Here is a 144,179-nt window from a genome sequence, read left to right as displayed (position 1 = left end):
CCCTAGCCTGCACTCCATCTGCGGTCTTCATTGTCCTTCCCCAACCTTTATGATTTGTTGGACCAAGTCTGTAGCCTGTCCAGATTTCCTTGTAATGTTACACCTGTTTATCTTGTATTCTCATTTTCACATCATCTAACAGCTCTGAAATTTTTCCTTCAGTCATATCATTCACATATACAATACCCAGAACTGACCTTTGTGGAACCCCACTCGACACATGCAACCACTCTGATATCTCATCACTTACTAATACTCGTCGTTTCCTTACCCTCAGGTATTCCCTGATCCATTGCAGTGCTTTCCCTACTATTCCTCCCTGTTCATCTAGTTTTTGAACCAATCTCTTGTGATGTCCAGTGTCGAAAGCTTTCTTACAGTCCAAAAAGATGCAATATGCCCATCCCTCTTTCTCCTTTCTTACTTCTGTTACCTTGTATAACTCAAGTAGATTTGTGACACTGGATTTTCCTTCTCTGAAGCCATGCTAGTTGTTATGGATTATGGATGAGCCCAGCCCTTTCTGTCTGCTCCACCATTCTTCTCCTGATAATCTTCTGTGTGACTTTACATACTTTACATGTCAGTGATAATGGTCTAGTTTAATGCAGCCTATTTGTTTCCTTTCTTAAAAACTGTGATTACATTTTCTGTCATCCTCACCTCAGGTAGTTGTCTTGTTTCGACTGCTGCTAGCAGCACACACAGTCCCTCTGCTCCCTCTCTCAGGACCAGTGTTATCTGGGACTATTGCCTTCGAGGAATCTAGTTCACCTCTCTCAATCTTGTGGTAAGCTCTTCATATACTTCCTGGTCACTCTTTGTCAGCTCTCCTCCGTCCTCCTTCCTTAACATGATTACATGGTCCTTGACTGTTGTTTTCCACTTGTTGCGACTGTATAATAACTTCAGGTCAGATTTGGCTTTTGATGTGTGTGAATCTCCTACTGCCACTGGGCCTCTCTCCTTATCCATTTATATTCATTTCTGGAAGACAGGGTGGGATATGATAGAAAGCTGCTGTGATGGTGGTATTAGTGCTGGGGGTTGGGGTTGTGGAGTATAGCATTCTGGTTATTGTGTTGGGTTGATATGGGGTGATAGGGATTGAGAGGGTTCCGTGAGCATTGGTATGGTTCCCTCCCCCTCAACCCTCCGAGGATGAACTTTCCTGTCTGTTGATGCCTACCCTGTCTCTCCTTCAACTGGTGTCATGTTACTCTCACTCTCAGTTCCTATTTTTTTCGTGTTCTGAAGCAGTTGAGGTACACTAATATACTTGGGAATTCTTTAAGAGTGGCTTTTTGTTATAAAAATTTTCCAGACGGGTATCGTTAGCAGCGCCACAGTCTGGTCTACCAAACAGAAAACAACGTAGTTCCCTATTCGGTTTCTTGTGGGCTGGGTATACCACAGTCTGGTCTACAAAATAGAAAACACGTTAGTGCCCTATCCGGTTTCTCTAGGGCAGTGTATACCAAATAAATTGTCCAGAGAGGTCTCATTATCAGCGCCACTGTTTGGTCTAACAAATGAAAAACACCCTAGTTCCCTATTCGGTTTCTCTAGGGCTGGTTATACCAAATAAATTTTCCATAAGGGTATCATTAGCAGCGCCACAGTTTAATCTACCAAATGAAAAACACACTAGTGCCCTTTTCGGTTTCTCTTGGGCGGGGTATACCAAATAAATTATCCAGAGAAGTTTGATTAGCAGTGCCACAGCCTGCTCAACCAAATAGAAAACACTCTAGTTCCCTTTTCGGTTTCTCTAGTGCTTGGAATACCAAATAAATTTTCCAGACGGGTCTCGTTAGCAGTGCCACAGTCTGGTCTACCAAGCAGAAAACAACGTAGTTCCCTATTCGGTTTCTTTTGGGCTGGGTATACCAGTCTGGTCTACCAAACAGAAAACAACGTAGTGCCCTATTCGGTTTCACTAGGGCAGTGTATACGAAATAAATTTTCCAGAGAGGTCTCATTAGCAGCGCCACTGTTTGGTCTACCAAATAGAAAACAACCTAGTTCACTATTCGGTTTCCTGTGGGCTGGGTATACCAAAATAAATCTTCCAGAAAGGTCTCATTAGCAGAACAGTTTGGTCCAGCAAATAGAAAACACCCAAGTTCCCTATTCCTTTTCTCTAGGGCTGGGTATACCACAGTCTGGTGTACCAAATACAAAACACTCTAGTGCCCTATTCGGTTTCTCTAGGGCGGGGTATACCAAATAAATTTTCCAGAGGGGTCTGATTAGCAGTGCCACGGCCTGCTCTACCAAGTGGAAAACACCCTAGTTCCCTATTCGGGTTCTCTAGGGCTGTGTATACCACAGTCTGGTCATCCAAACTGCAAACACCCTAGTTCCCTATTCGGTTTCTCTAGGGCTGGGTATACCACAGTCTGGTTTACCAAATAGAAAACACCCTAGTTCCCTAATCGGCTTCTCTAGGGCTGGGTATACCAAATAAATTTTCCACAGAGGTCTCATTACCAGCGCCAAAGTCTAGTCTACCAAACAGAAAACAACAAAGTTCCCCATTCGGTTTCATGTGGGCTGGGTATACCACAGTCTGGTCTACCAAATAAAAAACACATCAGTGCCCTATTCGGTTTCTCTACAGCAGTGTATACCAAATAAATTTTCCAGAAGGGTCTCATTAGCAGCGCCAGTTTAATCTACCAAATCGAAAACACACTAGCGCCCTTTTCGGTTTCTCTAGGCGGGGTATGCCAAATTAAATATCCAGAGAGGTTTGATTAGCAGTGCCACAGCCTGCTCTACCAAATAAAAACACTCTAGTTCCGTTTTCGGTTTCTCTATGGCTTGGAATACCAAATAAATTTTCCAGACGGGTCTCGTTAGCAGCGCCACACCCAGTCTACCAAGCAGAAAACGTAGTTCCCTATTCGGTTTCTTGTGGGCTGGGTATACCACTGTCTGGTCTACCAAATGGAAACCACATTAGTGCCCTATTCAGTTTTAGGGCAGTGTATACCAAATATATTTTCGAGACGGGTATCGTTAGCAGCAAAACTGTTTGGTCTACCAAATAGAAAACAACCTCCTTCCCTATTCAGTTTCTTGTGGGCTGGGTATGCCAAAATAAATCTTCCAGAGGGGTCTCATTAGCAGCACAACTGCCTGGTCTACCAAATAGAAAACACCCTAGTTCCCTATTATTTTTCTCTAAGGCTGGGTATACCACAGTCTGGTCTACTAAATAGAAAACACATTAGTGCTCTATTCGGTTTCTCTAGGGCAGTGTATACCAAATAAATTTGCCAGAGATGTCTCATTAGCAGTGCCACTGTTTGGTCTACAAAATAGAAAACATCCTAGTGCCCTTTTCGGTTTCTCTAGGGCTTGGTATACAAAATAAATTATCCAGAGAGGTCTGATTAGCAGTGCCACAACCTGCTCTGCCAAATAGAAAACATTCTAGTTCCCTTTTCGGTTTCTCTAGGGCTTGGAATACCAAATAAATTTTCCAGACGGGTCTCGTTAGCAGCGCCAAAGTCTGGTCTACCAAACAGAAAACAAAGTAGTTCCCTATTCGGTTTCTTGTGGGCTGGGTATACCACAGTCTGGTCTACCAAATAAAAAACACATTAGTGCCCTATTCTGTTTCTTTAGGGCAGTGTATACCAAATAAATTTTCCAGAGATATCTCATTAGCAGCGCCACTGTTTGCTCTACCAAATAGAAAACAACCTAGTTCCCTATTCTGTTTCTCTAGAGCTGGTCGCCCTATTCATAACTATATATAATAATTACTATCATATTGTTTACTTGTAGATATGAGATCCTTTAAACACACCAACAGATACTCATCACTGCCCATGTAGTTGAAAATTTATCCTAATTATTTAGTTATCCTGATGACTTAGTAAACATTGTGTCTGCCTATACATCCAGCTGAGTCAGACAAAAAAAAAAAAAAGACTCCCACCAAAGTTCTGCCATATATTAATGAGTATTTGGCGTTTGCAGTCACAATGTAGTTGAAATCCTGGTGGTGCCTTATAATGTTGTATGGTGTCTGTATCATTTATTTTATTATTCTCTTATCATATATTTCAGTTTTTGTCACTGACCCAGTCCCATTAATACCCTGATATCCACACGTTTATCCTTATCGTTTCCTTATTATTGTGGTCATAAACTGGATCTTATGATCCAATTCCTCATTAATGACCTTAACACTGCAATACGGCCATCAATGACCAGATATTTACACTCTTGTCTGATTAATGTTACAACTTTAACCTGCTGTTGATAACTCATGTGATCACTTGTGTCAGGACATTGGCAGCAGTGCTGACCTGCTGCCCCCTCACTCTAGCTTCCAGTTAAACCTCCAACATTCAGATTTAAATTGAAATTTTTTTGACTATATCATACTTTTCAGACTATGGAAATCGTGACATACTGTTGTAGGTATGTTCACTGACTCTGTCACGCAGAAGACTGCTGACAATATCCTAGGAATGCAACTAGAATGCTAAATGCTGGGAGCACTGCTAAAGGATACTGCCTCGTGCGTACGCGCGTGCACGTGTACTCACCTATTTGTCCCCTCAAGGAAGGTTCCTTGATGTTGGTGAGGGGCTCTTGATTTAGGGAATTGAATCTGTGCTCCAGTTCCCCGAATTAAGCCTGAATGCCTTCCACATCCTCCCCAGGCGCTGTATAATCCACCGGGTTTAGCGCTTCTCCCTTGATTATAATAATAATCACCTATTTGTACTCAACTATTTGTGGTTGCAGGGGTCGATTCATAGCTCCTGGCCCCGCCTCTTCACTGATTGCTACTAGGTCCTCTCTCTCCCTGCTCCATGAGCTTTATCAAACTTCGTCTTAAAACTATGTATGGTTCCCGCCTCCGCTACGTCGCTTGCCAGACTATTCCACTTCTTGACAACTCTGACTGAAGAAATACTTCCTAACATCCCTCTGATTCATCTGAGTCTTCAACTTCCAATTGTGACCCCTTGTTTTTGTGTCCCATCTCTGGAACATCCTGTCTTTGTCCACCTTATCTATTCCACGCAGTATTTTGCATGTCGTTATCATGTCTCCCCCTGACCCTCCTGTCCTCCAGTGTCCTCCTTTCTTCGTAAGACAATCCCCTTAGCTCTGGAACTAGTCTTGTTGCAAACCTTTGCACTATCTCTAATTTCTTGACGTGCTTGGCCAGGTGTGGATTCCAAACTGGAGCTATATACTCCAGTATGGGCCTGACGTACACAGTGTACAGTCTTGAACGTTTCCTTACTGAGGTATCGGTACGTTATTCTCAGGTTTGCCAGACGCAAACCTGAGAATAACGTGATTGATGTGCGCCTCAGATGTGCTCGGTATTATACTCACCCCAAGATCTTTTTCCTTGAGTGAAGTTTACAGTCTTCGGCTACCTAGACTATACTCTGTCTCCGGTCTTCTTTGCCCTTCCCCGATCTTCATGACTTTGACTGTGTGTATGTGTGTGTATGTGTGTGTGTGTATGTGTGTGTGTGTGTGTGTGTGTGTGTGTGTGTGTGTGTGTGTGTGCGTGTGTGCGCGTGTGTGCGCGTGTGTGCGCGTGTGTGCGTGTATGTATGTATTCACCTACTGCACTTATTAGTAGACAGATGGATAATTACCCTTCTACCAAGTAGGATCCAGAGAGTTATAAAGAGCAGAGTGAAATTAGAGTGTAAAACTGATTTCCCAAACAACAGAATTTGCCTCAGTTCGGTTTCTCGTTCTCTCTCAGTGGCGCAGTCACTGAGGGAGTGGGGTAGCTATGAGGATTTTATGCAAATACTTTGCATTTATTTGCAATTACTGGCAACATTTCGCAGTATTATATTGACCAGTGACCATGAGAGCATGATAGTTTCAGAAATTATACATTCATACAGAAAATCATTATTTTAAGACAATTTTTTAATTTTTCTCGGCATTATATGATTTCTATTAATAATATTGGTAGAATTATCGACAATATGTTAAGTAAAAGAACACAAATGTAACTAATGTGACATTGTATTGTGGCAACGTTCCAGGAGCTTTATCAAGTCTGATATGATTTGTAAACACCTGCATCCCCCACTTACCCCCACCGGGTGAATTTCTGGCTTTTGCTTTACGAAATTGAAATTCTGAATTCACTACTACTCATATCCGACAAAGATACATAAATCATAGCACTATATCATCCTTTGCACACGGTGCTAAAATTTGTATGGCCCATACTTATGGCATTTTAGTACAAAGACGTTACGTTCATCAGGGACTTTATCATTTCACATGGCAAGTGAGTTTTAGAACTCGCCCGCCATAGGTTCAATCCCCACCCGTTCTGTGATTTGTTCCACACGCAGAACAAAACATGGATAGTTACAGGGGTTGAAGAAAGATTCAAAGGTAAAAGAGGTCATGAGTATCCGACCGAGTTAATGAGATAGTGTTGAGGAATTACATGAAGGCATACAATACCATCCAATAAAGATATACAGGTTAGGATTACCAACAATATGTTAGACAAAAAGACACATGTTCAACTTGTGAAATGTTCTCCTACTGCAACGTTTCGTTCTCCAGGAACTTTGTCAAGAGTGACATCAGGAGATTTGTCAAGCATGACAGCTATAAAATATCCTAGTTCCGCATGTATCATGTGCTGCTCGGCTCTCTTGAGCTAAGATCAAAGTATAGTAATCAGTACCAGGTATACCTAACAATGAGTCAGTAGACTTATGTAATGTTCCTCATTTCTAAGTTCCTACATGAACATCTAGTATAAGCAGAGATTTATACCTTTGTAAGATAAGATGAATAACTGACGATTTTCATTCGCTTTTGGGGACTGAAGAAAATTATACTGTGACTTTGGAGGGGCTGAAGAATCTTTTTAGTGTCAGTAAAATATATCACAGAATACTTTAGTTTTAAGAATTCAAGAATACTTACATATCCGAAAACTTAATCTTGGTCTCGATGAAAATGATTCATCAGTTACTATGTTTACAACGAAATAGCTTTAGTTTACCCTTTCTGTTTAGTTTTCACTCATTCTCTATTCTTTACGCTTTAAATATTGCAGAGTTTCATGATTCATGTGTCGTGTCAAATGAACAATTGAAGCCTTGAGCTTTTGTATGTGGTCACTGTACCCGCAATTCTCTCTTAGGTGACGTTCTCTCATAAAACATCCGTGTCATTTACAATAGAATCCGTCGTCCGCCAAATTCAGAATAAAATCTGTGTAGATAAGTCTCGAATATAATTATGGTATTCAATACCGACAAGTAGATAAGACACATGTGCAACAGTTAGGTATCTTTATTCCAGAACGTTTCGACTACACAGTAGGCTTCTTCAGTCTAATACAGAGAAAGGAACAGTGGAGATGTAGAGACGACGAAATCAGTCCATCACTCTCAAAGAAATAGTTTTCCAGTGGTCAGTCCCTCAGCCTCGAGAAAAGTTGTTCCATAGTCTGGAACAATGTGAAGCTGAAACATCAGAATGGAGTCTGATATACTGCCAAAGGTGAGGCACACAAAATCGTAGATGACAGAAAAGGCGTGGCTTAATAGTAGAAGCAAGAGTCTAATAATTGAAAGGCCTCACCTTTGGCGGTATATAAGTCTCCATTCTGATGCTTCAGCTTCATGTTGTGCCGGACTGTGGTGCAGAATTCTTCTGCAGGCTGAGGGACTGACTACCTCAAAACATCTATTTCGAGGGTGATGGACTGATAACATCGTTTCTACATCTGCATTACTACTGCTGCCTTTTGTCTGTGCGACTGAAGAAGTCTGTGTGTCTAATCAACTTGTCGGTATTGTATACCATTTTAATATTAACAAAGTAAATAATAAAATATATTTCGAAGCAGAAGTGAAATGTTGTCATTAAATAAAGTAGAGTTTCTGCACTTATTGTCAGCAAGAGTACGGAAAATAATCACAAAGATTAAGAACATTTGAAAGGAGGAACACTGCAGCAAGCCTACTGGCTCATACAATGCAGGTGTTTCTCTAAACCAACCATTCAAACCCACCCACTTGTCCGGTCTTTTCCCAAAGCCACCCAAGAATTAGCTTCAGTATCTCAGGTACTAATCAAACCCAGCCTATTTTACCCATATATTTGTCTAATTTATTTTTAAATCAATGGTAGATTGTTCCACGCATCGACACCTCTGAAAATCAGTACTTACGTCCTTTCTAAATCTAAATTTATTTCATTTAAATCCGTTTTTTCTAGTTGTCACTTAATTCTTTTCATTGAAACGACTATTTAAGGGGAAAAAATCACATACATTTTTTATTATGAATTATGAAGTCGTAATGGCATGATTGTAAACAAACCAGGGTATGGGCGGTGATTAAACTCTCGGCGAGTGAGTCGTAAAACTGCAGACCTGCGAGTTACCTACTGGGTAAATCTTATTTTAGCCAGCTGGCCCAGTGGCTAATGCGCTGGTCTGAAGTCTTATGACTAGCTGCGAGTTCAATCCCCACCCGTAACGTGGTTAACTTTTTTTATTAAATAAAATAATCCGACCTGTAATGATATATTCGCTATGTAAACTGTTGTCTGGTGTTGGCTTCTCACCTCATGTAGCAAACTGTTTCATAATTTAAGTCTTGGAGAGCCAGTGGAATGCCAGATGTGGCACATGACCTTGTTGGTTAATACATCCAATAACACAATAAGAAATGTGATGTAAATGATTTAAAAACCAACAAGTTGAAGAATGAGACACATGTGCAATATTTAGGAGTCTTTTTTAAGGAAACATTTCGCCAACCAGTGGCTTCAGTACCATACAGAGAAGAATGGTGGTAGATGAATTTGAGGTAATTTATCTCTCAGCCTGGAGTTAATGGTTTAGTGCATCAAGATTCCCAAATGTTGCTCAAGTATCTCATTCTTCGACAATAAGAAATAATCTTCATAGAGAGATGGAATGGAGGGAAAGATCTTAAAGCAGACACTATATGTGTAGTGGGATGTTAGTGCTACTGTACATCAAATATTATGTCAGTAACCAGTAATGTTTCATCAGAATCCTCAGTAATGAAAGAGCTACACTGCGAGGCTAGAAGAGTTACACATACAAGGAGTATTATACAGTAAGGGTTAGCGGGAGACATATACAGGGAGTATATATAATTTTTTGGCTATGTAAATATTTAATTTAACGTAAAATAGCCAGCAAGTATTCTTTCAGTAATATTAATTTTCTTTTCTAAATTCATTAATAATTTTGCTAGTGGTAGTACCACGTTTTTGAGGGCACATTAAAGTTTTTATTTTGACTGCTTTTGTAAAACGATCAACTGTGGTGATCAATGTTTCTAGCAATGTTATGTAAATCACCATTTGTATAAATACTGAAAGTTTATCTTAATCTTTATTATAAACATTAGTACATTCTTAAATGGTTAAGAAAAGGTAAGAAGTAGCTTTTATGACTGAAATATTCTTCACAACAAGGGCTTTCAATATGTGCTCTTATGTGTCAGCCAAATTTTATAACTATATACAGTGTAGAAACAAACTGTTTTTAGTAACTGTAATTATTATTTTAAGTAGTCGCTAGGCTATAAACCAAATAAACTAAGCATTGTTCCTATTTATAGATGCGATGGTTTAGACTCATGATATTTAGTTGCAGTCAAAAGTTCGCAGATAATCTAGACAAAAACATATAATTTTCATTTTAAATTGAGTAAAGAGAACATTAGTGTTAACTTTTCTTTAAACTCTCGTGTTACAAACACAAAAATCATCGAGTTTATTCTGTTGTCTCTCTACACCCTCCTCCAGCCTTCAAAGGGAGATAAAGTGGAGTTTTTATACAATTTCCCTAAAAAAATCAGTGAAAGTGTATAGTGTGAGGGGAGAACTTGAATGGCTGGACCAGCAGGAGTTAGATGCGTCGGCTGGGATCCCCTTCCAGCCCAGCCAATATACTGCCAGCTGGAATGTTATCTTTTTCTCTTTTGGTATACCTCAGAGATTTGTCGTGTATTGCAATATGTTTCATATCGTCTGTCTCTTTGTTATGTATCTTTTACAATTTATAAATATTTGAGTTTTTTCAGCATTATGCTACGAGTAGTTAATTGTCCAAGACGGAGCGAAACGTCGTTAAAAGTTCAGTCTCCTACGTGCGGGTTATTGTGTATTGTTCCAGTCACGAAATTGTAACTTTTTATTCTCTCTCTCTTTCTCTCTCTCTCTCTCTATATATATATATATATATATATATATATATATATATCTCTCTCTCTCTATATATATATATATATATATATATATATATATATATATATATATATATATATATATATATATATCTTAGTGCACTCGCTTCGCACACTGAAGTCCCTGGTTCTAACCCCGGTACGGGTGGAAACATTAGAACGTTTCCTTAAAACACTTGCTGCCCCTGTTCACCTAGCAGTGAAGTAAGTGCCCGGGTGTTAACATCCTGGCGACAAAATTGACCTAAGTTGCCCTTTCCCACCAAGGCAGGGTGACCCGAAAATGAAAAACTTTTATTCACTCCATCACTGTCTTGCAAGAGGCATGCCTACACTACGGTTACAAAACTGCAACATTAACACCCCTCCTTTAGAGTGCAGAAACTGTACTTCCCATCTCCAGGAATCAAGTCCGGCCAACCGGTTTCCCTGAATACATTTAAGTATTTAATGGAAAGACTGATTTCAAAGACGGCAAATAAACTTTCCAAAGAACAAGGAGATTTTTGCAAAAAAACACACAAATATTAGTTACGAATAGGTACAAGACAGATTAGATAAGGAATGTTGCAAATGTTGCAAGTGTTTGAAGGAAAAATGCTGCGCTGTATGACCCTTGTAGATTTAGCGCTTCATTTTTCATTATAATTGAAAGAAAGATATTTTAATAAAAGTGGTTAATATATAGAAAAGTTTGATGATTACTGTATTTAGAGAAAACAAAGATTGTCAATAAATGTAAATATTTTTTATCGTGACGTAGCGGCCACGTAGCGGTGTCGTAGCGACGACGTAGCGGTGTCGTCGCGGCCACGTAGCGGTGTCGTAGCGACGACGTAGCGGTGTCGTAGCGACGACGTAGCGGTGACGTAGCGTTAGCATTTACATTTTATAGAAAAGATAACGTCAGTTCCAGTGTGGTAGATATAAACGTGTGTTGTTTTTACGTAGAAAGTGAGAAATAAAAAACATGGAAGAAGGGTTCATATTATTTGGTAATAAAGAATGATGGCGTAAGATTATCTGATTGTGTATAAATCTTGGGTAATTTATAGTATATATAATGTACCTCATAGACTGCCTGGAGGGTGTGAAGTAAGCTTATAGAAAGAGATATATCTGAGGCGTATGTGAGTACGTTGCGAAGAAATGAGTAGAAACGCTTTTGGTATTTGGAGAGCGTATGTATCGACGGTGAAAAGAACGGTTCCTACATTATTAAAGTCAGAATAAGTTGTTTCATGTTTATTTAATCATTATTGGATTGTCATATCTGGACCCACTTCTGGAAACACAGCTATGGAACGAATGATAGTGGAAATGTTTTCTTATTTTGCTCACACTGGGTATTAAAATTATATTTTATACAACTGAGAAAGACAGGTAATAATTGTTCAGAATGTGTACCTTCTTACCCTATAATAATTAAAATAGCAATTAGAGCCCATTTCAAATCTCCTACGTATTATAATATCTCATAATTATATTTGAGTGTGAAATTAAAATTTATATTGGTGCTAATGTTGGAATCTGTGATCGAATGCTACCTAGGATACAAAATAAAACTGAAGGTGTGTAAAATGCACCTCAAGGTAACACTGGACCCAAATGTGATGTGCTGGATTTTATATTTTTTATGGTTGCAGTACTGATGTCTGTGGTGTAGTGGTTATGTTTGATCCAGGACAAGTGGGACGCCCTTTCTATTCCTCCCGATTCGTGTTGTTTCTTGAATATGAAACGACTGTAAATTTACGTGTTGTTTGGTGGTACAGCACACTCTATTATTTAGCGAAAAGCTAAGATTGGTTTTAATTCCTTCGGGCAAGCATTAAGGACGTGGGAGAGTGACATAGCAGGTTAAGTGAGGTTGTGTACCTATAGTCATGTTACCATGTGCCAGGCAGTAGGAGACGACACTGTGTAGGTGACAGAACAGGTTAAGTGATGATATGTTGGTATAGTCATGATGCCTTGCGCCAGGTAGTAAGAGAGAGGACGTGGGAGGGTGTTAGAGCAAGTGATGTGTTGTTATGAGCTCTCACTGGCGACGCACTGGCAGGAAATGACACTTATTACAAAATTTACGACGATATCACGTAAAATGAAAGGGAGAGAGAGAGAAAGAGAGAGAGAGAATGATCTGAAACTCCACAACCATAATAAATCTACTGAGAACTATCTATTAAAAGCTCGACTGAGGACTATTTTTTACGGTTATGTAGATAACTGTGGCATGGTTAGAGTAACAGAAGTATCTCTCTCCATCAAGCACTTCCTCCGGCAACTACCGGCATGGAGTGAAGGATAAACATAGCGAACTATATTGAAAAAAACAAGAAAGAAATTTGAAGGCGAGATACAAATAGATGGAATACATGAACTAAACTACCTCCACCACATGAGAACTTCCATTACAACTAAGCATGCTAATCCACTGACACACACGTCTCTGTCTACAACTAGTTCTACCTCTTGATACAACTGCTTGATACATTCTGCTACAGACTGATATCGACACCTGGCTGTTCCGATCAGATTCTCTACAATAACCAGGATGCCGGCTCTTACTACCCAAACAACAATTTGACTATCAGTTTTATTTTTTCAGCATGTAAAAGTTTAGACATTTCATGTTTTACCGGTAACCTTAGTAGAGATTATTCTAGTGTTTCACAGCTCTTAAACAAAGCTCGTACTCACATTCACGTAAAACCTGACTCGAGAAATCGTACTGCTCTCAAGTAAGCCTTAATGCATGAAGTTTCATACGATCGTTTTGTTGCAAAGTGTCGCATTGCACTAAAACATATATTCATACATGAATACTGTATAACCTAATTGTTTAATATAATGATGAGGTCACAGCGAAGCCTCCGTTCTCTGAGAGAACACGTTCAGTGATTAAAATTTTTCGTCAAATAGTTTATTTATTAATGATAGTATAAGTTTTGTTGCTTCTCTCTGTACTCTATCATGGTTTAACTACGTCATACTCTATCATGGTTTAACTACGTCATACTCTACCATGGTTTAACTACGTCATACTCTATCATGGTTTAACTACGTCATACTCTACCATGGTTTAACTACGTCATACTCTATCATGGTTTAACTACGTCTTCTATGAAGGTGTCAGACAGTAGCACTGAATATTATTTATATCCCAAGGTCCTTTTCTTCATTTGTTTCTTTGACATCTTCCGTTGCCGGTACAAAGCTCATAGGTTACTTCCTTGACTAACCACCAGTGTCCGGAGACATCTGTACTGGCAGCACCAGCGACTATCCGGGGATCTAACCCGTTACTTTTTAACCAGCCTCTCTCCTTGGATTTCCTCCAAAATCCACTACTCCATAGTCCACCTCACCACCATGTTTCAGACATCAGGGACCCAGTGAGTACAACACTGGGTCTGCCACTCCTCGTGCGAACATATTCGTGGCCATGGATAGCTACAGCAGTAATTTCATTCTTCTTTCTTTAGGAATGCCAGTATCATGAGCAATACACGTGTTAATGTATCCACAGAACAAAGTGGTTTTAAGCAAATAAAACTGCGACTAGCTGGGGATCAAACCCACAATATTTTAACCAGCCATCACCCATGGAAGCCCGCCAGAATTTACCACTGCACCGCCATGCATTAATATGCATCCTGCTCATCACACGTATATTCCGAAAAGTTGGAATGAACTAAGTAATATTGACCAGAGGGCATCTGCATATACTAATATTTGCACGAATGTCTCCCTGATTATTGTAACCCAACGATGAATTTTGAAGCCGATCAGACTAGGCGTTCTCAAGATATAAACCAATATTTGGGAGAAGACAAAAAATATCCGTCATCCTCTACCTTCGAGGATACCTGACTATGTTTAAAACATCTAAAGAGATGAAACGCAGAGGACTGGTGATTTTTCACGTAGGAAATTCTAAGACAACTCCATAGGGCAGAAAAACGTATTGAAAGTATGGTAAAGACAGATGTGTCATGTGGACGTCATAAAGTACGTTAAGTCACTTTGGTAGTTGTAAGAAAACTTTGGTAGTGATGAGAAAGAGGAACGATCTGCATGAAGAAATAGTGGAAGCAGAGTTCATACGCAGTTTTATGCGGAGATATGATGAAGGTAATGAAGTGAAGAATATACTGAAGTAGTAGAGAGAGGCGGTCAGGAGCAGAGACTCGATCCCGGTAACCAGAAACAGGTAAGCAAAAATAGATAAGATTTCACATTACGTTTAAGGAACTCAGTACAGAGTACATCTTGTGGCCAGACAACACAGTACGATGTGTGTTTTGTGCTCAGTGAACATCAGTGTACACTTCGTGTTCAGAAAACCCAGTTCAGTACAGCTTGTTCAGAAAAACGGTTTAGTGCAAACACAGTGATAAATAATTGTACATTCATATCCAAGGAGTGTGGCGTGTATTTCACTGCCTTGGTAACGGTAAATATGCTCAGGCTAGTTCTTAACTAGCACCACTTGGACGTGCAACAATCTGCGTCTTCACTTAATGAGAAAGAAGTTGTTTACCTGCCTTCTCTCATTTATGAGCTTTTACAGCAATTCTGATCATTGCCATTCCACTGTCAGAATTTGCTTAAATTTTAGAGGCTAAGCCAGACTAGAAGATAAAGAGTGTGGACATACGTAGAGAGACGATGAGATGGATATAACGAGGTTTCATGTTCTTGAAAAGACGTGTGTGAGAAATGATGAGTAAAAATGCTGAATCTGGAGAAGTAGATTTTGAGAACTCAATAAAAGTACGACTAATAGTTTTTGTTTATGGATTGTTAGGATGAGAAGAGATGTTGGATGTTTGAGTCGAGTGAGATGTTGGATGTTAAAGATAGAGGAAGTTCCTAGAAAAAATAGATGTAGATGCTGAATGCTGAAAATAAAGATAAGAAATATTGGAAATAGATATATATATAGAGAGAATTATATAAGACACACACACACACACACACACACACACACACACACACACACACAGACACACACACACAAACACACACAGGCACACACACACACACACACACGCGCGCACACACACACACACACACACACACACACAGACTCACACACACACACACACACACACACACACACACACACACACACACACACTATATACATATACATATATATATATATATATATATATATATATATATATATATATATATATATATATATTATTGGGAGTTGGAGACAGATTAGAGATACTTGATGAAGTGATGTGTGGACGGATGTTAAGGAATGTTGAACTGACTGAAAGTCAACGAGTACTTTTGCTGATGCTCGTGGATATAACTCAATAATATAAGAATATAATATAAGAATATAAGGTCAGGCCTTGCTGGTTCATACTCTCTCTCTCTCTCTCTCTAGTAGTATCCCTGACAAGTTAATACATAAAGTTTTCCAGTATTACCTCCATCATCTTAGCTCTCTAAGTTTCTGGTCCCCCATGTGGCTTCAGTGTGTGTGTGTGTACTCGCCTAATTGTACTTACCTAATTGTGATTGCAGGGGTCGAGACTCAACTCCTGGCTCCGCATCTTCACTGACCGCTACTGGGTCCTCCCTCTCCCTCCTCCATGAGCTTCATCATACCTCGTCTTCAAACTGTATATGGTTCCTGCCTCCACTACATCACTTGCCAGACATTCCCCTTCCTAACAACTCTATGGCTGAAGAAATGCTTCCTAACATCCCTTTGACTCATGGGAGTCTTCAGCTTCCAATTGTGACCCCTTGTTTCTGTGTCCCATCTCTGGAACATCCTGTCTTTGTCCACTTTATCTATTCCACGCAGTATCTTATATGTCGTTATCATGTCACCCCTGACCCTCCTGTCCTCCAGTGTTGTCAGACCGATTTTCCTTAACCATTCTTCGTAGGATATTCCCCTTAGCTCCGGAACTAGCCTTGTTGCAAACCTTTGCACTTTCCCTAATTTCTTGACGTGCTTGACCAGGTGTGGGTTCCAAACTGGTGCAGTGTACTCCAGTATGGGCCTAACGTACACAATCTTGAACGATTTCTTACTGAGGTATTGGAGCATTATTCTCAGGTTTGCCAGGCGTCCATATGCAGCAGCAGTTATCTGGTTAATGTGTGCTTCCGGTGTGTGTACTCGCCTAGTTGTACTCACCTAGTTGAGGTTGCAGGGGTCGAGTCCTAGCTCCTGGCCTCGCCTCTTCATTGGTCGCTACTAGGTCACTCCCCGCGAACCGTGTGTGTGTGTACTCACCTAGTTGTGGTTGCAAGGGTCGAGTCACAGCTCCTGGCTCCGCCTCTTTACTGGCCGCTACAAGGTCACTCTTCCTGCTCCATGAGCTTTTTCATACCTCTTCTTCAAGCTATGTATGGATCCTCCCTCAACTACATTATTTCCCAGACAATTCCACTTCCTGACAATTATGTGACTGAAGAAATACTTCCTAACATCCTTGTGATTCATCTGAATCTTCAACTTCCAACTGTGATCCCTTATTGCTGTGAACCATCTCTGGAACATCCTGTCTCCGTCCACCTAGTCTATTCCTTTCGGAATTTTATGTGTCGTTATCATATCCCCCCCCCTCTCTCTCTCTCTTGTCCTCCAGTGTCGTCAGGTCGATTTCCCTTAACCTTTTTTCGTAGGACATTTCCCTTAGCTCTGGGACTAGTCTTGTTGCAAACCTTTACACTTTCTCTAATTTCTTGGCGGGATTGACCAGGTGTGGATTCCAAAGTGATGCTGCATTTCCAGTATGAGACTGACGTTCACGGTGTACAGTCTCTTCAACAATTACTTGCTGAGGTATCGGAACGCTGCTCTTAGGTTTGCCAGGCGCCCATATGCTGCAGCAGTTATCTGGTTGATGTGCGCCGCAGGAGATGTACGCCTCTGGAGATGTGCTCGGTATTATACTCGCCCCAAGATCATTTTCCTTCAGTGAGGTTTGTAGTCTTTGCCCACCTAACCTATACTCTGTGGTTTTCTTTGCCCTTCCCCAATCTTCATTACTTAACATTTGACACGGTTAAATTCGAGGAGCCAGTTGCTGGACCAGGCTTGCAGCCTGTCCAGGTCTCTTTGAAGGCCTGCCTGATCCTCATCTGATTTAATTCTCCAAATTAACTTCACATCATCTGCAAACAGGGACACTTCTGAGTCTATCCCTTCCGTCATGTCATTCACACACACACACACACACACACACACACACACACACACACACACACACACACACACACACACACACACACACACACACACACACACACACACACACAAAAATAGCACTCATCCTAGGACTGACCGCTGTGGAGCCCCGCTTGTCACAGGGGCCCAGTCTGACACCTCGTCACGTGCCATGACTCATTGTTCCCTCCCTGACAGATATTCTCTGATTCATTGCAGTGCTTTTCGTGTTATGCGTGCATGATCCTCTAGCTTTTGCTCTAACCTCTTGTGAGGAACTGTGTCGATTGCCTTCTTGCAGTCCAAGAAAATACAGTCTACCCACCCTTTTATCTTGTTTTACTTCCGTTACCTTATAAAACTCCAGAAGGTTTGTGACACAGAATTGCCCTTCCATTAAACTGTGCTTGTAGTCGTTTAGAAGCTTGTTCCTTTCTAGGTGCTCCACCAGTCTCCTCCTGATAATCTTCTCTATGGCTTTGCATACTATACACGTCAGTGACATTGGTCTGTAGTTTACCTCGTGTCTGTCTCCTTTTTTAAAAAATGGGACTACATTTGCAGTCTTTCATACCTCAGGTAGTTGCCAAGTTTCAATGGATGTGTTGAAGATTTTTGTTAATGATACACACAGCATCTCTGCTCCCTCTCTAAAGACCCACGGAGAGACGTCCGGCCCTAAGGCCTTTGAGATATAAAGTTCACATAGCAGCTTCTTCACCTCCTCCTCGGTTGTGTGTATTTCATCCAGCGCTTGTTGGTGTATCCCTTGTTTGTGTACCCCCTTATTCTCACTTCCTGGAATCCTTCCTGTCTCCACTATGAATACTTCTTTAAATCTCATGATGAGCTCAAATACTTCTTTGTCATTTCTAGTGAACTTCCCACCTTCCTTCCTCAGCCTGATTACCTGTACCTAGAGTGTTGTTTTCCTCCTGATGTGGTTGTACGACAGCTTCGGGTCAGACTTGGCTTTCGATGCTGTGTCGTTCTCGTACTGTCGCTGGACCTCCCTCCTTATGTGTGCATATTCGTTTCTGGCTCATCGGCTGATCTCTTTATTTTCCTGGCTCCTCCGTCGTTTTTTTTACTTTTTCCATTCTCTAGTGCACTTAGATTCTGCCTTCCTACACCTTTGGGTGACCCAGGGCCTCGTTTTGGTAGTCCCGTTATTTCTGTTGCTCTTGGTAACAAACCTTTCCTCTGCCTCGTTTCATTTTGTTGTCGCAGTCCATCATTTCGTTTAATGATTTTCCTACCAATTCTCTCTCACTGAACCTCCTGCAAGAAGTTCCTCTCACCTGTGTAGTCCCCCCTTTTGTAGTTTAGCTTCTCCCATCCTATTCCTGTGTGTGTGTGTGTGTGTGTGTATGTGTGTGTGTGTGTGTGTGTGTGTTCAATAACCAACATGGAGACAGAAACTCAGAAAATCAATTAATCTTCTGAGTTTCTGTCATCATGTGGGTTATTATTAAACATTGACAAGTGTTCATTGCACTTTAGTTATCCATTCATAATATGCATGCATATATATATATATATATATATATATATATATATATATATATATATATATATATATATATATATATATATATATTATCACTGGCCGATTCCCACCAAGGCAGGGTGGCCCGAAAAAGAAAAACTTTCACCATCATTCACTCCATCACTGTCTTGCCAGAAGGGTGCTTTACACTACAGTTTTTAAACTGCAACATTAACACCCCTCCTTCAGAGTGAAGGCACTGTACTTCCCATCTCCAGGACTCAAGTCCGGCCTGCCGGTTTCCCTGAACCCCTTCATAAATGTTACTTTGCTCACACTCCAACAGCACGTCAAGTATTAAAAACCATTCGTCTCCATTCACTCCTATCAAACACGCTCACGCACGCCTGCTGGAAGTCCAAGCCCCTCTCACACAAAACCTCCTTTACCCCCTCCCTCCAACCTTTCCTAGGCCGACCCCTACCCCGCCTTCCTTCCACTACAGACTGATACACTCTTGAAGTCATTCTGTTTCGCTCCATTCTCTCTACATGTCCGAACCACCTCAACAACCCTTCCTCAGCCCTCTGGACAACAGTTTTGGTAATCCCGCACCTCCTCCTAACTTCCAAACTACGAATTCTCTGCATTATATTCACACCACACATTGCCCTCAGACATGACATCTCCACTGCCTCCAGCCTTCTCCTCGCTGCAACATTCATCACCCATGCTTCACACCCATATAAGAGCGTTGGTAAAACTATACTCTCATACATTCCCCTCTTTGCCTCCAAGGACAAAGTTCTTTGTCTCCACAGACTCCTAAGTGCACCACTCGCCCTTTTCCCCTCATCAATTCTATGATTCACCTCATCCTTCATAGACCCATCTGCTGACACGTCCACTCCCAAATATCTGAATACATTCACCTCCACCATACTCTCTCCCTCCAATCTGATATCCAATCTTTCATCACCTAATCTTTTTGTTATCCTCATTACTTTACTCTTTCCTGTATTCACTTTTAATTTTCTTCTTTTGCACACCCTACCAAATTCATCCACCAATCTCTGCAACTTCTCTTCAGAATCTCCCAAGAGCACAGTGTCATCAGCAAAGAGCAACTGTGACAACTCCCACTTTATGTGTGATTCTTTATCTTTTAACTCCACGCCTCTTGTCAAGACCCTCGCATTTACTTCTCTCACAACCCCATCTATAAATATATTAAACAACCACGGTGACATCACACATCCTTGTCTAAGGCCTACTTTTACTGGGAAATAATCTCCCTCTGTCCTACATACTCTAACTTGAGCCTCACTATCCTCGTAAAAACTCTTCACTGCTTTCAGTAACCTACCTTCTACACCATACACCTGCAACATCTGCCACATTGCCCCCCTATCCACCCTGTCATACGCCTTTTCCAAATCCATAAATGCCACAAAGACCTCTTTAGCCTTATCTAAATACTGTTCACTTATATGTTTCACTATAAACACCTGGTCCACACACCCCCTACCTTTCCTAAAGCCTCCTTGTCCATCTGCTATCCTATTCTCCGTCTTGCTCTTAATTCTTTCAATAATAACTCTACCATACACTTTACCAGGTATACTCAACAGACTTATCCCCCTATATTTTTTGCTCTCTCTTTTGTCCCCTTTGCCTTTATACAAAGGAACTATGTATGCTCTCTCCCAATCCCTAGGTACCTTACCCTGTTCCATACATTTATTAAATAATTGCACCAACCACTCCAAAACTATATCCCCACCTGCTTTTAACATTTCTATCTTTATCCCATCAATCCCGGCTGCCTTACCCCCTTTCATTTTACCTACTGCCTCACGAACTTCCCCCATACTCGCAACTGGCTCTTCCTCACTCCTACAAGATGTTATTCCTCCTTGCCCTATACACGAAATCACAGCTTCCCTATCTTCATCAACATTTAACAATTCCTCAACATATATATATATATATATATATATATATATATATATATATATATATATATATATATATATATATATATATATATATATATATATATATATGTCGTGCCAAATAGGTAAAACCGGTCAATTAGCAAGAACTCATTTAAAATTAAGTCCTTTCTAAAATTTTCTCTTATACGATTAAGGATTTATTTTTTCATTTACGTTAATGTATAAATTAGTAATTTTGTACCAAAAGAACCATAGAAAACGTACCTAATCTTATTTTTACAAACACAGTTTAATTTAGTATAATTCTCCTAAATATATTTTAGACAAGTTTACAATGATTTAATAATAAACACATTGAAGTATATTTTTTTCGTTAGGCTCTAAATAATTTTCGCGAAATTATTGCAAACACAAATTTTCTCTTGCCTTATTCGGAAAGAAGAGCGTTGCTATTTAAGCCAAAACAGAAAGTTTTACCTATTTGGCCCGACATATATGTATATAGAAAAAATAAAAAAAAACACTTGGCCCGACATATATGTATATAGAAAAAATAATAAAAAAAACACTTGCAAATATATAAAAATACAACAGTGAAAATAGAAAGAAAACCCAATTAACTGTAGGATTCCAACTGATCCACAGTTTCAATAGTAAACAGTAGTTAAGCTGTACGACAGAGGAAGCCAACAGGTACACAGTTTCAACTACAAACAACAGCAAAGCTCCTCCAACAAAACGGCAAACTGCAAACAAGTTACACCTCTAAAAGAAACTTTAAATATATCCAACCATTAAGAAGGAAAAAGTGCATAGGTAATTTAAATGTAACATTTAAGTCCACAAGCCCCCAAAAAACCTAAGAGAGGAGCCCAGTAGAAGGTTCACGTGGGCACACTATGAATGTGACTCCAAAATCCTACCACCCACACACGAAAATACACAGTGGGTTTTTTCAAACGTACACTTAATTTTGAATTTTATACAAGTTCACTACACATGGTGAGTGAGCTGAAGATAATGGCAGCAACAGTGTTACACTGGAACAGTGGGTCTCTCAGGTGATAGACTCGCTGTATTAATGATACAGGAACTGATAATAATACAACGATTTGCCACACTTTTACTAACAAGATAATTAGTCCTGACAAAGGTATAAAAGAGACATTCATCATATAAAGAACATTTACTAAATTTTGATCCGTGTGAGTTTAGCGATTAGTTTTTACATAATAATATTAAAAGACGTTCACTGGCTAGTAATGGTAGTTGACTTGTTCCTCAGAATTGTTTACTCGGCTTCAATTTCTCTCTCAATTAGACTGGTTATAAATTACCATAATTTTTAAAGGGGTGGACCGGTAAGCCAGCGGAAGGCCTCGGTCAGATGACCAAAAGCTCCAAAGGCGGGTCATCATCTGACTAAGACCCGCGTCAGGAAACATTTGTCCTGATTCCTGACGAACCTTACCTAACCTAACCTCTCTCAATTCGTTAACACAGATTACATATCTACCAGTCTACACATCTACCAGTCTACACATCTACCAGTCTACACATCTACCAGTCTACACATCTACCAGTCTACACATCTACCAGTCTACACATCTACCAGTCTACACATCTACCAGTCTACACATCTACCAGTCTACACATCTACCAGTCTACACATCTACCAGTCTACACATCTACCAGTCTACACATCTACCAGTCTACACATCAACCAGTCTACACATCAACCAGTCTACACATCTACCAGTCTACACATCAACCAGTCTACACATCAACCAGTCTACACATCTACCAGTCTACACATCAACCAGTCTACACATCTACCAGTCTACACATCAACCAGTCTACACATCAACCAGTCTACACATCAACCAGTCTACACATCAACCAGTCTACACATCAACCAGTCTACACATCTACCAGTCTACACATCAACCAGTCTACACATCTACCAGTCTACACATCAACCAGTCTACACATCTACCAGTCTACACATCAACCAGTCTACACATCAACCAGTCTACACATCAACCAGTCTACACATCAACCAGTCTACACATCTACCAGTCTACACATCTACCAGTCTACACATCTGCCTGACAGTTAATGTTCAAAGTGTTGAAAATAGCTGCCACTCTAATACATGCGATATATTGCAGGTTTATTGTATAAAATATACATAGTTTAGCAGAATAAAAAAAAAGCATCAGAAAGAGGACCGGTAAAGCAAAATTTTACATCAAACATTTGTTTAATGGTCAGGTAAATCAAGTTAACAGAGAAAAAACTAAAAGTTATATGATGTTGTCACAGCACGATGGGTGGAGCGCGTGCGCGCGCGAGTGAGAAAGATTGAGAGAGACTTAGACGGTGAAAGACAGACATACAAACTGACACACAGATAAACAGACTTATAGACAGAGACAGACATACAAACTGACACACAGATAAACAGACTTATAGACAGAGACAGACATACAGACGGGGACAGACAAGCAAACAGAGAATGACAGAACAGTAAATATGAATGAATGAGAGAACGTGTATTATATACGCCACTTGCCAATATATTTTCATTCCAAAAAAGATCAAGCAATGCTGAATGTTTTACGCATTGGTTTAAAAACTAAATAAATACTAAGACTTAACAGATGCAACTATCATAGAACATGTGTGTCAGTACAGTACATCTGCTATCATCAAAGGCTACAAAAAAATAAGAAAAAGATATAAAACGGTTACGAAATTTCAATAAAATTATTTCTAAAATAATGCAGATTAGCAATTCACCGGATGCTGTTCACTTTTATCAACTTAAATATAAATATGGAATGAGATAAGCTGAGACAGCCTAGCAAACGAATTAATTTGACAGTTAAAAACGGATGGGAAGCTGGAGGAAATATTTTGAGGAACTGTTAAATGCTGATGAAAAGAGGGAAACTGTGATCTCATGCACTGAACAGGGAGGTATAACATCTTTTAGGAGTGAAGAAGAGTCAGATGTGAGTGTGGAGGAGGTATGTTAGGCTGTGGACAAGATGAAAGGGGGAAAAACAGCTGGGATTGATGGGATCAAGACAGAAATATTAAAATCAGGTGGGGATATCGTTTTGCATTGGTTGGTGCTTTCATTTAATGTATGAAAGTGGAGAAGGTACCTAGGGATTGGCAGAGAGCATGCAAGGTTCCATTGTAAGTGATGATGTGGTCAGAGCGCAATTTAAAACTCTATTTTTTGAGTAGAACCAATCAATAAGATACGGAGAGAATAAACTTAATGAACCTACCCTGGAAGAACCTTCGGTAAGGCGGGACGTATAAACATACTTGCTACCTCTCTTACCCACCAGTAAGTAGATTCCTAGGAATCAGTTGACTGTTGTGGCTCGTATCTTGTTTGAGGACCTTAATAAAAACCCACAGAAAACTACCTGTCTTTGGTTACTACTCCCGATATTGTCTTCTACTTCACACTGCGTCAATAACTACTGTAATGTCAAATGGAACCAAATACTTTGCTATTACGTCACAAAGAATTAAGAACATTGCTTCTACTCTCTCAGAACGAGTAATGCTATCATATATCCCATTTACCTAACATCAGAAGAAATACACTCATGTCATTATGGAATTTTGTGTATTATTAAATTTATCTACTCCGACAGTATCCTCTTTAAGTATAGTAACAGATCCTTTATTAACCCTGGAAAACTGCTCTTGAATTCTTCGATTATTTTAGTAGATTTTTGTTCTTAATAAGTCTGAATTTTCAACATAGTTGTAATATGTAAAGTTTTCACTGTTTTTCATTTTCTCAATATTGTAGATTTAAAATGATTTGTATATGCTCGTTGAACATTCTTAAATATACTCCTTTGATAATCGTTTTTAACCACAAAGTTATCGAACATAATGGTGCAACAATGTTTACAAAACTGTCGGTTTTGTGAGGCCCTTTTTAAAGAACCGTCAAGTATGTTTATATTAATAATCATCGGTGACATTGTGACATTTTATAAAGAAGTGGTGGTATTTTGTAATTTACTGAATAAATGTGTTAAATTGCGTATTGTTTCATTTATATGTGTGTTACTACCAGAGTTGTCTGGTGCCCATTACAGCCTCCGACTTATCGTCCAGCTGCATCCTCTGCAGCCAAGCAGCTCGATGATGACACTTGGTCTATTTTAAGTCATGTTACATGACACATTAAATAATGATAATCTTAAGGGTGCTATAGGGAGTTTTCAAATCACATAACTCCAGCAACTGTGTACGCCTTTTTGATTAGGCCTCCCTAATCAGTAAGTCTGTTAGTGCTAGCCACACGAAGTCCAACGCATGCACTACGTCTCAGCATTCTCTCTCTCTCTATGAGCGATGCCCCACATATCCATGGATGTGATCCTGGATGATATTGTCATTCTCTGCACCTGAGTGACGCTGTTACATCCATGGCTGGATGTCATCTCTGCCCTGAATTAATAAAGCCACTGGCTGGCGAAAACTCTTCAAATAAAGATTCTCAGAAGTTCCAGATTTAGTTAGGTAAAACCCCCGTCTTGAAACACTTATCGTGTTTCCTGACAAACATGCAGGTTATTTGTGTGAAGTAGCTGGTATTGATGTGCAACAGGAAAAAGTACGACAACGCTCTCAGTCATTTAAGAAATTTATTGATGATTCTCAACTAGGATATCCCCAGAAAATGAGTACTTCTCATGAATTCTTCACACACTGGCTTACTTTCCTGTCATAGACAAGCTAGCAAATTATGCAGGTGATTTTCAAAAAACTCGTGTATCATATTGAAGGGTTTATCATCAATGAATCCTCAAGATGCGTCATTCCTAGAGAAATATTATGACATCAAAGGGGAAAATTTATGATGAAAGTTAAAACACTTGTGCAACATCTGGTTATCTTTATTGTAGACGTTTCGCCATCCAGTGGCTTTATCAATACAGATTCTTGGACACAATTAGAAAACAGGAGAACTGTGTACAAAAGATGAGGTAATCAGTCCCTCAGCCTTGGAGGTGGTGTTTACATCGCCATGGTTGTAGAGAATCTGGGAAAATTTATGTTGAGCTTCACTAAGTGCTGTCACAACTCCACTTAGATTTGCTACTATGCTTAAGTCATGCTTTCATAATTATGGAAAATACTGTATATATTTTCCAGAAATTCAGTATTTATATGTAAATAGATGGCCATACTGTATTTAATAATATTTATGTCATAGAAAACGGAAAGCCTGCGTCTGCGCAGACGGGACTCGCCATCTTGGTTTTGAATTTGTATTAGAAACGGTGAATAGGGAAGAATTTTTCGTGTTCTAGAGGTTAAAATTGTGCTGACACCTCTCAAATAGGAGGCGAAATTGGTGGATGTGCATTCCTGCATAACTTGAGATCTCAGACGACTGGACAAGACAGCTCCAGGAACCTCAGATAAGCTCTCTAGACTTGTGTGTAATTCTGGCCAGCATTATTTTCATAGATTTAATTAGAGTGAGGTTTTCTGAGTATGATGCACATTAATCTCCAGTCAAATTGGTGAGTGATATTAAGATATATTTTCCTTCTGTTATGTAATTGTGTATATATATAACCATTTATTATTTTTAATATACAGTCCACAAATTTATATATTTACCAGTATTCCTGGTGTATGTATATTTCATTTAATTAATAGGTCCAGAGCAACTTGTGGATATGACAGTGGTAGGTATCGAAGGGGGACATTTTTTGCGACCCAGGTGTCCCAAATTCCTACTTGTCTAACTGATAAATAATAATTATCAATGTTCATTTACTGTTATGTATATAATAATGCATTCAGATAAATGCAATTTTCCACATTTAAGATGTATAAGCTGGGGTACATCACGATGACTTTGTTAGTTAATTCTGCGACATTTGAATGTAGTTTTTCCTGTCAAAAAGTTACTTAAGGAACTACAATAGTGATAGAATAATGATATTGCAGTTGTGTATAAATTTGATAAGAGCCAAGAGTTTGAAGGTTAAAGGTATCATTCTTTAGTTTCTGACCACAACAACAGATGAATCATGCAGCAGTAGCTTTTGTTACCTGAGCCTCGCATTTGAGCGTAGAATGAATCTATTGTACTCTTCACGGGTATCATTACATTGGTAACGCCATTATTTTAATAACTTATATAGAGATGTAATTTCATATAATTATTGTTCTTGTTCTTTGATATGGACAATTGTTTTCTCACTCGTTTATAAAGTGAGAATAAAAGAATCTTTAGAAAACATTACAATTTTGGCGCCTACACTGTTCCTGAATGACACCTCCCGCATATAAATGGGTTGGGATCCAGGATGATGACGCCATTCAAGTAACTTACCATGCTAGCATGGCTGGCCTTTAGGAGGTATGGTCATATGTTTGAGCAGTAGTCTTCCAGCTGAAGTTGCCTTGAAAGTGAAATCTGTAATGTTATACACTCAAATGTCATGTTCAAGGAATGCATCAAGAAAAGGATTTGTGTGAAGTGTGACATGAAACAACAACTATCAATTTTGTCAGAAAAGGAGAGAGACACTTGAAAAAATCGGCTTTACCTGCAACTCCAAAGTTGCTTTACTGACAGATGTGGACTGTCAGAAGCTTTACTAATGTTGCATGCATAACTCCACGTACTATAATTATCTTCTCAAAACCATGCACTATAATAACATCAGTTCATATTCATGTACTATGCTAAACTAGAAAATATCATGTGCTAGGCTAAACCTCTGAAACTCATGCCCTATGATTAACTAGTGAAAGTCTTCCGCTAGGCAAAAGTAGTTTCAGGAAGTGGAGTGAATGGGCGATAAACCACACTAGGTCAAACTTTATCATGCATTTGGTGCCCTAACCAGGAATTTTGTTCTGGGTAAAAGGAAAAAGTTGAGTTAATTATTAATTCTGAAGCAAAATTACCCTGGAGAATACTTGGCGAGAGAAACTTACCCTATACAGTGTTCGTAGCGGTTGTGTGCAGCTGCAGGATATACGAAATATGTCACTCCCAGTTGCTTCAGGTACCTGTAATAGTAGACTAGAACACATACCTATATATTCTATAGAACTGTTGGGATTGAATCCGTGGCAGCATGTTTAAGTATCCAGCTGGCAACAACTCGGCTGTGTTGGTTAAAGGAAGAATTACAATCATATACCTAGCATGTCAGCAGATGTCACCAAATTCGACGTCAAAAGTCGTCCATCAGGACTATCGAGTACATGGACACTGACATTGAAGAACCTTGAGCTAGAGCCCCACTCGTGTAATTTTGGTGATGGAAGAGGACTTTAAAGAACTAATAGTTAACTTCACAGCTGGTGATTCCTTGCAAAGGGCGTCCTAAGGGAAAGTGCTTGCTTGGACATCCTCCCTTTTCTGCAATTTTGCAAGCTCCTCCAGTGGTTTTGTGCGTATATATATATATATATATATATATATATATATATATATATATATATATATATATATATATATATATATATATATATATATATATTTGTCACTGAATGACAGCAGGCGATCATCAATGCACATTAATCACAGGAAAGAGAGAAACATCGAATTTGCTCTATATTTTTCATGTTATTAACGCTATTGGAATTTTTTGGGGGGATCCCAATTTAAATAAGGGAAGGTGGATGGGTTAGCGTGCACTACCAGGCTGGAGGGAAGGTGGATGGGTTAGCGTGCACTACCAGGCTGGAGGGAAGGTGGATGGGTTAGCGCGCACTACCAGGCTGGAGGGAAGGTGGATGGGCACTACCAGGCTAGAGAATGCACTACCAGGCTGGAGGGAAGGTGGATGGGTTAGCGCGCACTACCAGGCTGGAGGGAAGGTGGATGGGTTATGCACTACCAGGCTGGAGGGAAGGTGGATGGGTTAGCGTGCACTACCAGGCTGGAGGGAAGGTGGATGGGTTAGCGTGCACTACCAGGCTGGAGGGAAGGTGGATGGGTTAGCGTGCACTACCAGGCTGGAGGGAAGGTGGATGGGTTAGCGCGCACTACCAGGCTGGAGGGAAGGTGGATGGGTTAGAATGCACTACCAGGCTGGAGGGAAGGTGGATGGGTTAGCGTGCACTACCAGGCTGGAGGGAAGGTGGATGGGTTAGAATGCACTACCAGGCTGGAGGGAAGGTGGATGGGTTAGCGTGCACTACCAGGCTGGAGGGAAGGTGGATGGGTTAGCGTGCACTACCAGGCTGGAGGGAAGGTGGATGGGTTAGCGTGCACTACCAGGCTGGAGGGAAGGTGGATGGGTTAGCGCGCACTACCAGGCTGGAGGGAAGGTGGATGGGTTAGAATGCACTACCAGGCTGGAGGGAAGGTGGATGGGTTAGCGCGCACTACCAGGCTGGAGGGAAGGTGGATGGGTTAGAATGCACTACCAGGCTGGAGGGAAGGTGGATGGGTTAGCGCACACTACCAGGCTGGAGGGAAGGTGGATGGGTTAGAATGCACTACCAGGCTGGAGGGAAGGTGGATGGGTTAGCGTGCACTACCAGGCTGGAGGGAAGGTGGATGGGTTAGCGCGCACTACCAGGCTGGAGGGAAGGTGGATGGGTTAGAATGCACTACCAGGCTGGAGGGAAGGTGGATGGGTTAGCGCGCACTACCAGGCTGGAGGGAAGGTGGATGGGTTAGAATGCACTACCAGGCTGGAGGGAAGGTGGATGGGTTAGAATGCACTACCAGGCTGGAGGGAAGGTGGATGGGTTAGCGTGCACTACCAGGCTGGAGGGAAGGTGGATGGGTTAGCGTGCACTACCAGGCTGGAGGGAAGGTGGATGGGTTAGCGTGCACTACCAGGCTGGAGGGAAGGTGGATGGGTTAGAATGCACTACCAGGCTGGAGGGAAGGTGGATGGGTTAGAATGCACTACCAGGCTGGAGGGAAGGTGGATGGGTTAGCGCGCACTACCAGGCTGGAGGGAAGGTGGATGGGTTAGAATGCACTACCAGGCTGGAGGGAAGGTGGATGGGTTAGAATGCACTGCCAGGCTGGAGGGAAGGTGGATGGGTTAGCGTGCACTACCAGGCTGGAGGGAAGGTGGATGGGTTAGCGCGCACTACCAGGCTGGAGGGAAGGTGGATGGGTTAGAATGCACTACCAGGCTGGAGGGAAGGTGGATGGGTTAGCGCACACTACCAGGCTGGAGGGAAGGTGGATGGGTTAGAATGCACTACCAGGCTGGAGGGAAGGTGGATGGGTTAGCGTGCACTACCAGGCTGGAGGGAAGGTGGATGGGTTAGCGCGCACTACCAGGCATACCACTACCAGGCTGGAGGGAAGGTGGATGGGTTAGCGTGCACTACCAGGCTGGAGGGAAGGTGGATGGGTTAGAATGCACTACCAGGCTGGAGGGAAGGTGGATGGGTTAGCGTGCACTACCAGGCTGGAGGGAAGGTGGATGGGTTAGAATGCACTACCAGGCTGGAGGGAAGGTGGATGGGTTAGAATGCACTGCCAGGCGTGCACTACCAGGCTGGAGGGAAGGTGGATGGGTTAGAATGCACTAGAATGCACTGCCAGGCTGGAGGGAAGGTGGATGGGTTAGAATGCACTGCCAGGCTGGAGGGAAGGTGGATGGGTTAGCGTGCACTACCAGGCTGGAGGGAAGGTGGATGGGTTAGAATGCACTACCAGGCTAGAGGGAAGGTGGATGGGCTAGCGTACACTACCAGGCTGGAGGGAAGGTGGATGGGTTAGAATGCACTACCAGGCTAGAGGGAAGGTGGATGGGCTAGCGTGCACTACCAGGCTGGAGGGAAGGTGGATGGGTTAGAATGCACTACCAGGCTAGAGGGAAGGTGGATGGGTTAGCGTGCACTACCAGGCTGGAGGGAAGGTGGATGGGTTAGAATGCACTACCAGGCTAGAGGGAAGGTGGATGGGCTAGCGTGCACTACCAGGCTGGAGGGAAGGTGGATGGGTTAGAATGCACTACCAGGCTAGAGGGAAGGTAGATGGGCTAGCGTGCACTACCAGGCTGGAGGGAAGGTGGATGGGTTAGCGTGCACTACCAGGCTGGAGGGAAGGTGGATGGGTTAGAATGCACTACCAGGCTAGAGGGAAGGTGGATGGGTTAGCGTGCACTACCAGGCTGGAGGGAAGGTGGATGGGTTAGCGTGCACTACCAGGCTGGAGGGAAGGTGGATGGGTTAGAATGCACTACCAGGCTAGAGGGAAGGTGGATGGGTTAGCGTGCACTACCAGGCTGGAGGGAAGTTGGATGGGTTAGCGTGCACTACCAGGCTGGAGGGAAGGTGGATGGGTTAGAATGCACTACCAGGCTAGAGGGAAGGTGGATGGGTTAACGTGCACTACCAGGCTGGAGGGAAGGTGGATGGGTTAGAATGCACTACCAGGCTAGAGGGAAGGTGGATGGGTTAGCGTGCACTACCAGGCTGGAGGGAAGGTGGATGGGTTAGAATGCACTATCAGGCTGGATTCGAGATAGCGTGCACTACCATGCAGGATTTTAGAATGCACTACCAGGCTGGCAAGAGGGTGGATAGGTGTTGCAGAAAGTACTATCAGGCTGAATGGAGGGTGGGTCGGTAGGTGGGTGTGTTAGAAAGTACTTCCAGGCAGGAGGGAAGGTCGGTGGGTGGTTGGTTTAGGGTGCACTATCAGGCAGAAGGATGGGTGGATGGGTTAGTGCACTGCCAGGCAGGATGGTAGGTGGGTGAGTGGTTGGGTATTGTGCACTACCATGTAGGTGGGAGGGTGGGTAGGTGGGTTATTGTACGCTACCAGTATGGAGGGAGGGTGGACGTTTGCTTTAGCGTGCACTACCAGACAAGAGGGTCGAGGAAGCAGTGTTGTGCAGTAGTCTGAGAGAGTTGCACCAGCATGCAGTGTTATGGTCACATCATCACTGGCCTCTGGCTTCACGTCTTGCTCTCTCTCGCTAAAGGTTCGTTCCACTTTTTTTTACCATGTATAGGAGTCTTGTATTACATACCGACCAGTGTTCGTTATACTATGTATGGACCAATACTCGTTATATTATGTACTGGTCAGTGTTCGTTATATTATGTACTGGTCAGTGTTCGTTATATTATGTACTGGTCAGTGTTCTTTGTATCATATACTAGTCAGTGTTCGTTATATTAAATACTGGTCAGTGTTGTACTTTGTACTGGTCAGTGTTCGTTGTACCATTTCATTGTTGAACAAAATCAGTGTTCTCTGTACAAGGCTCAAGGCCTTTCATATTACAATTGCAACGTTTCTTCAGGAGCAATGCAGTGAAGAAAATGTAATGCAAAAAGCAAAAAAATCAGATATGCCATGAGACACAGTCAAGCCAGCGGTCCGAGGACCCAGCCAGGAGAGAAAGAAGCCAGTGGTCCGAGGACCCAGCCAGGAGAGAAAGAAGCCAGCGGTCCGAGGACCCAGCCAGGAGAGAAAGAAGCCAGCGGTCCGAGGACCCAGCCAGGAGAGAAAGAAGCCAGCGGTCCGAGGACCCAGCCAGGAGAGAAAGAAGCCAGCGGTCCGAGGACCCAGCCAGGAGAGAAAGAAGCCAGTGGTCCGAGGACCCAGCCAGGAGAGAAAGAAGCCAGCGGTCCGAGGACCCAGCCAGGAGAGAAAGAAGCCAGCGGTCCGAGGACCCAGCCAGGAGACAAAGAAGCCAGCGGTCCGAGGACCCAGCCAGGAGAGAAAGAAGCCAGCGGTCCGAGGACCCAGCCAGGAGAGAAAGAAGCCAGTGGTCCGAGGACCGAGCCAGGAGAGAAAGAAGCCAGCGGTCCGAGGACCCAGCCAGGAGAGAAAGAAGCCAGCGGTCCGAGGACCCAGCCAGGAGAGAAAGAAGCCAGCGGTCCGAGGACCGAGCCAGGAGAGAAAGAAGCCAGCGGTCCGAGGACCCAGCCAGGAGAGAAAGAAGCCAGCGGTCCGAGGACCCAGCCAGGAGAGAAAGAAGCCAGCGGTCCGAGGACCGAGCCAGGAGAGAAAGAAGCCAGCGGTCCGAGGACCCAGCCAGGAGAGAAAGAAGCCAGTGGTCCGAGGACCCAGCCAGGAGAGAAAGAAGCCAGCGGTCCGAGGACCCAGCCAGGAGAGAAAGAAGCCAGCGGTCCGAGGACCCAGCCAGGAGAGAAAGAAGCCAGCGGTCCGAGGACCCAGCCAGGAGAGAAAGAAGCCAGTGGTCCGAGGACCCAGCCAGGAGAGAAAGAAGCCAGCGGTCCGAGGACCCAGCCAGGAGAGAAAGAAGCCAGCGGTCCGAGGACCCAGCCAGGAGAGAAAGAAGCCAGTGGTCCGAGGACCCAGCCAGGAGAGAAAGAAGCCAGCGGTCCGAGGACCCAGCCAGGAGAGAAAGAAGCCAGCGGTCCGAGGACCCAGCCAGGAGAGAAAGAAGCCAGTGGTCCGAGGACCCAGCCAGGAGAGAAAGAAGCCAGTGGTCCGAGGACCCAGCCAGGAGAGAAAGAAGCCAGTGGTCCGAGGACCCAGCCAGGAGAGAAAGAAGCCAGTGGTCCGAGGACCCAGCCAGGAGAGAAAGAAGCCAGTGGTCCGAGGACCCAGCCAGGAGAGAAAGAAGCCAGTGGTCCGAGGACCCAGCCAGGAGAGAAAGAAGCCAGCGGTCCGAGGACCCAGCCAGGAGAGAAAGAAGCCAGTGGTCCGAGGACCCAGCCAGGAGACAAAGAAGCCAGTGGTCCGAGGACCCAGCCAGGAGAGAAAGAAGCCAGCGGTCCGAGGACCCAGCCAGGAGAGAAAGAAGCCAGTGGTCCGAGGACCCAGCCAGGAGAGAAAGAAGCCAGTGGTCCGAGGACCCAGCCAGGAGAGAAAGAAGCCAGCGGTCCGAGGACCCAGCCAGGAGAGAAAGAAGCCAGTGGTCCGAGGACCCAGCCAGGAGAGAAAGAAGCCAGCGGTCCGAGGACCCAGCCAGGAGACAAAGAAGCCAGTGGTCCGAGGACCCAGCCAGGAGAGAAAGAAGCCAGTGGTCCGAGGACCCAGCCAGGAGACAAAGAAGCCAGTGGTCCGAGGACCCAGCCAGGAGAGAAAGAAGCCAGCGGTCCGAGGACCCAGCCAGGAGAGAAAGAAGCCAGTGGTCCGAGGACCCAGCCAGGAGAGAAAGAAGCCAGTGGTCCGAGGACCCAGCCAGGAGAGAAAGAAGCCAGCGGTCCGAGGACCCAGCCAGGAGAGAAAGAAGCCAGTGGTCCGAGGACCCAGCCAGGAGAGAAAGAAGCCAGCGGTCCGAGGACCCAGCCAGGAGAGAAAGAAGCCAGCGGTCCGAGGACCCAGCCAGGAGAGAAAGAAGCCAGCGGTCCGAGGACCCAGCCAGGAGAGAAAGAAGCCAGTGGTCCGAGGACCCAGCCAGGAGAGAAAGAAGCCAGTGGTCCGAGGACCCAGCCAGGAGAGAAAGAAGCCAGTGGTCCGAGGACCCAGCCAGGAGAGAAAGAAGCCAGTGGTCCGAGGACCCAGCCAGGAGAGAAAGAAGCCAGTGGTCCGAGGACCCAGCCAGGAGAGAAAGAAGCCAGCGGTCCGAGGACCCAGCCAGGAGAGAAAGAAGCCAGCGGTCCGAGGACCCAGCCAGGAGAGAAAGAAGCCAGTGGTCCGAGGACCCAGCCAGGAGAGAAAGAAGCCAGCGGTCCGAGGACCCAGCCAGGAGAGAAAGAAGCCAGTGGTCCGAGGACCCAGCCAGGAGAGAAAGAAGCCAGTGGTCCGAGGACCCAGCCAGGAGAGAAAGAAGCCAGTGGTCCGAGGACCCAGCCAGGAGAGAAAGAAGCCAGCGATCCGAGGGCCCAGCCAGGAGAGAAAGGAGCCAGCGGTCCGAGGGCCCAGCCAGGAGAGAAAGAAGCCAGCGGTCCGAGGACCCAGCCAGGAGAGAAAGAAGCCAGTGGTCCGAGGACCCAGCCAGGAGAGAAAGAAGCCAGCGGTCCGAGGACCCAGCCAGGAGAGAAAGAAGCCAGTGGTCCGAGGACCCAGCCAGGAGAGAAAGAAGCCAGTGGTCCGAGGACCCAGCCAGGAGAGAAAGAAGCCAGTGGTCCGAGGACCCAGCCAGGAGAGAAAGAAGCCAGTGGTCCGAGGACCCAGCCAGGAGAGAAAGAAGCCAGTGGTCCGAGGACCCAGCCAGGAGAGAAAGAAGCCAGTGGTCCGAGGACCCAGCCAGGAGAGAAAGAAGCCAGCGGTCCGAGGACCCAGCCAGGAGAGAAAGAAGCCAGTGGTCCGAGGACCCAGCCAGGAGACAAAGAAGCCAGTGGTCCGAGGACCCAGCCAGGAGAGAAAGAAGCCAGTGGTCCGAGGACCCAGCCAGGAGAGAAAGAAGCCAGTGGTCCGAGGACCCAGCCAGGAGAGAAAGAAGCCAGCGGTCCGAGGACCCAGCCAGGAGACAAAGAAGCCAGTGGTCCGAGGACCCAGCCAGGAGAGAAAGGAGCCAGTAGTCCGAGGGCCCAGCCAGGAGAGAAAGGAGCCAGCAGTCCGAGGGCCCAGCCAGGAAAGAAAGGAGCCAGTAGTCCGAGGGCCCAGCCAGGAGAAAAAGGAGCCAGAAGTCCGAGGGCCCAGCCAGGAGAGAAAGGAGCCAGCAGTCCGAGGGCCCAGCCAGGAAAGAAAGGAGCCAGCAGTCCGAGGGCGCAGCCAGGAGAGAAAGGAGCCAGCCGTCCGAGGGCCCAGCCAGGAGAGAAAGGAGCCAGCAGTCCGAGGGCCCAGCCAGGAGAGAAAGGAGCCAGCAGTCCGAGGGCCCAGCCAGGAGAGAAAGGAGCCAGCAGTCCGAGGGCCCAGCCAGGAGAGAAAGGAGCCAGGGGTCCGAGGGCCCAGCCAGGAGAGAAATTAGCCAGCAGTCCGAGGGCCCAGCCAAGAGAGAAAGGAGCCAGTAGTCCGAGGGCCCAGCCAGGAGAGAAAGGAGCCAGTAGTCCAAGGGCCCAGCCAGGAGAGAAAGGAGCCAGCAGTCCGAGGGCCCAGCCAGGAGAGAAAGGAGCCAGTAGTCCGAGGGCCCAGCCAGGAGAGAAAGGAGCCAGCGGTCCGATGGCCCAGCCAGAAGAGAAAGGAGCCAGCAGTCCGAGGGCCCAGCCCGGAGAGAAAGGAGCCAGTAGTCCGAGGGCCCAGCCAGGAGAGAAAGGAGCCAGCAGTCCGAGGGCCCAGCCAGGAGAGAAAGGAGCCAGCAGTCCGAGGGCCCACCCAGGAGAGAAAGGAGCTAGCAGTCCGAGGGCCCAGCCAGGAGAGAAAGGAGCCAGTAGTCCGAGGGCCCAGCCAGGAGAGAAAGGAGTCAGCGGTCCGAGGGCCCAGCCAGGAGAGAAAGGAGCCAGCAGTCCGAGGGCCCAGCCAGGAGAGAAAGGAGCCAGCAGTCCGAGGGCCCAGCCAGGAGAGAAAGGAGCCAGCGGTCCGAGGGCCCAGCCAGGAGAGAAAGGAGCCAGCGGTCCGAGGGCCCAGCCAGGAGAGAAAGGAGCCAGCGGTCCGAGGGCCCAGCCAGGAGAGAAAGGAGCCAGCGGTCCGAGGGCCCAGCCAGGAGAGAAAGGAGCCAGCAGTCCGAGGGCCCAGCCAGGAGAGAAAGAAGCCAGCGGTCCGAGGGCCCAGCCAGGAGAGAAAGGAGCCAGCGGTCCGAGGGCCCTGCCAGGAGAGAAAGGAGCCAGCGGTCCGAGGACCCAGCCAGGAGAGAAAGGAGCCAGCGATCCGAGAACCCAGCCAGGAGAGAAAGGAGCCAGCGGTCCGAGGGCCCAGCCAGGAGAGAAAGGAGCCAGCGGTCCGAGGGCCCAGCCAGGAGAGAAAGGAGCCAGCGGTCCGAGGGCCCAGCCAGGAAAGAAAGAAGCCAGCGATCCGAGGGCCCAGCCAGGAGAGAAAGAAGCCAGCGATCCGAGGACCCAGCCAGGAGAGAAAGGAGCCAGGGGTCCGAGGGCCCAGCCAGGAGAGAAAGGAGCCAGGGGTCCGAGGGCCCAGCCAGGAGAGAAAGGAGCCAGCGGTCCGAGGGCCCAGCCAGGAGAGAAAAGAGCCAGCGGTCCGAGGGCCCAGCCAGGAGAGAAAGGAGCCAGCGATCCGAGGACCCAGCCAGGAGAGAAAGGAGCCAGCGGTCCGAGGGCCCAGCCAGGAGAGGAGCCAGTGGTCCGAGGGCCCAGCCAGGAGAGAAAGGAGCCAGCGGTCCGAGGGCCCAGCCAGGAGAGAAAGGAGCCAGCGGTCCGAGGGCCCAGCCAGGAGAGAAAGGAGCCAGCGGTCCGAGGGCCCAGCCAGGAGAGAAAGGAGCCAGCGGTCCGAGGGCCCAGCCAGGAGAGAAAGGAGCCAGCTGTCCGAGGGCCCAGCCAGGCCGCCACCTCAAATGCCATATGTCAGGGTAATTATAATTATGAAGAACAAAAAGGCACAATACCGTGACTTATAAATGGTCCAAGTTGGAGCGAAACGTCGTGGTAAGCTCCTCTCTCTCATGTGCAGATTATTTGTGTATTTACAATTACCCTAACTGAACACGAAATCGACATATAAGACCACAGGCATTGGAAACATGACAGTTAACGATAATATGACCCATATAAGCTGTCAGTAATTTTCATATAGTCATCGAATATTTTTCAATTTTGATTATAAGAACACTAGGCAATTTTGTAGTGCTTTTAGGACTGTTGAGACAACATCATGTTCTGGGGTTTTTCATTATTCATATATAAATAAATGCTCATATATACTCCACGATTGACTTGTAATTTCTTATTCAGTTAACCTATACTAGGGACTTGAGAATTTTTTTGATACTCAAATCATGATTATTAAAATATATCAATATATATACGATCCAATGTTTGTTGCTGTCCACGAGTGTGGCTTAGCTCCCACTGTGACTCCTTATATTCCTAATGCCTTAGTCCACAAGGCCACCATTCTACAGGACGTTGTTGCACCTACTGAACACCTAACGTCTTGTAGCATGGTGATCTAGTGGACTAAGACATGGGGAATTTAAACAGCTTCCCAGGAAGCTATCAGGTTCTGTTCTCAGCTAGTTGCTTTAAAACCACTTGTTTTCATAGATACATTAATGTGCACTGTTCGTAAGACTGGTATCCAAAGCATGAGGAGAATGAATTTTTTTCCTGTAGCTCTCCATGGCTACTAATGCGTTCGGCGTTAGGAAGTGGCATGTCTAGTTACCTACAGGACACCGAACGTCTTGTAACATGGTGGCCTAGTGAACCAAGGCGTCGGAAGTGAAGCTAGCTTCATGGGAGGCTTACTAAACGACTCGAGTTCGATCCCCGGATTGTTGCAGTATATTATTTACTTTAAAATCGCTTGTTTCCATATTGCAAAATATGGAATCCCTTAGCCTCGCAGAAGTAAAATGTCTTTCTAGGAAGAGTCTAAAAGACCCTTCCTAGAAACCATGTGGGCATTAATCTTCTCCTACCACCATATATACATATATAATTTATGTCGGGGAGCATTTATTTAAAAATCACAAACATGGATACATTAGCACAATATATCAAAGATTATGGATTTCCTCCAGTGCCAGGACACAGCATTCCTCTCTCGCTGACCACGCTGAGGCCCTGGAACATGAAAGTGGCCATTCATGGGTTCTTGGTGATATCAATGAGTCTGAAACCTAGTTCTTAGAGGAATCATGTGGAATTCTTTCCTCATGATCCCATTCCCCACGATGGTAAATGTTTCTGTACTTATTGATCTTGTACTCTTCCATGTGATCTGTAGCACATTTTTGTTGCCGAACACTTTGATGGATGTGGGTGTCAGCCGGCATCGACACTCAGGTATAGTCCCATGCTAAAAGTTTACCATTCTTCCAAGAATAAATGGTGATCCTGTCAGGGCGGTATGCGGGTTGTGAGTATTGTTGGATGCTAGGGATTGGGGCTCTCTCTCCACTGTGCATCCAGCTGTAGCGAGGCTCCTCTTTATGATGTCGTTGACTTTACTGTGTCTTGCATGCCAGCCCTTGGTTTTGGAGCAGTTTAGGCCATGTGAACCATATTGATCGACTTGCGCATCGCCGCATATACATGTATATTCCGTGTGAATTGGACAGCAAGGCAAAGAGCCACTGCAATTCGGAGGGTCTGTAGGTCGAGGCGTGTTACCATTGCAGAGCTGGGAACTGTTTGGATGAAGTCACCAGAGTAATGTGCGCTCACAGCTTCAAGACGGGCAGCCTTCCTGTTGGATGTTGCAGCCCTAAGCATGTTGGAATGCACCTTTTCAGCAATGCAGGCCATCCCAACTCGATTGTTTGTAGGCCATTGCTGCACTAGGTTTTGGTGCTAGAGCATCGAGTCTCCCATTCGGTAATGGCACTAGTGTAGTTAGGATCATGTATTCCCGCTGAGTCACCAAGGTTGTCCGGAAGAATTTGTTTTATTAACTAGCCTGCTGATATGGAAGAAGGTAAAGCTAGGGCAATCTGGGAAGATTTGCGTATTCCCAGCTCCTCTTCCCCAAGCTTGACTGGAAGTGAGGCTTGCAACCACTGTCCATCTTCGAGGAAAAGATTCAGTACAGTTTCTAGTATAGTCTTTAGGAGTTACGAACTGTTGAAGGCTGGAAAGCATCTCAAAAAGTAGGTAAGTTTTGGAAAGTACAGGCACCTGGTGAGTAGGTAAAAGGCATCATGTCTTTCATTCTTCCTTCCATCCTTCTAAGGTCTGAGATTTTTTTCTTTTTCCAAAATCAGATCAATAGCAATGGACCCAATAGGAGCACCAAGGAGAGTGCTGTTGGCTGGATCAGTGGCTCGTGCTCCTGGTAAAAGGGCACTAATATCCCAGGTTATCTGTCGATTAGTAGAAACTATTTTACATTTGGTGGGGTTTAAAGATAGGCCCAGTCTCTCACTAATGTCCTTTGTTTTTCTGATGTCTTTTATAAGAGATTCTGTTGTGTCAGCCAGGGTTCCATCATCCAAGAGTCAGATATTGAGTTCACTGTGACCTCCTTGATGACCAGACAGAAAAGAAAATAGGCTAAAGGGTCCCCCTGATGTACACCCCCGTAGGAGTGAATTTCATGGTCCCCAAACAGTAGTTTAGAAATCCTGCTATAACACGATTTTATGAAAGGATAGAGGGAAGGGAAGTGTCTAGAAACTGCATGGAGAGCATTATCCCTTCTAAGCTGAATGCATTGGCAGAGTAATTTGATCAAGGCTTTTTCACCTGACATAGTATCGATGTATACTCGTGCTGCATGGGCAATTGCTTCACAGCCTTGCTTAACACCAAAACCGAGTTGTGTTGGTTTCAGCATTGCAGCAGTCTCTTGACTTGCCATATATATATATATATATATATATATATATATATATATATATATATATATATATATATATATATATATATATATATATATATATAGTGGAACCTAGGTTGTCTAACCTTAATTCGTTCCAGATGTAGGTTTGACAACCACAATGGTCGACAACCAAACCAGCTTTTCCTGTTCCAGACAGAAAGTGACAATATAATAATTTATTAATAATGTACTACCACATAAAACAATGTATAAAAGTATACAGCATATGGAAACTGTAAAAATCTGGTCAGTGTGCGCAGTATAAAAGAGATCCAGCAGCACGCAGTGCATAATGTGAAAATAACTTCGACCTTGTTTTTTGTTTCAAACAACGACTTTGCGGTGTATTTTCGTATGGTATTTATGGTTATATTCTCATTTTCTTAGTCTCTTTTAATAGAATGGAAGATATATTACAGAAATATACATGATTTTCAATGGTTTAAAGACGTAAAGTATCTTGAAATTTAGCTCAGATTAGATTTAGATTTTGCCACCGAGTGGCTAGTTTGTGCACCCCATATCCCTCCTGGGGACGGTAGCGCAACAGCATATGAATACACAAAAGACCTACGAACAAGGCCTTTTGTGTATTCATATACTAAGCAAATTTAGGAAATTTGCTTTGTACATCTGGTATCTTGTTTTCATTAATAAGATATCTTGACATGTCACATAAGTTATTATACTATCTGTCTCTGTATTCCTCAATAAGTGGACAATTAAGCACATAGTGTTCAAGACAGTGACCATATGCCTGACCACATAATTTGCATTTAGTTTGATCATCATCTGTGTGTCTCCCAAACTGTCAGAAGTACTTGTAACCAAGCCTAAGCCTGGCCACTACAACATCAGTCTGTTCACATTGCAAATTGCTCCATAAACATACTTATCTACGTTCATGTTATCATAGTGGGTTATAGATCTATTCAGGCTTCTAATTGCATTCCAATAACATTCATTTTCATTATTTATTTCTCTCCTAATATTATTCCTAATACTAGACACAGATATACTAAAGTTATATTCTACATACTCCTTCTGGGTACTCTTCTTGGCTAACATATCAACTTTATCATGAAGGAGTAATTCATTGTGTGATGGGATCCATATCAAATGTACATTAATTCCTTTTTCCGGATTTTTTAATATCTATACCTGGCTTCTCCAGTGAACATGTTGGATTCATTATGTGAGTCAAGAGCCTTCAATGATGACATAGACTCAGTAATGATGATAGTCAAGTTCAGTGTCATAAGTTAGCTTTAGCGCCATTAGGATTGCAAACAAATCAGTTTGCATTATAGAGTACCAGTTGTTAATTCTTATGCCTACCTCAAAAAATTTATTATGGTTCTTAACAAGGGAGGTGGTAACAAGAGCAGATGCAGCTCTGCAAGAAGGCTCCTGTTTAGATCCATCAGTGTATATTACTTGTGATAACTTATTACTACCAGCTAGGTGAGAAATTTCTTTCTTCTTGAGCAGTTGCTTTAACAAGTGTTTTAAGGAAGGGATCCTCTTCAAGAGGGGCTGCTTGGCGTGGTGAAGAGGCTCTTGGTCTGAGGAATTAGACCTTTTGATCTCCTTCCTCAGACCGACCCTAATTACCCCCCAGTCCCCCCTACCCTATCCCATCCTCCCCTTTTTACCTTTCTTCTTCCTGGTCCCCATCCCACCCCTATTCCCTTCCTCTTTTTGGCCTTTGGGATTCTTCCCACAGGTAATCTAGTTCCTAGGTAGGGGAAGAGTACCGGGGTCCATCCCATTCCGTTGAGGTCCTTGGCGGTGGTGTAGTTTGCCGTGGAATCTGGATCACCTGGGGATGTCCCGATCCCTCTCCGGTCTCCCGGGGGTTGGCTTTGGGTGTCTTTCGGGTGATAGGTGTATCTCTGGAGGCTGCCTGTCGGATTCCAGGGGGTGGTAGCCAAAGAAGGTATGCTTTGTGGTGGGTGTCCGGCCGCCCTCTCTTTCGTTCACCACGGTGGATCGGTGGATGTGATGTTGCTATCCTGGATTGCTGGTTTACTGGCATGAAGGGTAGGATATGGCACGGGTTCCATGCCGCATCTGCACTCTTTGCGGTGCTGAGGTCCTCTTGGGCACGGAGGGGGATTTACAGCCCTTTTTGCCTCCTAGGAGCTATTCCTCCATTCACCCCTCCTCTTTTTTTTCTTTCTTTTTTTCTAAAAAACAAATAAAAAGAAGTGATCTACCCATGGAGTCCCCAATCCATGAACGTACACCTCCTGGGCACCTTCTTGATACCACACCCCGTTCTGACCCTGCCTTGTTTTTTGACCACTCTTCAGACACTTCTAATGCCCCTGTACTTCTTGTTGGTGCTGTTTCATCACCCGCTTCAGGTACCGGGGTTTCGACTGACTCCTTCGATACGTCTGACCTCCGATCTTCTTGGACTATGCTTCCAGCCTCTCCCTCTACAGTGCGGCAGTTTTCAAATCGCCAGCCCGTCCCACGTCAGATCAACTCCGGTCTCACTCCTAAACGCCCACGACAATTGCCTGATGATACTTTTTCGTTTCCTTCTCGTTCTACTCAGAAAAGACCGGCACGTCACGCACTCCCTTTCCAAGCTCAGTTTCGGAATGCACAATGGACTTAATTCTTTACGACCGACTTCCTCTACAGCCTATCTTTCCGACCATAGTATTAGCACGGCGCTCCTACGCCATGTTGGTAGAGATATAATCTTTCATGCTCTCCAGAGTGGTACGTTCATCATCACTGTCCAGAATGCTAACCAAGCTCATGACCTTTCTCTTCTTTCAAGTATCGATACTATTCCTGTCACTATCGAAAAACATTATTATCTCTATTCTTGAAGTGGTACTGTCATTCTGCCCTATACCATTGTCCAACAGAATTTCCTAACGTGTGGCGATGACATTCTAGAACAGATGGAACTCCAAGACCTCTCAATCCTCAAAGTAGACACTTATGTCCTTCCTGCCCGCGGGCGGAATGTAGCAATGTAGCTCGATTAACTTTCTACTCCCGTGAATTCCCATTCTCTGTTTATATAGCAGGACATCGTTTACAAGTTTGAAAGGTGATCCCTACACCGTAACAGTGTAGAAATTGCTGGAGTTCTGGTCATCCAGCGAAATATTGCAGGTCTATAACCGAATGCCCAGTCTGTGGTGCCGACGACCATTCCAATAGGTCTTGTAGTCTATTTCCCTCTTGCCTTAATTGTCATGAGGGTCACCCATCTTACTCTCGCCGTTGCCAGGTTTACTTAAATGAGCGATAAATCCGTTGCCTCAAAGAGGCAGAAGGCTTCCCCTATGCTATGGCAGTTTCTCATCTACGCCTGCAAGGGAGACTACCCCGAATTTCTTATTCTTGTGTTTCTAAGCGTCCCCCCTCCTCAAGGGTCCCGTCTTCAGCAGCCTCCTCTGTGGTTACCCCTTCCATAGTCACTCCTGTCTAATTCTTTTGCTGTCCTGGACTCAGAAGTCCCTACTTCAACACCTCAGTACAACGCCTCTACCCCATCAGCCCTCTACTTCTCAGAAGTCCAAAAAAAAATCCCCATTGCTCAAATCTCCTTTAACCCCTCCTTCGATTCTTTTACATCCACATTTTACCTTTCCAGTCTCTGTACCTGGTTCTTCACCTCTCACTGGCTCTGTTACTGGTGTGGAGGTTCACCCTCCTCCTCATACTGTACCTTCCTCCCCTGTCCCCTCCCAAATTTCTTCCTCTTCTGTCTCCTCCCACACTTCTCCAGTTCCCTCTACCCTTTCGTCCCCCCTACTTTGGTACAGTCCATTGCTGTCCCAATTTATACTCACCCTCCTCCTCCCATCTCCAATATTGTCTCCCATACAGCGTCTTTGTCTTCCGAAACACTTGAAGCTATCTCAGAATATATTGAAGAGACTAAACCATCAATGGACACTGATCCACCTCCTGTTCCTCTTCCCTCTCCTTCATCTGCACAACTCCTATCTTCGCAGCATCCCATTCCTTCGCTGCTTGAACATTTTCCGCTGCTGCCACATATGGACTTTTCTAACCCCTCTAGGCTGTAGGTACCTTTACCTGCTGATTTCTTGTATCTTTCTCGTTACCAATCATGGCCTATTTACAGTGGAATATCCGCGGCCTCAGAGGTAATTGGGGTGAGCTTTAGATGCTGCTGCTCCCAGTTTTCCCCTGTTGGTGTTTGCTTACAAGAACCAAAATTACACTCCGTTGTTATCCATCCCATCTCAGACTATGATTTATTGTATTCTTCGGATTCTTTTTCTGATGGAACCTTTAATGAGTGTGCCCTTCTTATACGCACTGATATTCCGTACTGTCAGCTTTTTGTTTATACTTTGCTGTATTACACTGCAGCCCACATCCACTTGAATAAGTGGCATACAATCTGTTCTTTGTATCTCTCTCCTTCTCGGGCATTATCTATCCCAGATGTTGCCTTTCCTGTTTCGTCCTTACCACCACCACTTCTTTTACTTGGCGATTTTAATGCCCACCATTTCCTCTGGGGGAGGGGTCTCACTGTGACTCCCGTGGCATCCAGTTAGAGGCTTTTATCTCTTCTCACTCCCGCCATGTTTTAAATATGCGTACACCCACCTATTTTGATCCTCGTACTCATACTCTCTCTTGCATCAATCTCTCGGTCTGCTCTTCCTCCACTGCACTAGACTTCACCTGGTCTGTCCTTTCGGACTTACAAGACAGCGATCATTTTCCAATCATTCTTACTTCTTCATATTCACCACCTCTTCGTAGCCCTCGCTGGCAATTTGATCGAGCAAATTGGGATCTTTACTCGCAACTAACTGCTTTTCGTGAGGTTCCTTCTTCGTCCTCCATTGATGAGCTTTTACACCTCTTCTCGATCTCAGTTTTATCCGCAGCTTCTCATTCTATACCCCAAACCTCAGGCAGGCATTCTCAGAAATGCGTGCCTTGGTGGTCTGCTTGTGCTTGGGCAGTACGTTCGAAACGTGCTGCGTGGGGCAGGTACCGGTACAATAGAGCCACTGAGAGACTTCTTGATTTTATGCAGAAGCGAGTGGTCGCTCGCCGTGTCATCCGTGACGCTCAACGCACTTGCTGGCGAGATTATGTTTCCACCATCACCTCTGCTTCCTCTATGAGTGCAGTCTGGAAAAATGTACGGAAACTGAGTGGTAAACACGGGCTCCTGTTCTGCGGGTTGCCGGTGTTGATATAGCAACCCTCTTGACGTTGCCATCGAATATGATAATCATCTGGTCCGTATTTCTCAGGGGCTCCATCTGTGCCCCTCGTTTCTTTCCTCAAGGTCTGCCAGAGAGTTAGCACCCTTAGACTTTTCTTATTTCAAAGAAGAGTCTTATAATGTGCCTTTTACACTTAGGGAACTGGAGGTAACACTCTCAGCTTGCCGATCATCGAAAGCTGGGCCTGACGGCATTCATATTCGGATGTTACAACATTTATATCAGTTAGCCCTTGCGGTCCTCTTACGATTTTTTAATCTTATTTGATCACAAGGAGTTCTTCCCCTGCTGTGGAAATCTGCCATTGTTCTCCCTTTCTGCAAACCAGGTACTACGGGACATGATGCCTCCCACTATCGTCCCATTGCAGTTTACAAGGTGATGGAACGTCTGGTAAATCGACGTTTAATGTGGTATTTAGAGACACACAACAGTCTCTCCACTAGTCAATATGGCATTCGTAAGGGCCGTTCTACCATTGACCCCTTACTATGCTTGGATACGTATGTTTGTAATGCCTTTGCGAATAACCACTCAGTTGCCATATTTTTTAACCTTGAGAAGGCATATGACACAACTTGGAGGTATAATACTTTGACCCAACCCCACTCCTTAGGCTTCCGAGGCAATCTACCCTCCTTCCTTAAGAAATTCTTAATTGACAGGCATTTCTGTGTTTGGGTTAATATGCTCTCCCCGGACTTTCTCCAAGCTGAAGGTGCCCCCCAGGGATGTGTTCTGAGCACAACGCTTTTTCTCCTTGCTATAAATGATTTGGCCTCTCTTCTTCCATCCAATATTTGGTCATCACTCTATGTTGATGACTTCGCTATAGCTTGTACACGCGTTGACTGTCACCTCATTGCAGTTTCTCTCCAGCATGTGGTCAACCGTGTTTCCAAATGGGCCACCACGCATGGGTTTAAATTTTCCAGTACTAAAACTCGCCAAGTTACTTCCACTTGACGTTCTGTCGTCTCTGATCATCCATTGTACTTCTATGGCTCACGTATCCCAGAACGTGATACGGTCAGGTTTCTAGGCCTTCTCTTTGACCGTAGGTTATCCTGGAAACCTCACATTACCTCTCTGATGGCAACTTGGCACAGCCGGCTGAACCTTCTTAAAACCCTTGCTCATCTTTCATGGGGAGCTGATTGTAGAACTCTCCTTCGCCTACATTCAGCCCTAATTTTATAGAAACTAGATTATGGTGATCAGATCTATTCGGCGGCCTCTCCTGCTACTCTTTCTAGCTTGAATTCCATCCATCACCAGGGATTACGTTTATGCCTTAGTGCTTTTCGCTCTTCCCCTGTTGAGAGCCTCTATGCGGAAGCGAATATTCCAGCCTTGTCTGATCGCCGTGATGCCCATTGCCTTCGCTATTATGTTCGCTCTCATGATCTCCACAATCCTTCCATATATAGAATAGTCACTGATGTTAATAGACGTACTTTATTTGTTCGTCGCCCCTGCTTATTCCGTCCCTTTTCTCTTCACCTATATTCGCTCTTGTCTTCCCTTCAGTTACCACCTTTCTATGTTCATGTCGTATCTTACTTTTCCTTACACCCTTGGGAAGCTCCAGCTGTTCGTGTCTCTTCTTTCTCACCGCCAAGCGCGAAACCCAACTGCCTACGGAAGCTTCACGCTCTCTTTTCTTGACCACTTCTGCTCTCATTCTCATGCCATCGCAGTGTACATAGATGGTTCTAAGTCTTCTGACAGCGTCGGATTCGCAGCAGTGTTTCCGGACAGCGTCGTGCGAAGGCATTTACTATCTTCGGCTAGCATTTTTACTGCTGAATTGTATGCCATTCTTGCAGCACTTATCCGTATTGCATCTAGGCCAGTGTCACCATTTGTGGTTGTTTCAGACTCCCTTATTGCTTTACAGGATATACGAAAATTTTATACACCTCACCCCCTAGTTCTCCGTATTCAACTTTAGTTACGCCGTATCTCTGCCAAGCACAAAGATATTGCTTTTTGTTGAGTCCCTGGTCATGTTGACGTACAGAACAATGAATAGGCATATACTGCTGCACGGTCAGCAGTACATGACCTCCCAGTTTCATATAGAGGTGTTCCATTCACGGACTATTTTGTTGTAATTGCTACCCACCTTCGCACCCGTTGGCAATAACGTTGGTCTGATCTGCTCTATAACAAACTTTATTCTATTAAACCGAGTATAGGTTAGTGGCCGTCTTCTTGTCATCAATGTCGAGGTTGGGAGACTACTCTCTCCCGTCTTCGCATCGGCCACACTCATCTTACTCACGGGTATCTCATGGAGAGGCGCCCTGTTCCTCTCTGCGAGAATTGTCAGGTTCCAGTATCTGTTAGTCACATTTTGTTGGACTGCCCACTCTATCAACGAGCACACAGAATTTACCTCAAACGTCGTTTCTGCTCTGCTGCTCTTACTTTACCTTCCCTTCTTTCTCATGGACTCTCCTTTAATACGGACTTTCTCATTGACTTTCTGACAGCAAATGATTTACTCCACAAACTCTCATGATACCTTTAGCACTCCCCTCAGTCCTTTCTACCTCAATCTCTTGCTATCCCCTGCACTATCCACTGCCCAGCTGTGCTCCATAACCTAATAATCGTCCCTCTCCCTTATGAAAGTTAAGACACATGTGCAACATCTGGTTATCTTTATTGTAGACGTTTCGCCATCCAGTGGCTTTATCAATACAGATTCTTGGACATAGCTAGAAGACAGTAGAACTATATACAAAAGATGAGGTAACTAGTCCCTCAGCCTTGGAGTTGATGTTGAGAGCACCGTGGTGGTAGAGATTCTGGAGCAAAGGCAAGGAGACTGGCGTTTATATAGGCGTTAGTGGATAGGGACGCGTAGCAGACAAAGGCATATTCACTGGCAGGCGGGATTCTCCAGCCTCCAAACGCTCCTAACAGCAAATATCTCCAGCGGGATATTGGCTGTTTGGAGTGACATCTGAACTGTCATATCTGCGCGCCTTTGCAAAGACAGTGCTTGTGTGAATGATGATGAAAGTGTTTTTTTTTTTTTTTTTGGGGTCTCTCTCTGCCTCCGTGGGAGACTGCCAGCGAGTTGAAATAATTATATATATATAAAATTATATATATATATAATTATATATATATAAAACACCAGAATGTTAAAAATATTGAATAATTTTTATGATGAACAACTGTCGTTAAGCCCTTCTATCACGCACAGTGTGCTTTCCAATATTAAACATTAAAAACATAACATGAAGCAAAGAGAACTATTAACTAATATTAAAACTTTACTGCTCATATTCCATGTTTTGAGGAATTTCTTCGAAAGAGAGATAAATCTGGAACACTGGAAATACGTGGGTAAACACAAATATGCATCAGTAATGCGCCCTGGGACCTTAAATGATATACTGTTTGCGATTCCACTAATATATGAAGACATAAGTAAAGTCAGCACTTTTTCTGATTTAGTACATACAATACAATTTATATATACATGTATGTATGTATTTGTGTGTGTATATATATATATATATATTATATATATATATATATATATATATATATATATATATATATATATATATATATATATATATATGCAATAAGATCACAGTTATCAGGTGATACCAGAATATGCAAAATAACCACTGTGAAAGAATATTGAAATTCCAAGCGCTTTCGTTGATAATGTGAGAAGTAACGAAAGCACTTGGAATATCACTATTCTTTCACAGTGGTTGTTTTGCATATTCTGATATCAACTGTTATTGTGATCTTATTGCGTATGTATATATATATATATATATATATATATATATATATATATATATATATATATATATATATATATATATATATATATATATATTATATAATGTATGTCTTGCCGAATAGATAAAACTGGTCAGTTAGAAAGAACTCGTTCAAAATTCAGTCCTTTCTAAAATTTTCTCCTATACATTTAAAGACTTATTTTTTAATGTGTTAATATAAAAATTAATGATTTTCTACCAAAAGGACCTTAGGAAACTTACCTAACCTTGTAACAAGCGCAGATTAATTAGCCTAATCCATATCTGATCGTCTTCTAATTGACACAACTGTTGTGGTTTCCTGAACGCAAAAATTGTCATGTTAGGTGGCATAAGTCTCAATGTTACTTATAGAGTTCCGAAAATGTCGATCAGAAAAAGTATTCTAAAGATATTGAATTTATCTAAATATAACTATTTATTCAATAGCTTAAGAATACTTTTTCTGATCGACTTTTTTCGGAACTTTATAAGTAACATTTTTCTTTTTTTTATATATACTATATATAATTCGAGAACACTTTATTCCATCAGCTTCAAATTTTCAAAGACAGTTTATAGCATTTAAGGCAAGAGTTATGTGACTATTTGTTATATAGGATGTTCCATGGTCAGTGTTACCTAGACTATTCCCAGATGTTATATAGGATGTTCCATGGTCAGTGTTACCTAGACTATTCCCAGATGTTATATAGGATGTTCCATGGTCAGTGTTACCTAGACTATTCCCAGATGTTATATAGGATGTTCCATGGTCAGTGTTACCTAGACTATTCCCAGATGTTATTTCGGTGTGATACCAGAAGAAACCCTCATCTGCTCGGCTGTGAAATTTCAACACTGGTATATCCTATTTCGAAGAAGGCTGAAATTGTTAATGGAGTCTTGTAGGTGCGATTTTGCCATTTTTAATATAGAAATAGTGTAGTGTTATTTCTCATTGATCCAAGGAACTGGAATTACCCTCCCCATTTTAGGAACAAGTGTGAATGTCTCCCTTTCATTAGACAATATATGACCACTGCTCGTTCAGGGCTTCATTTTTTGAATGGCTGATTCATCTTGTGAAAGGGTCGAACAATTTCTTTATGCAATGTAGGCGCTCTCAAAGTCATTGCTGAGGTGTCCCATAGGCTGAGTAGCTTTAATGAAAGTCCCTTCTGTTGGGCGATAGAATTGAGCCTTCTGATATTTGGCTCTATCTTGAAGGTTATCTTCCTCCCATCCGGTTAATCATGTTTGCTCGGTGTCCCGATATTCTGTGATATACCTAGTTGGCCAGCAGTGTCTATAAGAGAGAAGCCGCTCGCCTCGTCTTGGTAATGTGCCTACAGTGGACGAATTTGGCTTACCTACTGTACGCCAGTGAAGACAGCAAATGTATATGACTCTTGATTAACGATGTCTGTTGTTTCCATGATCAAAACATCAGAAAAAATTACAAGTACTCAAAAATTTCGATAATCCTTGTGGGTAAATACAAAATAACATTACATTATTCCTGTAATGATAATAACACCACATTAAGAAATTAAACACAAATGCGTCTCAGTTGGTCACAGAAATGTAAAACACAAAACGAATTTTATATAGCAAATATCTCGCCAAACGTAAATCCTAACATGACATCTTACCTAACCTGTTGTAGCATAGGTTCAGTTCTTGCATAATAGTCTGGTTACATTACTGAAAAATCATATTGCTTGAAGCTTTTTGGAAATAATGGTTAGAAACTGGACTTTTTACCGTAATTTGAGTATGCTGATTAAAAAATGGTATATTCCAAGCTGAATTTTGAGTTTTATTCCATCAAAATTAGGAAAAAAAATAGTTTTTTTATTGTAACAATTTGCAATTTAAAATTAAAGAATAAGAAAGACATTACTGACAATACTGAAAAAATTTTAGGTCAGTTTTGTCTCAGGTTGCGACCCACACCAGTCGACTAACACCAAGGTACCCATTTTGCTGATGAGGAACATAACCGGTGTAAAGAAACACTCCCAATGTTTCTACCCTCGCCGGGAATCGAACCCGGACCCTCGCCGTGTGAACCGAGAGCTATAGCCACCAGGCCACGGGGCCCAGTTCATTTTCATTAACACCACTAAAAATGAATACTGTAATAAGACCATAAGGATGAAGGAACACTGCAGCAGGCCTACTGGTCCATGTGAGGCAGGTCCGTGAGATGATATTGATCATAATTTATATTACATTTTATACAATATAATAATGCTGATATTCCGATCATAAGTACATAAGGATGTAACTGCCAACTTAGCCTCGCTTCATTTACAGACGAGAGATCTGCAGAGCTTTTAATTAAGATGGACTGGAGGGAACTGAAGACAGCGTTTTGGAGCTGGTCTAAATAGCATAATCGGTTCCAAGTCTGATTCACTCCACTTCCATCCTATATTTTCTGGTGCAGATATTTGTTGCATTCATCCAAGGATGAATGCAACAAGCGATAATATATTGCATCTCCTGTATGGAAGGGGCAAACCTTCTTGTTTCACTGTATTTAATTATAGCGTGTGCCTGCGTAGATATAATTAGTCCGTTACATATACATCCTCCATACAAATTTTGATGCTGACGTGGTCTCCAGTATCAAATCAAATCCAAGACCAATAAAAAATAGTGTAAAAAAAAAAGACTTTCAATGATGTCTGTTTACTGTGTTTAGATATATAGGAGGTAAAGCTACATCCGGTCAGTGTCTGTATAGCTAGTAATGTTCATCTGGTCCTCTTGGGATATTTCAATAAATTCTCTATGAACTGGGATGTACCTACATTTTTCCTGGGATCATCTAGAGGTTTTCGCCCTGCGTACATGTGGGAAGTGAGGCACTGCATGTCTGAACAACACTATATCTGCAGGAGATGTAACATTTCCCCGATGAAAAGCAGGGGCGCCACGTGTACATTGCGAGAGAACACAGTAAGTGTCCGTGGCCCAAGACTGTTCAATTGCCTCCCAGCATACATAAGGGGGATTACCAGTAGACCACTTACTGTCTTTAGGTGCCTGTCCAGTGCCTTCTTAAAGTCAGTACCTGACCAACCGGGCTGTGGTTCGCGCGTCAGTTTGCGTGCAGCCAGCAGTAACAGCCTGCTTGAGGAGACCCTGATCCACCATGAGGCCTGGTCTCCGACCGGGCCTCGGGGGCGTTAACCCCCGAAACCCTCTCCAGGTAAACTTCAGGTAATATCTGTGGTGAATCGACACTGGGTAGAATGCAAGACTTTCCTCTTGTCTGCTTTTTCAAGAGTCAGTCAGGACGGATTCCCGTAAATTGGCTTGTTTGAAGATCTATCATTAAATACAGTGATGACTGTGTGTTCAGTACCCAGGAGCAGATATTGGTATATATATCTTCACAGCTGTGTTCAGTGTATCCAGATCGTGTGCTGAAGAAAAAATTATTCGCAGATATACGGCAGCAAGCAAAAAATAAGGTCAGTTGATATTGCCACTTTGATGCAACACTGTTCACTATAACTGGTTCGATCCAAGCCTTCTCGACTGGTACACTGAGAACACTTTTGTTTGGCTGAATATATTAGCTGGTATATCTCCTCCAATACAAGAGGAACTTTTGAGTACTGGAGTTGCCACAGTATCGCCATGGGTTTTCAAAGCAACATGAACAAGTAACAGAAAATATCTTTTTTTTTCTAGCTTATAGTCAGAAACAGCAGCGAGCTCATAATTAGTGGAAATCAGTAAGTTTATAACTCCTATAAACATCGATCAAGAGACTGAAGGCAAAAATGTTCGAATTTGACATTATGTCTTTCCTTTGAACGCATTGACCTTCAGCTGTAAAAGGTTTGCGAAGTAGCACTTGAAGATGTTTAGAATTTTTCCATAGCTCTCTTAGTTTAAACACCAATCTTGTATCTGTATCCTAATGCAGCTATTTGAAATGCTACATTATGGCTTGGTCATTATTCATTGACCCCTCTTGTAGTATGATTTAATATCTGGTAATTATCATTAAATATCTCACTGAATGGAGAGTTGGAACCCATGGCAAGCCTGTTCTAAAACTAGGAGTCTGTTGTATTATCAGCTGTATTATGCCAGCCTAGAAAGGTTCTGCTAACTGGATATATTTCTATATATGCTAGGTGATTAGTATCGGCCTCACTGTAACTAGAAATGCCAGTTTTTCAGAATAATATCAGCCCTTTACGGCTGTGTCGTTAAACAAGTTGTTTACAATCGAGTTATTTCGATTACGCGAGTTATATTTTGATTACGCTACTTATATTTCGATTACGCGAGTTATTTCTAGTTGATCATAACTGAGCTCAAGTTAGGCTTGGGCATCAGAGTTTGAAAAAAATAAAGTATAAGTTAGGATTAATTCCCTCCATTCCTTTCGAAAACTCCTACAGCTGTACCAGAAGTATCATTATTACTATCACTTGATTCATTTCCTAGTGACGATTTCTGATAGATTCTCTGTAATCTCTGAATTTCACATTTGTCTGTGACCTGTGATCATACTTGATGTGTTCTTAATACTTCTGAATACACATGTATTTACATAACACGTAGACATTATAATGCATTTCCTGCAATAACAAAATTCAAGACCATCGGTTATTCGTATTTAATATGCTCACTTGTACTTGGTATATTCACTTGTGTGCGTTATGATCACACAGTCCTGTAGTACTTATCCTTGACGCCTTGGTTGCTCGTGAAAGATACCTGACTAAACCACTGGTAAAATTAAACTGGGTTGTTCACTTTCAGGAGAGAAGGGTGTTTACTCTCAGGAGTGTTGATGGTGTTGAAGTAAGTCACCTGTTCACTTTCAGGAGAAGATGTTCGGGTATTCATGTTACAGCCGGACATTTGGATCCCACCGAAAGACGATGTTTATACAAGATTCAACATGAGCAACCAGCAGGTGGCCACCAGTGTCACAAACTTTACCGTTTGCTCCAGATATTTTACCACAGCTTTAACTACGTTGCAAATTCTTCTTTCTTACGCTACGGCTGATGATTTCTCTAATGCTATCATGATGTGTAAGTATTTTATATGCTCTCATTCAAGGCTGAACAAACATTAGCTGAATGACAATAAACATTAGCACTAGCTGAATGTCAATAAACTTAATTTTCATCCTTCCAGATGTCATTGATGGTTCACACTTCTTTCGATACAACAATAAACCTCAGCCAGTCATACAGAACCTCAAACTACCGACTTACCTACGTCAGTGGCGACACCTCTGCCACGTTTTTTCGGGGGACACGTATACTGTATATGTGGATGGCGTTGCAATGGCCAGTGGCCCCATCGAGGTAGAAGACAGAGTCATCCCACTTAATGGTACCTTCGTCATTGGACAGGAACAGGACGGAATTTCAAGACGATTTCAACATGACCAAATTTTTAAAGGATATGCAACTCAAATAAATTTCTGGAGCTATGGACTCTCCAAAACAGACATAGAAATAGCAGCTTCTTGCAAGGAAAATATAAAGGGAAATATTTTTTCAAGTGACAGAGACAATTTTGACCTTATCAATGTGAACTTTACTTTATGGTCCCTACAAAATGTTTGTCTCCAAAACGAAGACTTTTTAGTTATACCAGAAGGACGTACATTTGCCGAGTCAATAATTATGTGCAATTTAATTGGATCTGTTCTGTATGCTCCGCCGAGCAAACACATAAGCGAAAAAGTAAATAAAACGCTTTGGGAACAGAACATATGTGCGACAGTTCACCTTTGGGTTGGCATAACAGATGAAGAGGAGGAAGGAGTCTGGAGAAGACTGAGTGACAAGAAAATTGTCACAGATGTATTTTGGGCACTTGGACAACCTGACAATGCAACATTTGAAAACTGTGTTTTGGTTGACGGAAGAGATTCTTTATGGAATGATTACAGTTGTAAGACATACAAAGCTTGCGCACTCTGTCAGGATCAAGCAACATCTCCGCTATTTCTTCGAGGTATTTGCAAGGAAAGATTGACTGAAATTATGTTTGAAGTGCTTGGATATTTCTTAAGCAAGCCATTTTTTCATGGATTTTATGGGTTAATGATAATACAACCAAAAGATAAGCAATGGCTTTTAATTAATACTGTGGAAAACGAATCTTTAGCTTACTTGAATGTAGCGTCTGACACTGTTTACCCACTTGGCAGACACAAATGGACGCTGCTATATCCCATATGTGAACAAGCAGTGGGAAACATAATTGAACTAAGCTTGTCTATATGTCAAAGTCATCAGTATATGTGTGACAATGGTGAATGTATCGACCTAGCCGCCCGTTGTGACGCCAAGAGTGACTGTAACGACGAGACAGATGAAGACAATTGTTCCCTTCTCCAAGTGCCCGCAGGTTACCGCAGCTTCAAACCTCCTAAGAATGTTGTTGACCCATCAAAGCCTCTCCAGCCTAACTTAATATTTAATTTTTTGCGTTTTCTTAAAATTGAAGATGTTGAAGAAACTATTAACCTTGAGTTTATTGTTAACATAGAGTGGAGAGATTCTAGGTTGACATATACAAACCTTCGAGAGGATATACATGCTAATAAATTGTCCAGAATTGAAGCTGAGAGCATATGGAAGCCAAAACTGAAGTTTCCGAACGTGAAAGACGGGAAACTAGAAAAGTTAGAAGAATTTTTTTACGTTCAGAAAAATAATGACTCTCTCACCAGTGACTTCAGTGCTGTAAATATGGGTAAGTAATTAAGTATTTACGTTTTAGTTATTATTTACAGTGTGACTAATTAAAGTTACTGTTTGGTGTGCGTCTAGTTAATGTTCCAAGTTGAACTGAAATATCGTCATAAGTTGCTTTTCAATATGCGAGGTTATTTGTGTATTATAATGTGTTGATCATGAAGTTATTTGGTCACAGTATTAACTCTAATTGTTCCCAACTAACCTTTCAAACCCACCTTAGCTTATAAAAAAATAAATATCTACACACATACGCGCACATATACACTTGAATATGTACACTCATGTATATGTAGAAATGCATATTCATACTTGCCATGCCCACGCACATACACCCAGATATATATATATATATATATATATATATATATATATATATATATATATATATATATATATATATATATGCACATACATGGAAGCACATAGAAAGATTTCTAATGCTATGACTTAATTTTGTCATTCTTCGCTGAATGTTTTCTAACGAATTTATATTCATTTTGTAATATGGAGACCAGAACTGAGCTGCGTAATCTAGGTGAGGCCTTACTAATGATGTATAAAGCTGTAGTATAACCTCTGGACTTCTGTTGCTTACACTTCTTGATTTTTGTTTTCCTCTTACATCTTTAATTTGTTATACAACATATGAAATACTTTAAAAGTGTGTATGCTAAACTCAAGAGGAAGAAAAAGATATATTTGCCAACAGATGTAACGTACATGGGAGCCTCAGCTGTGATTATTCAGCGGGAACACTACAGCGGCAGCTTCGTCTGTGATTTTAACGTTTTCTACTACCCATTTGATGTGCAACAATGTAGTGTTCTGGTGCAGCTCTCCTCTGTCAATGAGGAACTTGTTACATTCACTACAGAGAAAACAACTGTACAGTTTGACAAGAGCTCAAAATTTGGCACATATATCATCCAAGACTTCGTAACCCTGAAACAGAAGAGCAAATCTCCTGAAAGTCTTTTCAAGGTTTGTGCTTTGTGATGTTGCTAGTGAGATATAGTCGCCCTATATGTGAGAACATCATTTTATTGCCTCAATACACTGTCTATTTAGCTTCCAGTGTTCCTTCCAGGAATCTTTGTTTATTTTATTTAACATGTATCTTTTTTTATGCCCAATTTACATTATTTTGCACTGATTAGCGAGGTTCCGTCATTGTGGTGCCTCTTTTAACAACTTTACATTCCTCTATACGAAAAGTATATAATTACTTGAACAGACACTTGGAACACATGTAAAAGAGATCTGAATATTCCAGGTTCAGTTAAAAACCCTCTTTAGTTATTCAGATAAGACCATCGGGTGAGGGTCGAACCCAGGATACATAAATCTTAAAACCCCACCCGTTCTGTGATTTGTTTCCAGTCTTGTTACTATTATTATTTTGCATTAATAAACTTTAATTATAAATACTAAATAAATCTTTTCACAAAGATAATAAGAAAAAACGATTCTGACAAATTTTTAACAGTTCTTCTTGGCTCATGGTTTGGCAGCCACCTTTGTCTACATTTTATTAAGTCAAAATTATTAAAAAAAAGGCGTTTTAACAAATTTCAGTGAAAATCATGAAAAATTATATTCCTGTTTTTCAAGTGGATAGTTCTTGTTTGTCAGCAGTGCCAGATTTAGATGATGAGGCCCCTCACAATCCCTCACCATCACTAGACTATTCCACTTGTGAGGCCCCTCACAATCCCTCATAACCAGGAATTTTTAGGCAAATGAAATTGTAGGTTCACTGTTATATTCTTTAAAGAAACTACAATCATCATATACACTAAGACTAAAACAGCTTTTTTCTAGCCTTCCTCATAGCAAAATCATCCAAAAGTTCATCAAAGTTTGCCTGTCTAAGTTTGTCACTTTCAATGCACAGGTCAGTGCGGACAACCTCTCTTGAGATATTGTGGACCTCAATTTATTTTTAATTCTTTTGAGACTAGAAAAAAAACCTCCCGAGCAATTAGTGACCATTAAGTTAAATAGCAGCAAGATTGATTCCACATTAGGGAAAGCCATCTGAATTATTCATTGTACATAATTTGATAAAGGTCTGTATGAGACAGTGACTGCTCTTCTGTAGGCTTATGGCTTTGTCTCACAAGTTAAAGTGCAAAAGTTCATCAGTAAGTTTCAGGTTAGCATCATCGGTTCAACACCTTCCTGAATGTTTTGCAACATCACAGTACACAGCTCTTCTTCTTAAATTGGCTTCAAGTACAGATTAGTATAGAAATAAAGGACTTTATCCTAAACTGATCTCTTGAAGAGAGTTCATCTAAGGTATCAAGACCAGGTGCCCTTCCCTCATTTCCTTCTCTTTGTCTCCTTGTGACAGTTCTCGAGAAGTGTCTTATTCATGTTGCTCGAGCTCCTCAAAATCATCACTAACTATGCTTCAATATCCTGAAGTGAACTATACAAATATGCACAAATACTCAGTAGCAATTCTGATTTCTGAATGGTTTTGCTCACCTTGTTGATTAGAAGGGTCCAAAATGCATCATAAACACAAATTCCAGTCCTTCCATTTTCTGCAAAAGATTGTTAGTTTGGAGCCTGGTATCACCTGGTATCACCTGGTATCACCTTTGTAATTAACATCAGAGTACAAATGACTGAGGCCTCAGTCAGCTTATCTACTTCACAGCTTTCCTGGAAGGACAAAATCAATACAGAAATCAATGCTAGTGGTTTGTTATTGGATTAAGACAGTATTACTGAAGCGTTGTTTAGAGACTACAGTGCGCTATGACAACATGTGTAAGGCCTATGACAGTGTCAAAAGCATTATACGCCTTGACCGGAGGCCTAAATTTTTAGGCCGTAGGCTTCAGCCTCCCCAGCTCATTGGGAAATCTGGTAGTCACTGATTCGTGGCTCTGTGACCTGGTGGCTAAAGTTCTCGCTTCACATGTGAATGTCCGGGTTCGATTCCCGGCGAGGGTAGAAACATTGGGCGTGTTTCCTTACACCGATTGTCTATATTCCCCATCAGTAAAATGGGTACCTGGGTGTTAGACGAGGGGTGTGAGTCGCATCCTGGGACAAAACTGACCTAATTTGCCCGAAATGCTCAGCATAACAAGCAGATTTCTATATACATGTAGTATGTCAGTGATGTCAGCTAGGACTGTATACCTTGTACATGTACTTGTAGAAGCAAAGATATTATTATTTTATTATTATTTAATATATCAAATGTAGCTTGTAATAAAACGTATATAGTTTAATTTCGACCTCCATTATCTAAAAATCCTTAGTACTTTACAGGCTATACGTAAATTTGATTCACCTCACCCCCTGGTTCTTCGTATCCAACTTTGGTTACGCCGTATCTCTACCAAGCATAAAGACATTGTTTTTTTTTTGTTGAGTCCCTGGTCATGTTGACGTACAGGCAGACACTGCTGCGCGGTCAGCAGTACATGACCTCCCAGTTTCACATAGAGGTGTTCCATTCACGGACTATTTTGTTGTAATTGCTACCCACCTTCGCACCCGTTGGCAACAACGTTGGTCTGATCTGCTCTATAACAAACTTCATCCTATTAAACCGAGTATAGGTTAGTGGCCGTCTTCTTGTCATCAATGTCGAGGTTGGGAGACTACTCTCTTCCTTCTTCGCATCGGCCACACTCATCTTACTCACTGGTATCTCATGGAGAGGCGCCCTGTTCCTCTCTGTGAGAATTGTCAGGTTGCAGTATCTGTTAGTCACATTCTGTTGGACTGCCCACTCTATCAACGAGCACACAGAGTTTAGCTCCAACGACGTTTCTGCTCTGCTGCTGTCTCTTTACCTTCCCTTCTTGCTGATGGACTCTCCTTTAATCCGGACTCTCTCATTGACTTTTTGACAGCAAATGATTTACTCCACAAACACTGATGAAGATACCTTTACCACTCCCCTCAGTCCTTTCTACCTCAATCTCTTGCTATCCTCTACCCCTGCACTATCCACTGCCCCGCTGTGCTCCATAACCTAATAATCATTCTCTCTCTCTCTCTCTCTCTCTCTCTCTCTTGCTACCCTTGTGGTTTAGCGCTTCTTTTTCGATTATAATGATAATTGAAGCCGATCTGAGTACGTTTTCTCCAGGTATCACACGGAAACAAAATCTGTGTGTGGCTTTCTTGAGTTATAAACGAAATTTTGGAGGGAAAAAAAACGAAAAATAATAATGAGAAATGTTCCATAAAGGAGAGTTTTCTTGGTTAAATTTAAAAATCCAATTTTTTTTCCTCGCTTATATTCTATTTCAAATCCTCTACAATCCTGTAAGAAAAAAAATTATTTGTATTTCTTTTATGAAAATTCAACTTGAAAATTAAAAAAAAAAAAAGCAGATTTGTATCCAAACCCCAAAATTAGTACAAAAATATTAACACAAAAGATACACCAAAGTTTAGGATTTAAATGTGATGAGACGAGACATTGTCTACTTACTGCGTAAGTAGAGAATGCCTCTTATTTAATATATAATAATCTACTTATATAATGCATCTATAATCATCTACTTGTATAATAATCTAGTTACTGTATAGGGAAACAGTTTATTTAATAAAAATGGCAAATTGAAATTTATGTATGACATGAATGGTTTAGAAAACCTACAAATTGAAGAATTAGATACTTTTAAAACATTAGTTACAAAGGTGTCTGATTCGAAATTTCTGTAGCTAAAAGCGAACGCCAAACTTACTTTTAATAAAGCCTACCGACGGTGAAGTTTGAAGCCTATCAGAAAAGACATTCTCTTGTAATTAATCTGATTTCAACTATACCCAGTTTACTGAATATAAATGTCACTGTTCAATTAACAAAATTTTTAAATTGGGTTTTATGCCACCCAATGAAAACAAGACCGTTGCGTTCAAGAAACCACAGAAATGGTGAAAATTTGAAGCCGATCAGATGAGTCATTCTCAAGTTTTGGCACGGATTCCTAGAATTTCAATTTAACTCTTACTAAATTAACAAGCTTGCCTGTAATTAATTTTTAATATCCTGGAAGTAAGATCATCAGCCATTAAATAATGAAGCAGTACAGAAGTAAACTGAAATTTATTTAACGTCATTTGGCTGAAATAAAAATTCAAGTCAAATAGTCAAATCCTCTCCAACACACTTGAATTCCAGTGAATGTTGCAGCCAGTGGTGGGTGTGACGCTGACCGCTGGCTACATTCTAAGAGAGCCAGGAGGCGGAAGGCTTACTCTGCGCTATTCTGAGAAAAATCTTCCTCTCTGGAATTGGCTTCAACAACTGTGATCATAGAACACCTGTACTTGTCCATTGTTCTAAGAATCTTACCATAGTGAAGTTTTGATGCCTATTGGACAAGGTCTTCTCGTTGCGAGAAAAATAAAAACGAAAAGTTGGAGGATAAAATATCAGGCAACAACTTAATGGTATTCCTTCGGAGATATCTTATTAAATATATTTAACATTTATCTCTGTTTATATTGAGGGATAATGTCGAGGAAAGCACCAGAGGGAGGGACCTGGTGTTTGTCACTTACCTCTGAAGGTTCTGAAAGTGAGTAGAATTTTTCAAGTGCTCAATAATTCCCACTACAGTCTTTACTTCTGTGGAACACAGTTCGTGACCACTTCCCAATCTGACTTATTTCCGAGACAGAAACGTCTACGACTGTTGCCACTTGTTACAGTCCCTAATGCACAGACTTCCAACAAATTGTTTGCAAATAATGGATCGCATGTACCAACTTTTAATGACATACGGTCTTTTTTTCGAGATATCGCTCGGGGATGCTGATCCATCAAAATCAGAAAAAAGTATGCTTCCGAAGTTTCATCCAGCATTCATTGGCATGTAATTTTTTATGCCATTTTGAGACTCGTAATGCTTTAAAGTAATTTAATAAACGATGTTTATTATTAGTTCTAAATTTGATCAAGAAGTGTGAGCTATGATTGGGCAGTGAATAAGATGATCTCGTCCACATTAAACAGTACATAGGTATTGTAAAGGTACTATCTAAAATCTCTTTAATATAATGCATAAACCCATAACAATCAAAAATAGTTTTAGGCACCATATATGACCAGCTCTTCTCTTCACAGATAGGCTACACCTTGCAGCGGCAGTCGACACTGATCGTGTTGAACATCTATTTACCCTCCATCATACTCATGGTCATTGGCTACTTAACACTTTTCGTCCACGTCCAAAAACTTGATGTAAGTTTAATTACTTTCAAAATTTTCTGATGATTGCAATGGTGTTTTTAGAGACCAGGTAAACAGAGCAAGTCTTAGAAGAATAATAAAGATCTATATTGTAAAAAATAACAGGTACATCACATCAGTGTATGGTATTCTATATGCTGTAGGTGTTAAAGCCTAATGTGGAAACAGACACAAGTATACAGAACGAACCATTAATTATACGATATTTTGTCATACGCCAGATGGTTCTTGACTCGTAATTTATGAAAAGGATTTAGGAGGTTCTTGAACAGGGGGGTAAAAATGATTTTTCCTCGATTTCCTTCTTGTTAATTGTATATATGTTGGTAGAATTACCGACGATATGTAAAGTAAAAGGACACAACTGCAACTAATGTGACATTTTATTGTGGCAACGTTTCGCTCTCCAGGAGCTTTGTCAAGCCGTTACAAACAATACATGGACACATAGGGTATATATAGGCTTAGAGTGAGGTGTGTTACTTGTGGAAAACTAAATTTACTTGGATGATTCTCATTAGATACAAACCAATAAATGGTAACAAAGATAATTATTCTTTATCAAGGTTACAGAGACAAGTAGGAATTTTAAGACACCTAGGTCGAAACAAATGGCCTCTTTCGATACCTACTACAATCTATATCTCCACAAGTCACTCTGGACCTATATTAACTTCAAATGAAATATACATCACCAGGAATTCTGGTAAAACATTAATATAAATATGTGGACTGCATATTAAATTTAAAAAATAAATACATATACATTGAAGGAGAATTTATCTTAATACCACTCACCAATTAGTCTGGAGATTACGGTGTGTCATACACAAAACCCCTGCCTAAAATATGAAGAAAATACTGGCCAGAATTTGAACATAAATGTGGTAATATCCTGTTTCCATCTAATTACGGAGTCCTGTCCAGTCGCCTAATTCTCACATTCTGCAGGACTGCAATTCCAACAATTTCGACTCCTATTTGAGAGGTTTTAAGCCCAATATAACCTCTAGAGCGACGAAAATTCTTCCGATTTCCACTAACGTTTGTCTTGGTCAATTCAAAACAATGGCGACTCCTTCCCCAGCGACCCTCACCATTCTCGCTGGTTCTTTATTTATTTACAAATTAATTTTTATAAACTACAACATATTCCATCAATTTACATACAAAAACACTATTTTCGGAAAATATACAGTATTTTCCACAATATTAGTGGTGGTGGTAGTAGTAGTAGTTGTAGTGATAAAAGTTGTAGTAGTAGTAGTAGTAGTAGTAGTATTAGTAGAAATACAATATGGTAGAACAATTAACTTGCACATGAGTAAAATGATATAAAAGCTATTATTTTTATGCTACCCAAGTAATAGCTTTTACATCCTTTTACTCATGTGTAAGTTAATTGTTCTACCATATTGTATTTCTACTACTACTACTACAACTTATATTACTACTGCCACTAGTATTACACCTCAGTCTAAGCCTATATATACCTTCTGTGTCCATGTATTGTTTGTAACGGCTTGACAAAGCTCCTGGAGAGCGAAACGTTGCCACAAGAAAATGTCACATTAGTTGCACTTGTGTCCTTTTACTTTACATACTTGTTAATTGAGAAAAAATCGTCTTTGTTAAAATACATTTAGTGTTATTCCAAATTATCTTACGAAAGTATTGTTTCTATGAGAAACTGTGTACGAATTTCGCGGGTACAACCCTGAATTAACAATTCACACACACTTAACTGGGGAGAACTCTGGTGCATCTAAAACGATTACACTTACCGATATTGAAGTGTCTCAGAGACATGTAGGACTTGAGGAATAATGAGTCACCACATTATTCCTCCTTCAATGACCACCGTCTCATCTCCCCAACTCATGTCTGGACCTTAAATTTATATGAACATACGATTCTTGAATTTTTGCTAGAAAATTTAAGCCAGTAAACCTACCTTATTTACTAGGGTTGTGGACTGTATATTTATTATTATAATTAAGTGACTATATGACTTAACTCGAGTAATTTCTTGTACATTAATATTATAAATTACAGTGGTTCAATTACATTTTGAAAACAAAACATAAATGCAGGAAAATAAGACTTACCAAGATATTATGTTTGTGATAAATCTTAACGCCTCCCTAGTAGGCTGGTAAACTAAGATTGGCCAATACCTAGCTATTTTACATGTTCTTTGGAATTCAATACTCATTTGGAGGCGTACATTAAATTGGAGGATACACGTGGAAGGCAAATATGGCGTCAGGTTCAGCTACCGCCTCCTGGGTTACATTATATTATCATTATGTTAATAGTTTTATTGTGCAAGACAGGTATACAATACCGACAAGATGAAAGTTAAGACACTTGTGTAACATCTGGTTATCTTTACTGTAGACGTTTCGCCATCCAGTGGCTTTATCAATACAGTCTTGGACATAATAAGAAAACAGTAGAACTATATACAAAAGATGAGGTAATCAGTCCCTCAGCCTTGGAGGTGGTGTTTGAAGCACCGTGGTTGTAGAGATTCTGAAGCATTGGCAAGGAGACTGGCGCTTATATAGGCGTCAGTGAATAGGGACGTGTAGCAGACGAGGGCATAGTCACTACCAGTGACTATGCCCTCGTCTGCATTAATATTACTTGTTTCGTGGTTGCATTAATATATGGACTGTTCTTGAAATCTGACATTCAAAACGGGAGTAGAACGAAATTAGTTCTGAACTTACCACGGCCACATATGTCTTCTCATCAAGAAACATACCTAGTTCTGCATGGTACATGATAATCGAAGGATTGTATGATCCTGTGGTTAGAGCGTCGTGAATTTTGACTTGCTTTCCATGAGGTATGTTAAAATAACACAGGTTCTCTTCTAGGAGCAGTGGATAAAAAGGCTTCGAGGAAAAATATTTGAATTTCTTCCTGAAGCCGTTGGAATATCCCACTTTCCCTTCCACCCCATCTTTTCATTTTTTTACCAATAAGTATATTTTATTACATAATATGGTACACAAGATTTAAAAGGTGCATTGTTGGTACAAAGATGGCATATAATGTACATGAGGTTTGAGGGATACATTTCAAGGACATATTGCAACATGTTCATGACAGCTTTCATTGGGAAAATCTGATCCAGCTCCTCGGAGATGAGACACATTCCCGAAATACAGCAGGCATTTTGCCTCTGAACCACAGTGCTGAGTCACTGGAACTGAAAACTAGCCCTCCTGAGATCCCTAGTTACCATGATGAGTCTTGTGCCTAGCTCCTTAAGGAACTTAGATGCACTCTTTCCCTATGAACCAAGGGTCTCTGTGGCTATTGGAACAAACATATAATGATGGGCAAGTTCACTGTATTTTGTAAACTTTTGGACTCCCTGAAGCTGGCAGCTGCCCTTTCTTCCTCCCTGGTGTATTAGAGATAGGTATCAGCCAATGTGGATGCACATGTATACTCCCACATCACACGATTGCCGTCTGTCCAGGCTTGAAGAGTGATACTATCTCGATGCTTTGGGTCACTATCAGATCTGCATACTTAAGGTGCCTCCCTTATGCTGGGCATCTGGCTGTTGTGAGGCTTCTCTTGATGTTATTAACCTCATCATGCCTTGCAATCTTTCCCTCGGATCAACGATAAACAAGACAGTGGTACCCGAATCGGTCTACCGATTCACTGCCGTAAATACACCTGTGTTCGGCGAGATAAGGGCAACAAGGCGAAGGGCAGCACCACTGCGGATGGTATGTGGGTCGAGACGTGTGCCAAGGGAGGAGTTGGGAACAGCCAACAGGAAGCCTGTAACATGGGGAGCTCTTGCTGCTAGGAGGCGGACTCTATCCTCTCCCGACACTGAAGCATTATTGAGGCTATATTCTCCACTACTGGGCAATCCGAGTGTGACTGTAGCTGTCGGGGTAAGCTGGTCTGGTTTCAGAACCCATTGCATTATCCCAGAGCATGGCTCCAAGGAACTTTTGATCATGAACTCCAACCTTGTCCCCATGATGTTCAGGAAGAATCGCTGCTACAAGCCCACTGGATGCAACACATGAGGACAGGAAAGAAAGCAGTGGGATCTATGATGTCATGCGGACACCAATACCTCTTAGTATGACAGTGTAACTTGGTCCCACTGCCCGTCTTCTAGAGTAAGGTTGAGTACTTTCGTAAAAATAAGTCTCAGGATGCTGTCGTTGTCATGCAGTACAGGGCTATGATTTGAGGGCGGACATCTTAGGAAAGATGTTAACCTGGGCAGACTCAAGCCCTTTATGAGAATGTACAAGGCATCGTGGGTGTCAAGATTCCCTATTCATTGTTCCAACCTCCTTAACTCGTCTAGTTTCTTCCTGAGAATTGAGTCAATGGCATCAATTCCCAGAGGTGCTCCAAGGGCAATGACTGATGCACATGGTAGTCTTGATCTCACTGCATCGGTCATTTGTTGATTGAGATGATTTCACATTTGGATGGACTCAGGATGAGACCCATTTCCTGTCCCCTTGTCATCACCTGGGTAAGATCATCTAGAAGGGACTTCATTGTACCCACCAGTGCCATCTTCCAGGAACTAAATGTTTATCTCACTGGTCATCTCTGACAGTGATTTTTCTAACCACTATACAGAAGGGAAATAGTGCGAGAGGATTCACTTGCTGGACACCCTCTGATGACGTGATTTAATGCTCTCCAAACAGGAGCGTTGATTCTTTGCTGTATCCAGCTGAAGCAAAATGGAAGAGACCAGGAAAATGTTCTTGTACAGCTGTTAATACCACATCTCTTTTCAGAAGATTAGATGCATTCTTGAAATCTAATTTTACCACTGCATTGTTCTCAGGCAGATTGATATATGTCCTTGTTGCATGAACTTCTGTTTTGCTTCCTTGAAGGATCCCGAACCCAAGTTGATTTAGTTAAAGTATCATGGCCGCCTCTGTGCGAATATTCTGGACAGCAGCTTTGGAAATGAGGTGGTGAAAAGTGTTGCCCATGGAAATTGACCTAATTCCTCTTTTTTTTAAGGGCATAAAGTGACGCACAAAAAAAATAAAGGTTTAATTTCTTCAGAAATCAGACGAGTCAAGGAGTTATTAATGAGCCTTGTGATCACCGAAAGCAGTGTCTCTACAATCTCCCCGATAACTGGATTAACCATTTCTTTTAAATGCTGGGATCTTATTTCAGTGTAACCCCCAGCAGAGCCAGATGGGAATGACATAATTGTTCTGTAAATGTCTGAGTCTTATACAGTGATTCTACAGCGGGGATAGGAGCGTTACAGCTGCTGGTGCCCCTGGTTTCCCTCGCAGAGTGCTTTTCTCTAAATCCTTGAGCAGCGTCAACATCCCTGGAGGCAACTGTATCATCACTGGTGATTATCTGATTTTCCCCACTGTATTTCCCTCTTCAATTATCTTACCTGGATTTAATGATCGTTAAGGCTAGTCTCTTGCCCCCTTTTTATGGCATAGCTAAGCAGACATCGCCAAAAAATAGCAAGTCCTGCAATGTTTGATGGTTGGTGGAGCATTTAGGATAGCGAAACCATCGTTTACTGTTTTTCAAGAAGTCTGAGAGTTTCCCAGCTTCTTGTTGATGGGCTGCTTTGGGAATATGTGCGAGGGTTCTGATAGAAGTTTTAATTGCTTCTAAGATATTATCTGAGTAGATGAAGTCAGGTGCTTGAAGTGGCTGTGGGTCATCACTTTCCACGGGAGGACATCCTGAACCTGGGCAGCTGCCATGTCGGCAGAGGAAACCATTAGTGTTGACGCAACGAATCTGTAAACATGATAGACACTTCCCTGTCCTAGCATTGCCAGTCATATTATTTCCTTGGCTGCTAGCTTCCTCCTGATTAGCATCCATCTATCTGGCTAAACTATAGGAGAAGGGTTCAACATGTTGGGTGGAGCAAGGTTGTGGGAGGGGTCACCATTCCGCACCATGGTGGCCTGGTACGGCTTGAGGGGGCAAGAAGGAAAAAACTGCTCTCCACAGTATAGGGTGTAAATCTGGAGAAGATTAAGGAGTGGGGTGGGGGCAGGTGCGGGCAGTCACTACACTTGATGTGTATTGATGCACACGGGCTTACACAATTTATATTGTTCAGTCTTATAATAAACACAGCATTATTTGTTTCCCCTTGCACATCGTGAAAGATGTGGGTATGTACACTGCTTGACACTAAATATGGAGTTCCCTACCCTTCACCTACCTAATATATTTAACTAACTTTCTGACAGGTTCGTCTTGGTGTGAGTTTGACGACCCTGCTGGTGTTGTACACATTCTTCAACCAGACATCGTCATCGCTTCCACAAACTGCCTATGTCAAGATGATTGATGTCTGGTTCTTCTTCTGCACGCTTCTTCTCTTCGTTATCATCATGGTACATGTCATAGTAGAGGGGTTAGAGACTGAGGCTGTCGTTCGTATTGGTCCTCTACGTCGAAAACAAGGCATCAGAATCTCGGCTGAGATTCTTCTGCGTGTGGTACGTCAGGTGATTGTTCCCTTTGTGGTGTTTGTCTTTAACTGCATCTACTGGGCCAAGCTTCTCACCTGAACCATCAAGTATAATAAAGTAACTAGAACACAAAGAGGAGCAAAGTGTCAAAGTTTCTGCAGACAGTACCAATATCATACTTGAAAACTCACATTTATTGGGCAAATCTTTGCTAACATAAATGTTAGTTCTGTAAATCAATGAAATGTGGTCTCGCGTAACTGCAGCTCCAAATTATGTAACGTAGTTTGAAGATTTTCTTATAATTACAATGTTATATTTATTCAATAATGGGTTTTAAATGCAAGTAGTTATTCTGCATATTATATCACCTGCTTACCGTGATCGTATTACGCACGCGAGCGCGAGCGCACACACACACACACACACACACACACACACACACACACACACACACACACACACACACACACACACACACACACACACACACACACACACACGCACACACATATATATATATATATATATATATATATATATATATATATATATATATATATATATATATATATATATATATATATATATATATGATTTCTCACATTATCAAGGAACTGTAAAAATAAATGATCAACAGGAAGACATGTAATGAAGACACTACACCTCGCGGTCACCTTAAAACACCTGACCTTTTTATGATGATGTAGGTAGTCAAGGATCTGTCAAACACAGCTGATTTTCTACCCATGCTACAAGATTTTAAATTGTCTAATGTACAGTAGGGCCTCGCTTATATGGCAGGTTAAGTTCCAGGCTACCGCCTTAAAGCAGAAATCGCTGTAAAGCAGAACGCAATTTTTTTTCCCACTTATAAATTCCAGATAAGTTGACACTAAGATATATTAAGCTAACAATAGAACTAGGTAATAAAAACAATAAAAAGTAAAATACATACACAGTACATTCATTTCTTACCTTAAAATATTTGTAGTCTTAATGTAATGTCAGAGGTGAGTAGTTGTGGGAAATTATTGAGTTCATGTATCCCACAGGACCATTGTAACAAGCAGTAGAGGCTTTTATAATCCACACCGACAAAGCTTGTAGCGGAAGTCATGAGTCACCACATAATTATTCATAGTTTTACACTAATTTATGATAGATTACATATTTAGGTAGAATTAGTATTATGAATTGATAATTGAATTAAAAAAAATGTGCTTTTAGGCTTTAATATATGTTCACACTAGTAGAAACGAGTAGGAATATTAGATAAGTAGTGACACCTAGCGGTGTTCCAGTGAATTATTTAGAAGGAACATAGGGAAGTAACGTAGGGAAGTACAGACGGCATGGGTCCTTGAGTCCCTCATGGTTCCCCACTGTAACCCGGCAGTCAACAACGTACTTCAGAGACCTCCCAACGAATCGTACATACGAGTCTCTGTGATCCATTTGTAATACTATTTAATAATAATAATATCTTTATTTACTACAAGTACATGTACATGGTATACAGGCCTAGATGATAATGACATACTACTATATAGAAAGCCACTTGTTATGCTGAGCATTTCGGGCAAATTAGGTCAGTGTCCCAGGATGCCACACACACCAGTGGACTAACACCCAGGTACCCATTTACTGATGGGTGAACATAGACATCAGGTGTAAAGAAATACGCCCAATGTTTCTACCCCGTGGCCTGGTGACTAAAGCTCTCGCTTCACACGTCGATGGTCTCGGTTCGATTCCCAGCAAGAGTAGAAACATTGGGCGTGTTTCTTTACACCAGTTGTCTTTGTTCACCTATCAGTAAAATGGGTTCCTGGGTGTTAGTCGCATCCTGGGACAAAATTCACCTAATTTGCCCGAAATGCTCTGCATAACAAGCGGCTTTCTATACAGTAGTATGTCATTGATGTCAGCTAGCCTTGTATACCATGTACATATACTTGTAGTAAATAAATATATTATTATTTTATTATGTTATGAAAAACTAGGTGAATCATACAACTGATGAAGGGAAAAAAGTGAGTGTGCTTCCCAGGAGCTGGTGTTGATGACATAATCAACAGGTTGGATAATAATATGTCAGGTAATGGGAACAAGATTATCATCTAACTTAGTGCTGATGGAAATGATGGTGCAAGTCAGCCAGAGATGTAATTAGGTCTAAGGGAGGGGTATCAATCATATGTAGCATCTTGCCTAGAAGAGTAGTGGGCAATGAATGGATATCTAGGGCAATTGGTGTAAATTGCTGGCTAGACAGGTACTGCAAAAAATTTGTAATCCCATTCACTGATAACTGGGACAAATTTCATGGCAAACGTCATATGGGGATGGGGTACATCTCTCATGGGCTGGAGTGGTTGCATTAGCCAACTCGATTAAGGTTTACTATAGTAATAGTAGGAGTCTTAGAAATAAGATAGATGAGCTCAGATTACTTGTATGTATCGAACTTAAGTTAAAGGACTCTTACAGGACCCAGGAGAGTCAGGAGGAGCTAAAAGCGATTAGTGAAATTGAAAGAAATTCAAAATATTTTTTTTCATATGCCAAAAACAAGGCAAATACCACATGTAGTATCGGGCCCTTTCTCAGACAAGATGGGACATACACAGATGATGACAAAGAAATGAGTGAGATACTGAAATCTCAATATGACTCTGTGTTTAGCGAATCACTAATCAGTCTAAAGGTCGACAATCCAAATGATTTTTTCATGAATGTGCCTGAAACACTCCATCAATGTATACCATATTTCCGACATTACCCTAACTCCGATAGACTTAAAGAAAGCCATTGACAATATGCCCATACACTCAACTCCAGGCCCAGACTCGTGTTCATTAAGAACTACAAGAAACCCCTTTCGTGTGCCCTAAGTATTCTATGGAGAAGGAGCTTAGACAGGTGAAATTCCAGTCACTAAAAACAACGGATATAGCTCCACTCCACAAAGATGGTAGCAAAGCATTAGCTAAGAACAATAGACCAATAGCTCTTAATTCCCACATCTTAGCTCCGAGACTAGTCTTGTTGCAAACCTTTACATTTGCTCTACTTCCCTTACATGCTTGGGTAGGTGAGGGTTCCAAACTGGCGCTGCATATTCCAATATGGGCCTAACGTACACAGTGTACAAGGTCCTGAATGAGTCCTTATTTAGATGTCGGAATGCTGTTCTTAGGCTTGCTAGGCGCCCGTATGCTGCAGCAGTTATTTGGTTGATGTGTGCCTCAGGAGATGTGCCCCGTGTTATACACACACAAGAATCCTTTTCCTTGAGTGAGGTTTGTAGGCTCTGGCCCCCTAGACTGTACTCCGTCTGTGGTCTTCTTTGCCCATCCCCAATCTTCATGACTTTGCACTTCGTGGGGTTGAACTCCAGGAGCCAGTTGCTGGACAAGGCCTCCAGTCTGTCCAGATCCCTCTGTAGTTATGCCTCGTCCTCGTCCTGTGTGTTAGTGGACTGGTGTGGGTGGCATCCTGGATGTTAGTGGACTGGTGTGGGTGGCATCCTGGATGTTAGTGGACTGGTGTGGGTAGCATCTTGGGTGTTATTGGACTGGTGTGGGTCGCATCCTGGATGTTAGAGACTGGTGTGGGTCACATCTGGGTGTTAGTGGACTGGTGTGGGTCACATCCTGGGTGTTAGTGGACAGGAGTGGGTCACATCCTAGGATAACCCAAAAAAGTCAGTGATTTATTTTCATTGGGGACCAGACATAACCCCTTTGGGGTATACATTTTCAATTATATAAAATCTGATACATCCTTAGTGAGCTGCTACCCTGTTCACTGTGATAGTTACACAGGAGCAGAAGCTGTTTCCCAGTCATCTGAGCTGGGAGACTTTAGTAGTGTCGCCCTGAGTGTGATTTATTAATGTCAGCTGAGCTGGGAGACTTCAGTAGTGTCAACCTGAGTGTGATTTATTAATGTCAGCTGAGCTGGGAGGCTTCAGCAGTGCCAACCTGAGGTTAGAGGAGTGGGTATGTTTGGAGGTGTATTTAATTGTCATATCTGCGTACTTCTGGCAAGACGACTATTGAATGAATAATGGTGAATGTTCCTTATCCTTGGGGTCACTTATATTATCCTTATTTTATTGTTATTATTGTTCATTGTTATTACTATTATTATGATTGTGTTGATTTAAGATTTGTTTGGATTTTTAACTCGGTGGGTTAGCCACTCAGGATATCCCAAGAAAGTCTTATTTCCATTGTAATCCTTCAGTCTTGTCCTCCAGGATGCAACCCACACCAGCCAACTAACACCCATGTACCTACTTTCTACTAGGCGAACAGGGACAGCAGGTGTAAGGAAACATGTCCAACATTTCCACCCATGTTGAGAATTGACCCACGGACACAGTGTTTACCTGGAGTTTACCTGGAGAGAGTTTCGGGGGTCAACGCCCCCGCGGCCCGGTCTGTGACCAGGCCTCCTGGTGGATCAGCGCCTGATCAACCAGGCTGTTGCTGCTGGCTGCACGCAAACCAACGTACGAGCCACAGCCCGGCTGATCAGGAACTGCCTTTAGGTGCTTGTCCAGTGCCAGCTTGAAGACTGCCAGGGGTCTGTTGGTAATCCCCCTTATGTGTGCTGGGAGGCAGTTGAACAGTCTCGGTCCCCTGACACTTATTGTATGGTCTCTTAACGTGCTAGTGACACCCCTGCTTTTCATTGGGGGGATGATGCATCGTCTGCCAAGTCTTTTGCTTTCGTAGTGAGTGATTTTCGTGTGCAAGTTCGGTACTAGTCCCTCTAGGATTTTCCAGGTGTATATAATCATGTATCTCTCCCTCCTGCGTTCCAGGGAATACAGGTTTAGAAACCTCAAGCGCTCCCAGTAATTGAGGTGTTTTATCTCCGTTATGCGCGCCGTGAAAGTTCTCTGTACATTTTCTAGGTCGGCAATTTCACCTGCCTTGAAAGGTGCTGTTAGAGTGCAGCAATATTCCAGCCTAGATAGAACAAGTGACCTGAAGAGTGTCATCATGGGCTTGGCCTCCCTAGTTTTGAAGGTTCTCATTATCCATCCTGTCATTTTTCTAGCAGATGCGATTGATACAATGTTATGGTCCTTGAAGGCGAGATCCTCCGACATAATCACTCCCAGGTCTTTGACGTTGGTGTTTCGCTCTATTTTGTGGCCAGAATTTGTTTTGTACTCTGATGAAGATTTAATTTCCTCATGTTTACCATATCTGAGTAATTGAAATTTCTCATCGTTGAACTTCATATTGTTTTCTGCAGCCCACTGAAAGATTTGGTTGATGTCCGCCTGGAGCCTTGCAGTGTCTGCAATGGAAGACACTGTCATGCAGATTCGGGTGTCATCTGCAAAGGAAGACACGGTGCTGTGGCTGACATCCTTGTCTATGTCGGATATGAGGATGAGGAACAAGATGGGAGCTAGTACTGTGCCTTGTGGAACAGAGCTTTTCACCGTAGCTGCCTCGGACTTTACTCTGTTGACGACTACTCTCTGTGTTCTGTTAGTGAGGAAATTATAGATCCATCGACCAACTTTTCCTGTTATTCCTTTAGCGCGCATTTTGTGCGCTATTACGCCATGGTCACACTTGTCGAAGGCTTTTGCAAAGTCTGTATATATTACATCTGCATTCTTTTTGTCTTCTAGTGCATTTAGGACCTTGTCGTAGTGATCCAGTAGTTGAGACAGACAGGAGCGACCTGTTCTAAACCCATGTTGCCCTGGGTTGTGTAACTGATGGGTTTCTAGATGGGTGGTGATCTTGCTTCTTAGGACCCTTTCAAAGATTTTTATGATATGGGATGTTAGTGCTATTGGTCTGTAGTTCTTTGCTGTTGCTTTACTGCCCCCTTTGTGGAGTGGGGCTATGTCTGTTGTTTTTAGTAACTGAGGGACGACCCCCGTGTCCATGCTCCCTCTCCATAGGATGGAAAAGGCTCGTGATAGGGGCTTCTTGCAGTTCTTGATGAACACAGAGTTCCATGAGTCTGGCCCTGGGGCAGAGTGCATGGGCATGTCATTTATCGCCTGTTCGAAGTCATTTGGCGTCAGGATAACATCGGATAGGCTTGTGTTAATCAAATTTTGTGGCTCTCTCATAAAAAATTCATTTTGATCTTCGACTCTCAGTCTGGTTAGCGGCTTGCTAAAAACTGAGTCATATTGGGACTTGAGTAGCTCACTCATTTCCTTGCTGTCATCTGTGTAGGACCCATCTTGTTTAAGTAGGGGCCCAATACTGGACGTTGTTCTCGATTTTGATTTGGCATAGGAGAAGAAATACTTTGGGTTTCTTTCGATTTCATTTATGGCTTTTAGTTCTTCCCGCGATTCCTGACTCCTAAAGGATTCTTTTAGCTTAAGTTCGATGCTTGCTATTTCTCTGACCAGTGTCTCCCTGCGCATTTCTGATATATTGACCTCTTTTAGCCGCTCTGTTATTCTTTTCCGTCGCCTGTAAAGGGAGCGCCTGTCTCTTTCTATTTTACATCTACTCCTCCTTTTTCTTAGAGGAATAAGCCTTGTGCATACATCGAGTGCCACCGAGTTAATCTGTTCTAGGCATAAGTTTGGGTCTGTGTTGCTTAGTATATCTTCCCAGCTTATATCGGTTAGGACTTGGTTTACTTGGTCCCACTTTATGTTTTTGTTATTGAAGTTGAATTTGGTGAATGCTCCCTCGTGACTAGTCTCATTTTGTCGGTCTGAGGCTCCACGCATACATGTCTGAACCTCAATTATGTTGTGATCTGAGTATATTGTTTTTGATATGGTGACATTTCTTATCAGATCATCATTGTTAGTGAAGATGAGGTCTAGTGTATTCTCCAGTCTAGTAGGCTCTATTATTTGCTGGTTTAAATTGAATTTTGTGCAGAGATTTAAAAGCTCGTGTGAGTGTGAGTTTTCATCAGAGCTGCCTCCTGGTGTTATTACTGCAACAATATTATTTGCTATATTCCTCCATTTTAGGTGCCTTAAGTTGAAATCCCCCAGGAGCAAGATGTTGGGTGCAGGAGCTGGAAGATTTTCCAGACAGTGGTCAATTTTTAACAGCTGTTCCTGGAATTGCTGGGATGTTGCATCCGGAGGCTTGTAGACTACCACAATGACTAGGTTTTGGTTCTCGACCTTTACTGCTAAAACTTCCACTACGTCATTTGAGGCATTAAGCAGTTCTGTGCAAACAAGTGACTCTGCAATGTACAGGCCAACCCCCCCCTTTTGCCTGTTCACTCTGTCACATCTGTATAGGTTGTAACCTGGGATCCATATTTCGTTGTCCAAGTGATCCTTTATGTGGGTCTCAGTGAAAGCCGCGAACATTGCCTTTGCCTCTGCAAGCAGTCCACGGATGAAAGGTATTTTGTTGTTTATTGCTGGCTTTAGACCCTGTATATTTGCAAAGAAGAATGTTATCGGACTGGTGGTATTGTTGGTACTGGGGGGGGATTTTTTTCCGGCATTAGTATCTGTATCTGTTGGTTTGGAGTGGAGGCCATCGACTGTGGTTCCACTCCAGGAATGACTGGATTTGGTGTACGATTTCTGCCATTTCCTGCCAGTTTTTTTCCTTCCTGGCACTAAAAAACCTCTCCCTCTTGAGTGGCTGTGGCTACCCAGGTTTTCCCATGGCCTGGATGTTTTGTATCTTTTTGTCCCCTTTAGATGGTATGCCTGGCAATTTAAGTTATAGCACAGTCTTTCCTGTACTGAAGAGGTACACATTTCAGGGTGAAAAAGCTTACAGGAAGGGAGTTTGCATTTTCCTGTTGTCATATGGGCATGACATTTTCTAGGGTGGTCATAGTTGCATGTCCCATCTGTTTTTCCAGATTTCCCATGCCAGCAGAGAGACCGCTGCCAATTCTCAGAATTGACCACAACTGGTAGGAGGTAGACAGTAACGAAGTAAATAATTAAGTATGGTTAATCATTGTTATTAAAGCTGTTAACGAAATAACCGCAATGGCATTATTAAACTCACTTCTGTTAAAAATCCTTCATTATATGACTGACAACACTTTCATCTTCCGCCTGGTATTGTTGTTCAGATTAGCTGGTAGATGCACTCACCTATTTGTAATAACTTGTTTGTGGTTGATGGGTTCGAATCTCAGTTCCTGGCCACGCCTCTTAACTTAACTTACACATTAACAGCGTCCTAGCAACATACCTGCCTATGGTTTCATTACGGACAGGTTTCAACAGAGGGTGAAAACCGTCTTTATACAAACATTTCTACAACCATTATGTTATTGGTAACTCAATATTTTATAATATGTAAACCCCACATTGTAATCTTTATAGAAAATAAACTTTTGATTTGATTAGTAACTGAAGTTTCAAATTTAATCAGTTACCCTCAATTCGTTGTCATTTTCTGTGATAACCCAGAGAATTATTCGTTTTCTTTTACCTTTTTTATGCATAACTTTTATTATTATATTTTTGAGTTCAAAAATATGATAATAATTGGCAAACAAGAAGCATATTATATCATATTTATTTATTTTTTTCAAAATTATCGAATTAACAACATAAGTCAGATCTGACTCATTTTCAGCAAATCTCATTATTTTTTTTTTAATGTAGTTTTGGGAATGTCACCCGGGCAGGTAGCAGGCATGACGCCGACCCTCTCTTCTCATGACAGTCGTCAAGGCTACAATAAAGAAGTCTCAGACCAGTCACTGACTGTACTGGAAACTGTCAGGTTTGTAAGACTCTGGAAATTTATTATTATTATTATTATTAAAGATTCGCCGGTATTCTCCCGGCCCGGGCCTTTTCCAAGTGGTGGCCCGGCCTAGGCTCCCTGTCTTGGGAGTGTCTGAGACCTAAGTCTTCCATGGGAGGAGGCACTTGTACCTCATCTTTGGAACCAACTGTCCCCAGGTCTAGCCACAAGCTAGGCCTCTCTGGTCTGCCATCCCCGCCCCAAGGGGGCTAATGGGAATGACAGTCTTGTGAGCTGCAAGCTCTGGCTGAGGCACCTACCCTTCCCTGGAAGGGCTGGGCATGGTGTCGATGACTCTGGAAACAAGTGACGTCAATACACTTTTCAAAAGATGGTAATTTTTTATATTCCTGTATATAAAGGATGTTATTAGTTCGTGTTTATGATTTTAATTATTATTTTCAGATGATATTGTGTATTTTAATTTTTATTTTTAAAAAATTGTTTTATTTTTGTTTTTTTACGAGGATATTCCGTTTAATTTATTGTGAAATGGTTATAATAAAGATGAGCTGTAGAATGTTATTGAAAGAAAAGTATGTTGGATTATAAAAGAAAAAATGAATACTCGGTTAAAATATACTTTACAAAATTCAGAAAAATTTAACTAACTTCCTGTGATGAATAGTTTGAAAAACCGACAAGTTGAAGATTGAGACACTTATGCAACATATGGGAATCTTTATTCAGAATAAATCTTTATTCAGAATAAAGATTCCCATATGTTGCATAAGAGTCTCAATCTTCAACTAACTTCCTGTTTAAATATACTTTGTATGTGTATATTGTGTATAGCGTGGAAACATTATTAAGTTCTAAGGAGACACGATGACATGTTTCAAGTCAGTGATGGTGATTATCCTATAAGAGGTGCCAGACTTAACCCTCTGAAGTATATATTTTCAATAATATAAAATTTGATACATCCTCAATGTGCTGCTACCCTGTTCACTGTGATATTTACACAGGAGCAAAAGCTGTGTTTCCAAGCATCATCTGAGTGAGAGACTTCAACAGTTGTTAGCATAAGCTGGGAGTCTTCAGAAGCATTGTCCTGAGGTAGGAGACTTCAATAGTAGTGGCGGCCTGAGTAGGATTCAGTAGTGTCAACCGAGCTGTGAGACTTCAGTAGTGTCAACCGAGCTCTGAGACTTCAGTAGTGTCAACAGATCTGGGATGCTTCAGTAGTGCTAGCCTAAGGTGAGAGGACTGGGAATGTTCAGAAGGGTATTTATATGTGATGTCTGCGCACTTCTGGCCAGACAGCTATTAAATGAAAAATGACGAATATTTCTTTTTTCATTTTTTTGTTATTAAGTAATGCATGTTTTTAAACTTGCTGAGGTCTCAGTTGTTGGTCTGTCTCCATCAAGTAAACTTTATACCGTGGTTATATTCCTCAGCGGAGCTTTATATGCTCATTATACTGTCCATGAGATCTGAGTATACCGTCTTGGAGGCGTGGTGGCCCATGTGCATAGAGGTTAGGTTTCGTAAGGTTAGTCAGGAAACAGTACAAGTATTTCATGACGCGGGTCTTGGGTACATGATGACCCGCCACTGGAGCTTTAGGTCATTTGACCGAGTTTTTCCACTTGTTTACCGATGCGCATAGTTGATCTAAATCGTACGATGTCACTGAATCTATTGGTTGATGGTCGTCGAGTTTATCGATGGACATAGTTAAATGTGGTGAGCATTCAACGTAGAGTTTAGCGGACGACGGTTGTACAACTGCACAGATATCAAGGGTTTGCTGTACCGTGTAGACCTGTACAATGCAGAGAATGCAGTCTGTACCCTTCAGGAATAAGATATATATATATATATATATATATATATATATATATATATATATATATATATATATATATATATATATATATATATATATATATATATTCCAGCTATAGAGGTGGTACTTCCCTATATTTAAAAAAAAAAAAAAAAAAAAAAAAAAAAAAAAAAAAAAAAAAATATATATATATATATATATATATTATACGTATATATATATACGTATATTCATAAACACTAATTGAGGGTTGGAGGGTAAGGTTGAGCTGCAAACACAGCAGTCGCAGCTGCTGGCATGTTTGCAGTCATTAAATATGATTTCAATATTAAGTTTTATTTAAGTTTATTGAAGCTTACAGGTCAACCATTGCAGTGTGAACTGCAGTTTGGGAGAGCATCAGTTTGAGAAAGCTCGCATTGGCAGAGTCCAGGGTGACTCTTACTTCACTCTTTCACCTTACAGACTCTAAACCGACTCTGCCCTAGTTGCTTTCTCGAAATATTTTGAAGGGTAGAAGGGAGCTTCCGCAGAGTGGGAAAGCATTACTGTGAAGGACCGGTGGACTTCCCATGAGGAGAGTGAGCAGTACTTCAGACAAAGGTACATACACCTTTCCTAGATGTAAGAGTAGCGCTCTAGATAAAGGCAGAGTTTCCCTAGATGTACGAACAGTACTCTCACGAAAAACAGAGCTTACCTAGGTACTGAAATATACGAAGTGTAGAATTCAGCTTCTTCGGATGTGAGAGCATTACTCTCAGCCAGAGCCACTAATACTTTTAAAGAGCTGAATTTACTAATAAGTATTATATCTTCTGACAGCGGAGACAATTCTCAACTTTCAACCAGACATGTATGTCCGTTGCAGAAGTTTGAGACTGTCAGAATACCTCAGAACTGACCTCATTGCCTCAAGAGTTTGCTTTAATGTCATGTGAAATAAATCGTGTTTTATTAAAACTGAATTCGTTTACGACACAAAGGAGAAATTGAATTAATATTAGACAGAGGTGAAATGGACCGAGAATTGTTAGATACACTGAGAGCTCCAGGATAAAGGTCAGGATTCAAATAGCTGACAAGCGCACAGTGGCGTCTTCTGCATGAAAGAAAACACCATTTACTAGCTAGGTATAAACTCGGCGTATATTCACCGGAAGGTACATATCTCTCATTGTTTATATACGCTGAAAGATTACTTTAATCCCTGTTTTAGGGATTAAAAAATATTCTTGACTGGTAGTGTACAGGCAGCATGCAGCCTTAATGACCCTCGTGTAGTAGATAGGCTTTAAGCCTAGTAAATCAAACCGTGCTATACGTACCGAGAAATTTATCTCAGTATATATGTACTAATGATACTTAGGGATAATGTCTATGAGAAAAAAAATATATATATATATATATATATATATATATATATATATAGATATATATATATATATATATATATATATATATATATATATAAACACTGATCTCTGGCTGAAGGAGACTCGAACCTACGAACCTTGGAACAAGGTACGCAGTGCAATACCAATCTACCTACACTGGACCAATACCTTGGCGTGTACCTTGCGCTACACGTTTGATCCAAGGCAGCCAGCTTTCAGGGAGAAGGCTTACAGCTGTAAGCCTTCTCACTGAAAGCTGGCTGCCTTGGATCAAACGTGTAGCGCAAGCTACACGCCAAGGTATTGTCCAGTGTGGGTAGATTGGTAAAGCACTGCGTACCTTGTCCTAAGGTTCGTAGGTTCGAGTCTCCTTCAGCCAGAGATCAGTGTTTGTGTATATTTCGCCTGCTTTCGCGAATTCCTTGTAGGTATATATATATATATATATATATATATATATATATATATATATATATCTATATATATATATATATATATATATATATATATATCCCATATATCCTATGTATATATATATATATATATATATATATATATATATATATATATATATATATATATATATATATATATATATATATATATATATATATATATATATCCTACCACATTCCGAAAATTTAATAGCTTTAATAAAATTAATTAGTGAACGTAACAGAGTTGTACAGTTACTGACTTTATTACAGCTCATAACAAATGTAATGGAAATATTACTGGCTGTGTCTTTATTAGTAACGGTATCAGCATTATTATATTATTATTATTATTATTATTATTATTATTATTATATATATTATTATTATGTATAGTATCCGTCATCAGAGAACATAAGGTGGTGTGGGTGCCTCTGAGCTAATTTCATTCTACTCCCTGTTTGGTGTACTAGCCCAACGAGCAGTATTTTATATCATTGTACCCACGAACGAGTGGTATTGATCAATAACAACACTGCGACTAGCCAGGGAGTCGAACCCATGCTGCTTTGGCCCTCCTCATGGTGAGCGAAAGACGGATGACGCTCTAGTCCACGGCACCACACGGTTCTCAAGAATGACGCACCCAGTCAAGCTTGGCTGGATGCGTCATTCTTTCTGTCCCTAGTGACCTTCTCAATTCCGTTCAGTATTTTATACGTCGTTACCATCCCCCCACCCCATCTCTCTTGTGTTGTCAGATTGATTTCCCGTAACCTCTCCTCGTAGGGCATAATCCTTAGCTCTGGGACTAATCTTGTTGTAAACCTTTGCACTTTCTCTAATTTCTTGACGTGCTTAACCAGGTGTTGGTTCCATACTGGTGCTGCATACTCCAGTATGGGCTTTGGTACCAGTCTGTGCTAGTGAAATAGATCAAAGCCGTACACAGCGTTAGACAAAATTGTAAAAACCAGGGATTTTCTATACAGTACAGTATGTTATTGTCAGCTATGGGTTGTATAAATTGTATCATGTATTTGTAAAAATAAATATTATTAGTGTTATTATTATTATTATTATTTTATTATTATTACATTATTATAAAGGGCAAACAAGGACGGACTCTTTGAAAGGCGAGAAACAGGGAGAAGAGTGAGTAACTAGAGACTAAGAGATAAGAAATACTTCTTTAGTCGATAAATTACACATGTGCAACACTTGGGTATCTTTAATGAGGAAACGTTTCTCCACACAGTGGCTTCATCAGTCCATACAAAGGAGAATGGTGAAGAACATGAGGAGTTTGAGGTAATCAGTCCCTCAACCTTGAGTCGATGTTATCAGTTCAAGCTTTCTCAATGATAAAAAAAAAGTAGAGAAGAGAATCAGCAGACAAAAAAAAGTACTGAGAGCTCTGATGAGGATGGAAAAGATTCTGCTGATGCTGTTGAGGAGGACTTGTTAATCTACACTAATGATGAAGACAGTGAAGATGAAGAGAAAGACAATGTGGCTCCTATTGTCAACTCAAGAAAAGTAATGACTCCCAAACTAAAGTGGCAAGCAAAGAACTATCATTGAATGATTGACTGGAAGACTGAACTCAAAACTGAGCCTCCTTTCATTGCTTCTCTATCAGATCAACAGGTTGTGAAAATTATTGAGACTCCACTGGAGGTGCCCAAGTGGCCAAACAACACTCAACCTTTCGTCAGAGGGATAAAACTGATGACTGAAGCTTGCTCTGAAGTGACTGGACAGAAGGCAAGAGATGGATATATCAGGCAAAGAATATTTTCCAGGAAAGTGATGCCAAAGTTCTGCACCAAAAAAGACTTCACTTATAACTTGTAGTAGTTTAAAATTAAATGACTGATGACTGTTATAACCCATGTACATTTGATTATTCAATCTTCATAACCAAAAATTATATAAACCATGTACACTTGATTATTATCCCAACAATCAATAATTTATAACTAACTGCTTTCAATGATGTATAATTTGACGAAAAGTTGATCGTGATGCTGCAGGGTAAATGGCCATGAAATGGTCTGAAATTTTCCACAGAAGTTTGTTGGGATTATATAAATAATCCCTGAAAAGTGCAGCTTGCATCTCTAAAATTTGTAATTTTTCAATGCTCCCTAATGTTTACAGTAATATCTCGCAGTAACATTAAGAACTCTTCTTACAGTAGTGTCTCAGACTAATCAACACTGCTCACAGTATTCTGTCTCTCACTGTAACCTTCAAACACTACTCTCACAAAAGTGTCTCCGTAATGAATACTACTCACTGTAGTGTGTCACAGTAACCTTCAAAACTACTCGTACAGTAGTGTATCACAGTAACCTTCAACAATACTACTCTAACAGTAGTGTTTCAAAGTAACTAACACTATGCTTACAGTAGTGTCACAGTAACATTCAACACTTCTCTCACAGTACCTCCTGTGAGTAACCAACACTACTTTCACACTAGTTTCTCATAGTATCTCTCAACTATCACTGTAGTGTTTCCCTGTAACCTGCAATACTCACGGTAGTGCCTCACAGTAATCTTCAACACTACTCACAGTAGTCTCTCACAGTAACCGTAGACGCTGTTCTTCTTATAACATCGTTCAGTTCTATAATTCTGTCAGACTAACATTCTCATTTACCAGTTAACTTGTAAACATCTTACAAATACCGAATAATAATGGCGATAAACTGGGAAAAATCATTGAGGAGAATTACACAAAAATAAGATAAGAGATTTGCACATTTACTTAATACGACAGGACATAGGATTTCTCTAACTTATTTTACAGTTGTAGTTTATGCTGCAGCAATTCCATAATATTTATGAACATTCAGAGACGCGCTCACTCGGATATAAACAAACCTTCAATAGCTGAAGAGTTGTGCAACATTTTTAACATAAAACTAAACAATTTATTTCAAAAGTAAAAGACAGAATAATCAATACGAATTTATTTAATGGAAGGCGCTGGAAAGCCATGATAAAAAAAGTACAAATTTGGACTAATACAGAAAGTGCTTAACCAAACAAGTCGTCACAGATTCAAACAAGGCAGAAATTAATACACCAACATAAGATAATAAGAAACGAACATTTGATTAAGAATTATAGAATATAAATGTGGTCAATAGGCTCGTTTCTGCTGAGTACAATGTAACATCGGCAGTAACGGGTCAGTGTCTTGATAATGTAACATCGGCAGTGACGGGTCAGTGTCTTGATAATGGTAGGGGAGTTAAAGAGGCCACCGTCACTACCTCCAGCTCACCCACCTACAACAAACAATTAACACAATGAATAAATGAGGGTCCAACACCTCTCTCCAAGAGGACTTGAAAATACTGCTTAAAGGATTGGATCAGGCAATGTTGTTAAGACTATGTAGTTTAGGGCATTTTATTGAGAAGACATTTAGTCTATGTAGGGCTTTATCCATTCTCAAAGAGATGGGGAGAAAGCAAATATGTAATTTAGAGACAAGTGTTGTAGAGACAGGAGAGTGATGTAACCTACAATATGCTCGGCTCAGTGGAAACTTCGAAGTCTAAAATTAGGCGAGTCAGTTTACCGATTTCATTACTGTTCCATATTGTTTAATGTAGTCCAAGGTGGATCAAACATCTTCTCAGTAAAATGCTTGAACTTGCATACTGTATTTTATTAACATATTTCTCTGTTTTTAATACCATTGATATACAGTATTAGGCTATATTAGATTTACAGTAATAGATAGTTATAGGAATTTATTAAGCTCAAATAAATCCCACTGAAACCATTGTAAATAAAACCATAAATGTTTTGGTACCCACAACAACACATCAAATAGCGAAATCTTGAGCCAGCACATTATTATTGAACTGTTTGCACTAATTTGATAGATAACAAGTTTTAGGTAGAATTAGAGTGTTAGAAGTAATAATAGAATTAAAATATGTAGTTATAGGCTCTAATATGTTTAAATTAGAAATGAGCAAGGAAAATGTGAAATATAGAGTCATCTAGCCATGTGGCCTGGTGGTAAAAGTTCTCGCTTCACACGGTGAGAGTCCGGGTTCGATTCCCGGCGAAGAGGTGGAAACATCGGACATATTTCTTTAGATCGGTTGTCTATGTTCACCCATCAGTCAAATGGGTACCTGGGTGTTAGTCGACTGGTGTGGATCGCATCCTGGGACCAAACTGACCTAATTTGCTCGAAATACTCAGCATAACAAGGGGCTTTCTATATTGTAGTATGTCATTGATGTCAGCTAGACCTGTATACCTTGTACATAATAAAGATGTTATTAATTAGAGTGGAGGAGGATGCTGGTAGCCATCTTTTGGACAATGCTCGCGCTGAGAGCACCTCCTTACAAGTTTTTAACTGTTGAGTCCCACACGGTTTCCCAACGTTACCTGGCAGTTAACAACGTACTTCGGAGGCCTTACAACGAATCACGGATACGAGTCTCTGCACCAGATCTGTTGGTGACACTTATTTCTGTATTTAACCCCCAAGTCACGTAGCCACAATACTGCATGGGGAAATTCAGGGATAGTTAACTTAGGACTAATAAGTGTACCCATGACCAACGATCAGGTAATTTGTAATTGATATTTACTACAGTTTTACTCATGAAAGTGTTGCAGAAGCCACTTGTGAGACAGAGATGTTAGGAGTCTTGGTGGACGGTATTAACAGGCCTCGCTAGGGAGAACTTCTCACACGGAGGCAAATATTACACACATCTTCATAATAGTGCTAGGCTAGGTGATAACTAAAGTCACTTAGCGGTGGCGTAATGCATACTAATGTTTATACTTTGTAACCTGTGAGACATGCTAATATAATCCTTATTAGGAACAGGACGATACCAAAATTTTTCCTGTTACCCAAACAGATTTTTTTTATTATTTTTATGATATAACAATGTCATTACTAATTACAGGCACTACTGTGAGACTTAAAATTTGGAAAAAAAATAAAGCTTTTTAATATCTCTCCATATTTAGCAATTTGATGACATAACCAGAAATCAATTACGAAAGAAAAAGCCTGAAAATTTCCCAGTTACATTAAACATAACACTATTAATTTAAAGCTTTAGCAAAATTAAAACTAAAAAAAATTAACTAACATCTCCATTATACGTGATGATAACAGTGTAAAGTGAAGCATATATCAATAATAAATATTAGTGTTGAAGAATAAAGTCACAATACTGTGACTAGAACTATACAAAAAACCGACGACGTTTCGATCTGACTTGGACCATTAAATAGGCACTTGTTATTGCTGCAAGTCGGACCGAAACGTTGTCATAAGTTTCGGTCTTGTGTGGAGTTTATTTGTGAATTAATGTTGAAGATTTGAAGATAATCAGAAGCGACATCCAAGAGTCATATGGAAATTAATATCTAAATTTCTTCAGTAAAATTGTTGATTAAAATATATTCGGTCCAAATCTGATTTAAGTCTTTCGGAGAGACCAGTATCCTAAAATAAACAAATATATTAAGCTTGAAGTTGCTCAGAAGTTGTTTTATCAAGTTATGATCATAAAAAAAACATAAAGCCAATCATATGCGGCAGCATTTTATTTTTTCCAATTTCGTCCAAAAATGTGAACTGGGATCTGCGTAGTTTTAAAGTCAGTCCAGACTTTTTCTAGGTGAGACTGACCAGCTTATAAGAAAGTAAGCTTTTTGTAAGCTTAGTATACATAACATAGAAATGTTCAAGAATGGTCTTGGGGGCACAGAGTTGTTATAGATATATTATAGAATAATAAACTTATTTAATCAAGGATAAGCAAATAATCAAACACTGAATTATTTCTGATGAGAAGGGACATTCTCCGGATATTTTACGAAAGCCAGTTTGAATAATAAAATAGGCACATGATAACTAACACAACCTAATATCAAGACCTTTAGATGTGTTTTCCGGTTACTGCGCAGAATTCAACATTTGTGAATACACGGCCTAAACTTCTGACACTTTCCATCCACTTCATTTGATGCATCAGCCATTGTAGACTGGTACAGTTCAGGATTATAATATTTTAATCAGAAGAAAACGGTAAATCCTTAGGGGGTTATAGAGCGCCTGTGAAACGGGACGCATTAAAATTCGATTAAAGCCAGGGGAAGGTAATTCCGGTTCCTTGGATCAGGAGCCACTCAAGGGGGAGGGGAAAATAATGGAATAATGTAAAATAATGCTATATTATTTCAAGGTTAAAAGTGGCAATAGGTACTATTCTGACACTAAACTGAAATTTACTGTACATGATTTCACAGATGAAGTCTGAAGTATCTGTCCTGCAATTCTCAATTGTGTCTGGTCTTCTTACCAAGTCTTCACTCTTCATAACAGTACATTTGCTGGGGTTGCATTAAAATAATCGCTTATCTAACTAATCTTGCAAATTGTCCGGATATATTTGTAACCATTTCCTTATTACTTTTTATACTCCTCATTAGCTTTTATACTACTCCTTAGTTTTACAGCATCGCAAAGATGCATCTACCTCAATCCCACCTAGCATGTCATTCATATATATTCCACACAGTACTGGTCCTAATACCAGTCAGTGCAGAACCCCGCTTGTCATTCTTCCCTGTGCTGACATCTCTCCCCGGCAATCACTCTTTCCTTCCACTAAGTTACTCTTTGATCCACATGACTACATTCCTTCATATTAATGTCTATATCTCAAGTTTTTGCCCTAGTCTCATGTGAGGTACAGCATCAAATGCCTTCGCACAGTCCGAGAATATGTAAGTTACCCATCCCACTCTTTCCTGCCTCACTTTTGTCACAGATCTCCTGCAGGTTAGTAAAACAATATTTGCAGCCTCTAAACCCGTGCTGATTACTGTATACGAAATAATTTCCTTACAAATGTTTTTATCGCTCTCATGATTATCTTCTCCATTACCATACATAACATGTATGTCTGTGATATTGGCCTTTATTTCAATAATTCTTGTCTTCTTTCTTAAATATTGGGATTGTATTCGCTGTTCTCCACATCTATGGCGCCTGGGCAGTGTCCATTGACTAGTTGTACATCCTAGCTAGTGGTTCACTAGTGGTTTCCTTTTTCAGACTATGGTGACACCTTTTCAGGTCTCATTGCCATTGATATATTCAGCTTTCTTAAATGTTTTTATTTATTACCCTGTTGAGTATACTTAAGTTTTCCAATACCCGCCGGTGTACTTATTGCTCTAGGCGTCTGACATTCCCTGTTTCCACTGAGAATACGTCTTTCACTCGTTTGTTCAGTACCTCAAAGAATTCTTTGCCATTACAAGTGATCTATCCTTCCTTCATGAGTCGAATTACCTTGTATTTTACTGTTGTCGTTCTTCTGATGTGGCTGTGAGGTAATTTAGGTCCCGTCTTTGGTTTTGCTGCTATGATATTCTCAAACTTCTGCTCAGCCTCTCTCTCTCCACATCTTGCATATTCCTTTCTGGCTCTTCTGCTCGCTTCTCTGTTCTCAATTGTCCCTCGCTTTCTTTAGCTTTTTCAAGATCTTGTTCTTTTTTATTTTTCATCTCTGCATCTTTGGTTAAATCAAGGGATCTGTTTGAGATTTTCCATTGAAACGCAGTGATCACCCCAGACTCACCCTTCTGTCGACATAGCACCACATAATGTTATATTGTCTATTATCCCACAAAGGCAAATCAGGAGTGAAGCAAAAATATCACAAAATTGGAAAATGAAGAAAAAAATTTGAAAAGAAGGTATATAGGTAGGACTCATGTCTGTTAATTAAGAATATATGTTGCAGCCATCTGTTCCTTTAGCAGTAGTAGATTTGAAAGGGAATAAAGTTCCAGTAGAAAAAAAAAGAGATGAAATTGGGATAGAATATGAAAACCCAATAGGAGTCATAGGATAGTTAAGGCATAAGGTACTGGCTCTTAGGATAGTTAAGGCATAAGGTACTGGCTCTTAGGATAGCTAAGACATAAGGTACTGGCTCTTAGGATAGTTAAGACATAAGGTACTGGCTCTTAGGATAGCTAAGACATAAGGTACTGGCTCTTAGGATAGTTAAGACATAAGGTACTGGCTCTTAGGATAGCTAAGACATAAGGTACTGGATCTTAGGATAGTTAAAACATAAGGTACTGGCTCTTAGGATAGTTAAGGCATAAGGTACTGGGTCTTAGGATAGTTAAGACATAAGGTACTGGCTCTTAGGATAGTTAAGACATAAGGTACTGGCTCTTAGGATAGTTAAGACATAAGGTACTGGCTCTTAGGATAGTTAAGACATAAGGTACTGGCTCTTAGGATAGTTAAGACATAAGGTACTGGCTCTTAGGATAGTTAAGACATAAGGTACTGGCTCTTAGGTTAGTTAAGACATAAGGTACTGGCTCTTAGGTTAGTTAAGACATAAGGTACTGGCTCTTAGGATAGTTAAGACATAAGGTACTGGCTCTTAGGATAGTTAAGACATAAGGTACTGGCTCTTAGGATAGTTAAGACATAAGGTACTGGCTCTTAGGTTAGTTAAGACATAAGGTACTGGCTCTTAGGTTAGTTAAGACATAAGGTACTGGCTCTTAGGATAGCATCACTAGGAAAATGAGCTGTAAGCACCCTATCAGATATTTTACTCTCTTTAAGTAAAGATTTATATATAGACATCTAATGCACTTCTGTGGATCCTATATACATTGCTCAAGGGTAAATGAAAATATTAAATGCAAATCTTACAATGAAACAAACACGCATTACACGAAAATAAAACCTGGCACAGATAAGAAAAAAAAAAGCATTTGGCAAGCACCTGTAATAGGAAATATTGGTCTGATACCCACACAGAAACAGACATAAGTAAACTGCCATAACAACGACTAATATAATATGTTCTCTTCACAGACTTTCTTAGAACATACGTGGTTATACTTCCCTGATCCAGTTGACACCGAAGTTCCTTCTTCAGGCCAGAATTTTGTATGTATTTTCTACTGGTCTTATTCCACATGCCTGGCTTGACCTCTGGTAATAGTGTGGTTCCCTTAGTACTATTTCTAGTAAATTTCTTGCAGATTATCTCGTTGCTAGACCTTGTTAACAACACGAATACATATTTTGTTTGAAAATGTTGTTTAAACGAGACAAATGCAATTTTTTTAACTCGCAAATCACACTATACAACAATACTCTCTTAAATAATCATAACAGTGACTCGGCCCCATTTAATATCTCGTATTAACACTAATTTTAATTACTACTATAAACTAATACACTTTATTTCAGGCTAAACATCATCCCTAACAAAAATAAATTGGATATATATATATATATATATATATATATATATATATATATATATATATATATATATATATATATATATATATATATAATGTATGTATGTATGTATATATATATGTCGTGCCGAATAGGCAGAACTTGCGATCTTGGCTTAAATAGCAACGTTCATCTTGCCATATAGGACAAGCGAAAATTTGTGTATGCAATAATTTCGCCAAAATCATTCTGAACCTAACGAAAAAAATATATTTCACTGTGTTTGTTTAGTATTAAATTATTGTAAACAAATCTAAAATATATTTAGTTGGGTTAGGCTAAAATAAATTGTTCTTGTTATAATAAGGTTAGGTAAGTTTTCTAAGATTCTTTTGGTGCAAAATTAAAATTTTTTACATTAACATTAATCAAAAAAATATATCTTTAAACTTATAAGAGAAAATTTTAGAAAGGACTTAATTTTAAATGAGTTCTTGCTAATTGACCAGTTTTACATATTCGGCACGACATTATATATATATATATATATATATATATATATATATATATATATATATATATATATATATATATATATATATATATATATATATAATGTCGTGCTGAATAGGTAAAACTGGTCACTTAGCAAGAACTCATTTAAAATTAAGTCCTTTCTAAAATTTTCTCTTATATGTTTAAATATATATTTTTTCTAAATTTATGTAAATGTGAGAATTAATAATTTGTACCAAAAGAACCTTAAAAACTTAACTAACCTTATTATTAGAAGCGCAATTTAATTTAGCCTAATCCAGTTTAATATATTTTACATAAGTTTACAATTATTTAATAAACACAATGAAATATATTTTTTCGTTAGGTTCAGAATGATTTTTGCGAAATTAATGCACACAAAAATTTTCGCTTGTCTTATTCGGAAAGAACAGCGCAACTATTTAGGACAAAATAGCAAGTTTTACCTATTCGACACACACACACACACACACACACACACACACACACACACACACACACACACACACACACACACACACACACACACAATGGTAACTAACACACACACCCTCTCACACACACATACGACAACAGGCCTAGTGTCTAATCGACATGTGCCTAAGACAAAATGGTAACTAACACACACACACACACAGTACTCAGTAATGAATAGCACTTGGTAATTTCTAGTAGAACAGGGCGAGCAGACAGGTGAAGCATAGAATGGGTAGGTCAAGTGTGAGTCAGGTCAGGCCAGGTAGAGAAGCACTGTAGACTGTGTCAAACGCAGACTCCACATACACTCTCATACACCATAACACACAATCCTACCACTACTTTTCACACACTTAATAAACTCACACTCATATAGTTACACACACACACACACACACACACACACACACACACAGTAGCGATCAGTGAAGAGGCGGGGCCAGGAGCTGAGTCTCGACCCCTGCAACCACAATTAGGTGAGTACAATTAGGTGAGTACACACACACACACACGAGAGAGAGAGAGGGAGCAGAGGCGCTATGTGTACCCCTAACAACAATATTCAATATATCTATCGAAACAGGGAGATTGCCTGAGGCATGGAAGACAGCAAATGTAGTCCCAATCTTCGAAAAAGGAGACAGACATAAAGCACTAAACTACAGACCAGTGTCACTGACATGTATAGTATGCAAAATCATGGAGAAAATTATCAGGAGAAGAGTGGTGGAACACCTAGAAAGGAATGATTTCATCAACAGCAGCCAACATGGTTTCAGGGACGGGAAATCCTGTGTCACAAACCTACTGGAGTTCTATGACATGGCGACAGCAGTAAGACAAGAGAGAGAGGGGTGGGTGGATTGCATATTCTTGGACTGCAAGAAGGCGTTTGACACAGTTCCACACAAGAGATTAGTGCAAAAACTGGAGGACCAAGCAGGGATAGCAGGGAAGGCACTACAATGGATCAGAGAATACTTGTCAGGAAGACAGCAGCGAGTCATGGTACGTGGCGAGGTGTCAGAGTGGGCACCTGTGACCAGCGGGGTCCCACAGGGGTCAGTCCTAGGACCAGTGCTGTTTCTGGTATTTGTAAACGACATGACGGAAGGAATAGACTCTGAGGGGTCCCTGTTTGCAGATGACGTGAAGTTGATAAGAATTCACTCGATCGAAGACCAGGCAAAACTACAAAGGGATCTGGACAGGCTGCAGATCTGGTCCAGCAATTGGCTCATGGGGTTCAATCCCACCAAGTGCAAAGTCATGAAGATTGGGGAAGGGCAAAGAAGACCGCAGACGGAGTACAGTCTAGGGGGCCAGAGACTACAAACCTCACTCAAGGAAGAAAGTTAAACGAGAACTCAGCTGAAGGTGAAAAAACACATGAGAGTCACAGCAATATTAGTTCTTCAGCCTCAGTGTGGTCAGGAAATGGTACAATCTGTACAGCAAAGTAGTAGAGGCAGGAAATATAAGAAGCTCTAAGAAACAGTATGACAAGGATCGCTGAATAAAATTAACTCAGAGGCCAGTTTGAGGTGGGGTCGGAAACTGAGACTTCACCTTTGTAACAATAAAAAGCATACAAATAAGTATGCACAAACCTCAAGAACTGACGTAGATTCCGTCCTCCAACTGTTCACAGTACTGGGCAATCTCATCGAAGACGCAGGTCTTCAATGTTTTCTCGCTGCAACACTCATCATAAACGTTAGTGCTGCTTGTATTGTCTGTCGTATCTGAGTTACGGCGGCGACGGTTGTAGTTCTGGGTCTTTATAAACGTATGGGCGGCCTCGCGACTCACTGTCATCGCCTCCTGCTTACCCAACTGCAACACGTAAGTAACAAAATTAGCAAGATGTATTTTGGTAGCTGCGCGATCCTAGAAAGGTATTCCTGCGTTCCGTAATTACTGTCCCGTTCTTAATATGAGGAAGGAGCTTGGTATTTCTAGTATAAGTGATAGGGTTGTTGAGATTAACACTGTACTCGGTATTAGAATTTTAAGAAATGAACCAGATACTGTCACAATGAATCTTACTAAATGTCTAGAATACACACATATCTAAATGGATTGTGAAAACATGTATCACTGTAGGCAACAAGAGCATTTCACCCCACCATGGAAGATGTGTTCATTTAATATCACATACCTACAAGTCCCTCCCAAGAAGCTCATTGCTAGTAATCCCTTCCTTAAATCACTTATTAAAGCCACTGCTCAAGAAGAAATTTCTCGCCTAACTGGCTGTAATATATTATCACAAGTTAAATACACTGATGGATCTAAACAGGAGTCTTCTGGCAGGGCTGCATCTGCTCTTGTTGCCACCTCCCTAGTTGAGAACGATAATAAATTTGTTGAACTAGGCATAAGAATTAAAAACCGGGCGTCTATACTGCAAACTGAATTGCTTGCAATCCTAATGGTGCTAAAGCTTACTTATGACACTGAGCTTGACTCTATCATCATTACTGATTCTATGTCATCACTGAATGCTCTTCACTCATATAATGACTTCAACAACATGCTCACTGGAGAAGCCAGGTACAGATACTCAAAAATCCGGGACAAGGGAATTAATGTACAATTGCTATGGATCCCATCACACATTGAATTACTCCTTCATGATAAGTTGATATGTTAGCCAAGAAGAGCACCCTGAAGGAGAATGTAGAATATAACTTTGGTATATCTGTGTCTAGCATTAGGAATAATATTAGGGGAGAAGTAAATAATGAAAATGAATGTTATAGGAATGCAGTTAGAAGCCTGAGTAGATCTATAACCCACTATGATAACATGAACATAAATAAGTATGTTTATGGAGCAACGTGCAATGTGAACAGACTGATGTTGTAGTGGCATTAGAACTGGACAAGATTCCAATGCTCTATTTATTCATGTAAGAGATTTTAACCATCCAATTGATTTTCAAAATGTTGAGAAAGTAGTATCAAGCAAGTCCATGGTCGACAGGAATATAATTGAATCTTGTTTCATAAAAAGCAATTTTGACAATAATATGAATATTTCCTCTGGTTTATATAAATTAGATCCATTTATAATTAATAGAATTTGGGAAGAAAATAATACACTGGACAAATAATAATTTTTAAAATTTTCTTGGGTAGAATAGTTTGTTGGAGGGTTGTGCAAAGGACCTGTCCAGTTGGGCTGGCGTGCGTCAGGTGTTTAACCGTTGTGGGATCTGATAGTGAGGTGTTGGCCAGACCCCTTATATACCTTCCTTGGATGCTTTACTTTCATAGTTTCTTGATAATGTGAGTAGTCACGAAAGCGCTTGGAATTTCTCTATTCTTTCAGAGTGGTTGTTTTGCATATATATATATATATATATATATATATATATATATATATATATATATATATATATATATATATATATATATATATACCATTAATTGACTTGTATTTTGCTAGGAGGGAAAGATGACGTTTCCTGAAGTATGACATTCTATAACCGGTTGATCCTTGATGGATAATGTGATTCATTACGTGGTAAGGGAGACAAATCAGTCTGTATTAGACAAAACTTTTAAGTGTTACACAGGCGTCTTTACTCCAGTCTGTTGATATTGCTATTCCTTGTACTTGTACTACCTTTCTTACGGAATTTTTTTTTAAATTCTAAATGGAATATTTGGGCTAATGTTTACCAAGGAAATATAATACAAAAAAGGGGTATATACGGCTCTGTGGGCGAAACGTGTTGTCAATGTGCACTTACAAGTTATGTGAAGCTCAAAACAAATGTACAACGACTGCTCAGCAATGGTTTGTTGTATCTTATTAAAGCATAATTCTAAATTAGCAACACTAACTATCGTACTCACCCTGGCATCAGGGACAGTAAACTTGACACCCAACTTCCTGCCTCTTGGATGGTATACTTGACGAACAGCAATCTTACTCCCGGGGTCATACATGGAGACACTGGCAGAAAATGATGCATCTCTGGCCGACCTCACCGCTGAAAAGACAAACCAGTATATAATTCCAAGAATCTTATTTTCGGGTCCAGGAAGGAACTCTCTTATGTTTAAAAACCTAAAGGTTGAACATAGATCGAGGCACCAAGTCACATAAACCCAAACATCACGAATGTTTTACTTCTTAAACTGGGTTTAAGGTAAACTATCAGTATTATTATATTAACGATACACAATACGCCAAGCTGATTAGTAAGACACTTGGGTATCTTTATTATCGAATGTTTTGCCAGTACAACAGACTTATAAAAACATAAGAATAGAAGAACACTGCATAAGGCCTACTGGCCCATACAAGGCAAGTCCTTATTAAAACCACCACTACCTAAAGTTACCTAAGAATTTACTCCCGTACCCACGACACCAATCAAACCCAGCCTCTCCCAATCATATATATGTTCAGTCTCTTTTCAAAGCCACCCGAGGTCCTAGCCTCTATCACCCTACTCGGAAAATTTTTCCAGGCCACGAGTCCTGGTCAGACCCGCGGGGGCGTTGACCCTCGGAATCCTCCAAGTAAATTCCAGATAAACGCATCCACAACGTAGTTCGAAAACCAGTACTTACCTATGTCTTTTCTCAATCTAAATTTATCCAACTTAAATCCATTATTTCTGGTTCTTACCTGGTTCGACATCATCAGTACTTTATTAATATCAATTTTGTTTATGTCCATCATCCACTTATACCTAGTAATCTGTTAGCCTTATTGCGCACACTTAGGCACTGCTGTCTTGAGTTTGTTTCTGCTTACCATGACTCCCAAGTCCTTTTCACATTCTGTATGATCAAGCTCTACTTCACCTAATTTATAACTTCGAGGGTTATTTTTATTCTCAAGGACTAGGACTTTACACTTGTCCACATTGAATTTCAACTGCCATTTTTCAGACCAAGACATTAATTTGTCAAAATCCTCCTGGAGTTCACTGATATCCTCCTCAGAATGAATCATACGGCCTATTTTTGTTTCATCAGCAAATTTGCTCATGTCACTTGTAATTCCTTCATCAAGGTCATTAATGTAAATTATGAACAACAGAGGGCCTAAAACTTATCCTTGTGGAACGCCACTAGTGACTAATCCCCATTTAGATGTGACTCCATTAATGGAAACTGCTTTCTGTTGGTAAGTCATGCCTCTATCCATGTTAGAACTTTACCTTCTATACCATGAGTTGCCACTTTCCTTAAGAGTCTCTTGTGAGGTACTCTATCAAAGGCTTTACTAAATTCCAGATAAACAATATCATATTCTTTATCACTGTCTACTGCCTAAAATGTTCTTATGAAGAACGTCAGTAAATTTGTCAGGCAGGAACGACCTCTTGTGAACCCATGCTGAGATTCTTCAAGGCGACTTCTAATATCAGCTATAAATGATTCTAATAATTTGCCTACTATAGACGGTAATTTGATGGAATGGACTTATCCCTTGATTTGAATATAGGAACTACAGTAGCTGGCACAACACCAATTAGGATGGACGCATTAAACACACTCGTTAATGGCTGACTAAGTTCCATCTTGCATTCTTTAAGTACCCTGGAAAACAACTCGTCGGGTCCCTGGGACTTATTTTGTTTCAGTTTATCTATCTATCCGAATACAGACGACTTTCACAGTGAACACAATAGAAGAAGTATAGAGGTAATTTTAAGGCGTTTAGCTCCATACATTTGATGAGTTTATGTTCACTGGCTATTTAGCTACGACTGAGCACCTTCTATGAAGGCTAAGGAACTGAACACCTATCAACTCATAAGTCAACCTTAAGATCAACTCTCCATTTCTTCAAGTCTTCTCTCTTCACTCTCAGAGGAGCAGAAGCATCACGAATGTGGCGGGATGAATGTCTGTCCTTTCATTTGTGATGAATAATTTCAGTAACTTTTTTTACAGTATTGTTCCCTGCATTTCTTTCATATATTGTCACTTAGGAAATTCAACATTTCACTACCAGTTCCAACTCGCTGTCATGTTCGTATTTTGTTACTTTCGTGAAAACATTTTAGTAGAGAATTTTGAATCTTGGATTTTTAAGTTTATGTGAAATTTTCCACCACTGTAAATTTATTTAAAAATTAGACACATGTGCAACATCTGGGTATCTTTACTGTAGACGTTTCGCCATCCAGTGGCTTTATCAATACAAATTCTAGGACATAACTTGAAGACAGTAGAACTGTATAAAAAATATGAGGTAATCAATCCTTCAGCCTTGGAATTGGTGTGAAGAGCACCGTAGTCGTAAACATTTTGGAGCACAGGCAAGAAGGCTGGCGCTTATATACTGGCGTCAAGTGGAACTGAACGGGTAGCAGACGAGGGCATAGTCACTGGTCGGCGGGGTTCCTCAGCGGAAGTAGCTCATACCCAAGAATTATGGTAGTAGTAGTAGTAGTAGTAGTAGTAATAGCCGTGAAGAAGGTTATGAAGCTGTCCTCTGAACCAAGATGCCGTGATGTTGCAGTGACCGACATTATGGAATCTTGGTTCAGAGGACGTCTACATAACCTTCTTCACGGCTGGTACAACTACTACTATCATTACAACTACTACTACCATTAACCCATCCCTTGGGCATGACCTACTTCCACTGGGGACTCCTGCCTACCAGTGACTAAGCCCTCGTCTGCTACCCGTCCCTATCTTCCCTGTCTTCAGATTTTGTCCTAGAATTTGTATTCATAAAGCCACTGGATGGTAAAACGTCGACAATAAAGATATCCAGATATTGCACATGCTTCTAATTTTCGTCTTGTTGGTATTGTATACCATTCATGTACAAGTTTCAATAAACATATTCTGTGATCTGTGTTTCATGATGCTTCTGAGGTCTCTCTTAAACAGGTCCGGAACTAGTATTGTTGGGCAGAGTGAAGACATGACCGGGGCAGAGTTACCACTTTTTCACATGCAGTTGATTCATACTTATCTTTATTTAAAATCATTATATTTTACTTAGTTCAAATAAATATAGGGGAAATTTAATTTTAGGTAAGGATACCTAGCAATTGCAGAGCATCTTATTAAAAATCGTGATTATTTTAAATTTCAGCAAATATAATCATATAAAGGACGTTTTGTATAAAAAGTATGATACAGAGTAGACTTGTTTCATGTACACTTCATGCTGGTATCCGTATACCAAACATTAATTTAGTTTACAATGAATGAACTAATAATGCCGAACTTGCCAAGTAGGCCGAACTTTCTTAAAAATTAAACATTTCAGATTTTTTTTTCTTACAGACTGATGGCTAATTTTTTATTACTAACAACTTGCTTAGAAACCTCAGATCATCTCCCTAAAACTAACATTTTTTATGCCAAATTCTTATATATATATATATATATATATATATATATATATATATATATATATATATATATATTATATATATATATATATATATAATATCAGGCAGGGAAGGGTAGAATGGATGGACGGCATATTCAGGCTATAAGATGGTCTTTAAAATTGTTTCCAAACAAGCTTAAAAGTGGATTGTATGACTGGTAAGATGTTTTTGTCAAATAGGGAAGGACGTACATATGCGAGAAGCATCAAGCTGAGTCTCATATTGGTCACTTCTTGAATACGTTCTGTATCTCACATACGCAATTGAAAAATCTGGGATATTAGGAACACTCGAGTAAATATCTGTGGATGTTACAAAACTAAACGAAAATATTTATAGTTCATTACTTTAAGCTGCTTCAAGAATTAAAAGATAGAGAAGTGACCCAACATATCACCACAAGGTAGAGGAGTGACCCAACATATCACCACAAGGTAGAGGAGTGACCCAACATATCACCACAAGGTAGAGAAGTGACCCAACATATCACCACAAGGTAGAGGAGTGACCCAACATATCACCACAAGGTAGGGAAGTGACTCAACATATCACCACAAGGTAGGGGAGTGACCCAACATATCACCACAAGGTAGAGGAGTGACCCAACATATCACCACAAGGCAGAGAAGTGACTCAACATATCACCACAAGGTAGAGGAGTGACCCAACATATCACCACAAGGTAGAGGAGTGACCCAACATATCACCACAAGGTAGAGGAGTGACCCAACATATCACCACAAGGTAGTGGAGTGACCCAACATATCACCACAAGGTAGAGAAGTGACCCAACATATCACCACAAGGTAGAGGAGTGACCCAACATATCACCACAAGGTAGAGAAGTGACCCAACATATCACCACAAGGTAGGGAAGTGACTCAACATATCACCACAAGGTAGAGGAGTGACCCAACATATCACCACAAGGTAGAGGAGTGACCCAACATATCACCACAAGGTAGAGGAGTGACCCAACATATCACCACAAGGTAGAGAAGTGACCCAACATATCACCACAAGGTAGAGGAGTGACCCAACATATCACCACAAGGCAGAGAAGTGACTCAACATATCACCACAAGGTAGGGAAGTGACTCAACATATCACCACAAGGTAGGGGAGTGACCCAACATATCACCACAAGGTAGAGTGACCCAACATATCACCACAAGGTAGAGAAGTGACCCAACATATCGCCACAAGGTTGGTAGGTAAGACACATAGGCAACAGTTAGGCAACTTTATTCCGAAACGTTTCGCCTACACAGTAGGCTTCTTCAGTCGAATACAGAAAGTAGGCAGGAACAGTAGAGATGTGAAGACGATGTAATCAGTCCATCACCCTTGAAGTCGTAGAATTTGAGGTTGTCAGTCCCTCGGCCTGGAGAAGTTCAGTTCCATAGTCAGGAACTATCTGAAGATCAAGCGACAGTGCGGAGACTTAAATACTGTCGGAAGGAGAGGTGCAGAGTAGTAGTAGTAGTAGTGAGAGTGTAGCCACTGAGAGGTCAGGTCCCTCTCAGATCCAACAGAAAACTCCTTAGACAACCCTTTCAAGTAAGAACTGTTGGATCTGAGAGGGACTCTAACCGTTTCTCCCGCTTTTGCATTTAGGTCCCCTACCACAATTACTCTCTTGCTTTGTTCAAAAGTTCCTAAACACTCGCTTATCTTCCAAAATCTCTCTCCTCTACACTGCTCTCTTCTCCAGGTGCTTACACCCATATTATGATCTTTTTGCATCCGACCCTTATTTTAATCAACATGATCCTTGAATTTATATTTATATTCCCTCTTCACCTTCCATAACTGATCCTTGAACATTATTGTAACCCCTTCCTTAGCTCTAACTCTCTCAGATACTCCTGACTTAATCCCATTTATTTGACCCTACTCAAACTCTCCTTCCCCTTTCAATTTTGTTTCGCTTAGAGCTAGGACATCCACTTCTTTTCATTCATAATATTGACAAACATCTCATTTTTTATCATCTTCATTACATCTATGCACATTTAAACATATTTTTCTTATTTTTAGTAATTTATACAAGAGAAGGTTACTAACCTATTTTTCCCAACATTTTAGTCTCCTCTTACGACACTCATGGCTTACGGAGGAAACATTCTTTTCCACTTCCCCATGGAGATGAATGGAAATAAAAAGAACAAGAACTATTTAGAAAAACAGAAGAAAACTCAGATCGGTGTGTGTACATACACGTGTACATGTATATGCAGTGTGTCCAAGTAGAAGCAGCAAGATGTACATGTTTTCCTGCGTGTTTATTAGACAAAGAAAAAGACACCAGCATATATATACTGAGAGAACGGCACCTTTGGGTGTATATATTTTATGTAGAAGCCACAAGACTGGTTCTAGTATTTAATAAGCCGAGATGATCACAACACGAAATAATCAAAGACGTTAATGCAGTTGATAGGGATAAACTAACATGAGACAGAATACAACGACAATAAAAAGAATATTAGACAACAAGGGTTAAAAATCCCAGCACATCTTATCTTACCAGTCACGACTTGGTCTCTGAACAATTATCCGTTTGCTAAAGAGTTGAATTTCAAATCCCTCAAGATGCAACTAAGTAAATGTGAGTATATACACACACACACCTCGGGTGTCGTTAAATTCCTGGTAGGTGCGGCAAATACTGTCCATTGTGTCCGCCAGGTGGCCACAGTCGAAGTCAATCAGAAGGTTTTCCACTCTGTAAGAGGCGGAGGGAGGAGGCAGCTTCACCACCACAACCAAAATCTGCAACATTATTATTATTATTATTATTATTATTATTTTTATTATTATTATTATTATTATTATTATTCAACACACTGGCCGTTTCCCACAAATATAGGGTTACCCAGTTAGTTTAATATGTTTATTATGCACCCCATACCCATCTTGTAGCCGGAAGTCAAAAGATTACAGAGGTACATAATGGGTCCAGGAACTGGGCCCACAAAGTTTTGATAGCTGAACGAAGTACAAAGGTAATGAACTCACAAGTTACAAAGGTAATGAATCATGTAAGTATATTTACTTACGTTCACACATGGCTACAATCATAAACAAATTATAGAGAAATGAGCAATTCACACGTCCACACCCGGTCACAACTATGAGTTATTGGTGCAATATTAATTGTTGGGTCACACACACACTCAAATAAGTGAGTACACACACACACACGAGTATACAAGAGTATACAAGCCTAGCAAGTGATGTAGTGGAGGCAGGAACCATTTATAGCTTTATGACGAGGTATGACAAAGCTCAGGAAGCAGAGAGAGAGAGGACCTAGTAGCGATCAGTGAAGAGGTGGGGCCAGGAGCTGAATCTCGACCCTTGCAACCACAATTAGGTGAGCACAATTAGGTGAGTACATACACACATGAGTACAAGCACTCACACATATGAGTACACATACACACACACGCACACACACACACACATACATACACGCGCACACACGCACACACACACATACATACACACACGCGCACACACACGCACACACATGCACACACGCACACACATACATACACACATGCGCGCACACATATACACACACCTGCAACTTCAACTAGGTGAGTACAACTAGGTGAGTACACGCACACGCGCGCGCGCACACACACACACACACACACACACACACACACACACACACACACACACACACACACACACACACACACACACACACACACACACACACACACACACACACGGGGTGGCGTGATCGCATTTTCCTGGACTGCAGGAAGGCCTTCGACACAGTCCCTCACAAGACATTAGTGCAGAAGCTGGAGGATCAGGCGCACATAACAGGAAGGGCACTGTAATGGATCAGTGAATACCTGACTGGGAGGCAACAACGAGTCATAGTACGTACGTGATGAGGTATCACAGTGGGTGCCTGTGACGAAGGGATAGACTCTGAAGTGTCCCTGTTCGCAGATGATGTGAAGTTAATGGGAAGGATTAAATCGGATGAGGATCAGGCAGGACTACAAAGAGACCTGGACAAACTGGACACGTGGTCCAGCAACTGGCTTCTCGAATTCAACCCTACCAAATGCAAAGTCATGATTGGGGAAGGGCAAAGAAGACCGCAGACAGAGTATAGGCTAAGTGGACAAACACTGCAAACCTCACTCAAGGAGAAAGATCTTGGGGTGACCATAAGACCGAGCACGTCTCCGGAGGCACACATCAACCAAATAACCGCTGCAGCATATGGGCGCCTGGCAAATTCAAGACACTGTACACTGTGTACGTCAGGCCCATACTGGAGTATGCAGCACCAGTTTGGAACCCACACCTGGTCAAGCACGTCAAGAAATTAGAGAAAGTACAAAGGTTTGCGACAAGGCTAGTTCCGGAGCTCAGGGAAATATCCTACGAAGAAAGGTTGAAGAAAATCGGACTGACGACACTGGAGGACAGGAAGGTCAGGGGAGACATGATAACGACATACAAAATACTGCGTGGAATAGACAAGGTGGACAGAGACAGGATGCTCCAGATAGGGGACACAGCAACAAGGGGTCACAATTGGAAGCTGAAGACTCAGACGAGTCACAGGGATGTTAGGAAGAACTTCTTCAGTCACAGAGTCGTCAGGAAGTGAAATAGCCAAGTGATGTAGTGAAGGCAGGAGCCATACATAGCTTCAAAACGAGGTATGGCAAAGCTCAGGAAGCAGAGAGAAAACCTAGTAATAATCATTGAAGAGGCACGGCCAGGAGCTGAATCTCGACCACTACAACCACAATAAGGTGAGTACACACACACACATGGTAATACTTTATTTACAGCCAGGGAAGGAAGCCATGTCTCAAATCTGAGACATACTGTGTTGGTCCAGATGGGGGCCCCAAGCATAGTTCTTATCGCATAGTTTTGTACGACCTCCATCCTTTGCCTGCTCTGCGGGAAAAGATGAGCTAACGCCGGAGCACCTTAGTCAATGCGCGAGCGCACAGCTTGTATATAGTACAAGCGAAGTACTTCTTTGCTCGCCTCTGCACGGTGCCTCGTCATGGCTCTCATGGCGTTGAGTCTGAGTAGAGCACGGGATCTGACATACTCGGCCTGTTTCTGAAAAGTTAGCTTTTTATCAATGTAGATTCCCAAGTATAGGTAGGAGCCTGTCCACTCAAGTTCTATATCCGGAATGCGTAATCTATTCACAGGATCTGGTCCCTTGATTTGAGATTTCTCGTCGGAGATCTTGAGGCCCAGTTCCTTGCAACACTGCGTTATTAAGACCAAAGCTCTCTGGGCCTCTCTCTCCAAATCGCCTTTCCCATTCACTGCGAGTGCAAGATCATCAACATAGCTGAGTAGCTGCGTACCACTATGAAAGGGAAGGCTCACAAGTTCCTCATAAGGACGTAAAAACAGGGTAGGACTGAGCACAACTCCTTGTGGCGTGCCGTTTTCCAGGATTTAAAGGAAGAGTAGTGTCCCTGAAAGCTGACACAGGCCTGCCTGTCCCTAAGATAGGGCTCTATCCAGGCCAGGAGGCGTCCTTTGATCCCTTTCCTAGCTAGTATTACTAGAATTGTTGTGGGGCTGGCTAGCTCAAATGCCTTCTCGAGGTCGAGGTAGACGAAGATACTAGGTTTCTTGTTACTATCAGCAATCTGGCTTAGTAGGGTAATTATGCACTCTGCTGTACCCACTCCTTTGGAGAAGCCAAATATGTGATGATGAGGCAGTCCAAGTTTCCATAGGAGGCGGTTTAACACCATCCTCTCAGCAGTCTTGACTAAACAGCTGGTCAGCGATATGGGTCTCATACTGCCTGGGTCCTTGGGCTTTGGAATTGGTACAATGGTAGCCTTCTTCCAAGCTGCTGGGAGTGTCCCGGCTCTCCCTGACTTATTTATGATGTTTAGTATGGCCTCCCATCCACTCTGACCGGCCCGTGTAATCATGGAGTACGTGACACCATCGATGCCTGGGGCAGTGTCACCTGTGTTCTTAATGACACGTCGGAGTTCCAAGTACCTGAGGTCTTCATCAGTCATATCTTCAGACGCACATGCAGCTTGTATCTTTAACTGGCGCTGTGGCAGAAGCTCCGTCTGTATATTTCGAATGTCCTTTGGGCTGTAGAAGTGGCTTATATACTCTAGTCAGGTAAGGCGAAGCAGGAGGCGGGGTCATAGTGGTACCATCCACTAGTTGAAATAGGTCTTCGTCCAAAGGTTGGACAAGGTTGAAGAATTCTTTGTATCAAGATTCCATGATGTTGCAGTGTCTGACAGATGTGATAAATGGTTTAAAACCAACAAGTTGAAGATTGAGACACTTATGCAACATATGGGAATATTTATTGAGCACATCGACTCCAGGCTGAGGGATTGATTACCTCAAACTCCTCCTCTCCTTACACCCTTCTGATTTGTATTGGACTGATGAAGCCCCCTCACCTAATTGTGGTTGCAGGAGTCGAGACTCAGCTCCTGGCCCCGCCTTTTCACTGATCGCTACTAGGTCCTCCCTCTCTCTGCTTCCTGAGCTTTGTCATACCTCGTCTTAAAGCTATGTATGGTCCCTGCCTCCACTACATCACTTGCTAGGCTATTCCACTTCCTGACGACTCTATTACTGAAGAAATACTTCCTAAATCCCTGTGACTCGTTTCAGTCTTCAGCTTCCAATTGTGACCCCTGGTTTCTGTGTCCCCTCTCTGGAACATCCTGTCTTTGTCCACCTTATCTATTCCACGCAGCATTTTGTATGTCGTTATCATGTCTCCCCTGACCCTTCTGTCCTCCAGTGTCGTCAGTACGATTTCCTTCAACCTTTCTTCGTAGGATATTTCCCTGAGCTCAGGAACTAGCCTTGTTGCAAACCTTTGTACTTTCTCTAATTTTTTGACGTGCTTGATCAAGTGTGGGTTCCAAACAGGTACTGAATACTCCAGTATGGGCCTGACGTACACAGTGTACAGTGTCTTGAACGATTCCTTACTAAGTTATCGGAACGCTATTCTCAGGTTTGCCAGGCGCCCATATGCTGCAGCAGTTATCTGTTTGATGTGTGCGCCTCCGGAAACATGCTCGGTGTTATGGTCACCCCAATATCTTTCTCCTTGAGCGAGGTTTGCAGTCTTTGTCCACTTAGCCTATACTCTGTCTGCGGTCTTTTTTGCCCTTCTCTGATCTTCATGACTTTGCATTTGGCAGGGTTGAATTCGAGAAGCCAGTTGCTGGACCACGTGCGTGTGTGTGTGTGTGTATATGTGTGTGTGCGTGTGTGTGTGTATATATATGTGTGTGTGTGTGTGTGTGCGCGTGTGCGTGTACTCACCTAGTTGTACTCACCTAGTTGAAATTGCAGGGGTCGAGTCCAAGCTCCTGGCCCCGCCTCTTCACTGGTCGCTCTCCCTGAACCGTGAGCTTTATCATACCTCTCCTTAAAGCTATGTATGGATCCTGCCTCCACTACATCGCTTCCCAAACTATTCCACTTCCTGACTACTCTGTGGCTGAAGAAATACTTCCTAACATCCCTGTGATTCATCTGTGTCTTCAACTTCCAACTGTGTCCCCTTGCTGTTGTGTCCCATCTCTGGAACATCCTGTCTTTGTCTACCTTGTGTGTGTGTGTGAGCGTGAGCGTGAGTGTGTGTGTGCGCGCGCGCGCGTGCTCGCTCGCGTGCAGGCCTTCTTGTGTGAAGTTTAGTTAAATATCATTATTACGCACCTCATACCCCACATCGCATACGCGTGAATGTCCGCGTATATGACAGCGTGTGTTTCAACGTGTGCGTACAAGTGCACGTGTACGTGTGAGCGCTGTTGCAGGACATGTGTATGATGTTGAGTGAGCGAGCAACGACCAGTTTTTCTGACCCGTCACACACCATGAGACCCCCCAGCCACCCCTCACCAACACACACACACACACACACACACACACACACACACACACACACACACACACACACACGCACGCACACGCACACACCTACCTACCTACCTATCTATCTATCTACCTATCTATCTACCTACCTATCTACACCTTGTATCAGAGTGGGAAGACTGGAGAGAGAGAGAGAGAATGTTGAGACAATCCCAGGGCAGTTGACAGCGTTTTCTGACCACTCAATTCTTTGTGACCGTCAATATGACTTCAAAAACGGTCACTCTTCTGCTGTTAAACCTGTCCACTATGTGGCACCAGTCACTGGATGAATCCAAGGTCAGCTGTGTAGTAGCACTCGACATTGCTGGTGTTTTCTGCCGAGTATGTCACCAGAGACTCTTGGTAACACTGCCAGCACTGGGAGTCGCCGATTCTGCACTATGTCCCTTAGTGATTGCCTTCAAGGCAGAGGCGTCGCTAGACTTGGTGTCACCCGGGACGGAATCACTGGTGTCACCCAGGGCAGCATCTTTGGTGTCACCCCCATGAAATTCAAGGGCGGGGGGATGTGGGGGGTAAACTCCAGTTAAGTCACTACTGCATGACCAGTAACTAATGTTTATCAATGAGAACGTTTAAGGGCCTTAAACCGAACAGGCGAATACTTCTCAACTTTATTAATGATAAAATAAATAATCGTAGTAATATTGAGGAAACATAAACTCAAATACCACTTTGAGTACAGCAACAGATCCTACATTTATTCATCTTCAACAATACAAAAACAAAAAAAAAATTCAAAAATAAAGGAAAACATTGCAATATCAGAGAAACACTAATTCCGATTTGACCTTGATTACAGGCAACATCACAGTAAATCTGAACTTACATTTCCTTACCTTCAATTATGCAAAATCATCTATCACATGATCAAAATCAGTCTATCACATCATCAGAATCAAAGAAGGATTCTTCACTTATGTTGGTGCAGCACTGTTTTGGGCATTAGTGTCACCTTCTTTAGAGGCTCTATGGTGTGACTCCCAAATGGTGTCACCCCCCCGACCCCCCTTACGACGCCTCTGCTTCAAGGTAGATAGATCTCAACGGGACAGCCAACAAGACACTATTGGTGCAAGTGTTCCACAGGGAAGTATTCTTGGGCCATTGTTATGGCATGTCTACTTAAATGACCTTCATCTCATCCCAGAATCCCATGCATATGCAGACGACTGTACTGTGACTTTTACTTATCCAAGAGAGAGAGAGTAAATGCTAGCTGCTCTAAGTTACATTAATCACCAGCTTATAGCTATATGAGCCTGGGAAAAACAATGGCAGGTCACAGTTGCTCTTTGAAGAAACACAGATGATGATGGTCTCTAGGTATCATGGCTGTATAGTCCTTGTGGCTTAGCGCTTCTTTTTGATTATAATAATAATAATCTAGGTATCATGATGGTAATACTAGGGCAGTAACAATAATAATAATAATGATAGTGTAATAATATCTTTATTTCCTACAAGTACATGTACAAGGCATACACTCCTGGCTGACATCAGTGACATACTACTATATAGAAAGCCCCTTGTTATTACCTGGAGTTTACCTGGAGAGAGTTCCGGGAGTCAACGCCCCCGCGGCTCGGTCTGTGACCAGGCCTCCTGGTGGATCAGAGCCTGATCAACCAGGCTGTTACTGCTGGCTGCACGCAATCCAACGTACGAGCCACAGCCCGGCTGGTCAGGTACCGACTTTAGGTGCTTGCCCAGTGCCAGCTTGAAGACAGCCAGGGGTCTAATGGTAATCCCCCTTATGTATGCTGGGAGGCAGTTGAACAGTCTCGGGCCCTGACACTTATTGTATTGTCTCTTAACGTGCTAGTGACACCCCTGCTTTTCATTGGGGGGATGTTGCATCATCTGCCGAGTCTTTTCCTTTCGTTGTGAGTGATTTTCGTGTGCAAGTTCGGTACTAGTCCCTCTAGGATTTTCCAGGTGTATATAATTATGTATCTCTCCCGCCTGTGTTCCAGGGAATACAGGTTCAGGAACTTCAAGTGCTCCCAGTAACTGAGGTGCTTTATCTCCGTTATGCGCGCCGTGAAGGTTCTCTGTGCATTTTCTAGGTCAGCAATTTCACCTGCCTTGAAAGGTGCTGTTAGTGTGCAGCAATATTCCAGCCTAGATAGAACAAGTGACCTGAAGAGTGTCATCATGGGCTTGGCATCCCTAGTTTTGAAGGTTCTCATTATCCATCCTGTCATTTTTCTAGCAGATGCGATTGATACAGTGTTATGGTCCTTGAAGGTGAGATCCTCCGACATGATCACTCACAGGTCTTTGACGTTGGTTTTTCCCTCTATTTTGTGGAAGGAATTTGTTTTGTACTCTGATGAAGTTTTAATTTCCTCGTGTTTACCATACCGGAGTAATTGAAATTTCACATCGTTGAACTTCATAGCTTTTTCTGCAACCCACTGAAAGATTTGGTTGATGTCTGCCTGGAGCCTTGCAGTGTCTGCAATGGAAGACACTGTCATGCAGATTCGGGTGTCATCTGCAAAGGAAGACACGGTGCTGTGGCTGACATCCTTATCTATCAAGTTTATTCTCTATAAGGGTTACAATGTGGGGTTTACAGGATTTGGATATTGTGCAGTTTACATGTTATAAAATACTAATTACAGAGTGGGCCACTAGGACACCTAGCATGGCTAGGCATTTCGGGCAGACTTAGATTAATTCATAACATTAAATCCTTGCAGATTATGGTGTTAAGTCTAGGTAACTACATTATAATTTGTGAGTTTCGCAGTGTGAATGCTTTTGTTTTGGCACAATACATAGTGTCTATATTGGAGTATCATAGGCAAATATGACTAGTTATGATTCATTATTTTAAGATTAAGATTAGTATTTCTGTGTTTATAGTCAGTGGGTGAGTGAATGTAATTGTGAACCACCAGGTGGTTATCATGTAGTTAGTTGTCGGGGTGTATCAGGGAGATAAGATGTTTTCTAACTGTAGTTTTGAAAGTGATGAGTGTGTCTGCAGTTCTAGAGTTTTCAGGTAGAGTGTTCCAGATTTTAGGTCCTTTGAAATACATTGATTTTTTGTAAAGGTTTAGTCGGACACGGGGAATGTCATAGAGATGTTTGTGTCTGGTGTTATGCCTGTGGATCCTGTCACAACTATCAAGAAAGCGTTTTAGGTCAAGGTTAATATTGGAATTTAAGGTCCTGTAGATGTAGATTGCACAGTAGTAAGAGTGGATGTTCTGAACAGGGAGTAAGTTTAGATCTATGAAGAGTGGGGGAGTGTGTTGCCAGGGATGGGATTTAGTGATTATTCTTACTGCGGCTTTTTGTTGGGTTATTATTGGCTTTAGGTGTGTTGCTGCAGTTGAACCCCAAGCACAGATAGCATAGATTGAGGTATGGATATATAAGTGAATGGTATAGTGAGAGAAGGGTAGTTTGCGGCACATAGTATCATATCTTGGAGAGGATCCCAACCGTTTTGGATACTTCTTTTGTTATGTGTTGGATATGGGTGCTGAAATTTAGGTTGTTTTCGAGGTATAGGCCAAGGAATTTGCCCTCATTATGTCTGGCAATTAGAGTGTTGTCGATCTTCATGTTAAGTTGCGCAACACCTGCTCTGCTACCAAACATAATATAGTAGGTTTTGTCAGTGTTAAGTGTAAGTTTATTGGCTGTCATCGAAGTCGACATTTTGTGCAGCTCCTCGTTAACAATGGTGTTGAGGGTGGCAAGATTAGGATGGGAAATGACATAAGTCGTGTCGTCAGCAAAGAGAATGGGTTTCAGGTGTTGGGATATGTGTGGAAGATCATTGATGCAAAGGAGGAAGAGCAGGGGTCCAAGGACACTTCCCTGCGGAACTCCAGTATCAAGTGGCCGTATTGATGAGGCTGTGTCTTTAATGGTGACATACTGATACCTATTAGAAAGGTAGGATTTGAAATATGCAAGCGCATGGCCTCTTATACCATAGTGGTCAAGTTTGTGGAGTAGGATGCCGTGGTCAACTGTGTCAAACGCTTTTCGTAGGTCAAAAATTCTTAGCGGATATTCCTTATTTTCCAGTGCTGTGTAAAGCAGGTCTAGCATTTTTATAATTGCATCATTGGTGCTTTTATTTTTCCTGAATCCAAATTGGCAGGGGTTGAGTATGTTTTGTGCCATTATAAATGAATATAGTCTCCTGTGCACGAGTTTCTCGAAGATTTTGGATAGCAATGGTAAGTTTGATATTGGCCTATAGTTGTTTACATCTGTAGGGTCACCACCTTTATGTATTGGTGTAACCCTTGCGGTCTTGAGTAGTGTCGGGAAAGTACTAGTTTCTAGTGACTTGTTAAAAAGTAATGTAATAGCATGTGAAAGGACATGTGCCACTCGCTTGTACAATAATGGTGGGACGTGAGACAGATTCCCTGAGTTATTTTTAAGTGACTTTATTATCGCGGTGACTTCCGTGGGCTCAGTTGGTACAAGATAGAAGGAATTTGGGAAATTCCCATCTAGGTAGTCCCCGGCACGGGCATTGGTACGTGGGATTTTACTGGCAAGATTAGATCCTATGTTTGAGAAGAAGTCGTCTATCTTGTTAGCTGTATCAATGGGATGCAGTGTCGTTTCATTAGGTTTAGGAGAATATTCTTTTTTTTCAGTTTGTGGGTCCCCAGAATCTGGGAAAGTGTTTTCCAGGTCTTTTTTATATCTCCTCTTGTGTCAGTGAATCTGCTGGAGTAGTACAGTTGTAATAAAGTTGGTAGAATTACCGACAATATGTAAAGTAAAAGGACACAAGTGCAACTAATGTGACATTTTATTGTGGCAACGTTTCGCTCTCCTGGAGAGCGAAACGTTGCCGCAATAATATGTCACATTAGTTGCACTTGTGTCCTTTTACTTTACAGTAGTACAGTTGTTTGTCTTTCTTTATTAATTTGGTGAGAACTGATAAATAGTGTTTAAGAATATCTTTGTGTGTCAAGCCCTGTCTACAATGCTTTTCATATTGGTGTTTCTTATCAATGGATTTCAGAATGGTGCTGGTTAGCCATGGGCAACCAAGCCGTTTGTTTGTGATCTGTTTCGTTTTTATAGGACAATGTTTGTTGTATAGTTTGTTGTATATATTACATCTGCATTCTTTTTGTCTTCTAGTTCATCTAGGACCTTGTCGTAGTGATCCAATAGTTGAGACAGACAGGAGTGACCTGCTCTAAACCCATGTTGCCCTGGGTTGTGTAACTGATGGGTATCTAGATGGGTGGCGATCTTGCTTCTTAGGACCTTTTCAAAGATTTTTATGATATGGGATGTTAGTGCTATCGGTCTGTAGTTCTTTGCTATTGCTTTACTGCCCCCTTTGTGGAGTGGAGCTATATCTGTTGTTTTTAGTAACTGTGGGACGACCCCCATGTCCATGCTCCCTCTTCTTAGGATGGTAAAAGCTCGTGATAGGGGCTTCTTGCAGTTCTTGATGAACACGAAGTTCCATGAGTCTGGCCCTGGGGCAGAGTGCATGGGCATGTCATTTATCGCCTGTTCGAAGTCATTTGGCGTCAGGATAACATCAGATAGGCTTGTGTTATGCTGAGCATTTCGGGCAAATTAGGTCAGTTTTGTCCTAGGATGCGACCCACACCAGTCCACTAACACCTAGGTACCCATTTTACTGATGGGTGAACAGAGACAACCGGTGTAAGGAAACACGCCCAATGTTTCTACCCTTGCCGGGAATCGAACCCGGCAACTCAGCGTGTGAAGTGAAAAGTTTAGCCACCAGGCACCGTGACTTTGATAAGAATGAATTATGAAGGGGAAAGTGTTGGAACTCGGAGATGAAGTTGATATCCTTGGGGTGAAATTTGATTCCAAACGACTATGAAGAAACCATACCCTCGGCCGGGATTGAACCCGCGGTCATAGAGTCTCAAAACTCCAGCCCGGCCGAGGGTATGGTTTGTTTGCAATCGTGTCATTACGATTTCTTGAGACTATGAAGAACCACGTTGTAAATCTTGCTTACAAAGTTTTCAGGAAGCTTATAACATCTGCTCAACAGTACAGGTCACAAGATTCTGTACGAGGCACAGTATCCTCACACCTTGAGTATGCTTCACTTTCTTGGATTCCCTGCCCTTTCCCCTGCTCCCGACTCATCTGCGAATTCTTGACAGAACAGATAACAGAGCAAGACGACTCATCTCTCGCCTGGACCCAGCCTAGATAGATTTGTCATTTCAGCAAAGCCTTCAACACAGGAAGAATGTGGGTGGACTCACTGTTATGTATAAGGCCAATATTGTCAAGGTACCACACTCGGTTCCACTCAGCAGACAAAGACAAATGAGCTTCTACACATGACAGGCAAAGAGCAACTACACTCAGATTGTACACTTCTCCAGGACAACACTTCATCTGAGACCATTTATTCCTGGAATGACTTAAGTCTGTAACATGTTCTTTCAGTATAACATCAACAAAATAAAGTCAGTTGATCAGATGAAATCTCTGGGCAACAGATACCTGGAGTATACCTGGGGAGGTTTCGGGTTCCAACTTCATCCTATTCCCAATCTGTATGTCTTTAATAACGAAAAGGCTTTCAAATGAACTGAGGTAGATAACACCTCTTAGCATGTAAATAGAGGCAGGAACATTTAACCAAACCCTGTAAAACCCTTGATTAAAAAATGAGAGAGAGAGAGAGAGAGAGAGAGAGAGAGAGAGAGAGAGAGAGAGAGAGAGAGAAGAGCCAGGTTTCTTGATAAATTAAGGGAAGAGGTGAGGGAGAGACGCACTAATAGATCTCAGTCTTAGTATGAGTAAGTTTTTAAGCTGAACATAACCTCGGATTTAATTTGGTTGTGCAGTTCACTATTTGATAATTTTATGATAATTTTGTTGGGTTATTCCACTCAGCCTTTTTTAATTGAATATTTGTGTTGGGACCGACGATACTGTTCTCCGTCGCTATTGCTTTTAGACAGTAAATAATTTAATACGAATGGAATTTTAAAAGTCAAGATCAAAACATCATACAATTAGAAAAAGTAGATTTATTTGTAGACATAATAATGGCTTCTTTTTAAATAATTACTTTGAAGTTACTGAAGGAAACAGCGTTATTAACACTAAGCCTAATGCATAATAAAAAATGTCTAGTTACCTACCAGGTTGAGTAATGTTTGGAACAGCATCGTTGAGTGTTATACTTTGATAGAAGGTAAAGCTGTGACGGAGACCACGAGAGTAATGGATAATTACTTGGCGTCCAGACAAACTAGAAGTTGAACAATCTGATAAGACAGTTTGAATGAGGTGGGGAACCAGCCAGCAGCAGAATAGTGACTTTAGGTAAGAGTGGAAGAGGAGGACAGTCACAGATAGGGGAGGAGGCCAGTCACAGATGAGGAGGAGGACAGTCACAGATAGGGGAGGAGGACAGTCACAGATGAGGAGGAGGACAGTCACAGTGGGAAGGAGGACAGTCACAGATGGGTAGGAGGACAGTCAAAGATGAGGAGGACAGTCACAGTGGGAAGGAGGACAGTCACAGATAGGCGAGGAGGACAGTCACAGATGGGGGAGGAGGACAGTCACAGATGGGAAAGAGGACAGTCGCAGTGGGAAGGAGGACAGTCACAGTGGGGAAGAGGCAAAGAAATTGGGAAGGGTGGTGTTGTGCTGGATGGGTGCTGAGGGCCACTGCTGGTGCCGCACCTGATTCTCTACTCACTACTTGACTCTTTATACCCTACCTGTGACGTCATCACACAAACAGTGCATTCAGAAAGGCAAATCAGCTTTAAGAACACCCCCTTCAAGCTTCCCCCCCCCTTACTCTACACTACCATCCCAACAGCTGTTACCAGGGGAAGGAAACCACATGAAGGTGACTGTTGCCAGCCCTTGTTGCCAGCTCTTGTTGCCAGCCCTTGTTCCCAGCCCTTGCTGCCAGCCTTTGTTGCCAGCTTTTGCTGCCAGCCCTTATTGTCAGCCTTTGTTGCCAACTTTTGTTGCTAGCCCTTGTTGCCAGCCTTTGTTGCCAGGTTTTGTTGTCAGCCCCTATTGCCAGGTTTTCTTGCCAACTTTTATTGCCAGCTTTTGTTTCCAGCTCTTGTTGCCAGCCTTTGTTGCCAGCCTTTGTTACCAGCTTTTGTTGCCAACTTTTGTTTCCAATCCTTGTTGCCAGCCCTTGTTGCCAGCCTTTGTTGCCAGCCTCTGTTACCAGCTTTCGTTGTCACCTTTTGTTTCCAACCCTTGTTGCCAGCCTTTGTTGTCACCCTTTGTTGCCACCTTTTGTTTCCAACCCTTGTTGCCAGCCCTCGTTGCTAGTTTTTGTTGCCAGCCCTTGTTGCCAGCCCTTGTTGCCAGCCCTTGTTGCCAGCCCTTTTTGCCAGACCATGTTGCCAGCCCTTGTTGCCAGCCCATGTTGCCAGCCCTTGTTGCCAGCCCATGTTGCCAGCTCTTGTTGCCAGCCCATCCCATGTTGCCAGCCCATGTTGCCAGCCCATGTTGCCAGCCCATGTTGCCAGCCACTCTGTTTCTGGAGAAACTCTGAGAACTTCAACATTATAGGTCAGATATGAGGTCAACAACATCAAATATTATAAGTTACATCTGATAGATTTTCAGGTATAATATTATTTTCATTATCAAATATATTTATTTACAAACATTATTATAGACATAGATAATAAAACATTACGAAGTGTACGGCCATTATTTTACTACAGTGGATTACCAGAAGGAATTAGACAGAAATAAAGACAATCTCATGAGAAAACTTTTCACATTAAATATGTTACTCATTTTAGAAGGGATGATACACATCTCACTACATGTTATTAATCTCAGAGTAAATGATGGTATGTAAGTTACAAGCACCAGGTGTGTGTGTGTGTGCGTGTGTGTGTGTGTGTGTGTGTGTGTGTGTGTGTGTGTACTCACCTAGTTGAGGTTGCGGGGGTCGAGTCCGAGCTCCTGTGTGTGTGTGTGTGTGTGTGTGTGTGTGTGTGTGTGTGTGAATTAACAAGGTTGTGGAGAGTGGTATGCACAAGGAGAATTATCAATAGACTTTTGACTGTCTTCAATCAGGCACTGGACAGGCACCTAAAGTCAGTATCTGATCAGCCGGGCTGTGGTTCATACGTCGGGTTGCGTGCGGCCAAGAGTAACAGCCTGGTTGATCAGGCCCTGATCCACCATGAGGCCTGGTCACAGACCGGGCCGCGGGGGCGTTGACCCCCGGAACTCTCTCCAGGTATACTCCAGGCATCAATGTCAGGTTGCGGTACCAGATGTTTCACAACGGTGATCTTTATCAATGAAACAGATGAAAAATGGGGTTATCATAGAAGAAACAGAGAAGGTCAGGTAAGGTGGAGTGGACCAGGACTTCCTATTCATCTGATCACAGTGTTTCTGGAGGGAAAAATTGATTTGAAATTAAGACACATGCGCAACATCTGGGTATCTTTATTGTAGACGTTTCGCCATCCAGTCTACAATAAAGATACCCAGATGTTGCGCATGTGTCTTAATTTCATCTTGTCGGTATTATATACCATTCTTGCACAAAAATTGATTTAACCAGAACTTCCGAGATGTTGAAACTACCACCGTTCTGAGCAATGATTTTGATAGTAGCTACTATCAAAACCATCGATAGTAGCTACAGTAACTGATTCCAGATTGTGACAATTATGCTGATGTTCCCCAATGATGATAAGTCTGCCTCTGGTGGTTAAAGCTCTCGCTTCACACGGCGAGGGCCTGGGTTCGATTCCCAGTCAGAGTAGAAACACTGGGCATGTTTCTTTCCACCTGTTGTCTATGTTCCTCATCAATAAAATGGGTACCTGGGTGTTAGTCGACTGGTGTGGGTCGCATCCTGGGACACTGACCTAATTTGCCCGAAATGCTCAGCAAAACAAGGGGCTTTCTATATAGTAGTATGTCAGTGATGTCAGCTAGGACTGTATACCTTGTACATGTACTTGTCAGTGATGTCAGCTAGGACTGTATACCTTGTACATGTACTTGTCAGTGATGTCAGCTAGGACTGTATACCTTGTACATGTACTTGTCAGTGATGTCAGCTAGGACTGTATACCTTGTACATGTACTTGTAGTAAATAAAGATATTATTATTATTAAAATAGAATTACAGTAGACGACTCGGGTATCGTTCTTGGTATCCCTTTCACTCACATGCTGAGGTTCTCCCACGTTCATGGTATCCCCATCTCTCACATGCTGAGGTTCTCCCACGTTCTTGGTATCCCTTTCACTCACATGCTGAGGTATTCCCACGTTCTTGGTATCCCTGTCTCTCATATGCTGAGGTTCTCCCACGTTCTTGGTATCCCTGTCACTCACATGCTGAGGCTCTCCCACGTTCTTGGTATCCCTATCTCTCACATGCTGAGGTTCTCCCACGTTATTGGTATCCCTATCACTCACATGCTGAGGTTCTCCCACGTTCTTGGTATCCCTATCACTCACATGCTGAGGTTCTCCCACGTTCTTGGTATCTCTATCACTCACAGGCTGAGGTTCTCCCACGTTCTTGGTATCCCTATCTCTCACATGCTGAGGTTCTCCCACGTTCTTGGTATCCCTATCACTCGCATGCTGAGGTTCTCCCACGTTCTTGGTATCCCTGTCACATGCTGAGGTTCTCTCACGTTCTTGGTATCCCTATCTCTCACATGCTGAGGTTCTCCCACGTTCTTGGTATCCCTGTCACATGCTGAGGTTCTCCCACGTTCTTGGTATCCCTCTCTCTCACAGGCTGAGGTTCTTCCACGTTGCTCTTACCTTCTAGAGAGGATTCTCTCACGAGAATGATCTATCACGATTTCTCAGGGATATTAATCTTACAGAGAATAACTAAACAATGTCCAACCTAAAGGGGCCAGTAGGGCAATTTTCCGCGCGCGCTCAACAAAAAATCGAAAAATTATGGCAATTGAGTCATACAGAAAAATAGCTTAACTCTTTGGCAACACAATGGTACCAGAATGAATGTTCTACGACGTTTCTACAAGAAATTATAGTCATTTATATCAGGTAAGGTGACGGTGATATGGGTAGTGCGTCTGCTCACAGCCCATATATTTTTTGGAAGTTTTTCCTTGCTTTTTATCGCTTTTTCTTGCATTATTCTTTCTATTATAATTGACTATTTGGCATCATATAAGAGTAGGCGGAGCTTATCTGTAGAGTGCCAGGTAATCAGGCACCATCTGGCAACACTCGGCAGTATTCCCGATCCAGAGAGCCATGAGAAATCTCTTCAATATTACGCTTATATTAGCTTATATATCAACTCTACGGCTTATTTATCTATCAGAATTTATCTGATATAATAAACACTATAAGTAACATACAAACATGTTATATACTCTAGACTGAATAAAATAAGCCATAATGTGGCCCATAGACCATCGGGAATATTTCGATATAAATAAGTTACTGCTCTCCATGTCGTATTCTTTGGTCATTGAGTAAGAGAAAACGGTGCGTTGAAGAGGATAACTGCACTAGAACATCAGTTTACTAAGAAATACACCGAAACCAACGCGATTTTCGCGAAAAAAAAAAAAAAAAAATTCGAGACGGTGGGCCGCCCGGCGCTCCAAGCCAATATCTCGGAAATAACTTATTCACTTACTTCGCTAAGGTACACCTTTATTACTTAATTAAGTGGAATAATATTCACAGAAATGGTAAAATAATGATTTCTCTAATTAATTCAGAGGGAATTTTGGAAATATTTCAAATTCTTTGGGATTTATGTGGGAGTAAAGGGCAGATTTTTTCAACATTGCAAAAACTTACAAACTTTATTTTTTGTGAAATAAAGATAAGTTATTTAGAGGAAAGGCCTTGCGGAAAATTAGTATTAGCATTGTTCTCTCGGCATCAAGTGTCCAAACAACCTTATGTCGTCCCATGTAGGACTACCTTCCTGCCAAAGGGCATTTTCTGTAAATCAGTCCTTTTTCAGTCTTTTCTCAGTTGTTGTTTGAGGTATATTTTTGACAAATATTTTTTACACGGTGTGGAAACACTTTGTCTTGTGCACCAAAACTGGAGGAAATCGGACGGTAAACAAAAGAGCTACAATTAATTGCCCTACTGGCCCCTAAAAGCCTATGTGTAGTGTATGTTTTGCTCCATTATTGTACAAATTTCACAGTACAATCTCTTAGTAATAAAAAATCAACTACCTCAGTAATGTGATTTTACTAGTAAGCATAAGTCGCCTTATGTTATATAATTTTCTTAATTACTATTGTTTGCTTAAATATTTACTTAATTAATATTTTCTCTGTCCATATTACAACCTCATATTTCTTTAAATACTATTAATTGCTATTACTTACCAAATTTATTATCAAATACCTTTTTTACTTACCAAATTTATTATCAAATACCATTTTTTACTATCAGTACAATTTACTCTCAATATTTTTGGCATTATTTTAATTACCATTACTTGTTTAATTACCATAACCTGTTTTAATATCACATTTACTATCTTAGAGTAGTTCCTTACTCTTAAATACCTTGTGTGGAAAATTTTTAATTTTCCGAAGCTATAGTGCCTAATAGGTGTTTAATGTGTCGATATGGGTAAAAAATGTATTTGAAAATGGAATAGAACCAACAGGGTTCCCTTTGCGCCTGCGCGGACGTGTGGGGAGACAAGTTCACACTTACACTTACACTCACTCACTCATTTGACCATAAACAGAAATATTAATCTCAGTCTTAAAATAATGAATCCTGTGATACTCCAATACTGAAACTATGTACTGTGCCAAAACAAAAGCATTCACATTGCTAAACTCACAAACTAGTATTTAGTCACTTAGCCATAATACCAACTTACCTCATAATTTGTAATATTTTACAATTAAGAATAAAACTAAGTATGCCCGAAATGCCTAGCCATGCTAAGCGTTCTAGTGGTACACTCTGTAATCACAATTTTACTACATGTAAACCAAACAATAACCAAATTTCTGTAAACTCAGCATTGTAATCCTTATAGAGAATAAACTTTGAATTTGAATTTGAATTTGAAAAGTCGACACAGGGCATGGAGAGGCAGCAGCGTTTTGAATGAGTTTAAGAGGCTGTGAAAACGTGGGACCAGGAAATTGGCGCTCACGGCGGCCTAAGGATTAATATAGGCCTCACTTCATAATAGGAAGTGTCGTGACTGTCCCTGGTGAAGAGTGAGGGAACGTGGTTGACGGCACCGCTGTAATAAGTGGTAAAATTAGTGAATAATGGTAGGACCTGAGGTGATGGGTGCGCCGCCATGGAATGTGTCCAGGGAAAATTACCCGTGAGTTAATCCTCACTCATCGGTCTCAGATCTTAATGGAGTGACCTCTAATGTGTATAATAACTATGAGACATTAAATCGTCTTGTGAATGGTAATGTAATCAGTGATAATAACATTAAGTTAAGAGAATGCGGGAAGTGAAATAAGTCGCCCTGCTCTGAGTGTACACGTTGTCCTCGTGGTTCCCGTCCCGAGGATAGTGAAGTTTTTATGGAGTCACGACTTCTAAACCGGGACAAACCAACGGATACCTCGTCCTGCTGGAATAAGAACCGTGTCGGTGTAGCAGGACATCGAAATGAGATGGTGAATGGAGGAAATAAGGAACATCAATCACCAACAGTTAAGTAACCCTTCTAGTTATAGCAGACTGATACTGGCCAGTTAGGTATGTTGTAATTGGATAGGTTATGGGTGATCCAGCTATGTCAAGTGACCACCAGAGGATATCTGGTAAGTGGTGGGATTATGTAAAAGTGTTTTTCTTTGATGGATATATCCATGTGTAACCTACCCCCCCCCCTTCATTCAGTTAAACTAATATAATCTATACATTCCACAATTAATTAGTAGCGCCGTACTTGGGGGTGCTATCCAATTTGTACTGGTCTCGGATAGATATGGATAAGATTGTGAGGGTCGAGGGGGGCCACCTGCATTGACGAGAGGTGGTTAAGTTTTCTCACATGTCTACACGGGGTGACTACGGTAAACAATATAGTTGTTGTCTCCCAATGAGATTACTCGTATGTATGTAATGTTGAAATACGTACAGGTAATCATCCCTATAAAATTTTCCATACCTTGTATTGCCAATTAAGCTCTAGTATAACTACCAGAGCAATATTGAATCCAAATAACTGTTCTTAATTATTATTATTATTAAAGATTAGCCGGTATTCTCCCGGCCCGGGCCTTTTCCAAGTGGTGGCCCGGCCTTGGCTCCCTCTTTAGGGAGTGTCTGAGACCAAAGTCTCCCATGGGAGGAGGCACAAGTACCTCCTCATCTTTGGGACCAACTGTCCCCAGGCCTAGCCACAAGCTAGGCCTCTCTGGTCTGCCATCCCCGCCCCAAGGGGGCTAATGGGAATGACAGTCTTGTGAGCTGTAAGCTCGGGCTCAGGCACCTACCCTACCCTAGAAGGGTTAGGCATGGTGTCGATAACTGTTCTTAAAATTTAGTACTTGAAATAAACATTTCTTTTTTTCATTTTATTTTATTAATTAATATTTCTTGTAATCTTTTTTTTTTTTATTTATTTATTACTTATCATATTTACTACCAGTCAATTTTACTTTTGTACATTAATCATTATCTTATACTTTTCTTAACCTTTTGTTGCCAAACAAAGTTCAATGGACAGATAGTCAGTTTGATATAATATTGATTTGGGAGTGAGATCTAATTTGTAATGTATAATAAGTTGAGCAAATAATTGCACTATAATAAGTAGAGAAATAAGAGGCAGTTGGTACTAGCTAGCAAAAGATAGTTTTGGGACTCTCACAATAATGTAATTGGAATATACACTAATTGCTCACAAAATATAAAAGGGACTAAAAAAAGTAGTGGTAAACAAAATTAAATGGACAGGTAGCAACCATGAATAACATTAATTTTGAGTAAGATTTGACTTGCAACACAAAATTATGAGCAATTAAAAGCAATTAAAAAGTAAAAAGTATTTCAGGTATCAGGTATTAGATACTAAAAGAAAAAAAAACATAATAATGCACAATAATGTAACAGTAAAAAATAATAATGCACAATACTGTACATATTTTCCGGAAATACGGTAATTTATAGGTAAATAGATGGGCATACTGTATTTAATAATATTTATGTCATAGAAAACGGAAAGCCTGCGTCTGCACAGAAGGAGAGTCGCCATTATTGTTTGAATTGAACAGACGTTGTGAATAATGGCAAGAATTTTTCGTGCTCTAGAGGTTAAAATTGGGTTGACACCTCTCAAATAGGAGGTGAAATTGTTGGATGTGCATTCCTGCATAACTTGAGATATCAGGCGACAGGACAGGACAACTCCAGGAACCTCAGATAAGTTGTCTAATTTATGTTTAAATTCTGGCTAGTAAATTTTTCATAAATGTAGGCAAAAGGGGGGGTCCTGTACATGACACATTAATCTCCAGTCAAATTGGTGAGTGTTATGATTAAGATATATTCTCCTTCTGTTATATAAATGTGTATATATATAATTCTTTATTAATTTAATATACAGTCCACAAATTTATATATTTACCAGCATTCCGGGTGATGTATTTTTCATTTATAATTAATAGGTCCAGAGCAACTTGTGGATATGACAGTGGTAGGTATCGAAGGGGAACATTTTTTGCGACCTAGGTGTCCCAAATTCCTACTTGTCTAACTGATAAATAATAATTATCTTTGTTCATTTACTGTTATGTATATAATACATTCAGATGAATGTAATTTTCCACATTTAATTAGCCCATTGGTCCTTCGAACCAGATGGTAATTAGTGAAGTCATTAATTAGTTAATTACTTAATAATTATATGTGAAATGACAGAAGGAGGTAGATGTTAAGTTCACAAATTTACTTAATGTGTAGTGGATTATAATTATTACAATATTAATTTGGATAAGTCAAGTGTGGCTGAAGATTACATTAATCACAAAGGAAGACACCATATAGTCATGTGTAAGGGTCTATATGATGCAAGTTCGGTACTAGTCCCTCTAGGATTTTCCAGGTGTATATAATCATGTATCTCTCCCTCCTGCGTTCCAGGGAATACAATGTTGTGAAACAATCCTGACACAACAGTAGCTAATGTAAAAATTGCTGCTAATGTTAATAATGATGGTTTTGCTGAAGTAGCCTTACCTGTGTTACAGGTAAAAATTGATGATAAAAGGCATAAATCAAAAAATGTAACTGCATTATTGGACCAAGGATCCCAACGTACTTTCATTAAACGTAAATGTCTTGATGGGATGAAAGTACAAATGGGCGATCCTACCACTCTAAAATCATCTGGTTTTCTCTCAGATAAAAGGGCTCAATTGTATGACACTGTTTATGTAACTGTCAGGTTGGGCAATGAGAAAAAACATGTTAATGCAGTAATTGTAGATAGACTTCCAGATAAAATATCTATAGTAGGGCTTAGTAAAGCTACAGAAAGACTTTCACATAATGTAAATTTAGCACCTTCTGGTGTAAGCGATGATTCTGTAGGCCCAATAAATATTTTTATAGGTAGTGACTATTATGCCTCCTTTGTAAAAGGTATGGTAAAGAAATGTGGTGTCACCCTTTTGAAGACTGCAGGAGGCCATGTAATGTATGGTAGGATTCCTCGTAATAATAATTCATGACTAGAGGAAACTACAAATACCATAACTGTGTGTCTTACTCATGAAATCGTACCCCAGTATGATTCTTCCATAGAGGATGGTGTTGAGCCAGTGCATAAATTGTGGGAATTAGACAGCATTGGAATAAATGTAAATGAAGAAAGTCCAGACGATTCTTTTACTCAGGAGCAATACCTGAGAGATGTAAAATTTGAATCTTGACAATACTGGGTACGACTTCCGTGGAGACTGAACCATCCAGAATTACCCACTAATTACAGAATGGCATATGGGCAATTAAAGGCTCAGCTCCGCGAACTGAGTAAGACACCAGAATTGTTAACTGCCTATAATGACATAATTGTTGAGCAGTTAATTAATAAATTTATAGGAGAGGTACCTTCTGAGCAAGCCAAAATTTATGGTCACTATTTGCCACATCACGGAGTGAAGAAGGATTCTAAGACCACTCTTTTGAGGATTGTGTTTAATTGTAGTGCCAGGAGTAACAAAAATGTACCTAGTTTAAATGACTGTTTGATGACAGGTCCGTCGTTGACGGAAAAATTAGGAGATAATTTATTAAATTTCAGAGTGAAGCATTATGCCTTAACGGCTGACATAAGTAAAGCTTTCCTAAGAGTGGGTTTACAAGAGGCTGACCGGAATTGTACCCGCTTCTTATGGCCTGAGAATCCTAGTGACCCACTTAGCCCTCTGAAAACCTTTAGCTTTAGGAGCGTATTATTTGGTGCTACATCCAGTCCGTTCCTACTTCAAGCGACGATAAATGCACACCTTAAACGTATGGAAAGTCCATTGAGTAAAGTAATGAGTAAACAATTTTATGTGGACAATTTCCTGGGTGTGATGTCAACTGAAGAGGAATTGTTAATGACTTATGGAGAGGCTAATGAAATAATGAAAAGTGCAAATATGCCTCTGAGGGAATGGAATAGTAATTCGTCCAAATTAAAGAACAAAATAAGTAAAGATTACCCTGGAGATGAAGTGCCAAAATGTAGTAATGTACTGGGTTTAACCTGGGATACTGAGAGAGATTTGTTAATGTTAAAACTTAATAATTACAGTATGCCCAATAAATTAACTAAGAGAGTTTTGCTTGCTGAAGTTTCCAAATGTTTTGATCCACTAGGTTTAGTGTCACCCCTTACTATAAGAGGGAAATTATTAATTCAGGAAGCATGGAAACTAAAATGTTCTTGGGGTGAAATTCTACCTTAGGAATTCATTAACAGGTGGGATGAATTAATTGGTGATTATGAGAAAATTCCAATGTTGGAGTTCCCATGCCAGGTGGCTAATCCAAATGGGAAAAATGTACTCCACATTTTTTGTGATGCTTCAAAATTGGCATATGGAGCAGTTGCTTACCTTCAATGTAATAGTTTTATTTCTCTTGTTATGTCTAAGGCTAAAGTGTCTCCAATTAAATCACGCACCTTGCCTCAGTTGGAATTAACAGCCATTTATGTAGGTGTCAAATTAGCTAATTATATAAGAAATAAGTTGCAGGAGATAAATATTAACGACATTGTAATTAAGTCTGATAATGAGGTATCCTTACAATGGATTCGTAATGGAAACAGTAAAATTGTGTACGTACAAAACAGAGTCGCTGAAATTAATCAGATGCAAGAGAAGTATAATAGTTTGGGTCAGCATATGTTAACATTTAATCATATACCTAGTGAGGAGAATCCAGCTGATTTCTTGTCTCGAGGTTTATCTTATGCTAAATTTGTAAATGCTGTATCATGGTTTAAAGGACCGAGCTGGTTGGTAAATAAAGCTAATTGGCCTGTACAAAAGGCGTATATTGCTCCTGTTGAAATTACTGTGACCACCGCTCCAATAGTTTGTCCTCCCTTAGCCATTGATATAAATAGGTATTCTTCTTTACCCAAACTAATCAATGTAACTAAGTTGGTGTTTAAATTTCTAAACAAGATGAATATTTCATTTAAGTTTTCACATCCTCTTGAATATTGGATAAAGAGGGTACAGGAGGAAATCTGTGGAAATGAGATTAAATTGATGATGGAAAGAAAAATTATGAAAGGTTCCATAATAGAGAAATTGGGGCTGTATTTAGAGAACAGTGTAATTAGGTGCAGAGGTAGGTTACAAAATGCTGAATTGGGTGATTATGCTAAACACCCTATCTTACTGCCCAAAACTCATCATCTAACAAATTTAATTGTTCTAAATGCCCATAAAAATGTAATGCATGGTGGGGAACAAGATACCTTAAATTGTATTAGGGAACCTTTCTGGATTCCACAAGGACGGCAAAGTGTAAAAAGGGTGATTAAATCTTGTGTAATATGTCGCCGTGTGAATGCCAGATCCTATATGTATCCAGGTTCTCCACCATTGCCAAATGAACAATTTGAGTCGTTTAGCAACGACCTCCACCCGGCCAGTGTGTGGAAAATACTGTAATTTATAGGTAAATGGATAGCCATACTGTATTTAATAATATTTATGTCTAGAAAACGGAAAGCCTGCGTCTGCACAGGAGGAGAGTCGCCATTATTGTTTGAATTGAACAGACGTTGTGAATAATGGCAAGAATTTTTCGTGCTCTAGAGGTTAAAATTGGGTTGACACCTCTCAAATAGGAGGCGAAATTGTTGGATGTGCATTCCTGGATAACTTGAGATATCAGGCGACAGGACAGGACAACTCCAGGAACCTCAGATAAGTTGTCTAATTTATGTTTAAATTCTGGCCAGTGAATTTTTCATAAATGTAGGCAAAAGGGGGGGTCCTGTACGTGACACATTAATCTCCAGTCAAATTGGTGAGTGTTATGATTAAGATATATTCTCCTTCTGTTATATAAATGTGTATATATATAATTCTTTATTAATTTAATATACAGTCCACGAATTTATATATTTACCAGCATTCCGGGTGATGTATTTTTCATTTATAATTAATAGGTCCAGAGCAACTTGTGGATATGACAGTGGTAGGTATCGAAGGGGGACATTTTTTGCGACCTAGGTGTCCCAAATTCCTACTTGTCTAACTGATAAATAATAATTATCTTTGTTCATTTACTGTTATGTATATAATGATACATTCAGATAAATGTAATTTTCCACAAATGTAATAGTAGCGTACATTATATGCACCACACGTATATATGTGTTAAGGACACTTATCTAACCTGTTACAGAAATGTCAGCTTTTCTAAGGAAGGTAGAGAAATCATGTTCATTTGAGATGGTGTATTGTTGTCCTGCTGAAGTTTTTCTAACTAGTATTTTCCCATCTCGAGTGAAACACTGATGTATTTTGTTTTCCTGTTTAAGTTTTCTCAACCTGAACAGGTTTTGACGTTTTCTTGTTAGACACTCGTTGATGAACACTCCATTTTTCATTGTAATTGCTGATTTAATTAAGTCCTTTCTTTTATCATATGAATGAAGTCTGATCATAATACTGTGTTTACTACCTTGTTTTCCTAGCAAACGTGTTTCTTTGATTTCATTGTTTTGGATGACAATGAACATTGTTTTTAATTTTTCCCAGGCATCATTTACATCCGTGCAACTTGTAATCACCATCCAATCATAATTTTGTAGCCTATTTACCAGTATTTCTTTATTGTAGTTTCTAGTTGACCTCATTTTCATTGTCCTGTGTAGGCCTGTCCAATCCCTAATGATTTTCATGGTACGATAAATGATGAAATGATCGTTAAGGTGGGGAGTGGGCGTCTCGCTCTGCTGTGACTTGGCGAGGAAGTCCACCTGATCTAATTGGGATCTTCTAGTTTGTTTCTTGGCATTCGTCTCTCAACCTGCGGGCTGAGAGGACGCTTTCTGAGCCTGCTCTTGCTTACACCTGATGGCGAACCGTGTACTACAGTACGCAAGATGGCGGATCGTCAGGGTAGAAGAGTAAACACGGTCTGGAGTTTACCTGGAGAGAGTTCCGGGGGTCAACGCCCCCGCGGCCCGGTCTGTGACCAGGCCTCCTGGTGGATCAGAGCCTGATCAACCAGGCTGTTGCTGCTGGCTGCACGCAAACCAACGTACGAGCCACAGCCCGGCTGATCAGGAAACGACTTTAGGTGCTTGTCCAGTGCCAGCTTGAAGACTGCCAGGGGTCTGTTGGTAATTCCCCTTATGTATGCTGGGAGGCAGTTGAACAGTCTCGGGCCCCTGACACTTATTGTATGGTCTCTTAACGTGCTAGTGACACCCCTGCTTTTCATTGGGGGATGGTGCATCGTCTGCCAAGTCTTTTGCTTTCGTAGTGAGTGATTTTCGTGTGCAAGTTCGGTACTAGTCCCTCTAGGATTTTCCAGGTGTATATAATCATGTATCTCTCCCTCCTGCGTTCCAGGGAATACAGGTTTAGGAACCTCAAGCGCTCCCAGTAATTGAGGTGTTTTATCTCCGTTATGCGCGCCATGAAGGTTCTCTGTACATTTTCTAGGTCAGCAATTTCACCTGCCTTGAAAGGTGCTGTTAGTGTGCAGCAATATTCCAGCCTAGATAGAACAAGTGACCTGAAGAGTGTCATCATGGGCTTGGCCTCCCTAGTTTTGAAGGTTCTCATTATCCATCCTGTCATTTTTCTAGCAGATGCGATTGATACAATGTTATGGTCCTTGAAGGTGAGATCCTCCGACATGATCACTCCCAGGTCTTTGACGTTGGTGTTTCGCTCTATTTTGTGGCCAGAATTTGTTTTGTACTCTGATGAAGATTTAATTTCCTCATGTTTACCATATCTGAGTAATTGAAATTTCTCATCGTTGAACTTCATATTGTTTTCTGCAGCCCACTGAAAGATTTGGTTGATGTCCGCCTGGAGCCTTGCAGTGTCTGCAATGGAAGACACTGTCATGCAGATTCGGGTGTCATCTGCAAAGGAAGACACGGTGCTGTGGCTGACATCCTTGTCTATGTCGGATATGAGGATGAGGAACAAGATGGGAGCGAGTACTGTGCCTTGTGGAACAGAGCTTTTCACCGTAGCTGCCTCGGACTTTACTCTGTTGACGACTACTCTCTGTGTTCTGTTAGTGAGGAAATTATAGATCCATCGTCCCTTTAGCACGCATTTTGTGCGCTATTACGCCATGGTCACACTTGTCGAAGGCTTTTGCAAAGTCTGTATATATTACATCTGCATTCTTTTTGTCTTCTAGTGCATTTAGGACCTTGTCGTAGTGATCCAATAGTTGAGACAGACAGGTGCGACCTGTTCTAAACCCATGTTGCCCTGGGTTGTGTAACTGATGGGTTTCTAGATGGGTGGTGATCTTGCTTCTTAGGACTCTTTCAAAGATTTTTATGATATGGGATGTTAGTGCTATTGGTCTGTAGTTCTTTGCTGTTGCTTTACTGCCCCCTTTGTGGAGTGGGGCTATGTCTGTTGTTTTTAGTAACTGTGGGACGACCCCCGTGTCCATGCTCCCTCTCCATAGGATGGAAAAGGCTAGTGATAGGGGCTTCTTGCAGTTCTTGATGAACACGGAGTTCCATGAGTCTGGCCCTGGGGCAGAGTGCATGGGCATGTCATTTATCGCCTGTTCGAAGTCATTTGGCGTCAGAATAACATCGGATAGGCTTGTGTTAATCAAATTTTGTGGCTCTCTCATAAAAAATTCATTTTGATCTTCGTCTCTCAGTCTGGTTAGCGGCTTGCTAAAAACTGAGTCATATTGGGACTTGAGTAGCTCACTCATTTCCTTGCTGTCATCTGTGTAGGACCCATCTTGTTTAAGTAGGGGCCCAATACAGGACATTGTTCTCGACTTTGATTTGGCATAGGAGAAGAAATACTTTGGGTTTCTTTCGATTTCATTTATGGCTTTTAGTTCTTCCCGCGATTCCTGACTCCTAAAGGATTCTTTTAGCTTAAGTTCGATGCTTGCTATTTCTCTGACCAGTGTCTCCCTACGCATTTCAAATATATTGACCTCTTTTAGCCGCTCTGTTATTCTTTTCCGTCGCCTGTAAAGGGAGCGCCTGTCTCTTTCTATTTTACATCTACTCTTCCTTTTTCTTAGAGGAATAAGCCTTGTGCATACATCGAGTGCCACCGAGTTAATCTGTTCTAGGCATAAGTTGGGGTCTGTGTTGCTTAGTATATCTTCCCAGCTTATATCGGTTAGGACTTGGTTTACTTGGTCCCACTTTATGTTTTTGTTATTGAAGTTGAATTTGGTGAATGGTCCCTCGTGACTAGTCTGGGGCTCCACGCATACATGTCTGAACCTCAATTATGTTGTGATCTGAGTATATTGTTTTTGATATGGTGACATTTCTTATCAGATCATCATTGTTAGTGAAGATGAGGTCTAGTGTATTCTCCAGTCTAGTAGGCTCTATTATTTGCTGGTTTAAATTGAATTTTGTGCAGAGATTTAAAAGCTCGTGTGAGTGTGAGTTTTCATCAGAGCTGCCTCCTGGTGTTATTACTGCAACAATATTATTTGCTATATTCCTCCATTTTAGGTGCCTTAAGTTGAAATCCCCCAGGAGCAAGATGTTGGGTGCAGGAGCTGGAAGATTTTCCAGACAGTGGTCAATTTTTAACAGCTGTTCCTGGAATTGCTGGGATGTTGCATCCGGAGGCTTGTGTGGAATTCATTCGTGGCTCTCTCAGTGGTGCAACGATGCATGTCTTGTTGCCTACCATTATTCGCGACGTCTATGGCATCCCCACTGAGGAATTATATGGTGTGGCTCTCAATGGGATGTCGAGGTTTTCTGTAAAATTCGCAAATGCCGGCTTTTACTCCAAGATTGTGGAAGCTTTTCAAGAGAGGAAAATGGCGGTGAATTCAGCCGTAGAGGTATGCCTGCATGACGTCTCCACATACGTCACCTGGGTCAAAGTAAGGAACGTGCCTTTCGAGGCAGAGGAGTATGTTATTCGGAAAGTTTTTGGTAAATACGGCACGGTACATGCAGCGACCAAGGGAGTATGGAGGGAGGGCCCATACGAGGGGCTCCCGGAAGGCTCCTGCACCCTAAAGATGACATTAAAACAGCCGATTCCATCTTACGTTTATCTAGAACACTACAGGACCCAAGTTTTTGTTCACTATGCAGGCCAACGTAAGACATGCAGGTTATGCAACTCGTATGACCATATGGCTGCTCAGTGCTCCAGACGCCTGGTTGTACGCATCCGGGAACCGTCTCCTGTGGTCCTAAGAACCGAGGCCTTTGATCTGGAGACTGGTCCCTCGCCTGAACAACGACCTACGCTTTGGAGTGAGGAAGTACAACAAGAGGAGACGTGGTCTATGGCGTGTGCCACCCTGTCGGTGGACACTACAAACATGACCACGCCACCTGTGGGGCCTACGGAGCCTGTGGAGTTGTCACAGGAAAGTTTGCTGGAGAACGTGCTAAACGATCTCCTGGATGGGGCAGAGCATAGCCCAGACGTTTCACCGGAGTCAATAAGTGGTGAAGGATGATTCGCCAAATATGGGAGACCTGGACGCGACTACAATGACACGGTTGCATGAGGTGGTGGTGGTGGAAGTCCACCAGGAGGCTTCGGCTGGTGAGGAGATGTGTGTGGAAGGTGGTTCCCGCAAACGGACGGCAGGAGTGTCGGATATGGACGAGGTCCTGACACCGGGACAGCGGCCAGGGAAGAAATTATGGTCGAAAGTGGCTGAGGCACCTCTTGCAGCCGGGGTTATGGCAAGCGCCCAGCATATGGGTAGGGCACGGGGGGGTGAAGGGGGCCTTGGGAAGTCAAAGGTCAAAGAAGGTCAGTGTAATGTACGTGTGGGAACGGGAAAGACCCACAAACATAGAGGAAAACCTCCTTTTGTGAATTCAAGTGTGTTACCATCAATGTAAATGGCCTGCGGCAGAGTTTAAGTGTGTGTGGATGGAGTGGTTCTTGCGCAGGTACGCTGTGGACGTATGTTTCATACAAGAACACAATTATAAGTTTGGGCGAGACTTACGGTTAAAAGGCTACAGAATATATGTTAGCAGTTCTTTAAAATTAAAGGGTAGGGTAGCTATAGCGGTGAAGGAGTCCAGCCCTTGGCGTGTCTTAAGATGGGAGGAGGGGGGAGGTGGGAGGGTGGTGAGGGTAGATGGGTACTGGGGTGAGGTGAGGGTTTGTTTTTTTGGCGTTTACATGCCTACGGAAAGCAACACTAAAGTAAAATAGAATTTGTGAGGGAGGATTTAACGTTTTACACTCGGGGTTTGCCGTTCATTACTGTCATGGGTGGGGATTGGAATTGCGTTATCCGCCATAGCGATGTTGAGCCGAGGGGGGCGGGGTGCGTTTTACCTGTTTTACGGAATCTGCTGGGGGATGCAGGGGTTTACGATGTGGTGGGGCGGGGTGGGTGGGGGATGGAGCATACGTTTGTTCGCAGGGGCTATGCGGCCCGCCTGGATAGACTTTATGTGACACAAGGAATTAGAGTTGGGCACGTACAGACCTTTGATGTGGGGATTTCAGATTACCGTGCAGTGCTAGCAGACTTGAACTGGGATGGAATGATCAAGGTTTATCCAGGTTATTGGAAACTGAACGTGCGGCTATTGGAGGGGGAGGGGGATGGGTCAGCTTTTCAGGACTGGTGGAAGAATATTTGGGAAACACGACGGGCAGGTGAATGTTTGTTGGAATGGTGGGAAACGCGTGCCAAACCCGGAATAGCGAGTTATAAGAAGCGGGGAAAAGAGGAGGCGAGGTGGAGGTATGGGCTGCAAAACTATCTGGAGGGGCAGCTAAATGATTACTATGTGGGGGGCGGGAGTAGTAGGTATGACGACATTGAACAACTTCGTAGTCGACTTGCAGAAATTCACAATGAACATTTCAATGCGGTTCGAGTCAGAGCAGGTATGGAAGAAGTGCTATGGGGTGACAAACCTTCGGGTTGTGTCTTGCGCAAATTTAGGGTCAGGCAACAGGCGACGTCCCTCTTGCAATTGGTTGTATGCACGGGTTTGGGTGGTTACCTGCCGGGTCAAGTACTCACCACGGACAGCATGAGTTTTTATGCTGATCCATGGTTTGGGGAAAAGCTACGGAGGGGGGGTTAGGGGGGTCCATGAGGGCGGCCTGGTGAGGAGGGATTTCAGAAAAGTTATAAGTGACAGGGATAGAAAGGTACTAGAAGGTAGAATTCGAGTGGAGGAGGTAGAGGAGGCGATTTTTAGTATGAGTAAAGGAAAGTCACCAGGTATAGATGGCATTTCGAATGATTTTTATAGGGCGCATTGGGGAAGTATTAAGCATTGTATGGTTGATGTATTAAATTGCATGCTCACGGAGGGGAGATTAGGTATGTCACAAAGTACGGGGGTAGTTGTGTTGGTGCCCAAAAAGGAAGGGGGGAGGGGTCTGAGTGCATATAGAGCAATATCTCTTATGTGCTCTGACTATAAAATCTTTGCAAAAGTTTTAGGAAACAGAATGAGGAAGGTTATGGGGTCGGTTATTCACGAGGGACAGCTAGGCATACCAGGTAGGAGCATGAGGGACGGACATGTACGTATTAGGGAGTTTTTGGAGGAATGTCAAGGGGGGGGGGTGTCCTCGGGCTTGACTGGCAAAATGCTTATGACTGTGTTGATAGGGATTTATTGAGGCTTATTTTATTGAAGCAGGGTTTTGGAGAGGGAATTGCAAGATGGGTGGATACCTTGTATGCCACGGCTATGGTACGCATACAAGTAAACGGTAAATTGGGTCAGCCGGTCCGTATGGAAAGGGGTTTGAGGCAAGGGTGCCCCCTCTCCCAGCTGCTTTTTGCTTGTATGCAAAACCCATTTTATGAGCTGGTGGATGGTGGTTTGAGGCGTGGAACGCTGAACAGTGACCATGCAGCGCGTGTGGTCGGGTACGTAGATGATACCACAATTCTGTTAAAAGGGGAGGAGGATTTGCAGAACGTGGGATGGATTGTTGAATTTTTGGGGGCAGAGTCTGGCATGTACGTTAACAAGGCAAAATCGAAATTATTGGAGGTGGGTACATGGGTGGGGGGGAGGTTGAGCGAAAGGTATGGGTGGTCAGTCGTGGTGCAACTTAGAATATGTGGCATCGTGTACATGGCAGATGAGAGGGAGAGCCGAAGGGTAAACTCTGAATTGGTGGTTAACAAGGCTTTAGATCGACTTCGGGGGTTAAGAGCTGGGGATGTTTCGTTGCAACAGAGGACAGTGGTGGTTAATACACTTGTTTATAGTAAAGTATGGGGTGTGGCTGCGGTGTACCCTTTAAGAGATACGGATATTCACGAACTGCAGAGAAGGGTCTTATGTTATGTTTGGGGTTTCGGGAGGGCTTGGTTAAGTCGGGAGGTTGTCATGACTCATGTTCGTCGTGGGGGTTTAGGTCTCTTGGCTTTGGGGCCACGGGTGAAGGCCCTCTATGTAAAGCAGCGGTTCCTCAGGGCGGGCGGTGAGAGGGGCATCCGGGTGGGTCGGGTAATCCTCGAAATGCGTAAATGGTGGAGCGGCAGGGGATTAATCGAGTGTGAGGACATGCTGCGTTTGTTGTTAAAGTTGAGAAATGCGCAACGGATCCGGGTGGGGCAAATGGTCAGCATATGTTGTCGTGGGGAAATTGTACAGGGATTGTCTGTTTTTCCGCTGTATAATTGGGGGGAAATATGGGAAGGATTTTGTAAACTTAAGTTGGCACCAAGGGTTCGTGAATTGGTGTACAGATTTGTCATGGGGATTTTAGCATCAAAATCGGTCTTAAATAGGATGGGTTTGGTAAGGGAGGCGGATTGCTTGCGTTGCGGTCTCGAAGAAACAGCTTTTCATGCTGTCTACTTTTGTGATACCTTGGACAAAGTTCGTTCGTGGTTGGGGCGGGTTTTAGATTTTCTTAGTGAGGGAAGTATTTCAACCTTACGGGCCTTAACATTGGAAGTTAGCGGAGTATCAAGTGAGGTACGAAGAGCAATAATGTACGTGGTGGCTGATTTCCTCTATATCTCGTGGGGTATGCGGGAAACCAGGGGATCAGGTAGGATCAGGGCAATTGCGGCTGGTATCTACAGAACGTATTGCAGAAATAAACTCATATGGTAGAAGTTGGGATAATAGTTTTCCGGCAAAGTATCGATGTCTTACTGTTCAAATGTTGCTGCAACTGCGGGTGGGGTAAGGCAACGGGGGGCTGGACTCCCCCCGTGGTAGCACCAAACGGTATGTTAGAGACTTCAGGGTAGAGGGCGGGTTTTAGGGAGTGACGTGTATGTATTATGAATGGTTCCGTACGTCTGTGTGTGTATGGTTGTGGCGTTGTGTGGCACTGAGATCTTGAATTAATCATAAAATGAAGTCTTGTGGAATGTGTGACACGGTTTGTTAAGTTTATATGTGGCGTGATAGATGTTATAAGGAGTTTAGTGTTGTTAACTTACTAAAATCATAATAGACCATTTGGATATTACTTTTTCATGTTGTAATCTTGGGTTCTTTAAAATGTGTACATAGCCTAGTATTGTACCGATATGTAGCATGTGGTGTATTATCTTGCATTTTGAGTGTGAACTTCACGTTATGCAAGGTTGTTTTGAAAAATTTATATTTCATGATTGTCAAATTAATAATTGATATTATATTGTGGTGTATATTACTTTTACTTTTTACGATAAATGACATGCCCATGCACTCTGCCCCAGGGCCAGACTCATGGAACTCTGTGTTCATCAAGAACTGCAAGAAGCCCCTATCACGAGCCTTTTCCATCCTATGGAGAGGGAGCATGGACACGGGGGTCGTCCCTCAGTTACTAAAAACAACAGACATAGCCCCACTCCACAAAGGGGGCAGTAAAGCAACAGCAAAGAACTACAGACCAATAGCACTAACATCCCATATCATAAAAATCTTTGAAAGGGTCCTAAGAAGCAAGATCACCACCCATCTAGAAACCCATCAGTTACACAACCCAGGACAACATGGGTTTAGAACAGGTCGCTCCTGTCTGTCTCAACTACTGGATCACTACGACAAGGTCCTAAATGCACTAGAAGACAAAAAGAATGCAGATGTAATATATACAGACTTTGCAAAAGCCTTCGACAAGTGTGACCATGGCGTAATAGCGCACAAAATGCGCGCTAAAGGAATAACAGGAAAAGTCGGTCGATGGATCTATAATTTCCTCACTAACAGAACACAGAGAGTAGTCGTCAACAGAGTAAAGTCCGAGGCAGCTACGGTGAAAAGCTCTGTTCCACAAGGCACAGTACTAGCTCCCATCTTGTTCCTCATCCTCATATCCGACATAGACAAGGATGTCAGCCACAGCACCGTGTCTTCCTTTGCAGATGACACCCGAATCTGCATGACAGTGTCTTCCATTGCAGACACTGCAAGGCTCCAGGCGGACATCAACCAAATCTTTCAGTGGGCTGCGGAAAACAATATGAAGTTCAACGATGAGAAATTTCAATTACTCAGATATGGTAAACATGAGGAAATTAAATCTTCATCAGAGTACAAAACAAATTCTGGCCACAAAATAGAGCGAAACACCAACGTCAAAGACCTGGGAGTGATCATGTCGGAGGATCTCACCTTCAAGGACCATAACATTGTATCAATCGCATCTGCTAGAAAAATGACAGGATGGATAATGAGAACCTTCAAAACTAGGGAGGCCAAGCCCATGATGACACTCTTCAGGTCACTTGTTCTATCTAGGCTGGAATATTGCTGCACTCTAACAGCACCTTTCAAGGCAGGTGAAATTGCCGACCTAGAAAATGTACAGAGAACTTTCACGGCGCGCATAACGGAGATAAAACACCTCAATTACTGGGAGCGCTTGAAGTTTCTAAACCTGTATTCCCTGGAATGCAGGAGGGAGAGATACATGATTATATACACCTGGAAAATCCTAGAGGGACTAGTACCGAACTTGCACACGAAAATCACTCACTACGAAAGCAAAAGACTTGGCAGACAACGCACCATCCCCCCAATGAAAAGCAGGGGTGTCACTAGCACGTTAAGAGACCATACAATAAGTGTCAGGGGCCCGAGACTGTTCAACTGCCTCCCAGCACACATAAGGGGGATTACCAACAGACCCCTGGCAGTCTTCAAGCTGGCACTGGACAAGCACCTAAAGTCAGTTCCTGATCAGCCGGGCTGTGGCTCGTACGTTGGTTTGCGTGCAGCCAGAAGCAACAGCCTGGTTGATCAGGGGCTGATCCACCAGGAGGCCTGGTCACAGACCGGGCCGCGGGGGCGTTGACCCCCGAAACTCTCTCCAGGTAATAGGAATGTAATGTTTCATATCTGTTTTAGTTGTAAATTTATGTTTTGTGTCTTGTTGTTCATACACTACCAACTCTTGGTGAATACTCATTAAGGTTTTGATGGGGTCAAAGTATGGCCATTAATTAGGATAATTAATGTATGTTATTTAGAACGGGGACTGTACATATGTTAAGGGGGGGAGAAGTGTCAGCTGTGTTTCAGCACTGGCAATAATGATTATTGTAAAAGGAGGGTTTGTAGGATGTGTTGTGGGTTATGTATATGGTTGTAATATGGCCATTATCTATGGTGTTTATTTTCTGTACTTGGATTGTGTGCTAGAGGTTTTGCAGTGTCTAGTATGGTTTAATTTTATACTCTTATACATTATTGTATTTGTTCTATGTTTTAAATAAAAATAAAAGTCTCTAGATTAAAATTTTTGTATCTATATTTGTAAGTAATACTAGTTAGGCATGTGCTAGAAGGCACAGCGAAAGTATAGTCTTGTGGAATGTATGTTACGTGTTGATAAGTTTGCATGTTGGCGTGTTAGGTGTTATAAGAAGTTTGGTGTTGTTAAGTTACTAAAATCATGATGAAACTTTGGATAATACTTATTCATGTTCTAGTCTTGGGTTCTTTAAATTATTTACATAGTCTAGTATTGTACCGCTATGTAGCATGTGCTGTATTATCTTGCATTTTGAGCGTGAACTTCACGATATGCAATGTTTTGAAAGTTTATAATTCATGGTTAACATTAATATTTGATATTATATTGGTGGTGTATATTCTTCGACTTATTACAGTGTATGTGTATAGGAATGTAAGGTTTCATAACTGTTTTAGTCTGTAAATTTATGTTTTGTGTCTTGTTCATGCACTACCAACTCTTAGGTAAATACTCATTAAGGTTTTGATGAGGTCAGGGTATGACCATTAATTAGGATAATTAATGTATGTTATTTAGAACGGGGACTGTACATACGGGGGGGGGGGTAGAAGTGTCAGCTGTGTCTGCACTGGCAATAATAATTATTGTAAAAGGAGGGTTTGTAGGTTATGTATATGGTTGTGGGTTATGTATATGGTTGTAATATGGCCACTATCTATGGTGTTCTTTAAATGTACCGGGATTGTGTACTAGAGGTTTTGTAATATCTAGTATGGGTTTTAATTTTATACTCTTATACATTATTGTATTTGTCCTATGTTTTAAATAAAAATATAAAAAAAAAGTTTGCTTCTACAAAGGCACTCCTGCTCTTTTATAGCTCAACATATCTTTGTTTGTACACCGGAAAGCAGGGCTCGATACACCGGGAAGCAGGGCTCGATACACCGGGAAGCAGGGCTCGATACACCGGGAAGCAGGGTTCGGTACACCGGAAAGCAGGGCTCGATACACCGGGAAGCAGGGTTCGGTACACCGGAAAGCAGGGCTCGATACACCGGGAAGCAGGGCTCGATACACCGGGAAGCAGGGCTCGATACACCGGGAAACAGGGTTCGGTACACCGGGAAGCAGGGCTCGATAAACAGGGAAGCAGGGCTCGATACACCGGGAAGCAGGCCTCGATACACCGGGAAGCAGGGCTCGATACACAGGAAAGCAGGGCTTGATATACTGGGAAGCAGGGCTCGATACACCGGGAAACAGGGTTCGGTACACCGGGAAGCAGGGCTCGATAAACAGGGAAGCAGGGCTCGATACACCGGGAAGCAGGCCTCGATACACCGGGAAGCAGGGCTCGATACACAGGAAAGCAGGGCTCGATATACTGGGAAGCAGGGCTCGATACACCGGGAAACAGGGTTCGGTACACCGGGAAGCAGGGCTCGATACACAGAGAAGCAGGGCTCGATACACCGGGAAGCAGGGCTCGATACACAGGGAAGCAGGGCTCGATACACTGGGAAGCAGGGCTCGATACACCGGGAAACAGGGTTTGGTACACCGGGAATCAGGGCTCGATACACCGGGAAGCAGGGTTCGGTACACCGGGAAGCAGGGCTCGGTACACCGGGAAGCAGGGTTCGGTACACCGGGAAGCAGGGCTCGATACACACGAAAGCAGGGTTCGGTACACCGGGAAGCAGGGCTCGGTACACCGGGAAGCAGGGCTCGATACACCGGGAAGCAGGGTTCGGTACACCGGGAAGCAGGGCTCAGTACACCGGGAAGCAGGGCTCGATACACACGAAAGCAGGGTTCGGTACACCGGGAAGCAGGGTTCGGTACACCGGGAAGCAGGGCTCGATACACCGGGAAGCAGGGTTTGGTACACTGGGAAGCAGGGCTCGGTACACCGGGAAGCAGGGTTCGGTACACCGGGAAGCAGGGCTCGATACACACGAAAGCAGGGCTCGATACACCGGGAAGCAGGGCTCGATACACCGGGAAGCAGGGCTCGATACACCGGGAAACAGGGTTCAGTACACCGGGAAGCAGGGCTCGATACACCGGGAAGCAGGGTTCGATACACCGGGAAGCAGGGTTCGGTACACCGGGAAGCAGGGCTCGATACACCGGGAAGCAGGACTCGATACACCGGGAAGCAGGGCTCGATACACCGGGAAGCAGGGCTCGATACACCGGGAAACAGGGTTCGATACACCGGGAAGCAGGGCTCGATACACCGGGAAGCAGGGTTCGATACAATGCAAGCTGTCAGTGACCCTTACAAACCCAACAAGAGGAAGGAGACAAATTTATCCTCCAGGTGGACATATAAGTATTTTTTTGTGTTGTAGGTGGCATAATCCTCCAAAACAAGTGATGAGGTGAGAAATATTGATGTTGAAAGTGATGTGAGTTATTTATGACTACAGATGCATAACTTTTGTGCTTTTATTGAGTGTAAATATTGACCTTCCCTCTTGTATCTTACAATAATGTTTCTTCCAGGTGCTGTTGTGTACCACTTATTTAACATTATATGCTTGTGATTTGAGTTACTATTGACTGCTTCATAAGCGAATTAGGCCTCATAGACTTAGATTTTATATTTTCTCTAACCAAAAATAATTTTGTCTTGTAAGAAATATTAGTGAAATATACAAGTGCTGCTGTGTATACCTGGAGAGGGTTTTGGGGGTCAGTACCCCCGCTTAGGCTAGAAATTAAGATTGTAAACTCCAGGTATTCTTTAATTCATCTTAGGCTAGGTATCATTTAAGTAAGGTTAGGTTAGGTATTATTTAATTACTTTTGCTCACAAACTCCTCAGAACCATAAAATTCATCTTCAGTTCTTTCTTTCAACGTACCAGCCGTATCCCACTGAGGCGGGGTGGCCCAAAGGAAAAAACTAAAGTTTCTCCTTTTAAATTTAGTAATATATACAGAAGGGGTTACTAGCCCCTTGCTCCCGGCATTTTAGTCGCCTCTTACAACACGCATGGCTTACAGAGGAAGAATTCTGTTCCACTTCCCCATGGAGATAAGAGGAAATAAACAAGAACAAGAATTAGAAAGAAAATAGAAGAAAACCCAGAGGGGTGTGTATATATATGCTTGTACACGTATGTGTAGTGTGACCTAAGTGTAAGTAGAAGTAGCAAGACGTACCTGTAATCTTGCATATTTATGAGACAGACAAAAGACACCAGCAGTCCTACCATCATGTAAAACAATTACAGGCTTACGTTTTACACTCACTTGGCAGGACGGTAGTACCTCCCTGGGCGGTTGCAATCTGTAAAGGTTACAATCTGTAATTACAATTTTGGTTTGTTAAGTACAAAGAAAGCCACTATCATGCCGGGACATTTTGAGCAGACTAATCCTAGTACATAATAGACAAGATAAGAGTGGTTAACTTTTATTAAAAAATATATTTAATCTTAATACTAATGCGAGGTAGTCAAGGTGGAGGTTTATAAGAATAATAAGCTTGAATTTGCCCATAATAAAAACAATATTATAATTAATGGTTCAAGCTGTAATATTTCATGGATTGGCAGATGTTTAATAGACTAGAGTTCATTTAATATAACTGATCAGAAGTTGTTTTGGTTAGTATTGAGATATGAGATGATTTTTAGGCAAAATCCTAAATTTATAAGTAGTCAGGGGATCCTTTACCAGTTCAGGTAATGAATTCCAGATCTTCAGGCCCTTTATGTGCACTGCATTTTTTCATATTGTGAAACTGACATGAGGGATGTTGAAGAGTGCCTCATGCCTTGTATTGTGACTGTGCTTAGGAATAGATGATTACCAATTCACCAGGGAGTGAGGTATTTCTTACCACGAGGCATAGAGAGCAAGGCATACTGAAATGGCATTCCCACAATGCATTGTGAGCATCCTGACTTTTTTTTTTTTGTACTGCACACACTGACCACGCAGACCCATTCTCTCATGTGTAGGCCTACCATTTTTCTCCCACCAGATTTGAAGCTGCTAGAATTTTGGCGTTGTATTGTGGGACTGACACTGGCTTCAAAGCCATCATAGAATGGGACTGACTCAGAAAGGGTTAACAAACGAAACTAACAAGAGACTGAGTGTGTAATGCTTTGTTTTCGTCGGACTTCATTCAGATGGAGTTTTGTTTAGGTCAAATATTAGGGCAATGTCCAAATACAGAGTCAAATTTTTCTTGAAAAAAGTTGGGCGAATATCAAGTTTTACAAATATAGGGACACACAAATATTGAGGTTCCACTGTACAATGCCATATATGAATTAATATTTAAATGGATAAATGTGAGGTAGCTAAGGGAATAATAGTAAATTTTTAAGTATGCATTAATACAGAGAAGAGAAGCAACTGTATGAAAAAAGTACAACTTAAAATATTGTTTCATTCAACACTGTCACCTCAGTAAGCATAAGAACATCTTATATTGTGACTCTGGCATGTTCCACAGTCCAATCTGTATGAGTTTCTCATACAGATTGGACTTATTCACCCTGTTTTCCAGTTTTGTCTCGGAACATTTGTGATCTATGGGAGCAACATTAGTTGAGGTTAGTGAACAACAAACTGTTCTTGATCAAACCATAGTTAAGTTGTTGGTCAACATTGATGTTATTTTTGAGGGTTCTCGCTGCACTGTGTATTAGCCACTCAAGGTCTCACTGTTATCACATAAAAGAGCAACCAGTGTGCCACTGGGAAACATTTTGAGTTCCATTGACATGTGAACACCTTTTCATTATTTGTTCCATTTATCAGGTAACACAGAATTAATTTTTTATTTTATTGGTCTTGTTTTTATATAATCTGTGCACTCTCACTTTTCCTGTTGTCCTTTCAGAAAGTCATGCTTTAAAGTGCAGACACATACTATCACTTTTTAACTGAAACTGACTTTATTGGGCCAAGGTTAACTTTCATTGTTAGTTCATAAATTTATTTACCACAGTAACCCTTCAATTTAAAGAATATGGGGGAGCAGATAGCCAGTAATGGTGATTCTGGTGGACAAAGGAATTAATGTACAGTCGCTATGGATCCCATCACACATTGGATTACTCCTTTTTATTTATTTATTTATTAATTTGAACATGATACAGAGAAGTACAAGGAATACAATGATATGTTAGCCAAGAAGAGTACCCAGGAGGAGAATGTAGAATATAACTTTGGTATAACTGTGTCTAGCATTAGGAATAATATTAGGAGAGAAGTAAATAATGAAAATGATTGTTATAGGAATGCAATTAGAAGCCTGAGTAGATCTATAACCCACTATGATAACATGAACGTATATAAGTATGTTTATGGAGCAACGTGCAATGTGAATAGACTGACTGATGTTGTTATTGGCCAGGCTTAGGCTTGGTTACAAGTACTTCTGGCAGTTTGGGAGACACACAGATGATGATCAGACTAAATGTGATCAGGCATATGGTCACTGTCTTGAACACTATGTGCTTAATTGTCCACTTATTGAGGAATACAGAGATAAACAGTATAATAACCTATGTGACATGTCAAGATATCTTATTCATGAAAATAAGTTACCAGATATACTAAGCAAATTTCCTAAATTTGCTTGTAACAGATAATTGAACTATAGATATGTAGATATAAATCCATATGTATTCATGTTAACCCCTTGGGGCCTAGTTCCTGGGCCTTTTGTGTATCCATGTGCTTTTGCACTACCATCCACAGGATGGATATGGGGTGCACAATAAACTAGCCACTTCGGTGGCAAAATCTAAATCTGGTGGACAGCTATGAGATTGTTTTGTCATGATTGTACACAAATAATTATGTAATCCTGCAACTTTGTTGTGTCTGAATTAATTGCCCCTGAGGATTTTGTTGAGTATTTATATTTTGTTAAAGTGAGCTGTGTTAAACTCTGGGTTTCCTGAACTTCCTTTTAAAGATAGTTTCCCTCAGCCTTGTAATGTTCTAACACATACTGGTGTGACACATTTTGTGATACTGTATAATAATAATAATAATAATAATAATAATAATAATAATATAATAATAATAATATAATAATAATAATAACCAAAGTTTATGAATGTTCAATTTTTTGCAGGTCATCCTTGCACAAGAGGCTGGCACTTGTAGTGTCAGTGCTTCAGGTCATCCTGGTACAAGAGGCTGTCACTTGTTGTGTTAATATCATAGGTCATCCTGACACTAAGGGCTGGTACTTGTAGTGTCAGTACTGTAGGTCATCCTGGTACAAGAGGCTAGCACTTGTAATGTCAATACTGTAGGTCATCCTGTCACTAGAGGCTGGCACTTGCAGTGTTAGTACTGCAGGTCATCCTGGTAGTATCCTTGTAGTATCGATAATAGTGTAGGTCATCCTAATACAAAAGACTGGCACTTGTAGTGCCACCATCAGTGTTAGAAATCTCCTGTAAGTTCTATAAATACTAGAACGTATTTATAGTGAAAATAATAAAAACAGTTTTAATACAATGACACTATCTACAGAGTTAATAATGCAATGACAACAGCAACTGTGGTGTTAATAATACAGTATTAATAAGAGTGACAGCAATAACTACAGTGTTAATACAGTGACAGTTACTACAGTGTTAATAATACAGTGACTAAACTAACTGCAGTGTTAATAATACAATGACAACACTACAGTGTTAATAGAGTGACAATAACTACAGTGTCAGTAATACAGTAACAACAATAACTGCAGTGTTAATAGTGACAACACTGTTGTATAAATAATAGTGAACACACAAACTACAGTGTAATACAGTGACAAACTACAGTATAATATAGTGACAAAAACTACAGTGTAATAGTGACAACATAAACCATGGTATAATACAGTGGCAAACTACACTGTTAAAAATAATGACAATACAAACTACACTATTAAAAATACAATGACAACAGAATTGCAGTGCTAATATTAATGACAACACTACAGTGTTGATAATACAATGACTACACTAACCAGTGTTAACAATA

At 41.5% G+C, this 144,179-nt stretch overlaps 3 protein-coding genes across 4 annotated transcripts in view; 2 read left to right on the top strand and 1 right to left on the bottom strand.

Moving 5' to 3' along the window:
* The first annotated feature begins 54,097 nt into the window (after positions 1 to 54,097).
* Positions 54,098 to 78,700, top strand: LOC128696524 (uncharacterized). 2 transcript variants are annotated; one of them, XM_053787804.2, is made up of 5 exons: positions 54,098 to 54,337; positions 54,444 to 56,018; positions 56,733 to 57,004; positions 77,384 to 77,481; positions 78,474 to 78,700. In XM_053787804.2, the coding sequence occupies exons 1-5, from the start codon at positions 54,145 to 54,147 to the stop codon at positions 78,532 to 78,534; spliced, it is 2,199 nt and encodes a 732-aa protein (XP_053643779.2). In that variant the 5' UTR covers positions 54,098 to 54,144; the 3' UTR covers positions 78,535 to 78,700. The 2 variants fall into 2 exon arrangements, with proteins under 2 accessions (XP_053643779.2, XP_069950736.1); XM_070094635.1 differs by lacking the exons at positions 77,384 to 77,481; positions 78,474 to 78,700 and adding exons at positions 62,133 to 62,249; positions 68,522 to 69,155.
* Positions 78,701 to 83,884: 5,184 nt separating this feature from the next.
* Positions 83,885 to 114,426, bottom strand: LOC128696522 (uncharacterized). The gene is made up of 5 exons (XM_053787802.2): positions 113,944 to 114,426; positions 101,464 to 101,605; positions 95,310 to 95,446; positions 93,054 to 93,279; positions 83,885 to 84,433 (listed from the first exon to the last, which is right to left on the bottom strand). Exons 1-4 carry the CDS (start codon positions 113,968 to 113,970, stop codon positions 93,055 to 93,057), a joined length of 531 nt encoding a protein of 176 aa, XP_053643777.1. The 5' UTR covers positions 113,971 to 114,426; the 3' UTR covers positions 83,885 to 84,433; position 93,054.
* Positions 114,427 to 139,417: 24,991 nt separating this feature from the next.
* The window catches only part of LOC138854048 (zinc finger protein 84-like), an 8,043-nt gene continuing 3,281 nt past the window's right edge, over positions 139,418 to 144,179 (top strand). Inside the window, exons 1-2 of the mRNA XM_070094754.1 lie at positions 139,418 to 139,547; positions 143,275 to 144,179. The exon at positions 143,275 to 144,179 is cut by the window's right edge and continues 3,281 nt beyond it. The gene's annotated coding sequence lies outside the window, so the exon portion shown is untranslated. The remainder of the gene's footprint in view (positions 139,548 to 143,274) is intronic.

The sequence above is a fragment of the Cherax quadricarinatus genome, chromosome 47 (genome assembly GCF_038502225.1).
Source record: "Cherax quadricarinatus isolate ZL_2023a chromosome 47, ASM3850222v1, whole genome shotgun sequence".
Lineage (NCBI taxonomy): Eukaryota > Metazoa > Arthropoda > Malacostraca > Decapoda > Parastacidae > Cherax > Cherax quadricarinatus.
The sequence above is the reverse complement of the archived record's forward strand: the minus strand, read 5'-3'. Positions and strand labels throughout refer to the sequence as shown.

Bases quoted from the DNA above. Each gene is read 5' to 3' on its own strand.
- LOC128696524 (XM_070094635.1), top strand. From the start codon at position 54,145: ATGTTACAGCCGGACATTTGGATCCCACCGAAAGACGATGTTTATACA. The intron at 54,338-54,443 runs GTAAGTATTTTA...TCATCCTTCCAG, and splicing joins CTCTAATGCTATCATGATGT to ATGTCATTGATGGTTCACAC. The intron at 56,019-56,732 runs GTAAGTAATTAA...ATTTGCCAACAG, and splicing joins CTTCAGTGCTGTAAATATGG to ATGTAACGTACATGGGAGCC.
- LOC128696522 (XM_053787802.2), bottom strand. From the start codon at position 113,970: ATGCTGTTCCAAACATTACTCAACCTG. The intron at 101,606-113,943 runs GTAGGTAACTAG...ATAATGTTGCAG, and splicing joins TCCAAACATTACTCAACCTG to ATTTTGGTTGTGGTGGTGAA. The intron at 95,447-101,463 runs GTGTGTGTGTGT...TTGTCTTTTCAG, and splicing joins GGAATTTAACGACACCCGAG to CGGTGAGGTCGGCCAGAGAT.